This window comes from Procambarus clarkii, chromosome 13, assembly GCF_040958095.1.
Source record: "Procambarus clarkii isolate CNS0578487 chromosome 13, FALCON_Pclarkii_2.0, whole genome shotgun sequence".
NCBI classification, from domain to species: domain Eukaryota; kingdom Metazoa; phylum Arthropoda; class Malacostraca; order Decapoda; family Cambaridae; genus Procambarus; species Procambarus clarkii.
In genome coordinates, this window is record NC_091162.1 from 27,762,475 (window position 1) to 27,889,229 (window position 126,755).

The 126,755-nt window shown below is 50.0% G+C and overlaps 1 protein-coding gene across 1 annotated transcript; it reads left to right on the forward strand.

Annotated features, from left to right (window-relative positions):
• The first annotated feature begins 74,025 nt into the window (after positions 1–74,025).
• Positions 74,026–119,809, forward strand: LOC138364425 (adventurous-gliding motility protein Z-like). The gene is made up of 4 exons (XM_069324055.1): positions 74,026–74,107; positions 107,198–107,823; positions 113,731–113,929; positions 119,370–119,809. The coding sequence occupies exons 1-4, from the start codon at positions 74,026–74,028 to the stop codon at positions 119,807–119,809; spliced, it is 1,347 nt and encodes a 448-aa protein (XP_069180156.1).
• Positions 119,810–126,755: the final 6,946 nt, after the last annotated feature.

Here is a 126,755-nt window from a genome sequence, read left to right on the forward strand (position 1 = left end):
AGGGTGTGGTGGAGGCAGGTGTTGCCAGTGTGTGGTGAAGGCAGGTGTTGCCAGTGTGTGGTGGAGGTAGGTGTTGCCAGTGTGTGGTGGAGGCCAGGTGTTGCCAGGGTGTAGTGGTGGCAGGTGTTGCCAGGGTGTGGTGGTGGCAGGTGTTGCCAGTGTGTGGTGGAGGCAGGTTTTGCCAGTGTGTGGTGGAGGCAGGTGTTGGCACTGTGTGGTGGTGGCAGGTGTTGCCAGTGTGTGGTGGTGGCAGGTGTTGCCAGTGTGTGGTGGAGGCAGGTGTTGCCAGTGTGTGGTGGTGGCAGGTGTTGCCAGTGTGTGGTGGTGGCAGGTGTTGCCAGTGTGTGGTGGAGGCAGGTGTTACCAGTGTGTGGTGGAGGCAGGTGTTACCAGTGTGTGGTGGAGGCAAGTGTCACCAGTGTGTGGTGGTGGCAGGTGTTGCCAGTGTGTGGTGGAGGCAGGTGTTGCCAGTGTGTGGTGGAGGCAGGTGTTGCCAGTGTGTGGTGGAGGCAGGTGTTGCCAGTGTGTGGTGGAGGCAGGTGTTGCCAGTGTGTGGTGGTGGAGGCAGGTGTTGCCAGGGTGTGGTGGAGGCAGGTGTTGCCAGTGTGTGGTGAAGGCAGGTGTTGCCAGTGTGTGGTGGAGGCCAGGTGTTGCCAGGGTGTAGTGGTGGCAGGTGTTGCCAGGGTGTGGTGGTGGCAGGTGTTGCCAGTGTGTGGTGGAGGCAGGTTTTGCCAGTGTGTGGTGGAGGCAGGTGTTGCCACTGTGTGGTGGTGGCAGGTGTTGCCAGTGTGTGGTGGAGGCAGGTGTTGCCACTGTGTGGTGGTGGCAGGTGTTGTCAGTGTGTGGTGGAGGCAGGTGTTGCCAGTGTGTGGTGGAGGCAGGTGTTGCCAGTGTGTGGTGGTGGCAGGTGTTGCCAGTGTGTGGTGGTGGCAGGTGTTGCCAGTGTGTGGTGGAGGCAGGTGTTACCAGTGTGTGGTGGAGGCAGGTGTTACCAGTGTGTGGTGGAGGCAAGTGTTACCAGTGTGTGGTGGAGGCAGGTGTTGCCAGTGTGTGGTGGAGGCCAGGTGTTGCCAGTGTGTGGTGGTGGCAGGTGTTGACAGTGTGTGGTGGAGGCAGGTTTTGCCAGTGTGTGGTGGAGGCAGGTGTTGCCAGTGTGTGTTGGAGTAACCACAATATTTTTACTGTTATCCAACAGAATTTTAAAATGAGTTCTGGCGGGCTGGTTGATGGTGAGAAAGTGGTGTTTTGTGCTCCCGGTGGCGGGCCGTGATAGTCCCCTCACACACACTGTCTCCAGCCGGCCTGTGCGTGTGGCATAATCTTGCCATCTTACCCCCGCTACAAGAGTCTTCCCGTCTCTCCCTCCTCGCAATATTTGCCCCGTTAACGGCTTGGTTATTGCAACTGGCTTTGTTGCCATTAGTGTAATTGTAGTTTATTGGGAGATTGTATTGTGGCAGCACCGAGTTAACGTTCGAGGCTCTCCAGCTCTAATATGTGGCGGTGAGTGGTGGTGAGTGGTGGTGAGTGGCGGTGAGTGGCGGTGAGTGGTGGTGAGTGGTGGTGAGTGGCGGTGAGTGGTGGTGAGTGGCGGTGAGTGGCGGTGAGTGGCGGTGAGTGGCGGCGAGTGGTGATGAGTGGTGGTGAGTGGCGGTGAGTGGCGGTGAGTCGCGGTGAGTGGTGGTGAGTGGTGGTGAGTGGCGGTGAGTGGCGGTGAGTGGCGGTGAGTGGCGGCGAGTGGTGATGAGTGGTGGTGAGTGGCGGTGAGTGGCGGTGAGTCGCGGTGAGTGGTGGTGAGTGGCGGTGAGTGGTGGTGAGTGGCGGTGAGTGGCGGTGAGTGGCGGCGAGTGGCGGTGAGTGGCGGTGAGTGGTGGTGAGTGGCGGTGAGTGGTGGTGAGTGGTGGTGAGTGGCGGTGAGTGGCGGTGAGTGGTGGTGAGTGGCGGTGAGTGGTGGTGAGTGGCGGCGAGTGGCGGTGAGTGGCGGCCAGTGGCGGCGAGTGGCGGTGAGTGGTGGTGAGTGGCGGTGAGTGGCGGTGAGTGGTGGTGAGTGGCGTCGAGTGGCGGCGAGTGGCGGTGAGTGGCGGTGAGTGGTGGTGAGTGGCGTCGAGTGGCGGCGAGTGGTGGTGAGTGGTGGTGAGTGGCGGCGAGTGGCGGTGAGTGGTGGTGAGTGGCGGTGAGTGATGGTGAGTGGCGGCGAGTGGCGGTGAGTGGCGGCCAGTGGCGGCGAGTGGCGGTGAGTGGTGGTGAGTGGCGGTGAGTGGTGGCGAGTGGCGGCGAGTGGCGGTGAGTGGCGGTGAGTGGTGGTGAGTGGCGGTGAGTGGTGGTGAGTGGCGGCGAGTGGCGGTGAGTGGCGGTGAGTACTGGTGAATGGTGGTGAGTGGCGGTGAGTGGTGGTGACTGGTGGTGAGTGGTGGTGAGTGGCGGTGAGTGGCGGTGAGTGGTGCTGAGTGGCGGTGAGTGGTGGCGAGTGGCGGCGAGTAGCGGTGAGTGGTGGTGAGTGGCAGTGAGTGGTGGTGAGTGGTGGTGAGTGGCGGTAAGTGGTGGTGAGTGGTGGTGAGTGGTGGTGAGTGGCGGTGGGTGGCGGTGAGTGGTGGTGAGTGGCGGTGAGTGGCGGTGAGTGGTGGTGACTGGTGGTGAGTGGTGGTGAGTGGCGGTGAGTGGTGGTGAGTGGCGGTGAGTGGTGGTGAGTGGCGGTGAGTGGTGGTGAGTGGCGGTGAGTGGTGGTGAGTGGCGGTGAGTGGTGGTGAGTAGCGGTGAGTGGTGGTGAGTGGCGGTGAGTGGTGGTGAGTGGTGGTGAGTGGCGGTGAGTGGTGGTGAGTGGTGGTGAGTGGTGGTGAGTGGCGGTGAGTGGCGGTGAGTGGTGGTGAGTGGGGGTGAGTGGCGGTGAGTGGCGATGAGTGGTGGTGAGTGGCGGTGAGTGGCGGTGAGTGGTGGTGAGTGGCGGTGAGTGGTGGTGAGTGGCGGCGAGTGGCAGTGAGTGGCGGTGAGTGGTGGTGAGTGGCGGTGAGTGGTGGTGAGTGGCGGCGAGTGGTGGTGAGTGGCGGTGAGTACTGGTGAATGGTGGTGAGTGGCGGTGAGTGGTGGTGAGTGGTGGTGAGTGGTGGTGAGTGGCGGTGAGTGGTGGTGAGTGGTGGTGAGTGGCGGTAAGTGGTGGTGAGTGGTGGTGAGTGGTGATGAGTGGCGGTGAGTGGCGGTGAGTGGTGGTGAGTGGCGGTGAGTGGCGGTGAGTGGTGGTGACTGGCGGTGAGTGGTGGTGAGTGGCGGTGAGTGGTGGTGAGTGGCGGTGAGTGGTGGTGAGTGGTGGTGAGTGGCGGTGAGTGGCGGTGAGTGGTGGTGAGTGGCGGTGAGTGGTGGTGAATGGCGGTGAGTGGTGGTGAGTGGCGGCGAGTGGCGGTGAGTGGCAGTGAGTGGTGGTGAGTGGCGGTGAGTGGTGGTGAGTGGCGGCGAGTGGCGGTGAGTGGCGGTGAGTGGCGGTGAGTACTGGTGAATGGTGGTGAGTGGCGGTGAGTGGTGGTGAGTGGTGGTGAGTGGTGGTGAGTGGTGGTGAATGGTGGTGAGTGGCGGTGAGTGGCGGTGAGTGGTGGTGAGCGGTGGTGAGTGGTGGTGAGTGGCGGTGAGTGGCGGTGAGTGGTGGTGAGTGGCGGTGAGTGGCGGTGAGTGGTGGTGACTGGCGGTGAGTGGTGGTGACTGGCGGTGAGTGGTGGTGAGTGGCGGTGAGTGGCGGTGAGTGGTGGTGAGTGGCGGTGAGTGGTGGTGAGTGGCGGTGAGTGGTGGTGAGTGGCGGTGAGTGGCGGTGAGTGGTGGTGAGTGGCGGTGAGTGGTGGTGAGTGCCGGTGAGTGGTGGTGAGTGGCGGTGAGTGGTGGTGAGTGGCGGTGAGTGGTGGTGAGTGGTGGTGAGTGGCGGTGAGTGGTGGTGAGTGGCGGTGAGTGGTGGTGAGTGGCGGTGAGTGGTGGTGAGTGGCGGTGAGTGGTGGTGAGTGGTGGTGAGTGGCGGTGAGTGGTGGTGAGTGGTGGTGAGTGGCGGTGAGTGGCGGTGAGTGGCGGTGAGTGGCGGTGAGTGGTGGTGAGTGGTGGTGAGTGGCGGTGAGTGGCGGTGAGTGGTGGTGAGTGGCGGTGAGTGGTGGTGAGTGGTGGTGAGTGGCGGCCAGTGGCGGCTAGTGGCGGCACTCTGCCACTCTAAACTGTGCTCCCTCACAAGGTCATTTCGGACTTGTCATATATGGCCAGTGTGAGAGTGTGAGAGTGTGAGAGTGTGAGGGTGTGAGAGTGTGAGGGTGTGAGAGTGTGAGGGTGTGAGAGTGTGAGGGTGTGAGAGTGTGAGGGTGTGAGAGTGTGAGAGTGTGAGAGTGTGAGGGTGTGAGAGTGTGAGAGTGTGTGAGTGTGAGGGTGTGAGAGTGTGAGAGTGTGAGAGTGTGAGGGTGTGAGTGTGAGAGTGTGAGAGTGTGAGGGTGTGAGAGTGTGAGGGTGTGAGGGTGTGAGGGTGTGAGAGTGTGAGGGTGTGAGAGTGTGAGGGTGTGAGAGTGTGAGGGTGTGAGAGTGTGAGGGTGTGAGGGTGTGAGAGTGTGAGAGTGTGAGAGTGTGAGAGTGTGAGGGTGTGAGAGTGTGAGAGTGTGAGAGTGTGAGGGTGTGAGAGTGTGAGAGTGTGTGAGTGTGAGGGTGTGAGAGTGTGAGAGTGTGAGAGTGTGAGGGTGTGAGTGTGAGAGTGTGAGAGTGTGAGAGTGTGAGAGTGTGAGAGTGTGAGAGTGTGAGGGTGTGAGATTGTGAGAGTGAGAGTGTGAGGGTGTGAGGGTGTGAGAGTGTGAGAGTGTGAGAGTGTGAGAGTGTGAGAGTGTGAGAGTGTGAGAGTGTGAGGGTGTGAGAGTGTGAGGGTTTGAGAGTGTGAGAGTGTGACAGGTGTCAGCGCTCCTCCCCGGGGGTAATACCGGTGCCACCAGTGCCAAACACCTCCCCCCTGGCACTCCTGCTGGCACTCTTGTCAACGTTACTCTTTATCATGTCTATCATGTCAAATACTTTGGCGGGATTGTCAGACTGAATGACGCCATGTATATCCTGTCATGTATATTCCGCCATGTATATCCCGCTATGTATATCCTGCCATGTATATCCTGACATGTATATCCTGCCATGTATATCCTGCCATGTATATCCCGCTATGTATATCCCGCCATGTATATCCCGCCATGTATATACTGCCATGTATATCCCGCCATGTATATCCCGCTATGTATATCCCGCCATGTATATCCCGCCATGTATATACTGCCATGTATATCCCGCCATGTATATCCCGCCATGTATATCCTGCCATGTATATCCTGCCATGTATATCCTGCCATGTATATCCCACTATGTATATCCCGCCATGTATATCCCGCCATGTATATCCTGCCATGTATATCCCGCCATGAATATCCTGCCATGTATATCCCGCCATGTATATCCTGCCATGTATATCCTGCCATGTATATCCCGCCATGTATATCCTGCCATGTATATCCTGCCATGTATATCCTGCCATGTATATCCCGCCATGTATATCCTGCCATGTATATCCCGCTATGTATATCCCGCCATGTATATCCCGCCATGTATATCCCGCCATGTATATCCTGCCATGTATATCCCGCCATGTATATCCTGCCATGTATATAATGCCATGTATATCCTGCCATGTATATCCCGCCATGTATATCCCGCATATATATCCTGCCATGTATATATTTTCCAATGATGCCAGAGAGTAAACATGGAGCAAGTATACCAGGAGAAGGTGAGGGGATGTATAGAGGCTGGAGAAACACACGAGCCCTACACATGGAAGTGTTGTTGTCTCAGAGCATGACTCCTTGCTGAGGTCTGGGAGCAGTGGGGGGGAGGTCACTTCTCCTCATAATATGACACGTAGATGTGGCTGAGTGGTCGGCACTCATTACATTAGCTACCCGACGGCTGGAAAGGTGGGGTCCAAGAACTAAAGCTTTAGTCACAAGGCATAAATAGGCGAGTACACACTAACTTTATACCAAAATGCTCACGCAAACACACACACACACACACACACATACACACACAGACACACACACACACACAGACACACACAGACACACACACACACACACACACACACACACACACACACACACACACACACACACACACACACACACACACACACACACACACACACACACACACACACACACACACACACATACACACACACACGCACACACACATACACACACACACGCACACACACATGTACACACACACACACACACACACATACACACACACACACACACGGGGGGGAGGCCTCGTTGCCTGGTGGATAGCGCGCAGTACTCGTAATTCTGTGGCGCGGGTTCGATTCCCGTACGAAGCAGAAACAAATGGGCAAAGTTTCTTTCACCCCTGAATGCCCCTGTTACCTAGCAGTAAATAGGTACCTGGGAGTTAGTCAGCTGTCACGGGCTGCTTCCTGGGGTGTGTGTGTGAAGTGTGGGGGAAAAAAAGTAGTTAGTAAAACAGTTGATTGACAGTTGAGAGGCGGGCCGAAAGAGCAAAGCTCAACCCCCGCAAACACAACTAGGTGAATTCAACTAGGTGAATACACACACACACACACACACACACACACACACACACACACACACACACACACACACACACACACACACACACACACACACACACACAAACACATAGAGAGAGAGAGCAGCTTCTGTTGCTAGCAGGAATGGATCTGGACTACTAATCATGAGAGTCTTCAACCATGGGAAGATAGATTGGGAGAACAGAGATCTGCATGGATGACCAGACACATGGAGAGCTAAGCTGCTGGACGTGGCAACAATAAACTTTCTAAGCCAGCACATCAAGGATCCAACAAGAATGAGAGGAGAAGATGAACCAGCAATGCTTGATTTGATATTTACCCTAAATGAGTGGGATATAAGGGAAGTTAAGATGGAAGCGCCCTTAGGAATGAGTGATCACAGTGTATTGATCTTTGAGTACCTGGTAGAGCTAGGAATTATCTCCCCCCAAAAAGAACTAGGAAACAAAAGGCTGGCATACCAAAAGGGGAATTATGAGGAGATGAGAAGTTTCCTAAGGGAAATACCTTGGGTCACAGACCTCAGAGCTATGTCTGTACAAGACATGATGGACTATGTTACCCAAAAGTGTCAGGAGGCAGTAAACAGGTTCATCCCGGCCCAAAGGGAAAAATCCGAGAAGCAAAAGTAGAATCCATGGTATAATAGGTCATGTATGGAAGCAAAGGGACTGAACAAAAGGGCGTAGAGGAACTTCTGGAATAACAGAACACCAGAAAGCAGAGAGAGTTACCAGAGAACCAGGAATGAGTATGTTAGTGTGAGAAGAGAAACAGAGAAAAGTTATGAAAATGATATAGCAAACAAAGCAAAGACCGAACCAAAGCTACTCCACAGTCACATCAGAAGGAAAACAACAGTGAAAGAACAGGTATTGAAACTTAGAACAGGCGAGAACAGGTATACAGAGAATCACAAAGAGGTGTGTGAAGAACTCGACAAGAGGTTCCAGGAGGTCTTCACAATAGAACAAAGTGAGGTCACTGTGCTAGGAGAAAAGGAAGTAAAGCAGGCGGCCTTGGAAGGGTTCGAAATTACAAGAGAGGAGGTCAAGAGACACTTGCTGGATCTGGATGTTAGAAAGGCTGTTGGTCCAGACGGGATCTCACCATGGGTACTGAAAGAGTGTGCAGAGGCACTTTGCTTGCTACTCTCCATAATGCATAGTAGCTCACTGGAGACGGGAGACCTACCGGAAATATGGAAGACGGCGAATGTGGTCCCAATATACAAAAAGGGCGACAGGCAAGAGGCACTGAACTACAGGCCAGTGTCCTTGACTTGTATACCATGCAAGGTGATGGAGAAGATCGTGAGAAAAAACCTGGTAACACATCTGGAGAGAAGGGACTTCGTGACAAATTGCCAACATGGGTTCAGGGAGGGTAAATCTTGCCTGACTGGCTTAATAGAATTCTATGACCAGGTGACAAAGATTAAGCAAGAAAGAGAGGGCTGGGCTGATTGCATTTTCTTGGATTGTCGGAAAGCCTTTGACACAGTACCGCATAAGAGGCTGGTACATAAGCTGGAGAGACAGGCAGGTGTAGCTGGTAAGGTGATCCAGTGGATAAGGGAGTATCTAAGCAATAGGAAGCAGAGAGTTACAGTGAGGGGTGAGACCTCAGAGTGGCGTGAAGTCACCAGTGGAGTCCCACAGGGCTCTGTACTCGGTCCTATCTTGTTTCTGATATATGTAAATGATCTCCCAGAGGGTATAGATTCATTTCTCACAATGTTTGCGGACGATGCCAAAATTATGAGAAGGATTAAGACAGAAGAGGACTGTTTGAGGCTTCAAGAAGACCTAAACAAGCTGAAGGAATGGTCGAACAAATGGTTGTTAGAGTTAAACCCAACCAAATGTAATGTAATGAAGATAGGTGTAGGGAGCAGGAGGCCAGATACAAGGCATCATCTGGGTGAGGAAATTCTTCAGGAGTCAGAGAAAGAAAAAGACATGGGAGTTGATATCACGCCAGACCTGTCTCCTGCAGCCCATATCAAGAGGATAACATCAGCGGCATATGCCAGGCTGGCCAACATACGAACGGCATTCAGAAACTTGTGTAAAGAATCATTCAGAACTTTGTATACCACATATGTCAGACCAATCCTGGAGTATGCAGCCCCAGCATGGAGTCCATATCTAGTCAAGCATAAGACTAAACTGGAAAAGGTTCAAAGGTTTGCCACAAGACTAGTCCCCGAGCTGAGAGGTATAAGCTACGAGGAGAGACTACGGGAATTATACCTCAATTCGCTGGAAGACAGAAGAGTTAGGGGGGACATGATCACCACATTCAAGATTCTCAAGGGAATCGACTGGGTAGATATAGACCCAGTAGTTAAAGATCTACAAAGTTTCAAGTGTAGATATGATAGAGCCCAATAGGCTCAGGAACCTGTACACCTGTTGATTGACAGTTGACAGGCGGGACCAAAGAGCCAGAGCTCAACCCCCGCAAGCACAACTAGGTGAGTACACATCACACACATACACACACACACACACACACACACACACACATACACACACACACACACACACACACACACACACACACACACACACACACACACACACACACACACACACACACACACACACACACACACACACACACACACACACACACAATTGTTGTATCTCACTAATATATTATCGAATTATTGACACATTGCTGCCTCCTCCCTCACTCCTTACCCCCCCCCTCCTATCCCCTCCCAACCTGTCCCTTCCCCTCTCCCCCTCCCAGTTATTCTCCTCCTCCCCACCTCTCCCATCCCTACTTCTTTCCCTTCCTACCTCTCCTGGGTCCCCCTCCCTACTCTACCCTCGCCTCCACCCGTCTTATACAAGTGTTGGTACCACTGTGATAAACGAGGGTGTTGGCACCACTGTGATAAACGAGGGTGTTGGTACCACTGTGATAAACGAGGGTGTTGGCACCACTGTGATAAACGAGGGTGTTGGTACCACTGTGATAAACGAGGGTGTTGGTACCACTGTGATAAACGAGGGTGTTGGCACCACTGTGATAAACGAGGGTGTTGGTACCACTGTGATAAACGAGGGTGTTGGCACCACTGTGGTAAACGAGGGTGTTGGTACCACTGTGATAAACGAGGGTGTTGGCACCACTGTGATAAACGAGGGTGTTGGTACCACTGTGATAAACGAGGGTGTTGGTACCACTGTGATAAACGAGGGTGTTGGCACCACTGTGATAAACTAGGGTGTTGGTACCACTGTGATAAACGAGAGTGTTGGTACCACTGTGATAAACGAGTGTTGGTACCACTGTGATAAACGAGGGTGTTGGTACCACTGTGATAAACGAGGGTGTTGGCACCACTGTGATAAACGAGGGTGTTGGCACCACTGTGATAAACGAGGGTGTTGGTACCACTGTGATAAACGAGTGTTGGCACCACTGTGATAAACGAATCACAGTGGTGGTTCGAGTCACTTCTGGGGTGTGAGTTTTCATTCATATATATATATATATATATATATTAGTATATTTTGGTAGCAGTCTTTCCTGTAGACATATATTATTAAATATGACCGAAAAAGTAAGATTAATAATTCTAACACGAATTTTCTCAATCTTTCGTACATTACGCTTCACTGTTGGAGGTAAATCAAAAATCACTTCTCCAAAATTCATTTTTATTTCTAGTCTGACGCGACACGGGCGCGTTTCGTAAAACTTATTACATTTTCAAAGACTTCACAAATACACAACTGATTAGAACTTGCGTTTCCCTGATTTTATATCTACATTTGAGTGAGGTGGGAAGGGTGATGTGGCATTACATTTGAGTGAGGTGGGAAGGGTGATGTGGCATTAACACAAGACAGAACACTCGGGGATATTAATAGGGTATTAAAAGTATCAACACAAGACAGAACAGAAACAATGGGTATTGAATAGAAGTGTTTGTAGAAAGCCTATTGGTCCATATTTGTTGATGCTTCTATATTGGAGCGGAGTCTTGAGGTGGGTAGAATATAGTTGTGCAATAATTGGCTGTTGATTGCTGGTGTTGACTTCTTGATGTGTAGTGCCTCGCAAACGTCAAGCCGCCTGCTATCGCTGTATCTATCGATGATTTCTGTGTTGTTTACTAGGATTTCTCTGGCGATGGTTTGGTTATGGGAAGAGATTATATGTTCCTTAATGGAGCCCTGTTGCTTATGCATCGTTAAACGCCTAGAAAGAGATGTTGTTGTCTTGCCTATATACTGGGTTTTTTGGAGCTTACAGTCCCCAAGTGGGCATTTGAAGGCATAGACGACATTAGTCTCTTTTAAAGCGTTCTGTTTTGTGTCTGGAGAGTTTCTCATGAGTAGGCTGGCCGTTTTTCTGGTTTTATAGTAAATCGTCAGTTGTATCCTCTGATTTTTGTCTGTAGGGATAACGTTTCTATTAACAATATCTTTCAGGACCCTTTCCTCCGTTTTATGAGCTGTGGAAATTCCGATTGTCTCGTCCACAGGTAGATAGCCGAATGATAGCCGACAGAGTGTATCGTGATCCAGCCTGTACTCCTCTTGACATGCCAGAAAGTATTCTGAGGAAACTACTCCAAGCTTGTACTAAAGAGGCACCCTTCTTGAGCCCGGATGGGCACATGTATAAGCAAGTAGATGGGGTCGCCATGGGTTCTCCCCTAGGTGTCCTGTTTGCAAACTTCTACATGGGTACCATCGAGCAAAAAGTCTTAGTCGACATGAACTTGAAACCGGCCATATACTGCAGGTATGTTGACGACATTTTTACACAGGTACCTGATGTCAGACATCTGCAGGAGCTGAAGGAGGCATTTGAGCAGAGTTCCGTGCTGCGTTTCACTTACGAGACGGAAAAGGATGGGAAGCTGCCTTTTCTAGATGTAACAGTCATGGAAAAGGGCGGAGGTTTCCACACTGCAGTCTACACTAAGGAAACAAACATAGGAATGTGCCTAAATGCCAACAGCGACTGCCCCGACAGGTACAAGAGGAGTGTTGTTAACGCATACGTCGACCGTGCTCTCAGCCACAGCTCAGAATGGAAGCAAGTCGACGAAGAACTCTGTAGGGTAAGGCAGGTTCTAGTCAATAACGGCTTCTCCAATGGTTTCATCGAAGACATCATAAGAAGGAAAGTGAAAAGCCATGCAACCTCTGAAGAGACAACTAACACAACACCTATACCCCCTATTAGACTATTTTACAGGAACTTCTTTTCCACAGCTCATAAAACGGAGGAAAGGGTCCTGAAAGATATTGTTAATAGAAACGTTATCCCTACAGACAAAAATCAGAGGATACAACTGACGATTTACTATAAAACCAGAAAAACGGCCAGCCTACTCATGAGAAACTCTCCAGACACAAAACAGAACGCTTTAAAAGAGACTAATGTCGTCTATGCCTTCAAATGCCCACTTGGGGACTGTAAGCTCCAAAAAACCCAGTATATAGGCAAGACAACAACATCTCTTTCTAGGCGTTTAACGATGCATAAGCAACAGGGCTCCATTAAGGAACATATAATCTCTTCCCATAACCAAACCATCGCCAGAGAAATCCTAGTAAACAACACAGAAATCATCGATAGATACAGCGATAGCAGGCGGCTTGACGTTTGCGAGGCACTACACATCAAGAAGTCAACACCAGCAATCAACAGCCAATTATTGCACAACTATATTCTACCCACCTCAAGACTCCGCTCCAATATAGAAGCATCAAGAAATATGGACCAATAGGCTTTCTACAAACACTTCTATTCAAAACCCATTGTTTCTGTTCTGTCTTGTGTTGATACTTTTAATACCCTATTAATATCCCCTGTTCTGTCTTGTGTTAATGCCACATCATCCTTCCCACCTCACTCAAATGTAGATATAATATCAGAGAGACGTAAGTTCTAATCAGTTGTGTATTTGTGAAGTCTTTGAAAATGTAATAAGTTTTACGAAACGCGCCCGTGTCGCGTCAGACTAGAAATAAAAATGAATTTTGGAGAAGTGATTTTTGATTTACCTCCAACAGTGAAGCGTAATGTACGAAAGATTGAGAAAATTCGTGTTAGAATTATTAATCTTACTTTTTCGGTCATATTTAATAATATATGTCTACAGGAAAGACTTCTACCAAAATATACTAATATATATATATATATATATATATATATATATATATATATATATATATATTGTATTTAAAGGTTACAAAACATACAAGACAAATGCCTAAAGGTTATGGATCTCTTGAAGCTCCTCCGCTTCTGGACAGGAACCGAGACTATTTTACAGGAACTTCTTTTCCACAGCTCATAAAACGGAGGAAAGGGTCCTGAAAGATATTGTTAATAGAAACGTTATCCCTACAGACAAAAATCAGAGGATACAACTGACGATTTACTATAAAACCAGAAAAACGGCCAGCCTACTCATGAGAAACTCTCCAGACACAAAGCAGAACGCTTTAAAAGAGACCAACGTCGTCTATGCCTTCAAATGCCCTCTTGGGGACTGTAAGCTCCAAAAAACCCAGTATATAGGCAAGACAACAACATCTCTTTCTAGGCGTTTAACGATGCATAAGCAACAGGGCTCCATTAAGGAACATATAATCTCTTCCCACAACCAAACCATAGCCAGAGAAATCCTAGTAAACAACACAGAAATCATCGATAGATACAGCGATAGCAGACGGCTTGACGTTTGCGAGGCACTACACATCAAGAAGTCAACACCAGCAATCAACAGGCAATTATTGCACAACTATATTCTACCCACCTCAAGACTCCGCTCCAATATAGAAGCATCAAGAAATATGGACCAATAGGCTTTCTACAATCACTTCCATTCTCTACTTCACTTCTATTTTCACCTCTCCACCTCTTCACCTCTATCTTCTTCTATATATATATATATATATATATATATATATATATATATATATATATATATATATATATATATATATATATATATATATATATATATATATATATATATATATATATATATATATATATTCCTTAATTTCCTTAAGTAGTTTCGTATATTAAATACATCTTCAGAAGGTGAAATTAAGGAAATTTCCTGTTTCATTTTTCCTCCGTGGTCTGACATTGTCATATATATATATATATATACATATATATATATATATATATATATATATATATATATATATATATATATATATATGTATATATATATATATATACATACATATATACGAGGTAGATAGGGGTACTTGCACCAGGGGTGCTACCTCTGGTGCAAGTGTAGGGACCCATAGCCTCGAAGAAGAAAATAAAGAGTACTCAGAGAAGATCTTGTGGATCCTCACTGAACACTTTGTTCTTGTCTTCTCCTACCACCCCTATTCTTTTAGTATGTGTGTGTGTATATATATAACTCAATTTATTTTAAAAGTTCATTACACAAAAAGGGTTATAACATTGGTTACATGCAAGGTACAAGGCTACTCCTCACAAGTTGTAGAGCTCCTCCAGCTCCTCGGATGGCGGGCAGGAACCATGGATGCAATGAGCATTTCCTCTCTGGATCGCCACATTAAGGCGCTGAAAGAGGAAACTGGTAGCTCTAGGGTCTCTCGTTGTTTCAATTAGCTTGGAACCCAGCTTATATATATATTTTTCATAATAATATGGAAGGGAGTATTTGTCCTAGTGGCGTCTGAGACACTTGGCTCCTAAGGTAGGAGTGCCTTGGGATTTCTCAAAAATTTAGGTTCCATGCTTTTTCACGTCACCAAAGACCCAAGGGCTGCTAGTTTCTTGTTTCAGCGTCTCAGCGTGGTGATCCAGAGGGAGAGACACCGGCTGCATCCTGGGTTTCAGCGTCTCAGCGTGGTGATCCAGAGGGGGAGACCCCGGCTGCATCCTGGGTTTCAGCGTCTCAGCGTGGTGATCCAGAGGGGGAGACCCCGGCTGCATCCTGGGTTTCAGCGTCTCAGCGTGGTGATCCAGAGGGGGAGACCCCGGCTGCATCCTGGGTTTCAGCGTCTCAGCGTGGTGATCCAGAGGGGGAGACCCCGGCTGCATCCTGGGTTTCAGCGTCTCAGCGTGGTGATCCAGAGGGGGAGACACCGGCTGCATCCTGGGTTTCAGCGTCTCAGCGTGGTGATCCAGAGGGGGAGACACCGGCTGCATCCTGGGTTTCAGCGTCTCAGCGTGGTGATCCAGAGGGGGAGACACCGGCTGCATCCTGGGTTTCAGCGTCTCAGCGTGGTGATCCAGAGGGGGAGACCCCGGCTGCATCCTGGGTTTCAGCGTCTCAGCGTGGTGATCCAGAGGGGGAGACACCGGCTGCATCCTGGGTTTCTGTACTGAAGGAGAGGAGTTCAAAGACATCCATAACCTTTTAAAACTAATAGTATTAACCAATATACTTATTGTTACCTTTAAATATCTAAGAGCAGTCCCCGTGGCACAGTGGTAAAACACTCGCTCATTGCTTCACGAGCGCTTTGGCGTGGGTTCGTATCCTGGCTGGGGAGAATTGACCGGATGGCAATCCTTAACTATCGCCCCTGTTCACCCAGCAGTGAATGGCTACTTGGTTGTTAAACGATTTGGTGGATCGTATTCCGCGGAAAAAAAATTAGGATTAAGGGTCTGCCCAAAATGCTATGTGTGCTAGAGGCTTTACAAGAATGTAAGAACTCTTGTATACAGCAACTTTGACTGGACGGTAGAGCGACAGTCTCGCTTCATGCAGGTCGGCGTTCAATCCCCGATGATCAAGGTGGTTGGGCACCATTCCTTCCCCCCGTCCCATCACAAATCCTTATCCTGACCCCTTCCCAGTGCTATAAAGTTGCAATGGTTTGGCGTTTTCCCCTGACAATTAAACAAACTTAACATTTTTGTATTTATAAATAAATAAGAAACAAACAAATAAAGGACAACTAAGCCCTAGTTAGCCGTGTGGCCGTCAGCCGGTCCTGGCACGAGAGTCAACTCAGCTCAGGAGGAGTGTTGTTCTCCCAGGCAGACATGTCTCTCTGAGTGTGACGCGTCTACGCTCCGATACAATCCAACTTGGGCGCACCAAAGGTCTGTACAGGTGTATAACTACCTTCTCCCTGAAGTTAAAGTTTCCTGAATGTACCTTAGAGCCAATAACACAAGGCGGCCTTGTAAGGGTTCGAAATTACAAGAGATGAGGTCAAGATACACCTGTTGGATCTGGATGTGAGAAAGTCTGTTGGTCCAGACGGGATCTCACCATGGGTATTGAAAGATTGAGCAGAGGCACTCTGCTTGCCACTCTCCATAATGTTTAGTAGGTCACTGGAGACGGGAGACCTACCAGAAATATGGAAGACGGCTAATGTAATCCCATTAAACAAAATAAATTACAGGGAAGAGGCACTGAACTACAGGCCAGTGTCCTTGACTGTATACCATGCAAGGTGATGGAGAAGATCGTGAGAAAAAACCTGGTAACACATCTGGAGAGAAGAGACTTCGTGACAAATCGACAACATGGATTCAGGGAGGGTAAATCTTGCCTGACTGGCTTAATAGAATTCTACGATCAGGTGACAAAGATTAGGCAAGAAAGAGAAGGTTGGGCAGACTGCATTTTCTGGGACATTTTCAGGTACTGTGTCAGAAAGCCTTTGACACAGTACCTCATAAGAAGCTGGGACATAAGCTGAAGAGATAGGCAGGAGTAACTGGTAAGGTGCTCCAGGTGATAAGGGAGTACCCAAGCAATAGGAAGAAGAGAACTACAGTGAGGGGCGAGACCTCAGAGTGGCATGAAGTCACCAGTGGAGTCCCACAGGGCACTGTACTCGGACCTGTCCTGTTTCTGATATACGTAAATGATGATCTTCCAGATGGTATAGACTCATTCCTCTCAATGTTTGCTGAAGATGCCAAAATTATGAGAAGGATTAAGACAAAGCAGGACTGTTTGAGGCTTCAAGAAGACCTGGACAAACTGAAGGAATGATCGAACAAATGGTTGTTAGATTTTAACCCAAGCAAATGTAATGTAATGAAGATAGGTGTAGGAAGCAAGAGGCCCCTTTTAAACAATTTTATAAGGTATCATTTGAGTAGTTAACAGGTGGAATGCATTAGGCAGTGATGTGGTGGAGACTGACTCCATACACAGTTTCAAATGTAGATATGATAGAGCCCAGTAGGCCAGGAATATGTACACCAGTTGAGTGACGGTTGAGAGGCGGGACCAAAGAGCTAGAGCTCAACCCACGCAAACACTACTAGGTGAGTACAACTAGGTGATTACACACACACACACACACACTCACAAACACACACACACACACACAAACACACACACACACACACACACACACACACACACACACACACACACACACACACAGCCTGAAGGAGACTTCTCCACAATACCAGACACAAACCGTGCCTCAGGGAGACAGGAATGCTACTGTGGAGGGGACCTCCACACCTCAGCTCTCATTTGCTGAAATACTTAAAACGAGCCCTGAAGCTAGGTCTGCCGTTAAGGAAGTTGCCATGGAAGTGGCTTCCTCTCAGGAAGCGGCTAGATGTACCAGCCGGCTGATAGAGAGAAATAGAGCAGTAGTAGTAGCAGGCATTAAGGAGCAAACAGGGACCAGACCAAAGGAGCGGAGAGACAAGGACAAAAACATGATTAAAGAGATCCTTAAAGAGGTAAGGATGGAGGGAGCTGAGCGAAATGTTGAAATGGTTTTCAGGCTTCGAAAGTACAACAAGGACAGAGACCGAATGATAAAGGTGGTTTTCATGAGCGAAATTGCGAAAGAGGAATTATTAGAAAGGAAGTGCTGTCTAGCAAGTGGAGAGAAGTTCAAAAGAGTATTCTTGCAGAGGGATATGACAAGGGAAGAGAGAATGCAAGCAGCAGACGCGAGGAAGGAGCGCAGGGAGAGAGAAAGGAATCAGGGAGCCACACCCCCGATCCCTACAATCCCAGAGGGAAACGGGGAACCCTCCTCAAATAGTGCATTAGCCACAGGGAGTGCGGCACCACCCCCTCATTCCACCCAACAGACACCCTACCTGCCCCAACCCCTGTCAGCCCCCCACTAAGTACCCACCTAAGGCACCCCTCTCCTCCCACTCACCCCCCTCCTCCCACTCCCCCCTCCCCCCAGGACCTCCCTTCTCCCCCATCCCCCAAGCCCTCCCTTCTCCCACATGCCCTTCCGTCCCTCCCACCCACAAGCCCTCCATTCTCCCCCACCCCCCTAAGCTCCCCACTCTCCCCCACCCCACCTAATCCTTCCCCTCTCCACCACTCCCCAAAACCCTCCCCTCTTCCTCAACCACCTCAGCCTTCCCTTTCCCCCCACGCCCCCCAAGCCCTCCCCACTTTATTGCCCCCCCAAAACCCACCCCCCCAACCCTCCCCCCTTCACCCACTCCCCCTACCCTCCCCCTCCCCCCCTCACCCACTCCCCCTACCCTCCCCCTCCCCCCCTCACCCACTCCCCCTACCCTCCCCCTCACCCACTCCCCCTACCCTCCCCCTCCCCCCCTCACCCACTCTCCCTACCCTCCCCCTCCCCCCTACCCCCCCAAGCCCTTCCTCCTCCACCAGTCTCCCCATACCAGATCCTCCCAGCTCCCGCTCACCCCAGACCCCACAGGTCCTCCCCAGAGGAGAAGCAGAAGAGAGTTAGTTTCAGGGCAATGTACTCGAACATAGATGGGATCACAAGCAAGGCAAGTGAACTAAGGGAAAGAGCACAAGAAGTGAACCCAGATGTAATTGGACTCACTGAAACAAAACTCTCTGGAATCATAACGAATGCCGTGTTTCCCCAGGAGTACACAATAATAAGGAAAGAGAGGGAAGGTAGGGGAGGAGGAGGAGTGGCCCTACTCATGAGAGAGGAATGGAGTTTTAAGGAGATGGCTATCCCGGGCTGTGAGGGTTTCAGAGACTACATAGCAGGCACCATGACAATGGGAGGACCAAGGATAGTAGTAGCAGTAATATATAATCCTCCACCAAATGACAAAAGACCCAGTCAAGAGTACGAAAGCAACAACATGGCAGTTAACACTATAATTGAGAGGGCAGCCTCTACTGCCTGTAGAAATGGATCCCACCTGCTCATCATGGGGGACTTCAATCACGGCAGGATTGATTGGGAGAACAAGGAACCGCATGGAGGCGAGGATACGTGGAGAGCCAAACTACTGGAGGTGGCGACTAGAAACTTCTTAACCCAGCATGTCAGTGAACCCACAAGGATGAGAGGAAACGACGAACCAGCGAGATTCGACCTGGTTTTCACCCTGAACGACTCTGACATAAGAGAAATCAGTTTTGAGGACCCAGTAGGAATGAGCGACCACAGTGTATTGGTGTTTGAGTACCTGATTGAAGAAGGGTTATTGAACTCGAGAAGGGATACCGAAACCAAAAGGTTAGCATACCGAAAGGGAAACTATGAGGAGATAAGAAAATGCCTAGCAGATATAGCATGGGAAACAGAGCTCAGGGAAAAGACGGCCCCAGATATGATGGAATACATCATGCAAAAATGCAAGGATGCAGCAAGCAAGTTTGTCCCAGTCCAAAAGGAAAACAGTGAAATGAAGATGAGAAACCCATGGTTTAATCAGAGATGTAGGCTAGCTAAGCAGCAAAGTAAAAGGGCATGGAGAAACTATAGGAATAACAGGACACTGGAGAGCAGAGAAAGATACCAGAATGCCAGGAATGAATATGTTAGGATGAGAAGAGAGGCAGAAAGACAATACGAAAATGACATCGCAAGCAAGGCAAAGACTCAGCCTAAATTGCTGCATAGCCACAATAGGAGAAAAACAACAGTAAAGGAACAGGTTATGAAATTAAGGTTAGGGGCAGAAGGATTCACTACAAACGACAAGGAAGTGTGTGAGGAACTGAATAAGAAATTCCAGGAGGTCTTCACCTTGGAGCAAGGAGAAATCCCAGAGATAAGAGAGGGAATAGCTAACCAGGAACCACTGGAAGAGTTTGAGATTACCAGTGGGGAAGTAAGGAAGTGTTTACTAGAATTGGATGTGACAAAGGCTATAGGTCCAGATGGAATCTCCCCTTGGATACTAAAGGAAGGAGCAGAAGAACTGTGCCTCCCGCTCTCCATGGTGTATAACAAATCACTGGCAACAGGGGAACTGCCAGAAATTTGGAAAGCAGCTAACGTAGTCCCGATATACAAGAAAGGGGATAGACAGGAGGCACTGAATTACAGACCAGTGTCCCTAACCTGCATACCATGCAAGTTGATGGAGAAGATTGTGCGAAGAAAGCTAGTGGAACATCTGGAGCGAAAGAACTTTGTAACACAGCATCAACATGGATTCAGGGATGGCAGGTCCTGCCTCACAGGGTTACTTGAATTCTACGACCAGGCAACAAAAATAAGGCAAGAAAGAGAAGGGTGGGCAGACTGCATATTTTTGGATTGTCAGAAAGCCTTTGACACAGTGCCACACAAGAGGCTAGTGAAAAAACTGGAGATGCAGGCTGGAGTGAAAGGGAATGTACTCCTTGTGATACAGGAGTACCTAAGTAACAGGAGACAACGAGTCAGTGTGAGGGGTGAGGTCTCAGATTGGCGAGACGTTACGAGTGGAGTACCGCAGGGGTCAGTCCTTGGACATATACTGTTTCTGATAAATGTAAATGATCTTCCAGAGGGTATAGAATCGTTTCTCTCAATGTTTGCCGATGATGCAAAAATTATGAGGAGGATTGAAACTGAGGACGATAGTAGGAGGCTACAAGATGACCTAGACAGACTGAGTGAATGGTCCAACAAATGGCTGTTGAAGTTCAACCCGAGTAAATGCAAAGTAATGAAACTAGGTGGTGGAAATAGGAGGCCAAACACAGGATACAGAATAGGAGATGAAGTACTTAATGAAACGAACAGAGAGAAAGATCTAGGAGTTGATATCACACCAAACCTGTCTCCTGAAGCCCACATAAAAAGAATAACGTCTGCGGCATATGCGAGGCTGGCTAACATCAGAACAGCGTTCAGGAACCTGTGTAAGGAATCATTCAGAATCTTGTACACCACATATGTAAGACCAATCCTGGAGTATGCGGCCCCAGCATGGAGCCCGTACCTTGTCAAGCACAAGACGAAGCTGGAAAAAGTCCAAAGGTATGCCACTAGACTAGTCCCAGAACTAAGAGGCATGAGTTACGAGGAAAGGCTGCGGGAAATGCACCTTACGACACTGGAAGACAGAAGAGTAAGGGGAGACATGATCGCAACCTACAAAATCCTCAGAGGAATCGACCGGGTAAACAAGGATAAACTATTCAACACTGGTGGGACGCGAACAAGGGGACACAGGTGGAAGCTGAGTACTCACATGAGCCACAGAGACGTTAGAAGGAACTTTTTTAGTGTCAGAGTAGTTAACGGATGGAATGCATTAGGCAGTGATGTGGTGGAGGCTGACTCCATACACAGTTTTAAATGTAGATATGATAGAGCCCAGTAGGCTCAGGAATCTGTACACCAGTTGATTGACAGTTGAGAGGCGGGACCAAAGAGCCAAAGCTCAACCCCCGCAAGCACAAATAGGTGAGTACAAATAGGTGAGTACACACACACACACTCACAGGACTTGAACAGGTTGCAGAGATGGTTAGAGAAATGGCTATTGGAGTTCAAATGTAAAGATGTGGAAATGGGAATAGGTGATAGGAGACCAAAGAGACAGTACACAATGAAGGGGAACTGCCTAACTGTGATGATTCGAGAAAGAGACCTGGGGGTGGACGTAACACCTAATCTAACTCCTGAGGCACATATAAATAGGATAACGACAGCAGCGTACGCCACACTGGCGAAAATTAGAACTTCATTCAGAAACCTAAGTGAGGAGGCTTTTAGGGCGCTTTACACTGCCTACATGAGACCCGTATTAGAGTATGCCGCGCCATCATGGAGTCCCCACCTGAAGAAACACATAAGGAAACTGGAGAAGGTTCAGAGGTTTGCGACGAGGCTTGTCCCAGAGTTACGAGGGATGGGATATGAAGAGCGTCTGAGGGAACTGAACCTTACGACACTAGAGAAAAGAAGGGAAAGAAGAGATATGATAGGAACATATAAAATACTCAGGGGAATTGACAAAGTGGAAATAGATGAAATGTTCACACGTAATAATAACAGAACAAGAGGACATGGGTGGAAGCTGGAAACTCAGATGAGTCACAGAGCTGTTAGGAAGTTTTCTTTTAGCGTGAGAGTAGTGGGAAAATGGAATGCACTTGGGGAACAGGTTGTGGAAGCAAACTCTATTCATACTTTTAAAATTAGGTAGGATAGGGAAATGGGACAGGAGTCATTGCTGTAAACAACCGATGGCTGGAAAGGCGGGATCCAAGAGTCAATGATCGATCCTGCAAGCACAAATAGGTGAGTACAAATAGGTGAGTACACACACACACACACACACACACACACACACACACACACACACACACACACACACACACACACACACACACACACACACACACACACACACACACACACACACACACACACACACACACACACACACACACACACACACACACACACACACGTGCCGATCTTCAAGAAAGGTGATAGGGAGGAGGCACTTAACTATAGACCTGTATCACTGACAAGCATCCCCTGTAAAATACTGGAAAGAATAATTAGGCAACGACTGGTTGCACACCTGGAGAACATTAGGTTTGTGAACAAACATCAACATGGGTTCTGGACAGGGAAATCGTGCCTAACAAACCTTCTGGAATTCTATGATAAAATAACGAGGATCAGACAGGACAGAGATGGTTGGGCAGACTGCATATTTCTGGACTGCCAAAAAGCCTTTGAGACAGTACCGCACATGAGACTGCTGTTCAAGCTCGAGAGGCAGGCGGGGGTGGGGGAAAAGGTACTAGCATGGATAAGGAACTACCTAACAGGAAGGAGCCAAAGAGTTACGGTAAGGGGCGAGAAGTCGGACTGGCGAACAGTAACAAGTGGAGTACCACAAGGATCGGTGCTGGGACCAATTCTATTTCTTGTATATGTTAACGACATGTTTACAGGCGTAGAGTCCTACATGTCGATGTTTGCGGATGACGCAAAGTTGATGAGAAGAGTTGTGACAGATGAGGATTGCAGGATCCTCCAAGAGGACCTGAACAGGTTGCAGAGATGGTCAGAGAAATGGCTACTGGAATTCAACACGAGCAAATGTAAAGTTATGGAAATAGGACTAGGAGACAGGAGACCAAAGGGACAGTACACAATGAAGGGGAACAACCTACCTGTGACGACGCGTGAAAGAGACCTGGGGGTGGACGTAACACCTAATCTATCTCCTGAGGCACATATAAATAGGATAACGACAGCAGCGTACTCTACACTGGCAAAAGTTAGAACATCATTCAGAAACCTAAGTAAGGAGGCATTTAGGGCGCTTTACACTGCCTACGTGAGGCCAGTCTTAGAGTATGCCGCCTCATCATGGAGTCCCCATCTGAAGAAGCATATAATGAAACTGGAAAAGGTTCAGAGGTTTGCAACGAGACTCGTCCCAGAGCTACGAGGGATGGGGTATGAGGAGCGCCTGAGGGAACTGTGCCTTACGACACTAGAAAGAAGAAGGGAGAGGGGGGACATGATAGGAACGTATAAGATACTCAGAGGGATTGACAGAGTGGACATAGACGAAATGTTCACACGGAATAGTAACAGAACGAGGGGACATTGATGGAAGCTTGAAACTCAGATGAGTCACAGAGCTGTTAGGAAGTTTTCTTTTAGCGTGAGAGTAGTGGGAAAATGGAATGCACTTCAGGAACAGGTTGTGGAAGCAAATACTATTCATAATTTTAAAACCAGGTATGATAGGGAAATGGGACAGGAGTCATTGCTGTAAACAACCGATGCTCGAAAGGCGGGATCCAAGAGTCAATGCTCGATCCTGCAGACACAACTAGGTGAGTACAACTAGGTGAGTACACATAGCCATAGAGACATTAGACAGGACTTTTTCAGTGTCAGAGTAGTTAACAGTTGGAATGCATTAGGCAGTGATGTGGTGGAGGCTGACTCCATACACAGTTTCAAATGTAGATATGATAGAGCCCAGTAGGCTCAGGAATCTGTACACCAGTTGATTGAGAGTTGAGAGGCGGGACCAAAGAGCCGAGATCACAACTAGGTGAGTACACAAACAGTCTGGTCAGTCTCAACAATACCACACAATTTATCACATAAATCATTGACATTTTTAAAACTGACTGGAACCCACCTAGACTCTTACACACTGACTGGAACCCACCTAGACTCTTACACACTGACTGGAACCCACCTAGACTCTTACACACTGACTGGAACCCACCTAGACTCTTACACACTGACTGGAACCCACCTAGACTCTTACACACTGACTGGAACCCACCTAGACTCTTACACACTGACTGGAACCCACCTAGACTCTTACACACTGACTGGAACCCACCTAGACTCTTACACACTGACTGGAACCCACCTAGACTCTTACACACTGACTGGAACCCACCTAGACTCTTACACACTGACTGGAACCCACCTAGACTCTTACACACTGACTGGAACCCACCTAGACTCTTACACACTGACTGGAACCCACCTAGACTCTTACACACTGACTGGAACCCACCTAGACTCTTACACACTGACTGGAACCCACCTAGACTCTTACACACTGACTGGAACCCACCTAGACTCTTACACACTGACTGGAACCCACCTAGACTCTTACACACTGACTGGAACCCACCTAGACTCTTACACACTGACTGGAACCCACCTAGACTCTTACACACTGACTGGAACCCACCTAGACTCTTACACACTGACTGGAACCCACCTAGACTCTTACACACTGACTGGAACCCACCTAGACTCTTACACACTGACTGGAACCCACCTAGACTCTTACACACTGACTGGAACCCACCTAGACTCTTACACACTGACTGGAACCCACCTAGACTCTTACACACTGACTGGAACCCACCTAGACTCTTACACACTGACTGGAACCCACCTAGACTCTTACACACTGACTGGAACCCACCTAGACTCTTACACACTGACTGGAACCCACCTAGACTCTTACACACTGACTGGAACCCACCTAGACTCTCTCTCTCTCTCTCTCTCTCTCTCTCTCTCTCTCTCTCTCTCTCTCTCTCTCTCTCTCTCTCTCTCTCTCTCTCTCTCTCTCTCTCTCTCTCTCTCTCTCTCTCTCTCTCTCTCTCTCTCTCCTCTCTCTCTCTCTCTCTCTCTCCTTAACGTTATATTCCACTCTTCCCTAATGTGGTCATATATTAAGGGCCGAGGCAGTCAGGAAAGGTCACAGAGGGGAGATTATGCCACCGGCCAATGACGTCACATCCTGCTAATACAAATTCGAATTTAAACCGTTGTGAGGCGGCGCCCAGCTCCTTCCTCACGTGTGTGGAGCACACTGACCCAAGGGTAGGGGCCAGGTGCTGACACTCACGGCTCTTATATCTGGGGTAGTCTTGGGACACCTTGGATAGTCTTGGGAAACCTTGGATAGTCTTGGGACACCTTGGATACTCTTGGGACACCTTGGATAGTCTTGGGAAACATTGGGATAGTCTTGGGACACCTTGGATACTCTTGGGACACCTTGGATAGTCTTGGGAAACACTGGGATAGTCTTGGGACACCTTGGATACTCTTGGGAAACACTGGGAAAGTCTTGGAAAACCCTGGGAAAGTCTTGGAAAACCCTGGAAAAGTCTTGGAAAACCCTGGGAAAGTCTTGGAAAACCCCGGGAAAGTCTTGGAAAACCCCGGGAAAGTCTTGGAAAACCCAGGGAAAGTCTTGGAAAACCCCGGGAAAGTCTTGGAAAACCCTGGGAAAGTCTTGGAAAACCCCGGGAAAGTCTTGGAAAACCCTGGGAAAGTCTTGGAAAACCCCGGGAAAGTCTTGGAAAACCCTGGGAAAGTCTTGGAAAAACAAAACTGTCATGGAAAATTTAGTAAAAGTTTCCACATACATTCCAATACAAAGTGTGTGTATTCACTGCCGGGAGTGAGTGAGGGAGTGTTTATATCACAACTCTGGCAGCAACAGTTGGCTTGTTTGTTGATCTAAATGTGGGTTTGTTGGCAAGTTTGTGAGTTACGTCAATGTTTCTCCCATAGTGTAGGAGACTTTTGTAACTGTTGTTACTGAACACTTCTAACTGACAGTCCCAACACTGTGGTGGATGACAGTCCCAACACTGTGGTGGATGACAGTCCCAACACTGTGGTGGATGACAGTCCCAACACTGTGGTGGATGGCAGTCCCAACACTGTGGTGGATGGCAGTCCCAACACTGTGGTGGATGACAGTCCCAACACTGTGGTGGATGACAGTCCCAACACTGTGGTGGATGACAGTCCCAACACTGTGGTGGATGGCAGTCCCAACACTGTGGTGGATGACAGTCCCAACACTGTGGTGGATGACAGTCCCAACACTGTGGTGGATGACAGTCCCAACACTGTGGTGGATGACAGTCCCAACACTGTGGTGGATGACAGTCCCAACACTGTGGTGGATGACAGTCCCAACACTGTGGTGGATGGCAGTCCCAACACTGTGGTGGATGACAGTCCCAACACTGTGGTGAATGACTGACAGTCCCAACACTGTGGGTGAATGACAGTCCCGACACTGTGGTGGATGACAGTCCTAACACTGTGGTGGATGACTGACAGTTCCACACTGTGGTAAATGACAGTCCCAACACTGTGGTGGATGACAGTCCCAACACTGTGGTGGATGACAGTCCCAACACTGTGGTGGATGACAGTCCCACACTGTGGTGAATGACAGTCCCAACACTGTGGTGAATGACAGTCCCAACACTGTGGTGGATGACAGTCCCACACTGTGGTGAATGACAGACCCAACACTGTGGTGGATGACAGTCCCAACACTGTGGTGAATGACTGACAGTCCCAACACTGTGGTGGATGACTGACAGTCCCAACACTGTGGTGAATGACAGTCCCAACACTGTGGTGGATGTCTGACAGTCCCAACACTGTGGTGAATGACAGTCCCAACACTGTGGTGGATGACAGTCCCAACACTGTGGTGGATGACAGTCCCAACACTGTGGTGGATGACAGTCTCAACACTGTGGTGGATGACAGTCCCAACACTGTGGTGGATGACAGTCCCAACACTGTGGTGGATGACAGTCCCAACACTGTGGTGGATGACAGTCCCAACACTGTGGTGCATGACTGACAGTCCCAACACTGTGGTGGATGACAGTCCCAACACTGTGGTGGATGACAGTCCCAACACTGTGGTGGATGACAATCCCAACACTGTGGTGGATGAGAGTCCCAACACTGTGGTGGATGACTGACAGTCCCAACACTGTGGTGGATGACAGTCACAACACTGTGGTAGATGACAGTCCCAGCACTGTGGTGGATGACAGTCCCAACACTGTGGTGGATGACTGACAGTCCCAACACTGTGGTGAATGACAGTCCCGACACTGTGGTGAATGACAGTCCCGACACTGTGGTGGATGACAGTCCCAACACTGTGGTGGATGACTGACAGTCCCAACACTGTGGTGGATGACTGACAGTCCCAACACTGTGGTGGATGACAGTCCCAACACTGTGATGGATGACTGACAGTCCCAAAACTGTGGTGAATGACAGTCCCGACACTGTGGTGGATAACTGACAGTCCCGACACTGTGGTGAATGACAGTCCCAACATTGTGGTGAATGACAGTCCCAACACTGTGGTGAATGACAGTCCCAACACTGTGGTGGATGACAGTCCCAACACTGTGGTGGATGACAGTCCTAACACTGTGGTGAATGACAGTCCCGACACTGTGGTGAATGACTGACAGTCCCAACACTGTGGTGAATGACAGTCCCAACACTGTGGTGAATGACTGACAGTCCCAACACTGTGGTGGATGACAGTCCCAACACTGTGGTGGATGACAGTCCCAACACTGTGGTGGATGACAGTCCCAACACTGTGGTGGATGACAGTCCCACCACTGTGGTGGATGACAGTCCCAACACTGTGGTGGATGACAGTCCCAACACTGTGGTGGATGACAGTCCCAACACTGTGGTGGATGACAATCCCAACACTGTGGTGGATGACTGACAGTCCCAACACTGTGGTGGATGACTGACAGTCCCAACACTGGTGACTGACAGTCCCAACACTGTGGTGGATGACAGTCCCAACACTGTGGTGGATGACTGACAGTCCCAACACTGTGGTGGATGACTGACAGTCCCAACACTGTGGTGGATGACTGACAGTCCCAACACTGTGGTGAATGACAGTCCCAACACTGTGGTGGATGACAGTCCCAACACTGTGGTGCATGACTGACAGTCCCAACACTGTGGTGGATGACAGTCCCAACACTGTGGTGGATGACAGTCCCAACACTGTGGTGGATGACAATCCCAACACTGTGGTGGATGAGAGTCCCAACACTGTGGTGGATGACTGACAGTCCCAACACTGTGGTGGATGACAGTCACAACACTGTGGTAGATGACAGTCCCAACACTGTGGTGGATGACAGTCCCAACACTGTGGTGGATGACTGACAGTCCCAACACTGTGGTGAATGACAGTCCCGACACTGTGGTGAGTGACAGTCCCGACACTGTGGTGGATGACAGTCCCAACACTGTGGTGGATGACTGACAGTCCCAACACTGTGGTGGATGACTGACAGTCCCAACACTGTGGTGGAAGACAGTCCCAACACTGTGATGGATGACTGACAGTCCCAACACTGTGGTGAATGACAGTCCCGACACTGTGGTGGATAACTGACAGTCCCGACACTGTGGTGAATGACAGTCCCAACATTGTGGTGAATGACAGTCCCAACACTGTGGTGAATGACAGTCCCAACACTGTGGTGGATGACAGTCCCAACACTGTGGTGGATGACAGTCCTAACACTGTGGTGAATGACAGTCCCGACACTGTGGTGAATGACTGACAGTCCCAACACTGTGGTGAATGACAGTCCCAACACTGTGGTGAATGACTGACAGTCCCAACACTGTGGTGGATGACAGTCCCAACACTGTGGTGGATGACAGTCCCAACACTGTGGTGGATGACAGTCCCAACACTGTGGTGGATGACAGTCCCACCACTGTGGTGGATGACAGTCCCAACACTGTGGTGGATGACAGTCCCAACACTGTGGTGGATGACAGTCCCAACACTGTGGTGGATGACAATCCCAACACTGTGGTGGATGACTGACAGTCCCAACACTGTGGTGGATGACTGACAGTCCCAACACTGGTGACTGACAGTCCCAACACTGTGGTGGATGACAGTCCCAACACTGTGGTGGATGACTGACAGTCCCAACACTGTGGTGGATGACTGACAGTCCCAACACTGTGGTGAATGACAGTCCCAACACTGTGGTGGATGTCTGACAGTCCCAACACTGTGGTGAATGACAGTCCCAACACTGTGGTGGATGACAGTCCCAACACTGTGGTGGATGACAGTCCCAACACTGTGGTGGATGACAGTCCCAACACAGGTGGATGACAGTCCCAACACTGTGGTGCATGACTGACAGTCCCAACACTGTGGTGGATGACAGTCCCAACACTGTGGTGGATGACAGTCCCAACACTGTGGTGGATGACAATCCCAACACTGTGGTGGATGAGAGTCCCAACACTGTGGTGGATGACTGACAGTCCCAACACTGTGGTGGAAGAGAGTCCCAACTGTGGTGGAAGAGAGTCCCAACACTGTGGTGGATGACAGACCCAACACTGTGGTGGATGACAGTCCCAACACTGTGGTGGATGACTGACAGTCCCAACACTGTGGTGAATGACAGTCCCGACACTGTGGTGAATGACAGTCCCGACACTGTGGTGGATGACAGTCCCAACACTGTGGTGGATGACTGACAGTCCCAACACTGTGGATGATGACAGTCCCAACACTGTGGTGGATGACTGACAGTCCCAACACTGTGGTAAATGACAGTCCCGACACTGTGGTGAATGACTAACAGTCCCAACACTGTGGTGGATGACTGACAGTCCCGACACTGTGGTGAATGACAGTCCCAACACTGTGGTGAATGACAGTCCCAACACTGTGGTGAATGACAGTCCCGACACTGTGGTGGATGACAGTCCTAACACTGTGGTGGATGTCTGACAGTCCCAACACTGTGGTGGATGACAGTCCCAAGCCTGTGGTGAATGACAGTCCCAACACTGTGGTGGATGACTGACAGTCCCGACACTGTGGTGAATGACAGTCCCAACACTGATGTGAATGACAGTCCCAACACTGTGGTTAATGACAGTCCCGACACTGTGGTGGATGACAGTCCTAACACTGTGGTGGATGTCTGACAGTCCCAACACTGTGGTGAATGACAGTCCCGACACTGTGGTGAATGACAGTCCCAACACTGTGGTGGATGACACTCCCAACACTGTGGTGGATGACAATCCCAACACTGTGGTGGATGACTGACAGTCCCAACACTGTGGTGGATGACTGACAGTCCCAACACTCTGGTGACTGACAGTCCAAACACTGTGGTGGATGACAGTCCCAACACTGTGGTGGATGACTGACAGTCCCAACACTGTGGTGTATGACTGACAGTCCCAACACTGTGGTGGATGACTGACAGTCCCAACACTCTGGTGACTGACAGTCCCAACACTGTGGTGGATGACAGTCCCAACACAGTGGTGGATGACTGATAGTCCCAACACTGTGGTGGATGACAGTCCCAACACTGTGGTGAATGACAGTCCCAACACTGTGGTGGATGACAATCCCACACTGTGGTGAATGACAGTCCCAACACTGTGGTGGATGACAGTCCCAACACTGTGGTGGATGACTGACAGTCCCAACACTTTGGTGGATGACTGACAGTCCCAACACTGTGGTGAATGACAGTCCCAACACTGTGGTGGATGTCTGACAGTCCCAACACTGTGGTGAATGACAGTCCCAACACTGTGGTGGATGACAGTCCCAACACTGTGGTGGATGACAGTCCAAACACTGTGGTGGATGACAGTCTCAACACTGTGGTGGATGACAGTCCCAACACTGGTGGATGACAGTCCCAACACTGTGGTGGATGACAGTCCCAACACTGTGGTGGATGACAGTCCCAACACTGTGGTGGATGACAGTCCCAACACAGTGGTGGATGACAATCCCAACACTGTGGTGGATGAGAGTCCCAACACTGTGGTGGATGACTGACAGTCCCAACACTGTGGTGGATGACAGTCCCAACACTGTGGTGGATGACAGTCCCAACACTGTGGTGGATGACAGTCCCAACACTGTGGTGGATGACTGACAGTCCCAACACTGTGGTGAATGACAGTCCCGACACTGTGGTGAATGACAGTTCTGACACTGTGGTGGATGACAGTCCCAACACTGTGGTGGATGACTGACAGTCCCAACACTGTGGTGGATGACAGTCCCAACACTGTGGTGGATGACTGACAGTCCCAACACTGTGGTGAACGACAGTCCCGACACTGTGGTGAATGACTGACAGTCCCAACACTGTGGTGGATGACTGACAATCCCGACACTGTGGTGAATGACAGTCCCAACATTGTGGTGAATGACAGTCCCAACACTGTGGTGAATGACAGTCCCAACACTGTGGTGGATGACAGTCCCTACACTGTGGTGGATGACAGTCCTAACACTGTGGTGAATGACTGACAGTCCCAACACTGTGGTGGATGACAGTCCCAACACTGTGGTGGATGACAGTCCCAACACTGTGGTGGATGACAGTCCCAACACTGTGGTGGATGACAGTCCCAACACTGTGGTGGATGACTGACCGTCCCAACACTGTGGTGAATGTCAGTCCCGAAACTGTCGTGAATGACAGTCCCGACACTGTGGTTGAAGACAGTCCCAACTCTGTGGTGGATGACTGACAGTCCCAACACTATGGTGGATGACAGTCCCAACACTGTGGTGGATGACTGACAGTCCCAACACTGTGGTGAATGACAGTCCCGACACTGTGGTGAATGACTGACAGTCCCAACACTGTGGTGGATGACTGACAGTCCCGACACTGTGGTGAATGACAGTCCCAACATTGTGGTGAATGACAGTCCCAACACTGTGGTGAATGACAGTCCCAACACTGTGGTGGATGACAGTCCCAACACTGTGGTGGATGACAGTCCTAACACTGTGGTGAATGACTGACAGTCCCAACACTGTTGTGGATGACAGTCCCAACACTGTGGTGGATGACAGTCCAAACATTGTGGTGAATGACTGACAGTCCCAACACTGTGGGTGAATGACTGACAGTCCCAACACTGTGGTGACTGACAGTCCCAACACTGTGGTGAATGACTGACAGTCCCAGCACTGTGGTGAATGACAGTCCCAACACTGTGGTGAATGACAGTCCCAACACTGTGGTGAATGACAGTCCCGACACTGTGGTGGATGACAGTCCCGACACTGTGGCGGATGTCTGACAGTCCCAACACTGTGGTGAATGACAGTCCTAACACTGTGGTGAATGACAGTCCCAACACTGTGGTGAATGACAGTCCCGACACTGTGGTGGATGACAGTCCTAACACTGTGGTGGATGTCTGACAGTCCCAACACTGTGGTGAATGACTGACAGTCCCAACACTGTGGTGAATGACAGTCCCAACACTGTGGTGAATGACAGTCCCAACACTGTGGTGAATGACAGTCCCGACACTGTGGTGGATGACAGTCCTAACACTGTGGTGGATGTCTGACAGTCCCAACACTGTGGTGGATGACAGTCCTAACACTGCGGTGGATGTCTGACAGTCCCATCACTGTGGTGAATGACAGTCCCGACACTGTGGTGAATGACAGTCCCAACACTGTGGTTGATGACAGTCCTAACACTGTGGTGGATGTCTGACAGTCCCAACACTGTCGTGGATGACAGTCCCAACACTGTGGTGAATGACAGTCCTAACATTGTGGTGGATGTCTGACAGTCCCAACACTGTGGTGAATGACAGTCCCGACCCTGTGGTGAATGACAGTCCCAACACTGTGGTGGATGACAGTCCTAACACTGTGGTGGATGTCTGACAGTCCCAACACTTAGGTGGATGACAGTCCCAACACTGTGGTGAATGACAGTCCTAACATTGTGGTGGATGTCTGACAGTCCCAACACTGTGGTGAATGATAGTCCCAACACTGTGGTGAATGACAGTCCCAACACTGTGGTGGATGACAGTCCCAACACTGTGGTGAATGACAGTCCAAACACTGTGGTGGATGACAGTCCTAACACTGTGGTGGATGTCTGACAGTCCCAACACTGTGGTGAATGACTGACAGTCCCAACACTGTGATGAATGACAGTCCTAACCCTGTGGTGGATGTCTGACAGTCCCAACACTGTCGTGGATGACAGTCCCAACACTGTGGTGAATGACAGTCCTAACATTGTGGTGGATGTCTGACAGTCCCAACACTGTGGTGAATGACAGTCCCGACCCTGTGGTGAATGACAGTCCCAACACTGTGGTGGATGACAGTCCTAACACTGTGGTGGATGTCTGACAGTCCCAACACTGTGGTGAATGACAGTCCTAACACTGTGGTGGATGTCTGACAGTCCCAACACTGTGGTGAATGACAGTCCCAACACTGTGGTGGATGACAGTCCCAACACTGTGGTGGATGACTGACAGTCCCAACACTGTGGTGGATGACAGTCCCAACACTGTGGTGAATGACAGTCCCAACACTGTGGTGAATGACAGTCCCGACACTGTGGTGGATGACTGACAGTCCCGACACTGTGGTGAATGACAGTCCCGACACTGTGGTGAATAACTGACAGTCCCAACACTGTGGTGAATGACTGACAGTCCCAACACTGTGGTGAATGACTGACAGTCCCAACACTGTGATGAATGACAGTCCCAACACTGTGGTGAATGACTGACAGTTCCAACACTGTGGTGAATGACAGTCCCAACACTGTCGTGAATGACTGACAGTCCCAACACTGTGGTGAATGACTGACAGTCCCAACACTGTGGTGGATGACAGTCCCAACACTGTGGTGAATGACAGTCCCGACACTGTGGTGGATGACAGTCCCAAAACTGTGGTGGATGACAGTCCCGACACTGTGGTGAATGACAGTCCCGACACTGTGGTGGATGACAGTCCCAACACTGTGGTGGATGACTGACAGTCCCAACACTGTGGTGGATGACAGTCCTGACACTGTGGTGAATGACATCCCAACACTGTGGTGGATGACAGTCCCAACACTGTGGTGAATGACAGTCCCAACACTGTGGTGGATGACAGTTCTAACACTGTGGTGGATGTCTGACAGTCCCAACACTGTGGTGAATGACTGACAGTCCCAACACTGTGGTGAATGACAGTCCCAACACTGTGGTGAATGACAGTCCTAACACTGTGGAGGATGTCTGACAGTCCCAACACTGTGGTGAATGACAGTCCCAACACTGTGGTGAATGACAGTCCCAACACTGTGGTGAATGACAGTCCCAACACTGTTGTGAATGACAGTCCCAACACTGTGGTGAATGACAGTCCCGACACTGTGGTGAATGACAGTCCCAACACTGGTGAATGACAGTCCCAACACTGTGGTGGATGACAGTCCCAACACTGTGGTGGATGACAGTCCTAACACTGTGGTGAATGACTGACAGTCCCAACACTGTTGTGGATGACAGTCCCAACACTGTGGTGGATGGCAGTCCCAACACTGTGGTGGATGACAGTCCCAACACTGTGGTGGATAACTGACAGTCCCAACACTGTGGGTGAATGACTGACAGTCCCAACACTGTGGTGACTGACAGTCCCAACACTGTGGTGAATGACTGACAGTCCCAGCACTGTGGTGAATGACAGTCCCAACACTGTGGTGAATGACTGACAGTCCCAACACTGTGGTGGATGACAGTCCTAACACTGTGGTGGATGACAGGCCTAACACTGTGGTGGATGTCTGACAGTCCCAACACTGTGGTGGATGACAGTCCTAACACTGTGGTGAATGACTGACAGTCCAAACACTGTGGTGAATGACAGTCCTAACACTGTGGTGGATGACAGTCCTAACACTGTGGTGGATGACAGTCCCAACACTGTGGTGGATGACAGTCCCAACACTGTGGTGAATGACAGTCCCAACACTGTGGTGGATGACAGTTCTAACACTGTAGTGGATGTCTGACAGTCCCAACACTGTGGTGAATGACAGTCCTAACACTGTGGTGGATGACAGTCCTAACACTGTGGTGAATGACAGTCCCAACACTGTGGTGGATGACAGTCCCAACACTGTGGTGAATGACAGTCCCAACACTGTGGTGGATGACAGTTCTAACACTGTGGTGGATGTCTGACAGTCCCAACACTGTGGTGAATGACTGACAGTCCCAACACTGTGGTGAATGACAGTCCCAACACTGTGGTGAATGACAGTCCTAACACTGTGGTGGATGTCTGACAGTCCCAACACTGTGGTGGATGACAGTCCTAACACTGTGGTGGATGACAGTCCCAACACTGTGGTGAATGACAGTCCTAACACTGTGGTGGATGTCTGACAGTCCCAACACTGTGGTGAATGACTGAGAGTCCCAACACTGTGGTGGATGACAGTCCCAACACTGTGGTGGATGACTGACAGTCCCAACACTGTGGTGGATGACAGTCCCGACACTGTGGTGAATGACAGTCCCGACACTGTGGTGAATGACAGTCCTAACACTGTGGTGGATGTCTGACAGTCCCAACACTGTGGTGAATGACAGTCCCAACACTGTGGTGGATGACAGTCCCGACACTGTGGTGAATGACAGTCCCAACACTGTGGTGAATGACTGACAGTCCCAACACTGTGGTGAATGACTGACAGTCCCAACACTGTGGTGAATGACAGTCCCAACACTGTGGTGAATGACTGAGAGTCCCAACTCTGTGGTGAATGACTGACAGTCCCAACACTGTGGTGAATGACAGTCCCAACACTGTCGTTAATGACTGACAGTCCCAACACTGTGGTGAATGACTGACAGTCCCAACACTGTCGTTAATGACTGACAGTCCCAACACTGTGGTGGATGACAGTCCCGACACTGTGGTGAATGACAGTCCCGACACTGTGGTGGATGACAGTCCCAACACTGTGGTGGATGACTGACAGTCCCAACACTGTGGTGGATGACAGTCCCGACACTGTGGTGAATGACAGTCCCAACACTGTGGTGGATGACAGTCCCAACACTGTGGTGAATGACAGTCCCAACACTGTGGTGGATGACAGTCCCAACACTGTGGTGGATGACTGACAGTCCCAACACTGTGGTGGATGTCTGACAGTCCCAACACTGTGGTGAATGACTGACAGTCCCAACACTGTGGTGAATGACAGTCCCAACACTGTGGTGAATGACAGTCCTAACACTGTGGTGGATGTCTGACAGTCCCAACACTGTGGTGAATGACTGACAGTCCCAACACTGTGGTGAATGACAGTCCCAACACTGTGGTGAATGACAGTCCCAACACTGTGGTGAATGACAGTCCCAACACTGTGGTGAATGACAGTCCCAACACTGTGGTGAATGACAGTCCCAACACTGTGGTGAATGACAGTCCCAACACTGTGGTGAATGACAGTCCCAACACTGTGGTGAATGACAGTCCCGACACTGTGGTGAATGACAGTCCCAACACTGTGGTGGATGACAGTCCCAACACTGTGGTGGATGACAGTCCTAACACTGTGGTGAATGACTGACAGTCCCAACACTGTTGTGGATGACAGTCCCAACACTGTGGTGGATGGCAGTCCCAACACTGTGGTGGATGACAGTCCCAACACTGTGGTGGATGACTGACAGTCCCAACACTGTGGGTGAATGACTGACAGTCCCAACACTGTGGTGAATGACAGTCCCAACACTGTGGTGAATGACTGACAGTCCCAACACTGTGGTGGATGACAGTAATAACACTGTGGTGGATGACAGTCCTAACACTGTGGTGGATGTCTGACAGTCCCAGCACTGTGGTGGATGACAGTCCTAACACTGTGGTGAATGACTGACAGTCCAAACACTGTGGTGAATGACAGTCCTAACACTGTGGTGGATGTCTGACAGTCCCAACACTGTGGTGGATGACAGTCCTAACACTGTGGTGGATGACAGTCCCAACACTGTGGTGAATGACAGTCCTAACACTGTGGTGGATGTCTGACAGTCCCAACACTGTGGTGAATGACAGTCCCAACACTGTGGTGGATGACAGTCCCAACACTGTGGTGGATGACTGACAGTCCCAACACTGTGGTGGATGACAGTCCCGACACTGTGGTGAATGACAGTCCCGACACTGTGGTGAATGACTGACAGTCCCAACACTGTGGTGAATGACTGACAGTCCCAACACTGTGGTGAATGACTGACAGTCCCAACACTGTGGTGAATGACTGACAGTCCCAACACTGTGGTGAATGACAGTCCCAACACTGTGGTGAATGACAGTCCCAACACTGTGGTGGATGACAGTCCCGACACTGTGGTGAATGACAGTCCCGACACTGTGGTGGATGACAGTCCCAACACTGTGGTGGATGACTGACAGTCCCAACACTGTGGTGGATGACAGTCCCGACACTGTGGTGAATGACAGTCCCAACACTGTGGTGGATGACAGTCCCAACACTGTGGTGAATGACAGTCCCAACACTGTGGTGGATGACAGTCCCAACACTGTGGTGGATGACTGACAGTCCCAACACTGTGGTGGATGTCTGACATTCCCAACACTGTGGTGAATGACTGACAGTCCCAACACTGTGGTGAATGACTGACAGTCCCAACACTGTGGTGAATGACTGACAGTCCCAACACTGTGGTGAATGACAGTCCCGACACTGTGGTGAATGACTGACAGTCCCAACACTGTGGTGGATGACAGTCCCAACACTGTGGTGAATGACAGTCCCAACACTGTGGTGAATGACAGTCCTAACACTGTGGTGGATGTCTGACAGTCCCAACACTGTGGTGAATGACTGACAGTCCCAACACTGTGGTGGATGACAGTCCCAACACTTTGGTGGATGACAGTCCCAACACTGTGGTGGATGACAGTCCCAACACTGTGGTGGATGACAGTCCCAACACTGTGGTGGATGACAGTCCCAACACTTTGGTGGATGACAGTCCCAACACTTTGGTGGATGACAGTCCCAACACTTTGGTGGATGACAATCCCAACACTGTGGTGGATGACAGTCCCAACACTTTGGTGGATGACAGTCCCAACACTTTGGTGGATGACAGTCCCAACACTGTGTTGGATGACAGTCCCGACACTGTTGTGAATGACAGTCCCGACACTGTGGTGGATGACAGTCCCAACACTGTGGTGGATGACTGACAGTCCCAACACTGTGGTGGATGACAGTCCCGACACTGTGGTGAATGACAGTCCCAACACTGTGGTGGATGACAGTCCCAACACTGTGGTGAATGACAGTCCCAACACTTTGGTGGATGACAGTCCAAACACTGTGGTGGATGACAGTCCCTACACTGTGGTGAATGACTGACAGTCCCAACACTGTGGTGAATGACTGACAGTCCCAACACTGTGGTGACTGACAGTCCCAACACTGTGGTGGATGACAGTCCCAACACTGTGGTGGATGACAGTCCCAACACTGTGGTGAATGACTGACAGTCCCAACACTGTGGTGAATGACTGACAGTCCCAACACTGTGGTGAATGACTGACAGTCCCAACACTGTGGGTGAATGACTGACAGTCCCAACACTGTGGTGGATGACAGGCCCAACACTGTGGTGAATGACAGTCCCAACACTGTGGTGAATGACAGTCCCAACACTGTGGGTGAATGACTGACAGTCCCAACACTGTGGTGGATGACAGTCCCAACACTGTGGTGGATGACAGTCCCAACATGTTGACATAACTGGCCATCTTGCCGTCCGCTCTCCTCCAAACAATAATATAATAATGGGAAGACAAATGTCATAAACAATGGAGAAAATTTCTGGAAATGAAGAGAGGGTTGGCATGCACTCTTCCCAGGCTGTAGGAAGGCAGGCGTCGCAGTAGTATTACCTGTAGTGTTGTCTGGGTCTCTTCAATCCAATAGTGAAGAAAAGGGGTGATTCTTATGAAGACTTTCAATCATTTTTATCTACAATAATTTGAATGACAGAATTATTGTCCATAGGTGACTTTTTTTAGATGACTTTGAAAACCCAAATGTTAAGTGGAACATTTTTATCATAAATTAACTAAACCATACATTAGAAAGTGAAGGGACGACGACGTTTCGGTCCGTCCTGGACCATTCTTAAGTCGATTTTCAAGTCACAATCGACTTGAGAATGGTCCATGACGGATCGAAACGTCGTCGTCCCTTCACTTTCTAGTGTGTGGTCTGGTCAATATATTTCAGCCACGTTATTGTGATATCATAAGTTTAGATATCGAGAAAATGTATTACCATAATTTATAATATGTTCATAAACACCTAATTAACTCTCTCTCTCTCTCTCTCTCTCTCTCTCTCTCTCTCTCTCTCTCTCTCTCTCTCTCTCTCTCTCTCTCTCTCTCTCTCTCTCCTCTCTCTCTCTCTCTCTCTCTCTCTCTCTCTCTCTCTCTCTCTCTCTCTCTCTCTCTCTCTCTCTCTCTCTCTCTCTCTCTCTCTCTCTCTCTCTCTCTCTCTCTCTCTCTCTCTCTCTCTCTCTCTCTCTCTCTCTCTCTCTCTCTCTCTCTCTCTCTCTCTCTCTCTCTCTCTCTCTCTCTCTCTCTCTCTCTCTATATATATATATATGTCGTACCTATTAGCCACAACGCACTTCTCAGCCTACTATGCAAGGCTCGATTTGCCTAATAGGCCAAGTTTTCATGAATTAATGTTTTTTCGACTACCTAACCTACCTAACCTAACCTAACCTAACTTTTTCTGCTACCTAACCGAACCTAACCTATAAAGATAGGTTAGGTTAGGTTAGGTAGGGTTGGTTAGGTTCGGTCATATATCTTGAGGTTATCTTGAGGTTATCTTGAGATGATTTCGGGGCTTTAGTGTCCCCGCGGCCCGGTCCTCGACCAGGCCTCCACCCCCAGGAAGCAGCCCGTGACAGCTGACTAACCCCAAGGTACCTATTTACTGCTAGGTAACAGGGGCATTCAGGGTGAAAGAAACTTTGCCCATTTGTTTCTGCCTCGTGCGGGAATCGAACCCGCGCCACAGAATTACGAGTTCTGCGCGCTATCCACCAGGCTACGAGGCCCCCGTAGGGGGCCGTTATTATCAACGTTAATTTTTACAATTATCTACGTTAATTTTAACACCATTAAAAAAAATTGACCTCATACATAATGAAATGGGTAGCTTTATCATTTCATAAGAAAAAAATTAGAGAAAATATATTAATTCAGGAAAACTTAGCTTATTAGGCAAATCTGGCCTTGCATAGTAGGCTGAGAAGTGCGTTCTGGCTACTAGGTACGACATATGTATATATATATATATATATATATATATATATATATATATATATATATATATATATATATATATATATATATATATATATGTGAGTATCTCTGTCTCTCGCTCTCCCTCTCCCTCTCCCTCTCTTTATCTATCTCTATCTATCTGTCCCTCGCTCTCTGTTTCTCTATCTATCTATCTATCTATCTATCTATCTATCTATCTATCTATCTATCTATCTATCTATCTCTATCTATCTATCTCTATAAGTAACATCGGGGAATAAAACTCACTTGCGAGATAGAGACACAGTTTAGAGCAATAAGTGGCCACAAGAGCAGTGTACGGGACCTTCCTCGCACACGCTGCTGAGTCCTCTACAGCCTCTTGTGCTACCATGATGGGGGGGGGTGGAGTACCACAGTGGACTTAGCTTAACACCTGGGATGTAACAGCAAACAGCGTCACTAACACCTTAGTGACCCCTGTAGCACGGCAAGAGTCGGGAGTGGCAGCGGTGACCTGGTGTGATGGTACTCACTGTTGCCAGATGAGTACACAGTAACAACACTCACAAAACAGTAACACTCAGTAACACTCACTGTTACTTTTGACACCTCCGCGCTCCTGAATTATTGTTTTCAATACTTGCGACTTTTTGGGGTAATTTAAAAATTATTTATGCTAATTTGGGCTCCAATGTTAAGATAGTCAATGACTTATTCTTTATGCATTGATAAGGTAATGTGTGTTAATGACAATTGCGTCCAACTGCCTGATTGACTACACCACGAATGGAGGCTTGGCCAGAGACCGGGCCCTAGGGACGTTGATCCTTGGAACCTTGGAAAGAAAAAGTAACCAGAAGGTGAAGTAGTCCTCACTAGAGGCGATAAATTCCCCCAGCTCAGTTCTGGTTACTGCTTCATCCCGGGTAATGTCTTCCTAGCACTGCAGCCTCAGGAAATTATCGTACTTATCTATTTGGTGGTAAGTAACAATATGTAGTGATGAACCACCAGTCACCCACTTATACATGAGAAGACATATTGCATGTGAAGAGCATATGTGTGTTCGGTATTGTCAAGCTAAACACAGTATGATGTTACCTCAGGTTATGTGACTCGTGTCTCTTGTTGTCTGTCTCACTCACACGCACCACCTCTCAAGCCTTCTATCAACACCACAAACATTATCTTGGCTATATTGAGTTGACTTGAAGCAGCGTCTTGCACGGACTGGATATCAACTCTGTGTGGACCTCATCTCTCCCTCTACACTGTGATGAAGGAGGATATCTCTTATTTATTCCTAATCAAATGCAGGTCATTCCATTTGGTCTGCTTTCACACATATGACGAGTTACCTTCCAGCATCGACTTGATGGTGAGAGAGAACTACTGCTGGTTCCACAGATCTTCATTCGGGAGAGAAAGTTATATAGAGATTTACAAACCTATAAATGATGGGAAAGATACCTTACAGGATATACCCTTATCAGGAACACGATGGTTGGCAAGGAACAAAAGTGTAGAGCGACTGTTACATCACTGGGATTCTTGAACAACTCATGACCAAATTGCTACTTCCTCGTGTGATAAGTATGTTACAAAGCAACTATTTTCAATGTACCTTGAGTCAATGTGACCCTGACACCACTATCCTACCAATAAACTATATGTCACAATTCTCAAACCAATCCTAAATTATTTTAAAAGGAAGACTTGACTTTATCAAAAGGATGAAGCAGATCAGTGCAGCCTTCACACTGAGTTAAAACAAAAACTTCACTCTTGAAATACTCGGAAAAATCGTACATCCTGATCATGCAAAGGTTTATGTTAATAAGGACTTTAATTCCATTTATCTGCCCCTGAAAAAAGTGGACTTTGGTTACGAATTTTCTACACGTCTGGTCACTAACAGAGAAAACAATGCTATAAACCACGAGTAGCTTCAAAATGTTCGAAAAAGATGCAATAATTTTTTTGTGAAAGCTTGCAGAGCTTCTTTCTTTCATTCCCAGTACTGCTAACACTTTCAGAATGAAAGATCTGTCACATAGCATGTGCCTTAGTCACACACGACCACCATTTTCACAACTTCCATTAGTTCAGCTGACCGGTCATGCTTTGTGAAATTGAAAGTATGCGTCGTCTACTGTTAATTAGTGAAGGCGGCAACATTTGTGAGGGACAAATTCCAACATCTGGATCGTTATTTTGGATGGAGTCAATAACTGTGAAGAACGGTGCTGGAGAGTCCAGGCTCACTCACCTCACGGAGATTACATGGAAAATATACGACTTGCCAATCAGTAACACCCTGGTTGAAAGAGTATTTTAGAGAGTAACGTCTGGGGAAAACTAAACTGAGAAATCGAATGGGACTATAGCTTTTGACATCAATCTTGAGGATGTTACGGTGCCCTCTCCTACATCTTCCCTTATCCAGCAGTAAGAGTCATATCTTTACGTCCTGCATGTTCCCTGAGACGCAGGGATTCTTGTGATATATGTGACGGGCAGCAGGAGTGCTTGGCTGGGAGTAAAGTTATCATTTTAGTTTTGACTTTACAAGGGTGCTTACGCCCTTTAGGTTTACAAGATGGCGACAGGTAGACAAGACTTCCGCCAAGATGCGAGGGCGCCAGCCGCTTGGAGATTGGCTAGGACAGGTCACATGCCGAAATTGCCCAATAATGGGCCGAGCCCCCGGGACGTGACGTCACCGGGCTAGGGGCACCTGAACCAGCCAGCGCCCAGGAGCTCAAAGTTTCATGGACCGTGGTTGAGCACAGACGTGCGCCAAGTGAGCTCTCTCCAGATTGGAGGTCCAGGAGCCTCGCCCAGTGGATTTAAGCAGTCTCAATTGTACTACGGTTATTATAGAAGACTAGTGAGCTCCGGGGAGCACGAGGAAGCAGAGTTTCGATGGTGTGAGGGGCGCCAAGAGCTCGTTGCTGATAGTCTTCGACGGAAGAGGGGCGGCGGCGCTGTGAGGGCGGTGTAGAGCCCTGCCGGCGGGCCCTGAGGCGACGCTACAGCTGCTGGGACCGGGTCACGTCCACTGGAGGCTAGAAGGAGACATCGCGACCGAATCTACGAGATCGTCTCAATGAAGGCGCGAGTGATGGAAGACGACGAGCGCAGGAACTACTGTCAGAGCCAGTAGAAGAAAACTGCCATATTGGGGGAAGAGAGCGCGGCGAGGACGCGTTCTACAAGACACCCCGAGGACCTGTGGTTCCAGACCTGAGTGCCGAGGAACTTCCAGAGACCAGGAGACCACATCGACCCTCAGAGACCTGGCGTCTTGTAGCAGACAGTTTAAAAGGTAGATCAACATTTCCCTCCCATACTCCCTTTTGAAGTAGGTGAGCTAGACCATCATTTATGTTAGTGTGATTATTATTATCATTACCATTGAGGTAGACTAAGCTATAGGCCAGGATATATACTATTATCACCTGTGTGGAGGCAGCGACCTGTGAGGCAGCGTGAGGCAGACACCGGGCCACAGTGATTGATGAACATTAAGCCAGCCAAGCGGTGCCACGGGCATTAACAGCCCATAAGGGCCACAGTGTGACCGCCGGACCTTTAAACCGCTCAGCTGACTGAGTTGCCACACGCGGCGAGAGGAGTGCTGCCGACACCTGCCAGTTTCTACAGTTTATTTACCTTGATGTTTATTGTAGTTTTCTTGGTAAACTTGTTATCTTTTACCACTGTGTTTGTGTGTGTTCTCCATCTCTTGTTATCTTTTACCACTGTGTTTGTGTGTGTTCTCCATCTCTTGTTATCTTTTACCACTGTGTTTGTGTGTGTTCTCCATCTCTTGTTATCTTTTACCACTGTGTTTGTGTGTGTTCTCCATCTCTTGTTATCTTTTACCGCTGTGTTTGTGTGTGTTCTCCATCTCTTGTTATCTTTTACCACTGTGTTTGTGTGTGTTCTCCATCTCTTGTTATCTTTTACCGCTGTGTTTGTGTGTGTTCTCCATCTCTTGTTATCTTTTACCGCTGTGTTTGTGTGTGTTCTCCATCTCTTGAGCGTCCCATGAAGGTGAGTCAGTGTTTGCCCCACACTACTGTTGGTAAGATGTCCTTGGCTGGTAATACTGTATATGCCCAGTGTGTAGTGTTGCTGGCACGCGGATTCTGATCACCAAACTGGCGAGGGAATCAGGTGTATTCTGAGGTGAGTGCTGGGTTCACCAGTGTTACTGTGTCACGGCTGCCACGCTCGGCGGAGGTGCTGCAGGATCGTGGACTTGCAGGGTGAGCCCAGCCTCCTCCACTCCCCACAGGTACACGGTCCAGGACCGCAGGAAGCGACTCAACCTGTGGAACGACTCGGGGTGCTGCCAGGGTGGCCAGTGGCACCCCAGTATAAGGCAGCGAAGACCCGCGACGATAGTTAGAGTGTCTCATAACATCACCCCTCCGTTGTCTCATAACATCACCCCTCCGTTGTTTCAAACATCACACCTCCGTTGTCTCAAACATCACACCTCCGTTGTCTCATAACATCACCCCTCCGTTGTTTCAAACATCACACCTCCGTTGTCTCAAACATCACACCTCCGTTGTTTCAAACATCACACCTCCGTTGTCTCAAACATCACACCTCCGTTGTTTCAAACATCACACCTCCGTTGTCTCAAACATCACACCTCCGTTGTCTCAAACATGACACCTCCGTTGTCTCAAACATGACACCTCCGTTGTCTCATAACATCACACCTCCGTTGTCTCAAACATCACACCTCCGTTGTCTCAAACATCACACCTCCGTTGTCTCAAACATCACACCTCCGTTGTCTCAAACATCACACCTCCGTTGTCTCATAACATCACACCTCCGTTGTTTCAAACATCACACCTCCGTTGTCTCAAACATCACACCTCCGTTGTCTCAAACATGACACCTCCGTTGTCTCATAACATCATACCTCCGTTGTCTCAAACATCACACCTCCGTTGTCTCAAACATCACACCTCCGTTGTCTCATAACATCACACCTCCGTTGTCTCAAACATCACACCTCCGTTGTCTCAAACATCACACCTCCGTTGTCTCAAACATCACACCTCCGTTGTCTCAAACATCACACCTCCGTTGTCTCATAACATCACACCTCCGTTGTCTCAAACATCACACCTCCGTTGTCACATAACATCACCCCTCCGTTGTCTCATAACATCACACCTCCGTTGTCTCAAACATCACACCTCCGTTGTCTCAAACATCACACTTCCGTTGTCTCAAACATCACACCTCCGTTGTCTCAAACATCACACCTCCGTTGTCTCAAACATCACACCTCCGTTGTCTCAAACATCACACCTCCGTTGTCTCAAACATCACACCTCCGTTGTCTCAAACATCACACCTCCGTTGTCTCATAACATCACACTTCCGTTGTCACAAACATCACACCTCCGTTGTCTCATAACATCACACCTCCGTTGTCTCAAACATCACACTTCCGTTGTCACAAACATCACACCTCCGTTGTCTCATAACATCACACCTCCGTTGTCTCATAACATCACACCTCCGTTGTCTCATAACATCACACCTCCGTTGTCTCAAACATCACACCTCCGTTGTCTCAAACATCACACCTCCGTTGTCTCAAACATCACACCTCCGCTGTCACATAACATCACCCTTCCGTTGTCTCATAACATCACACCTCCGTTGTCTCAAACATCACACCTCCGTTGTCTCAAACATCACACCTCCGTTGTCTCAAACATCACACCTCCGTTGTCTCATACATCACACCTCCGTTGTCTCATAACATCACACCTCCGTTGTCTCATAACATTACACCTCCGTTGTCTCAAACATCACACCTCCGTTGTCTCAAACATCACACCTCCGTTGTCTCAAACATCACACCTCCGTTGTCTCAAACATCACACCTCCGTTGTCTCAAACATCACACCTCCGTTGTCTCAAACATCACACCTCCGTTGTCTCAAACATCACACCTCCGTTGTCTCAAACATCACACCTCCGTTGTCTCAAACATCACACCTCCGTTGTCTCAAACATCACACCTCCGTTGTCTCAAACATCACACCTCCGTTGTCTCATAACATCACACCTCCGTTGTCTCAAACATCACACCTCCGTTGTCTCAAACATCACACCTCCGTTGTCTCATAACATCACACCTCCGTTGTCTCAAACATCACACCTCCGTTGTCTCAAACATCACACCTCCGTTGTCTCAAACATCACACCTCCGTTGTCTCAAACATCACACCTCCGTTGTCTCATAACATCACACCTCCGTTGTCTCAAACATCACACCTCCGTTGTCTCATAACATCACACCTCCGTTGTCTCAAACATCACACCTCCGTTGTCTCAAACATCACACCTCCGTTGTCTCATAACATCACACCTCCGTTGTCTCAAACATCACACCTCCGTTGTCTCAAACATCACACCTCCGTTGTCTCAAACATCACACCTCCGTTGTCTCAAACATCACACCTCCGTTGTCTCAAACATCACACCTCCGTTGTCTCAAACATCACACCTCCGTTGTCTCAAACATCACACCTCCGTTGTCTCAAACATCACACCTCCGTTGTCTCAAACATCACACCTCCGTTGTCTCAAACATCACACCTCCGTTGTCTCAAACATCACACCTCCGTTGTCTCAAACATCACACCTCCGTTGTCTCAAACATCACACCTCCGTTGTCTCAAACATCATACCTCCGTTGTCTCAAACATCATACCTCCGTTGTCTCAAACATCACACCTCCGTTGTCTCAAACATCACACCTCCGTTGTCTCAAACATCACACCTCCGTTGTCTCAAACATCACACCTCCGTTGTCTCAAACATCACACCTCCGTTGTCTCAAACATCACACCTCCGTTGTCACAAACATCACACCTCCGTTGTCTCATAACATCACACCTCCGTTGTCTCAAACATCACACTTCCGTTGTCACAAACATCACACCTCCGTTGTCTCATAACATCACACCTCCGTTGTCTCATAACATCACACCTCCGTTGTCTCATAACATCACACCTCCGTTGTCTCAAACATCACACCTCCGTTGTCTCAAACATCACACCTCCGTTGTCTCAAACATCACACCTCCGCTGTCACATAACATCACCCTTCCGTTGTCTCATAACATCACACCTCCGTTGTCTCAAACATCACACCTCCGTTGTCTCAAAACATCACACCTCCGTTGTCTCAAACATCACACCTCCGTTGTCTCATACATCACACCTCCGTTGTCTCATAACATCACACCTCCGTTGTCTCATAACATTACACCTCCGTTGTCTCAAACATCACACCTCCGTTGTCTCAAACATCACACCTCCGTTGTCTCAAACATCACACCTCCGTTGTCTCAAACATCACACCTCCGTTGTCTCAAACATCACACCTCCGTTGTCTCAAACATCACACCTCCGTTGTCTCAAACATCACACCTCCGTTGTCTCAAACATCACACCTCCGTTGTCTCAAACATCACACCTCCGTTGTCTCAAACATCACACCTCCGTTGTCTCAAACATCACACCTCCGTTGTCTCATAACATCACACCTCCGTTGTCTCAAACATCACACCTCCGTTGTCTCAAACATCACACCTCCGTTGTCTCATAACATCACACCTCCGTTGTCTCAAACATCACACCTCCGTTGTCTCAAACATCACACCTCCGTTGTCTCAAACATCACACCTCCGTTGTCTCAAACATCACACCTCCGTTGTCTCATAACATCACACCTCCGTTGTCTCAAACATCACACCTCCGTTGTCTCATAACATCACACCTCCGTTGTCTCAAACATCACACCTCCGTTGTCTCAAACATCACACCTCCGTTGTCTCATAACATCACACCTCCGTTGTCTCAAACATCACACCTCCGTTGTCTCAAACATCACACCTCCGTTGTCTCAAACATCACACCTCCGTTGTCTCAAACATCACACCTCCGTTGTCTCAAACATCACACCTCCGTTGTCTCAAACATCACACCTCCGTTGTCTCAAACATCACACCTCCGTTGTCTCAAACATCACACCTCCGTTGTCTCAAACATCACACCTCCGTTGTCTCAAACATCACACCTCCGTTGTCTCAAACATCACACCTCCGTTGTCTCAAACATCACACCTCCGTTGTCTCAAACATCACACCTCCGTTGTCTCAAACATCATACCTCCGTTGTCTCAAACATCATACCTCCGTTGTCTCAAACATCACACCTCCGTTGTCTCAAACATCACACCTCCGTTGTCTCAAACATCACACCTCCGTTGTCTCAAACATCACACCTCCGTTGTCTCAAACATCACACCTCCGTTGTCTCAAACATCACACCTCCGTTGTCTCAAACATCACACCTCCGTTGTCTCAAACATCACACCTCCGTTGTCTCAAACATCACACCTCCGTTGTCTCAAACATCACACCTCCGTTGTCACATAACATCACACCTCCGTTGTCTCAAACATCACACCTCCGTTGTCTCAAACATCACACCTCCGTTGTCACATAACATCACACCTCCGTTGTCTCAAACATCACACCTCCGTTGTCTCAAACATCACACCTCCGTTGTCTCAAACATCACACCTCCGTTGTCTCAAACATCACACCTCCGTTGTCTCAAACATCACACCTCCGTTGTCTCAAACATCACACCTCCGTTGTCTCAAACATCACACCTCCGTTGTCTCAAACATCACACCTCCGTTGTCTCAAACATCACACCTCCGTTGTCTCAAACATCACACCTCCGTTGTCTCAAACATCACACCTCCGTTGTCTCAAACATCACACCTCCGTTGTCTCAAACATCACACCTCCGTTGTCTCAAACATCACACCTCCGTTGTCTCAAACATCACACCTCCGTTGTCTCAAACATCACACCTCCGTTGTCTCAAACATCACACCTCCGTTGTCTCAAACATCACACCTCCGTTGTCTCAAACATCACACCTCCGTTGTCTCAAACATCACACCTCCGTTGTCACATAACATCACACCTCCGTTGTCTCAAACATCACACCTCCGTTGTCTCAAACATCACACCTCCGTTGTCACATAACATCACACCTCCGTTGTCTCAAACATCACACCTCCGTTGTCACATAACATCACACCTCCGTTGTCTCAAACATCACTTACTCTCATGGACACTTACATCATTTTCCCAGTCTGACTTAACCCCATTTATACTAACTCTTTGTTTCCTTTGGTATAGCCATGCCCTAATGCAACTTAACACAGCACCCCCAATACCATGAGCCTCTATCTTTTTAATCAGTCTTTTATGTGGCACTGTATCAAAAGCTTTGCTAAAATCAAGGTACACAAATTCGCAAACCTTACCACTATCAACTGCCTATCAACAAATACGTCCGAGAGCATCTCAGACGCTGCCTTAATCGACTGAACTACAACATGGTCAAAAGAACTGAAACCAAAAGTTCTACTGAACTTACTTGGATCCTGCAGCCTCTCCGAGACACAAACCAGGGTTTTACACAACTCCCCCATGCACTCGAGCTATGTCAATAGGCCGTTCTCCTTCTTCGCCCTACTTCATTACACACAGAAATCACAGTAGCATGATGCATCAAATGAACAACTCCTCAAGGGCTGTGACGAGGATTCGAAGTGTAATGAAGTAAGGGCGAAGAGGTAGAACGGCCTATTGACATAGCTCGAGTGCATGGGGGAGTTGTGTAAAATCCAGGTGTGTGTCTCGGAGAGGCTGGAGGAGCCAGTAAGTCCAGTAGAACTTCTGGTTTCAATTTTTTTGGCTGTCGTAGCTCAGTCGATTAAGGCAGTGTCTGAGATGCTCTCGGACGTAGGTTCGATTCCTCGTCTCGACCATTGTAGATTTGTTCATTTGATGCATCACACTATTGTGATTTCTGTGTGTAGTAGGATCCCTTGATTGTTTCAAGCGCAAGTTAGACATATATATATATGAATGAGATTTGGTGGATATAAATAGGAGCGGCCTCATATGATCCGATAGGTCTTCTGCAGATACCTTCATTCTTATGTTCTTACTAGCAGTACCGGCCATGCGTTGCTGAGCCACAGCAACCTTCCCTGTCCCCCTGTCCTCCCAACCATTCCCCCCCTCACCCGTCTCCTCGGCCTCCCAACCATTCCCCACTCCCCCGTCCCCTCATCATCCCCACCATTCCCCACTCCCTCGTCCGATGCCTTCCCAAATGGTCTGATGTTCGCATCAGAAAATTCTGAACATCAAGTGATCTGATGTTCCCATCACTGAAATATAAGAAAAACAGTTAAAAATGAAATGAAAATATGAACAAATAAAAAAATAAACAATACTCACGAAATGAACGGTATGGTAAACAACGCAGCTCACTTCCAACGCAATTCAAACTAAATTATTAAATCAAAATGTAAATAAATAAAAATCTATGAAAATTCAATTTATCAATGCGATCAGAAACATTGAAATGGAATTCGGGACATATTTAATATAGCTTGCATGTTCTATTATGTGCAACAGATGGCGCTGTTTTTTAAAAACGCATGTTTTTACCTGTCACAGGTGAGTCATCTATATAGTAGGTATATAAAAAGATGCGCCAATTCGAATGCAACGTTGTGTCAAAATTTCAAAGCAATCGGTTAAGTGGTTTCGAAGATTTCCCTCACATGAAAAACACAGTTTTTCAGAAAAAAAAAAAAAACATTTTTTTTACCGTCGCAGACGAGACATCTATACAGTATGTATGTAAAAACCTGCTCGAATGCGAATGGAAAGTTGTGTGAAAATTTCCAAGCAATCGGTGAAGAACTTTCGGAGATTAGCGGTTATGTACACCCGAACATTTCCATTTGTATTTATATAGACGTGTCGAATACTTCCAGGATTTTACGAACAAATTTCTTAATTAAAAGAATCCGAGCCCAAATTTGAAAGATATGGAGATGTGGGCTTCCTCAAAGTCATGCCAAAGGTCTGTTGATAATAAATATAATAATAGGGAAATATATATTATTTTTGGCAGAGCGCAAAACCCCTGTTGCCTGATAAGATAAGATTGAGACACTTGACAGTAAGGAACATTAACTAGCACCTGAGAGAGGATAAGATAAGATTGAGACACTTGACAGTAAGGAACATTAACTAGCACCTGAGAGAGGCAGGCAAGAGGCGAGTCGTATTACAGCCACAAGAGTTAAGACAAGAGTGGGGCGGGAACCTGAGAGAGGCAGGCAAGAGGTGAGTCGTATTACAGCCACAAGAGTTAAGACAAGAGTGGGGCGGGAACCTGAGAGAGGCAGGCAAGAGGTGAGTCGTATTACAGCCACAAGAGTTAAGACAAGAGTGGGGCGGGAACCTGAGAGAGGCAGGCAAGAGGTGAGTCGTATTACAGCCACAAGAGTTAAGACAAGAGTGGGGCGGGAACCTGAGAGAGGCAGGCAAGAGGCGAGTCGTATTACAGCCACAAGAGTTAAGACAAGAGTGGGGCGGGAACCTGAGAGAGGCAGGCAAGAGGCGAGTCGTATTACAGCCACAAGAGTTAAGACAAGAGTGGGGCGGGAACCTGAGAGAGGCAGGCAAGAGGCGAGTCGTATTACAGCCACAAGAGTTAAGACAAGAGTGCGGCGGGAACCTGAGAGAGGCAGGCAAGAGGTGAGTCGTATTACAGCCACAAGAGTTAAGACAAGAGTGCGGCGGGAACATTATCGATCCTCTACCCACTTTTGATCTATATTTGGTGTTTACACGTTAGCCTCCCGGTGGTGGCGTCAGAGGGCGCTGGTGCTCACTCTTGTCCCCTCACCCTGCCTCCCGGTGGTGGCGTCAGAGGGCGCTGGTGCTCACTCTTGTCCCCTCACCCTGCCTCCCGGTGGTGGCGTCAGAGGGCGCTGGTGCTCACTCTTGTCCCCTCACCCTGCCTCCCGGTGGTGGCGTCAGAGGGCGCTGGTGCTCACTCTTGTCCCCTCACCCTGCCTCCCGGTGGTGGCGTCAGAGGGCGCTGGTGCTCACTCTTGTCCCCTCACCCTGCCTCCCGGTGGTGGCGTCAGAGGGCGCTGGTGCTCACTCTTGTCCCCTCACCCTGCCTCCCGGTGGTGGCGTCAGAGGGCGCTGGTGCTCACTCTTGTCCCCTCACCCTGCCTCCCGGTGGTGGCGTCAGAGGGCGCTGGTGCTCACTCTTCTCCCCTCACCCTGCCTGCCGGTGGTGGCGTCAGAGGGCGCTGGTGCTCACTCTTGTCCCCTCACCCTGCCTCCCGGTGGTGGCGTCAGAGGGCGCTGGTGCTCACTCTTGTCCCCTCACCCTGCCTCCCGGTGGTGGCGTCAGAGGGCGCTGGTGCTCACTCTTGTCCCCTCACCCTGCCTCCCGGTGGTGGCGTCAGAGGGCGCTGGTGCTCACTCTTCTCCCCTCACCCTGCCTGCCGGTGGTGGCGTCAGAGGGCGCTGGTGCTCACTCTTGTCCCCTCACCCTGCCTCCCGGTGGTGGCGTCAGAGGGCGCTGGTGCTCACTCTTGTCCCCTCACCCTGCCTCCCGGTGGTGGCGTCAGAGGGCGCTGGTGCTCACTCTTCTCCCCTCACCCTGCCTGCCGGTGGTGGCGTCAGAGGGCGCTGGTGCTCACTCTTGTCCCCTCACCCTGCCTGCCGGTGGTGGCGTCAGAGGGCGCTGGTGCTCACTCTTGTCCCCTCACCCTGCCTCCCGGTGGTGGCGTCAGAGGGCGCTGGTGCTCACTCTTGTCCCCTCACCCTGCCTCCCTGTGGTGGCGTCAGAGGGCGCTGGTGCTCACTCTTGTCCCCTCACCCTGCCTCCCTGTGGTGGCGTCAGAGGGCGCTGGTGCTCACTCTTGTCCCCTCACCCTGCCTGCCGGTGGTGGCGTCAGAGGGCGCTGGTGCTCACTCTTGTCCCCTCACCCTGCCTCCCTGTGGTGGCGTCAGAGGGCGCTGGTGCTCACTCTTGTCCCCTCACCCTGCCTGCCGGTGGTGGCGTCAGAGGGCGCTGGTGCTCACTCTTGTCCCCTCACCCTGCCTGCCGGTGGTGGCGTCAGAGGGCGCTGGTGCTCACTCTTGTCCCCTCACCCTGCCTGCCGGTGGTGGCGTCAGAGGGCGCTGGTGCTCACTCTTGTCCCCTCACCCTGCCTGCCGGTGGTGGCGTCAGAGGGCGCTGGTGCTCACTCTTGTCCCCTCACCCTGCCTGCCGGTGGTGGCGTCAGAGGGCGCTGGTGCTCACTCTTGTCCCCTCACCCTGCCTGCCGGTGGTGGCGTCAGAGGGCGCTGGTGCTCACTCTTGTCCCCTCACCCTGCCTGCCGGTGGTGGCGTCAGAGGGCGCTGGTGCTCACTCTTGTCCCCTCACCCTGCCTGCCGGTGGTGGCGTCAGAGGGCGCTGGTGCTCACTCTTGTCCCCTCACCCTGCCTGCCGGTGGTGGCGTCAGAGGGCGCTGGTGCTCACTCTTGTCCCCTCACCCTGCCTCCCGGTGGTGGCGTCAGAGGGCGCTGGTGCTCACTCTTGTCCCCTCACCCTGCCTGCCGGTGGTGGCGTCAGAGGGCGCTGGTGCTCACTCTTGTCCCCTCACCCTGCCTCCCGGTGGTGGCGTCAGAGGGCGCTGGTGCTCACTCTTGTCCCCTCACCCTGCCTCCCGGTGGTGGCGTCAGAGGGCGCTGGTGCTCACTCTTGTCCCCTCACCCTGCCTCCCGGTGGTGGCGTCAGAGGGCGCTGGTGCTCACTCTTGTCCCCTCACCCTGCCTCCCGGTGGTGGCGTCAGAGGGCGCTGGTGCTCACTCTTGTCCCCTCACCCTGCCTCCCGGTGGTGGCGTCAGAGGGCGCTGGTGCTCACTCTTGTCCCCTCACCCTGCCTCCCGGTGGTGGCGTCAGAGGGCGCTGGTGCTCACTCTTGTCCCCTCACCCTGCCTCCCGGTGGTGGCGTCAGAGGGCGCTGGTGCTCACTCTTGTCCCCTCACCCTGCCTCCCGGTGGTGGCGTCAGAGGGCGCTGGTGCTCACTCTTGTCCCCTCACCCTGCCTCCCGGTGGTGGCGTCAGAGGGCGCTGGTGCTCACTCTTGTCCCCTCACCCTGCCTCCCGGTGGTGGCGTCAGAGGGCGCTGGTGCTCACTCTTGTCCCCTCACCCTGCCTCCCGGTGGTGGCGTCAGAGGGCGCTGGTGCTCACTCTTGTCCCCTCACCCTGCCTCCCGGTGGTGGCGTCAGAGGGCGCTGGTGCTCACTCTTGTCCCCTCACCCTGCCTCCCGGTGGTGGCGTCAGAGGGCGCTGGTGCTCACTCTTGTCCCCTCACCCTGCCTGCCGGTGGTGGCGTCAGAGGGCGCTGGTGCTCACTCTTGTCCCCTCACCCTGCCTCCCGGTGGTGGCGTCAGAGGGCGCTGGTGCTCACTCTTGTCCCCTCACCCTGCCTCCCGGTGGTGGCGTCAGAGGGCGCTGGTGCTCACTCTTCTCCCCTCACCCTGCCTCCCGGTGGTGGCGTCAGAGGGCGCTGGTGCTCACTCTTGTCCCCTCACCCTGCCTCCCGGTGGTGGCGTCAGAGGGCGCTGGTGCTCACTCTTGTCCCCTCACCCTGCCTCCCGGTGGTGGCGTCAGAGGGCGCTGGTGCTCACTCTTGTCCCCTCACCCTGCCTCCCGGTGGTGGCGTCAGAGGGCGCTGGTGCTCACTCTTGTCCCCTCACCCTGCCTCCCGGTGGTGGCGTCAGAGGGCGCTGGTGCTCACTCTTGTCCCCTCACCCTGCCTCCCGGTGGTGGCGTCAGAGGGCGCTGGTGCTCACTCTTCTCCCCTCACCCTGCCTCCCTGTGGTGGCGTCAGAGGGCGCTGGTGCTCACTCTTGTCCCCTCACCCTGCCTCCCGGTGGTGGCGTCAGAGGGCGCTGGTGCTCACTCTTCTCCCCTCACCCTGCCTCCCTGTGGTGGCGTCAGAGGGCGCTGGTGCTCACTCTTGTCCCCTCACCCTGCCTCCCGGTGGTGGCGTCAGAGGGCGCTGGTGCTCACTCTTCTCCCCTCACCCTGCCTCCCTGTGGTGGCGTCAGAGGGCGCTGGTGCTCACTCTTGTCCCCTCACCCTGCCTCCCGGCGGTGGCGTCAGAGGGCGCTGGTGCTCACTCTTGTCCCCTCACCCTGCCTCCCGGTGGTGGCGTCAGAGGGCGCTGGTGCTCACTCTTGTCCCCTCACCCTGCCTCCCGGTGGTGGCGTCAGAGGGCGCTGGTGCTCACTCTTGTCCCCTCACCCTGCCTGCCGGTGGTGGCGTCAGAGGGCGCTGGTGCTCACTCTTGTCCCCTCACCCTGCCTGCCGGTGGTGGCGTCAGAGGGCGCTGGTGCTCACTCTTGTCCCCTCACCCTGCCTGCCGGTGGTGGCGTCAGAGGGCGCTGGTGCTCACTCTTGTCCCCTCACCCTGCCTCCCTGTGGTGGCGTCAGAGGGCGCTGGTGCTCACTCTTGTCCCCTCACCCTGCCTCCCGGTGGTGGCGTCAGAGGGCGCTGGTGCTCACTCTTGTCCCCTCACCCTGCCTCCCGGTGGTGGCGTCAGAGGGCGCTGGTGCTCACTCTTGTCCCCTCACCCTGCCTCCCGGTGGTGGCGTCAGAGGGCGCTGGTGCTCACTCTTGTCCCCTCACCCTGCCTCCCGGTGGTGGCGTCAGAGGGCGCTGGTGCTCACTCTTGTCCCCTCACCCTGCCTCCCGGTGGTGGCGTCAGAGGGCGCTGGTGCTCACTCTTGTCCCCTCACCCTGCCTCCCGGTGGTGGCGTCAGAGGGCGCTGGTGCTCACTCTTGTCCCCTCACCCTGCCTCCCGGTGGTGGCGTCAGAGGGCGCTGGTGCTCACTCTTGTCCCCTCACCCTGCCTCCCGGTGGTGGCGTCAGAGGGCGCTGGTGCTCACTCTTGTCCCCTCACCCTGCCTCCCGGTGGTGGCGTCAGAGGGCGCTGGTGCTCACTCTTGTCCCCTCACCCTGCCTCCCGGTGGTGGCGTCAGAGGGCGCTGGTGCTCACTCTTGTCCCCTCACCCTGCCTCCCGGTGGTGGCGTCAGAGGGCGCTGGTGCTCACTCTTGTCCCCTCACCCTGCCTCCCGGTGGTGGCGTCAGAGGGCGCTGGTGCTCACTCTTCTCCCCTCACCCTGCCTCCCGGTGGTGGCGTCAGAGGGCGCTGGTGCTCACTCTTGTCCCCTCACCCTGCCTGCCGGTGGTGGCGTCAGAGGGCGCTGGTGCTCACTCTTGTCCCCTCACCCTGCCTGCCGGTGGTGGCGTCAGAGGGCGCTGGTGCTCACTCTTGTCCCCTCACCCTGCCTCCCGGTGGTGGCGTCAGAGGGCGCTGGTGCTCACTCTTCTCCCCTCACCCTGCCTGCCGGTGGTGGCGTCAGAGGGCGCTGGTGCTCACTCTTCTCCCCTCACCCTGCCTCCCGGTGGTGGCGTCAGAGGGCGCTGGTGCTCACTCTTGTCCCCTCACCCTGCCTGCCGGTGGTGGCGTCAGAGGGCGCTGGTGCTCACTCTTCTCCCCTCACCCTGCCTCCCGGTGGTGGCGTCAGAGGGCGCTGGTGCTCACTCTTGTCCCCTCACCCTGCCTGCCGGTGGTGGCGTCAGAGGGCGCTGGTGCTCACTCTTCTCCCCTCACCTTCAACTCCCTCCCTCCATCACACTCCCACATCTTCTATTTATATATATGAATCCAGTTTTTTTTTTACATTGACTTCTATTTAAAATGAATCTTCTATTTTCAGCCAATAGATGTCGCCTGAGACTCATGTCTGTAATTAACATTTCACCAGCACCCACCAGAGGTCACTAGTGCTTGTCATTTATTAACTAGACTCTAGTGTTACTTGCGTGAGGTGGCCGGCATCTTGTACTGTCAACACACACTCACTCCTCCTCTCTCAACCTCCACTTACCTTCACTTCTCACCTTAACCTTCACACTAAAACAGAGAAAACAGGGGCCTCGTAGCCTGGTGGATAGCGCGCAGGACTCATAATTCTGCGGCGCGGGTTCGATTCCCGCTCGAGGCAGGAACAAATGGTAAAAGTTTCTTTCACCCTGAATGCCCCTGTTACCTAGCAGTAAATAGGTACCTGGGAGTTAGTCAGCTGCCACGGGCTGCTTCCTGGTGTGTGTGGTGTGGGGAAGAAAAAGGAAAAAGAAAAAGTAGTTAGTAAAAACAGTTGATTGACAGTTGAGAGGCGGGCCGAAGGAGCAGAGCTCAACCCCCGCAAACACAACTAGGTGAATACTAAATATCTTAAACGAGTTACCAGAACTGTCAGGCGAGACCTGGTAATGCTGGTTCGAATCCCAGTCCGATCAAAGAGTCCTTAGCGATTATATATATATATATATATATATATATATATATATATATATATATATATATATATATATATATATATATATTAGTATATTTTGGTAGCAACTTATTACATTTTCAAAGACTTTAGTTTACAAACACACAACTGAAACTGAATAGAGCTTTACACATCTTCGAGTTTATATCTACATTTGGGTGAGGTGGATGAGGTGAAAAACGAACTTTCAACAATGGGTATTGAATGGGTATTAAATTCCAACACAAGACAGAACACGAAACAATGGGTATTGAATGGGTATTAAATTCAAACACAAGACAGAACACGAAACAATGGGTATTGAATGGAAGTAATTGTAGAAAGCCTATTGGTCCATATTTCTTGATGCTTCTATATTGGAGCGGAGTCTTGAGGTGGGTAGAATATAGTTGTGCATTAATTAACTGTTGATTGCTGGTGTTGACTTCTTGATGTGTAGTGCCTCGCAGACATCAAGCCGCCTGCTATCGCTGTATCTATCGATGATTTCTGTGTTGTTTGCTAAGATTTCTCTGGCGATGGTTTGTTTGAGGGAAGAGATTATATGTTCCTTAATGGAGCCCTGTTGCTTATGCATCGTTAAACGCCTGGAAAGAGATGTTGTTGTCTTGCCTATATACTGTTTTTTTTAGGCTTACAGTCCCCAAGAGGGCATTTGAAACAGCCCATAAAACGGAGGAAAGGGTCCTGAAAGATATTGTTAATAGAAACGTTATCCCTACAGACAAAAATCAGAAAATACAATTGACGATTTACTATAAAACCAGAAAAACGGCCAGCCTACTCATGAGAAACTCTCCAGACACAAAGCAGAACGCTTTAAAAGAGACCAACGTCGTCTATGCCTTCAAATGCCCTCTTGGGACTGTAAGCCTCAAAAAAACCAGTATATAGGCAAGACAACAACATCTCTTTCTAGGCGTTTAACGATGCATAAGCAACAGGGCTCCATTAAGGAACATATAATCTCTTCCCACAAACAAACCATCACCAGAGAAATCTTAGCAAACAACACAGAAATCATCGATAGATACAGCGATAGCAGGCGGCTTGACGTCTGCGGGGCACTACACATCAAGAAGTCAACACCAGCAATCAACAGCCAATTAATGCACAACTATATTCTACCCACTTCAAGACTCCGCTCCAATATAGAAGCATCAAGAAATATGGACCAATAGGCTTTCTACAATTACTTCCATTCAATACCCATTGTTTCGTGTTCTGTCTTGTGTTTGAATTTAATACCCATTCAATACCCATTGTTTCGTGCTCTGTCTTGTGTTGGAATTTAATACCCATTGAATTCCCAATGTTGAAAGTTCGTTTTTTCACCTCATCCACCTCACCCAAATGTAGATATAAACCTCGAAGATGAGTAAGCTCTATTCAGTTTCAGTTGTGTGTTTGTAAACTAAAGTCTTTGAAAATGTAATAAGTTTTACGAAACGCGCTCAAGTGTCGCGTCAGACTAGAAATAAAAATGAATTTTGGAGAATTGATCTTTGAATTACCATTAACAGTGAAAAGAAACGTAAGAAAGATAGAGAAAATTCGTGTTAGAATTATTAATCTTACTTTTTCGGTCATATTTAATAATATATGTCTACAGGAAAGACTGCTACCAAAATATACTAATATATATATATATGCGGAAAATCCACAGAGAAATATGAAATGAGGTGAACATTTCGGCTTGTTAAAGCCTTTGTCAACACCAGACTCAACCAGACTTTGTCAACACCAGGAGTCTGGTGTTGACAAAGGCTTTAACAAGCCGAAACGTTCACCTCATTTCATATTTCTCTGTGGATTTTCTGCATAAAATGATCAGTGTTTTGTGATCGTCAATTGCATATATATATATATATATATATATGTCGTACCTAGTAGCCAGAACTCACTTCTCAGCCTACTATTCAAGGCCCGATTTGCCTAATAAGCCAAGTTTTCCTGAATTAATATATTTTCCCTAATTGTTTTCTTATGAAATGATGAAGCTACCCATTTCATTGTGTATGAGGTCAATTTATTTTTATTGGAGTTAAAATTAACGTAGATATATGACCGAACCTAACCAACCCTACCTAACCTAACCTAACCTATATTTATAGGTAAGGTTAGGTTAGGTAGCCAAAAAAAGCTAGGTTAGGTTAGGTTAGGTAGGTTAGGTAGACGAAAAAACATTAATTCATGAAAACTTGGCTTATTAGGCAAATCGGGCCTTGAATAGTAGGCTGAGAAGTGCGTTCTGGCTATTAGGTACGACATATATATATATATATATATATATATATATATATATATATATATATATATATATATATATATAAATAAATATATATATATATATATATATATATATATATATATATATATATATATATATATATATATATATATATATATATATGTCGTACCTAGTAGCCAGAACGCACTTTTTGGCCTACTATGCAAGGCCCGATTTGCCTAATAAGCCAAATTTTCCTGAATTAATATATTTTCACTAATTTTTTTCTTATGAAATGATAAAGCTACCCATTTCATTATGTATGAGGTCAATTTTTTTTTATTGGAGTTAAAATTAACGTAGATATATGACCGAACCTAACCAACCCTACCTAACCTAACCTAACCTATCTCTATAGGTTAGGTTAGGTTAGGTTAGGTTGATGAAAAACAATTAATTCATTAAAACTTGGCTTATTAGGCCAATCGGGCCTTGCATAGTAGGCTGAGAAGTGCGTTCTGGCTACTAGGTACGACATATATATATATATATATATATATATATATATATATATATATATATATATATATATATATATATATATATCCAAGACTTTAGCAGCCTTCACCATCACTGTAGCAGCTTCATCATCACTGTAGCAGCCTTCACCATCACTGTAGCAGCCTTCACCATCACTGTAGCAGCTTCATCATCACTGTAGCAGCCTTCACCATCACTGTAGCAGTTTCATCATCACTGTAGCAGCCTTCACCATCACTGTAGCAGCCTTCACCATCACTGTAGCAGCTTCATCATCACTGTAGCAGCCTTCACCATCACTGTAGCAGCTTCATCATCACTGTAGCAGCCTTCACCATCACTGTAGCAGCCTTCACCATCACTGTAGCAGCCTTCCCCAACACTGTAGCAGCTTCATCATCACTGTAGCAGCCTTCACCATCACTGTAGCAGCCTTCACCATCACTGTAGCAGCTTCATCATCACTGTAGCAGCCTTCACCATCACTGTAGAAGCTTCACCGTCACTGTAGCAGCCTTCACTATCACTGTAGCAGCCTTCACCATCACTGTAGCAGCCTTCACCATCACTGTGGCAGCCTTCATCATCACTGTAGCAGCCTTCACCATCACTGTAGCAGCCGTCACCATCACTGTAGCAGCTTCATCATCACTGTAGCAGCCTTCACCATCACTTTAGCAGCCGTCACCATCACTGTAGCAGCTTCATCATCACTGTAGCAGCCTTCACCATCACTGTAGCAGCCTTCACCAACACTGTAGCAGCTTCATCATCACTGTAGCAGCCTTCACCATCACTGTAGCAGCCTTCACCATCAGTGTAGCAGCTTCATCATTACTGTAGCAGCCTTCACCATCACGGTAGCAGCCTTCACCAACACTGTAGCAGCTTCATCATCACTGTAGCAGCCTTCACCATCACTGTAGCAGCTTCACCATCACTGTAGCAGCCTTCATTATCACTGTAGCAGCCTTCACCATCACTGTAGCAGCCTTCACCATCACTGTAGCAGCTTCATCATCACTGTAGCAGCCTTCACCATCACTGTAGCAGCTTCACCGTCACTGTAGCAGCCTTCACCATCACTGTAGCTGTCACCATCACCATAGCAGCCTTCACCATCACTGTAGCAGCCTTCACCATCACTGTAGCAGCCTTCACCATCACTGTAGCAGCCTTCACCATCACTGTAGCAGCCATCACCATCACTGTAGCAGCCTTCACCATCACTGTAGCAGCTTCATCATCACTGTAGCAGCTTCACCGTCACTGCAGCTGCCTTCACCATCACTGTAGCAACTTCATCATCACTGTGGCAGCTGTGACAGTAATCTCTTTCAAGAGAGATTTTAGCCTGCTCCTTCCTACATCGCGCTACTACTATACGTCTGCAACATCAAGATACCACATTCAAGAGTATGTAAGTGGAATAACAGATGTTTCTACAGGGAGTACACTACTCTCACTCCTCACCCCCCTCCCTCACTGTCGGCGCACCACCCTCGTCGTCGATCACCAAACGACCACTTCACGCCAACACTCTCCCCATCGGTGAATCAGCGACTTCACGCGACTCCAGCGCCATCTGCATCGCCTGTATATAGTCTCGCACGAGCAGTTGGCCTCAGAATATTCTCATGCTCTAGAACTGACGCTTCTATCTAAGCGTACTTCCTCTATATTAGTAGAGACGTCAGCCAGCCCACTATTCTCAGCACCATTTACTAATTTTTGTCTTGCTTATTGTAGAGTATGTAATCATTATTTTATTTTTTATTGTGTTTTGTCTTTGTATCTATTTTTGAACCGAACTGTACATAACCAAGGGATTATCTTTATTTTGTTTCTATTTGTTTAAAGTAAATTAAAGTTCATTATTTATAAGACTTATTTTGCGTGTTTTTCCCTCTCACTTTACCACAGGAGACAACCGCCAAGCAGTCAACATTTTTTGTTTTCTCTTTTTTTTTTCTAATGTGATTGACATTTCCACCAGCCATAGAGAAGACTGTCTTAACACCTACATTTCTTGTCACACAGCCTTCATCACTGTAGCAGCTTCATCTTCACTGTGGCAACCTTCACCATCACTGTAGCAACCTTCACCATCACTGTAGCAGCCTTCACCATCACTGTAGCAGCCTTCACCATCACTGTAGCAGCCAATGTTCTCAGACAATTTATCCAGTCTCTGTGGATTCTGAAAACGCAATACCTGAGGCTACTAAGTTAACATGCCTACAAGCTAGAGGTGAAGCTGAACCAGAAGTAGAAAATGTAAATGAAGAAAGCGACAGCACTAATTTCCCAGTCCAGCTTCCTCGGGATAATGCTGGCAACGAGAAAACTGTCATACATCTAGTACTACAATTGCTGGACTTACCTCAACCTGATCAGACTGCTGACTCATTACAATCCTTCAGCATGGAGTTTGAGTCACTACTAACAACATTCAGTCTTAAGGTTGATATAACTACTAGTGAATGGATGACCAAAGTAGTCCTTCAACGAAATTTGTCCAGCGATATACTAGATGAATTATACGCACATCAACATAACACCATCCTGACAGTACAGGACATCACCAAAGGTTTACATTCCATCATAGACAAACGACGTGCAAATGAGGAAGTTAAAGCCTCTTGCGAGCCTTCAGAAATAGAAAATAAGAGTCAATTAAAGGGTAAAACAACCACCCCAAATAAACATCAGCCAATTACTCTCACATCAAGTTGGAGAAAATCTGACAATGCAGCAGAATCCTCCAAGCCTACTGTTACTAGTTCACCCAAACCGGTAACTTCCAAACGTGCAGTAGGCTGGGGGACATGTATGTTCTGCAAAAAAAAACATTCAACATACCGTTGTGCTAATTATCCAGACAGAGACACTCGTATGGAGCGACTCCAGGAATTAGGGAGATGTTCAAGGTGTCTCAAGTCACACAACATAGACTATTGTGATACCCAATTCAACACCTGCAACAGGTGTAGAAGAGGTAGGCACCATGCAGCACTGTGCAAACATACGAAATTAACGTATTCAAGACCCAAGGTGGAAGATAGCATTCCCACCACAGTACAGTACTGCAAGGTGCGAGAGAAAATTAGTGTCCAATTGGCAGAGTCCAAAAGTAATACGACTTTGCCTACTGCCCAAATTACCATCCAGAATAAGAGGGCCAAGGTCCATACCCGTGGGTTGTTTGACCAAGGGTCCCAGAGAACATGTCACTAAAAAGTTGGCAGATGAACTACAATTAAGGCCTGTAGCCCAGACGACAATCACCATCTCAGGGTTTCTAACAGATGCAGGACCTCAAGTCTACCAGGTGGTACAACCATCAGTACGTTTAGGCAGGTACGTCTGTCAAGTACAAGGCATTGTGGTGGACAAAATACCAGCAGACATACAAGTACAAGGTCTGAGAACAACAGCCAAATTCCTGAGAAATAGAGGAATAAAATTGGCAGATAATATTAAGTCTGATCACCTCACCGACTGCGGTCTCCTTGTAGGGACAGACTACTACCATCGATTCATCGGTAGCCCTACTAAATATCAGGGCATAACCGTGCTAAATTCTGCAGGAGGCAAATTACTCTCAGGCCCAGTATTAAGCCTGAGGAGACCTATGCCTGCAGATAAACAATATCGGTAGAAATCTAAATTTGTCAGCTGATTATATATCTCCAGTAGCATTATACTAAAGAGATTACAGCTGACTATAGCAACAGAGGTTGATGTTAATATCATCATTTAAAGCTAAAGATGAGTTCATGAAGCCTCAGTGGCAAATCAGCGAACAGTAGCCTAAACAGCTACAAGTCACTGCGACCAATGTCACTGAACCCACTGCAGTCTCAGAACCATACTTGACTTTAATGATGGACTATTCAATCCTCTGAATCAACTAACAAAATTAAACCCCTATTTGTCAGCCAAATAAACTTCAGCAAATAAGCACAAGGGAGCTTGACTGACTATATTGATCCGACGACTGCTTTTGGTACATTCATTATTTAATCAAGATGAACTCCAAGGGCCTCAGTGTTTATATATCAGTGACCAGTTACCTGAACAAGTTTCAAGTTATTATAACTAATGTCACTGATCTCACTGCAGTCCCTGAATCATACTTGACTGTAGTACTTGATAACATTCAGTCCTCTGGTTTCATATATAATTAGGCTAGAATTTTAGCCTCTCAATAGTTTTACTGGGAAATGAAATCGCATTAGAGTTCTAACCCCTGCAACTCGAGTACGGGAGATCTGTCCTGTACAAACAGATGCACAAATGTGTGATTACTAACTACTAACATGAAATTAATCTAATATTTCGCAAGAGGAGTATCGGTGTTCGTCTGTTCTAAATAGGACTTCGACCCGTGAGCAGCCCCCCCCCCCCCCCCCCGGGGAATTATGTCAGAAAACCCGACAAGTTAACCCATAGAAATTATGGGTTAATAACCCATTAGAAGTTATACACAAGTTAACCCATAGAAAATGTAGCTTGTAGTGGAATTTTCTGTCAATAGAAAATGGGATATCATTGCCACATAGTACTATAAATTCACCAGCTATTCTGTTGGGAATTATTCTTAAATACATTAGTCTTTGGACTTTTAATATCATAAAAACATCTCATTTGAATTAACTTAGTTATCAGTATCAAAATATAGTAAATGTAACCCTTCTATCAGTTACTGACCTCTGGACAAAGTGAGCCAGGAGCGTCAGTAGTGGTGAAGGTCAACCATTGTTAAGACCAGAGTCGTTGGAACAAATTCCGCTCCTATATTTCTCTTGGACGAAGTGTTATGGAGATCAAATTAGTGTTCTACCATCATCAACACGCTGTCAACAACCACAAAGGAAGTCTCTTCCCGAAGTCATTATTGGCCAGTAATGTTAGGTAGATATGATTAATTCCAGTTAGAACACGAACGATCGACTCAACACAGGTAATTAAGCCTTGGTCATTATCTAACAATACACAGTGTTTTCTCTGATATAGCTGTCATATATTAGGATTCTGGCTTTACAGCTAGCGCCCTTTGACAGGAACAAGAGGAAGCAAGAATTAATCTTGGTACATCAGTTACTTGGGGTGTTGGAAGCTAGCCTCTCACGAGGATAATTTGGTGTCTACATCCCAGGTATACCTGGTAGAGTAAGCCTGCTGTACAATAAGATAAGGAACCCGCAAATTTATATACTAATATATGTAGTTTAATACTGTAGTTTGATTGTCTGCATATATATAAATTTAATATAAACTCCCCCCTAATGTGTAAGGATTGATTTGTGAGAATTTACAGAAATACAGTCCACTTAACATCATAAAATTGCTATTGATATATATATAAATTAGCATATATATAAACTTTATATAAATTCATATCAATTAAATATATATAAATCTCACAGGTCGGTTCCCACCACAATCACCACCATCATCATCATCACCACCACCACCACCACCACCACCACCATCATCACCACCATCACCACCATCATCACCACCACCACCACCATCACCACCACCACCACCACCATCCTCACCACCACCATCATCATCACCACCACCACCATCACCACCACCACCATCACCACCACCACCACCACCATCACCACCACCATTACCACCATCACCACCACCATTACCACCATCACCACCACCATTACCACCATCACCACCACCATTACCACCATCATCACCACCACCACCACCACCATCACCACCACCATCACCACCATCATCACCACCACCACCACCACCATCACCACAATCATCACCACCACCATCACCACCATCATCACCACCACCATCACCACCATCATCACCACCATCACCACCATCACCACCACCATCACCACCATCATCACCACCACCATCACTACCATCATCACCACCATCACCACCGTCACCACCACCATCACCACCATCATCACCACCACCACCACCATCACCACAATCATCACCACCACCATCACCACAATCATCACCACCACCATCACCACCATCATCACCACCATCACCACCATCATCACCACCATCACCATCATCACCACCATCACCATCATCACCACCATCACCATCATCACCACCATCACCACCATCATCACCATCACCACCATCACCACCATCACCACCCTATTCCACCATCATCACCACCATCCCCACCATCACCACCATCATCACCACCACCATCACCACCATCATCACCACCACCATCACCACCACCATCATCACCACCATCATCACCACCACCACCACCATCACCACCATCATCACCACCATCATCACCACCATCACCACCATCACCACCACCATCACCCCTATCACCACCATCATCATCACCACTATCACCACCATCACCACCACCATCATCACCACTATCACCACCACCATCACCACCACCATCATCACCACTATCACCACCATCATCACCACCACCATCACCACCATCACCACCACCATCACCACCACCATCACCACCATCATCACCACCATCATCACCACCATCACCACCATCATCACAACCACCATCACCACCATCACCACCGTCACCACCTTCACCATCACCACCACCACCACCACCACCACCATCACCACCACCATCAACACCTTCATCACCACCATCACCACCACCATCAACACCTTCATCACCACCATCACCACCACCATCACCACCACCATAACCACCATCACCACCGTCATCACCACCATCACCAACACCATCATCACCACCTTCATCACCACCATCATCACCACCATCACCACCACCATCACCACCACCATCAACACCTTCATCACCACCATCACCACCACCATCACCACCACCATAACCACCATCACCACCATCATCACCACCATCACCATCATCACCACCTTCATCACCACCATCAACACCTTCATCACCACCATCACCACCACCATCACCACCACCATCAACACCTTCATCACCACCACCATCAACACCTTCATCACCACCATCACCACCACCATAACCACCATCATCACCACCATCACCAACACCATCATCACCACCTTCATCACCACCATCATCACCACCATCACCACCACCATCACCACCACCATCAACACCTTCATCACCACCACCATCACCACCACCATAACCACCATCACCACCATCATCACCACCATCACCAACACCATCATCACCACCTTCATCACCACCATCAACACCTTCATCACCACCATCACCACCACCATCACCACCACCATCAACACCTTCATCACCACCATCACCACCACCATAACCACCATCATCACCACCTATGGGATATTTGGGGCTTGAACATGATTATTTAAATATTAAAGTAGTAAATTAAATTACGAAGGACCACCCACTTTTCTAGTAAAGAGGGAAACTGAGAATTTCAGATCATTAGATAATTCCTAGATGAAACCAGTAACTATGGACAAACTAGAAAATATGATCATAGAAATAATTAATGGGCTGTATTATTAAATGAAACAAACCTCAAACGCCTACATTGGGGGGTTATTACTGGAGGTAAGTACGTCCAGGAATTAGTGTGGTTCGTTCACTAATTCAATTATTAATAATCTAATCCTATAAAATAATATTGAAATTGATATCATTACCATAAAGGGGAACATAGATTATGAGCATAGTAATGAATTATAGTAAACCACATATTAACCCCAAAGAATTCTGTACACAAGAAATTGCAATAGAATCATAAAAGGAAATAAATCTTAGCTTAATGAAGATTGCTTTAGAAAGCCATGGAAGTTCCTCTTATTCTCTGGACTCGGTAGACTGACGAGTAGAAAGGATTAACATGGGAGCAGGCAGCATGGAGAATTCTTCTCTCGTGCTGTAAGACAAATATTTTACAGTAGCAACTGATTTACCTACTGTATCTATATATTCAAGAAAATTAAGAGTTACAGGTGATAAATTTTAATCACCTGTTATTAGATGTTATCGTGCGTCATAACGGACAATCACCCTGCTATCATTAAACCTTTTACCTGATGCATCACATAAAGGAATATACTTAGCTGTGGGCACTGTATAAGTATTAAGATTGCCGTGCTTCGCGTCCCAGGCTCTGGTTAACCCTATCCTGGATAGTGACGCGCTTCGCTGGCCGGTCACGTGTCGTCAAGAACCAAGTCAAAGGGCTCCTTATTCGACACCAGCACCAGCTGAAGATACTATCTGCAAGGTTATTCATGCCTCACAGTGGCTACTTTCATCTGAGGATGGATAACGCCTGTCCTAGTTGCTGGACAATGGCGTCTTCTTATGAGTACGGTAAGCGCAGGTCTGCCTCTGAGCGGCTCTCCACGTGTACTGAGCTGGCCTTCCTCTACCCACGCCGAGTCCGCGTTCATAAAACAAATTATTGTCTCGAACATTAATATTTCTCACATTTATGCTTGAAACGTTGAAGACTGGACGGGTTTATTATTTAGAGGAAGAAAATATTGTTATTTACCAATTTAAGAATAGTAAATATATAAGGGAGAGGAATTAATGTCTCCCCATGGCATTCACTGGTGACGTTAACTTTATCACGAGATAGACGCTATGATTCCAATGCTCTATTCGGCTTTTAGTTAGAGATCAATTCGTCTGCAATTAGTTAACATACAGAATGCTTTAATTATGGAGAATCGAATTTAATTCTCACATACATTGGATATAATGTGTTTACTGTAAGGAAATCTGACGCAATACTGGCGTCAGGTGACGTGAGAATTCTAGCCAACTGCACAGATGAAATTATTAGTACATGAGAATTCTACGTGTTGTTAATTTTACTTACTACAATAATTAGTATGGTTAGTAATAAGTAATGAGAATACAACAATGTTGTATTCGGTGTTGGAAATATCCAACACCACCATCACCACCATCACCACCACCATCACCATCATCACCACCACCATCACCACCATCACCACCACCATCACCACCATCACTACCACCATCAACACCTTCATCACCACCATCACCACCACCATCACCACCATCACCACCACCATAACCACCATCACCACCACCATCACCACCACCATCACCATCATCACCACCATCGTCACCACCTTCATCACCACAATCACCACCACCAACACCACCACCATCACTATCATCACAACTACCATCATCACCACCACCATCACCACCACCATCATCACCACCTTCATCACCACCACCATCACCACCACCATCACCACCCTCATCATCACAACCATCATCACCACCACCATCACCACCATCACCACCACCATCATCAACACCTTCATCACCACCACCATCACCACCACGATCACCACCATCACCACCACCATCACCACCACCATTATCACCACCTTCATCACCACCACCATCACCACCACCATCATCACAACCATCATCACCACCACCGTCACCACCTTCATCACCACCATCATCACCACCACCATCACCACCACCATCATCACCACCATCACCACCACCATCATCACCAACACCATCACCACCATCACCACCACCATCATCACCACCTTCATCACCACCACCATCACCACCACCATCACCACCATCACCACCACCATCACCACCATCACCAACACCATCATCACCACCTTCATCACCACCACCACCATCACCACCATCACCACCACCACCACCATCACCACCACCATCACCATCATCACCACCAGCACCATCACCATCATCACCACCCTCACCACCACCACCATCACTATCATCACCACCAACACCACCACCACCATCACCACCATCACCACCACCACCATCACCACCCTCATCACCACCATCACCACCATCACCACCACCACCATCACCACCCTCATCACCACCACCGTCACCACCATCATCACCACCACCACCATCACCATCATCACCACCATCACCACTATCACCACCACCATCACCAGCATCACCACCACCATCACCACCACCATCACCACCACCAACATCACCACCACCATCACCACCATCACCACCACCATCATCACCACCATCACCACCACCATCACCACCATCACCATCACCACTATCACCACCACCACCATCACCATCATCACCACCACCACCACCATCACCACCATCACCACCACCATCACCACCATCATCACCACCATCACCACCACCATCACCATCACCACCACCATCACCACCATCACCACAACCATCACCACCATTACAACCACCATCACCACCATCATCACCACCACCATCACCACTATCACCACCACCATCACCACCACCACTATCACCACCACCATTACCACCACCACCATTACCACCATTACCACCACCACCATCACCACCCTCATCACCACCACCATCACCACCCTCATCACCACCACCATCACCATCACCACCACCATCACCACAACCATCACCACCATTACAACCACCATCACCACCATCATCACCACCACCATCACCACCATCATCACCACCATCACCACCATCATCACCACCACCATCACCACCACCATCACCACCATCATCACCACCATCATCACCACCATCACCACCATGATCACCACCATCATCACCACCATCATCACCACCATCATCACCACCATCACCACCATCATCACCACCACCACCACCACCATCAACACCACCATCATCACCACCATCATCACCATCATCACCACCATCACCACCACCATCACCACCATCACCAAGACCATCATCACCACCATCATCACCACCATCACCACCATCATCACCACCATCATCACCACCATCATCACCATCATCACCACCACCAACACCACCACCATCACTATCATCACAACTACCATCATCACCACCACCATCATCACCACCTTCATCACCACCACCATCACCACCCTCATCATCACAACCACCATCACCATCACCACCACCATCATCACCATCTTCATCACCACCACCATCACCACCACGATCACCACCATCACCATCACCATCACCATCACCACCATCACCACCACCATCATCACCACCTTCATCACCACCACCATCACCACCACCATCATCACAACCATCATCACCACCACCGTCACCACCTTCATCACCACCATCATCACCACCACCATCACCACCACCATCATCACCATCATCACCACCACCATCATCACCACCACCATCACCACCACCATCATCACCACCTTCATCACCACCACCATCACCACCACCATCACCACCATCACCAACACAATCATCACCACCTTCATCACCACCACCACCATCACCACCACCATCACCACCACCATCACCACCACCATCACCATCATCACCACCAGCACCATCACCATCACCACCACCCTCACCACCACCACCATCACTATCATCACCACCAACACCACCACCACCATCACCACCATCACCACCACCACCATCACCACCCTCATCACCACCATCACCACCATCACCACCCTCATCACCACCACCGTCACCACCATCATCACCACCACCACCACCATCACCATCATCACCACCATCACCACTATCACCACCAGCATCACCATCATCACCAGCATCACCACCACCATCACCATCATCACCACCACCATCACCACCACCACCATCATCACCACCATCACCACCACCATCACCACCACCATCACCACAACCATCACCGCCATTACAACCACCATCACCACCATCATCACCACCACCATCACCACCATCACCACCACCATCACCACCACCACCATCACCACCATCACCACCATTACCACCACCACCATCACCACCCTCATCACCACCACCATCACCATCACCACCACTATCACCATCACCACCACCATCACCACAACCATCACCACCATTACAACCACCATCACCACCATCATCACCACCACCATCATCACCACTATCATCACCACCACCATCACCACCATCATCACCACCACCATCACCATCACCACCATCATCACCACCATCATCACTACCATCACCACCATCATCACCACCATCATCACCACCACCACCACCACTATCACCACCATCACCACCCCCACCATCACCACCACCATCACCAAAACCATCATCACCACCATCACCACCATCATCACCATCACCACCATCATCACCAACACCACCATCACCACCATCATCACCACCATCACCACCACCATCACCATCATCACCACTACCATCACCACCATCATCACCACCAACATCACCACCATTACCACCACCATCATCACCACCATCACCACCACCACCACCACCATCATCACCACCATCACCACCATCATCACCACCACCATCATCACTACCATCATCACCACCATCACCACCCCCACCACCACCATCACCACCATCACCACCACCATCACCACCATCAACACCTTCATCACCACCACCATCACCATCACCATCATTGTTACGGCCCTCTCGGGTCGCAACTGGGTTCTTACTCTGATGTTGTTAGAGGAAGGGTATCCGGCCCCAAGCCAGTAGTGGCTTTCAAGGGATGTGATCAGTAACGCAAGCAAACTAAAGGGGAAGGGAAAGAAAGGCAAAAACTTAAGATTATAATTAATACCACCACCAATAAATAATATATAAAAAGATTACACCTGGGAAGGGGTATAAACACTTATTTACACTTGTCGTCTTCTTCTGAAGACACTGGATCCTCTCGGTGTCAAGCCCTCGGTGCTCCCGTGGCCTCGCGACGAATTCTTCGAGAAGCTGAGTCTACCCCGGCCACAGGCCAGACAAAACACAGTCCAGTAGACTGCTGGCAGGTTCCGGATCAGCAACGCTGGTCAGGCCACTCCACGAGCGATACTAGGGTAGCGCCCTAGTCAGGAGCCTCGTGTGATACCACAGATCACTCTCCTGTCCACAATACCTCAGTGGTCAATCGTCTCCACCAGTCAGTCCCGGGTACGACAATCCTTCAACTGCCACTTCACTGGCAGGGTAACACCACAGTGTTCCTCCGGGAGGCGACTCACAGCTGCTGCAGCAAAGCACTTGGTGTGGGGACGGCTGCCTTGGGTAGACTGACTCAACTTCCCTTACAGCAGTCCCAGGTCGACTCTGTAAGCAGACACGTCATCAATAACAGGGACACACTAAAGCACCTCACTTACAGGCTCAGACACAAACGCCCGACGTATCCACTCCATAGATGGCGTTGTCGTCTGAGCACCACCTTGCCAGAGGTCAGCAGCGGCTGCATGGTGAGCTGAACAGGACTGGAAACTGGCCCTTGTGGCCAGTACATCTCGTCCTCACCAGGTGTCGTCGTCCATTTGGAGGGGGTTTCGGGAGGTGACCCACAGATGGCGTGGTCGTCACTGCTCCGTGCTCGGACGCTGGATCCGGGTCCGTAACACCTCCCCACCAAAAAGAATTTGGTTTGGGTTTCTATAAAGAAAAACACAAATCAAATTAGTACGGGGACACAACTCCAAATGGACTCACTTATACTGTAAACTGGAACGGCGAGGCTGTCTCGTCCACAGAACTGTCCTAAGGAGAAACCCTGGCACAAAGACAACTTGACAATGGCAGGCGATGACCTGCCGGACGTAATTTTCCACACCTCCTCTGCGATGTCAAGCAGGGGCATCATCTCACATCTCTCGAGTAAGGATCGGTGTAGACACGATGTGGGGCGACTCGACACTTCCCTGTGTCGGGGCACTGATGATGGCTGGTCCCAGACGGTATTTCTAGTACAGGTCCGGTGGTCCTTCAGGGAGACGGGTACCTGGAATACAGGGGTCTGATAATTTAGAGTGACAGCGACAGCGGGTAAAACAGTACTTACAGCATACTCCTCTACTAGGTCCACACCTAGTCCCAACGGGGCTGTTCGTACATTGAAGATGGCATTCGCTCTGCCACCGTCAGGTCGACAAACGTTCCGTATAACGCTGCATTGAGGCTCAGCAATCACGTGGGGGGTGTCAACCTGCCGGAAACAGTCACTCATATTATCATATCTCGTACCTCCTGTACCTACCATTACCTTCCAGGTCCCTTCTTCAACTGCAACATTCACTGTGCACGTCTCCAATCCCTGGGACCTCTTCATGGTGTTCACGGGAGCCATCATCCGTCGGGTCGTCCACTGGTCCTTACTGAGAACACATACAAGAACAAAAAATACCGCTAGGAAACATTTGGTTACCTTAGGGATAAGCTTCCTGAGCCTGTAATGTCCATAGCCGGCTACATCCATTAGCCTGGTTTGGACCGAAGAGGGCTCTAGACCTTTCGAACACACCTCACATACCTCTGACGTCTGGGGAATCTCTGGCCGGTTCAATGAACGCTGTACCTTGCCATACCGCAAGTACACAGGTGCCTTCACTCCAGACTCTTCGGTATCCGTGGGTGCTTGCACACGAGGCCTCTCTTCATGCTCAGTTGCCTCTGCCATCGTAACCGTATGTTCCTCGTCGGGAGAAGAATCAGGAGACTGCTAGAACGTTCTCAATCTGTAGGGGAGAGGACAAATTAAACTTACTTAAATCCGGGTCTGTCTTTACCTGGACATTACCACTGCCTGTTGTTACCTTAGACCTTGCTGTGCCGGCAGACTCGTCCGCGATCTTGGGATGATTGGTGCTCCAATCCGATACCAAGTCGTTGGCTAGTACCACGTCAATCCCAGCTACAGGGAGGGTATCGACTACTGCCAACACACATGTGCCGCTGAAGTAAGGCGAGTCGAGATGTACTGGCACTAAGGGGGCGATGTACTGCGTCCTAGGAAACCCAACCAGGACAACCTGTTGTCTCCCGTCTACACTTACTCCCTCGGGCAACGAGCTTCTCACGATCAGGGACTGGGCTGCTCCACTATCTCTGAGCACTACAACTGATCTACCAGTATGATCACTCGTTACATACCCGCTTGAAGTGTGAGGGGCGAACAAACTTGGTCCTTCCTGCGTCGTCGTCGACTGGCTTCCTGCTGGTGGTGTTACACAGCTCATTAACATCACCTCCCTACGTGGGCCGCTACCTCTTCTGCCTCGGCACATAGCAGCTACATGCCCTTTCTGCCCACAAGTCCAGCACACCATATTCCTCCTCGGACTCCGGTGTTTCGGACTGCTAGGACTAGTCCTTCGAGGGCTACTTGGGGGCGTCTTCTTAGCGCTTCGTGGGACGGGAGTCTCTTCTTCGTCCTGAGGTTTGTCAAACCGGCGTTGGTAATGCCTTGGGACGTACTTAGTAGAAGGCCTGTGCGTCAAGATGTATTCCTCAGCCATGGTGGCTGCCGCACTAAAGGTCTCTACCTGCTGTTCCTCTAAGTACGTCTTCAGGTCTCCAGACAAACAATCCTTGAAGTCCTCTAACAGTATGAGCTGCTCGAGGTCTTCTTTGGTCTCCACCTTCCGAGAGGTACACCATTCCTGAAAAAGTCGCTCCTTGATGGTGGCAAATTCGGTGAAAGTGTGCTCTGAGGTCTTCTTCAGGTTTCTAAACTTCTGCCTGTAAGCCTCAGGTACCAATTGGTACGCCATGAGCACGACCTTCTTCACCTTGTCATAATCGCCGGAGTCGTCAAGGGATAACGTGGAGTAGGCGATTTGGGCCTTCCCAGTCAGGACTGACTGTATCATGATGGCCCAATTCTCCCTTGGCCACTCCAAAGAGGCAGCGACTTTCTCGAAGGCTGCGAAGCATTTCGAAACTTCCCTCTCGTTAAATTTTGGGACCATTTTGATGTTCCTTACCGGATCGAAACTACTTGTTCCCGTTGTTTGTCGCTGACCACCGCCTAATCTTAATACTTCTAGTTCATGTTGTCTCTCTCTTTCCTCTCTGTCTCGTCGTTCTTGCCTGTCTCGTTCTTCTCTTTCTCTTTTTCGTTCTTCTCTCTCTCGTCTCTCTTCTCTTTCTCGTTCTTTTTCTCGTTCTTCTCTTTCTTTTTCTCGCTCTCACTCTTCTCTTTCTCTTTCTCGTTCTAATTCTAAACGTCGTATCTCTAGTTCTTTTCCTAATCGCTCTCTTTCCATTTCCAATTTCTTATCTTCTCTCTTTCTCGATTCCTCTTCTCTCTCTTTAGCGATTTCTAGCTTTTTCTATTCTATTTCTCGATGGATCTCTAGTTCACGCATTTTCACAGTAAGTACACTTATATTTAGTTCACTCTCATCACTTTCGACATCACTGTTCTTACCTTCCTGTTCAGTGGAAGCTATTTCCTCACCTTCCTTTATACTAGGAGTCTCGCCTTCCTGTTTCTCTTCTGCCTTCAAATGCCGGTGAACCTTGGACAAGATCTCCACACGTGAATCACTGGCACGGATCTTTATCTCCAGGTAGGCGCTCACTAGTACAAGTTCCCGTTTGCTCAGATATTTTAATCTGGCAAGACAGTCCTCTCTGTTCAAAAATGCCTGCACATCGTCCAGATCATCAATGGTAGCTTTTTCTGCCATTGTCACTGATGGAACACTTAACTAGCACTTAACACACCGCTTTCACGTTAGCACTTAACGCACCGAGCACTGTTCTACGCCAATATTGCACTTTATCGCACCAAACACTGCACTTGTCAATATTGCACGTATTCACTTCGGGCACCGCACCACACAATATTGCACTGAATCACTGCGAACACCTCGCTCTACAATATTGCACTTAATCACACCGAGCACCGCACTGCACAATACTGCCCTTAATCGCTTAATCACAGCGAGCACCGCACTGCACAATATCACACTTTGTCACTCCGATCACCGCATAGGACGTATAACGTCCCAATCGTCACACACAGGGGGAATTATTTACAGGGATTACGCCACTTCACCACCCCTGTCAAACATACTTAACAAGGGGACGGATCCCGCTGGGGATGCCAATTATGTTACGGCCCTCTCGGGTCGCAACTGGGTTCTTACTCTGATGTTGTTAGAGGAAGGGTATCCGGCCCCAAGCCAGTAGTGGCTTTCAAGGGATGTGATCAGTAACGCAAGCAAACTAAAGGGGAAGGGAAAGAAAGGCAAAAACTTAAGATTATAATTAATACCGCCACCAATAAATAATATATAAAAAGATTACACGGGGGAAGGGGTATAAACACTTATTTACACTTGTCGTCTTCTTCTGAAGACTCTGGATCCTCTCAGTGTCAAGCCCTCGGTGCTCTCGTGGCCTCGCGACGAATTCTTCGAGAAGCTGAGTCTACCCCGGCCACAGGCCAGCCAAAACACAGTTCCACTGGGGGCACCGCCGTGGAGGCCGTCAACCACAAGTCCAGCAGACTGCTGGCAGGTTCCGGATCAGCAACGCTGGTCAGGCCACTCCACGAGCGATACTAGGGTAGCGCCCTAGTCAGGAGCCTCGTGTGATACCACAGATCACTCTCCTGTCCACAATACCTCAGTGGTCAATCGTCTCCACCAGTCAGTCCCGGGTACAACAATCCTTCAACTGCCACTTCACTGGCAGGGTAACACCACAGTGTTCCTCCGGGAGGCGACTCACAGCTGCTGCAGCAAAGCACTTGGTGTGGGGATGGCTGCCTTGGGTAGACTGACTCAACTTCCCTTACAGCAGTCCCAGGTCGACTCTGTAAGCAGACACGTCATCAATAACAGGGACACACTAAAGCACCTCACTTACAGGCTCAGACACAAACGCCCGACGTATCCACTCCATAGATGGCGTTGTCGTCTGAGCACCACCTCGCCAGAGGTCAGCAGCGGCTGCATGGTGAGCTGAACGGGACTGGAAACTGGCCCTTGTGGCCAGTACACCTCGTCCTCACCAGGTGTCGTCATCCATTTGGAGGGGGTTTCGGGAGCTGACCCACAGATGGCGTGGTCGTCACTGCTCCGTGCTCGGACGCTGGATCCGGGTCCGTAACAATCATCACCACCCTCATCACCACCACCATCACCACCGTCACCACCACCATCACCACCATCATCACCACCATCACCACCACCATCACCATCACCACCACCACCACCATCACCACCACCATCACCACCATCATCACCACCATCATCACCACCATCATCAACATCACCACCATCATCACCACCATCACCACCACCATCACCACCATCATCACCACCATCATCACCACCATCACCACCATCAACACCACCATCATCACCACCATCATCACCACCATCATCATCACCATCACCACCATCACCACCATCACCACCACCATAACCATCACCACCATCATCACCATCACCACCATCACCACCACCATCACCACCACCATCACCACCATCACCACCATCACCACCACCATCACGACCACCATCACCACCATCAACACCTTCATCACCACCATCACCACCACCATCACCACCATCATCACTACATCATAATCTCTACAACATCACATTAACGCAACCACTTGGGCTGGACGGTTCCGCTTCATGCAGGTCGGTGTTCAATCCCCGACCGTCCCAGTGGTTGGGCACCATTCCTTCCCGCCGTCCCACCCCAAAGCCTTATCCTGACCCCTTCCCAGTGCTATATAGTCGTAATGGCTTGGTGCTTTCCCCAGATAGTTCCCTCCACCCCCAACACCAGCCCACCATCACTTCCACACCACCATGATCACCACCACATTGCCACAACAGTCTGATGGAACACCCCGTCTACCCGCAGTAACAGGACATTCACCCACCCGCATCAGCCTCCCCCCCCCCCCCACAGCCCCCCCCTCCTCCCCACATGCGGGTACCACCACCTCACACCCCTGCTCTTCCAGCCACAGGTACAGCCACAGGTACACCCACAAGTACAACCACAGGTACAGCCACAGTACAGCCACAGGTACAGCCACAGGTACAGCCACAGTACAGCCACAGGTACAGCCACAGGTAACGTCACAGGTACAACCACAGGTACAGCCACAGGTACAGCCACAGGTAGAGCCACAGGTAGAGCCACAGGTACAGTCACAGGTACAGCCACAGGTACAGCCACAGTACAACCACAGGTACAGCCACAGGTACAGCCACAGTACAGCCACAGGTACAGCCACAGGTAACGTCACAGGTACAACCACAGGTACAGCCACAGGTACAGCCACAGGTAGAGCCACAGGTACAGTCACAGGTACAGCCACAGGTACAGCCACAGTACAACCACAGGTAGAGCCACAGGTACAGTCACAGGTACAGCCACAGGTACAGCCACAGTACAGCCACAGGTACAGCCACAGTACAGCCACAGTACAGCCACAGGTACAGCCACAATACAGCCACAGGTACAGCCACAGTACAACCACAGGTACAGCCACAGGTACAGCCACAGGTACAACCACAGGAACAGTCACAGGTACAGCCACAGGTACAACCACAGGTACAACCACAGTACAACCACAGGTACAGTCACAGGTACAGCCACAGGTACAACCAAAGGTACAGTCACAGATACAGCCACAGGTACAACCACAGGTACAGCCACAGGTACAGCCACAGGTACAGCCTCAGGTACAACCACAGGCACAGCCACAGGTACAGCCACAGGTAGAGTCACAGGTACAGCCACAGGTACAACCACAAGTACAGCCACAGGTACAACCACAGGTACAGCCACAGGTACAACCAAAGTTCAGCCACAGGTACAACCACAGGTAAAGCCACAGGCACAACCACAGGTACAGCCACAGGTACAACCAAAGTACAGCCACAGGTACAACCACAGGTACAGCCACAGGTACAACCACAGGTACAATCACAGGTACACCCACAGGTACAGCACAGGTACAACCACAGGTACAGCCACAGGTACAACCACAGTACAACCACAGGTACAGCCACAGGTACAACCACAGTACAGCCACAGGTACAACCACAGGTTCAGTCTCAGGTACAACCACAAGTACAGCCACAGGTACAACCAAAGTACAGCCACAGGTACAACCACAGGTACAGCCACAGGTACAACCACAGTACAGCCACAGGTAAACCAGGGTACACCACCATACACCAGGGTACACCACCATACACCAGGACACACCACCATACACCAGGACACACCACCATACACCAGGGTACACCACCATACACCAGGACACACCACCATAAACCTGGGTACACCACCATACACCAGGACACACCACCATACACCAGGACACACCACCATACACCAGGGCACACTACCATACACCAGGGTACACCACCATACACCAGAACACACCACCATACACCAGGGCAAACTACCATACACCAGGGTACACCACCATACACCAGGACACACCACCATACACCAGGACACACCACCATACACCAGGGCACACTACCATACACCAGGACACACCACCATACACCAGGACACACCACCATACACCAGGACACACCACCATACACCAGGACACACCACCATACACCAGGGTACACCACCATACACCAGGGCACACCACCATACACCAGGGTACACCACCATACACCAGGACACACCACCATACACCAGGACACACCACCATACACCAGGACACACCACCATACACCAGGACACACCACCATACACCAGGGTACACCACCATACACCAGGACACACCACCATACACCAGGACACACCACCATACACCAGGGTACACCACCATACACCAGGGTACACCACCATACACCAGGGTAAACCACCATACACCAGGGTACACCACCATACACCAGGGTACACCACCATACACCAGGGTACACCACCATACACCAGGGTACACCACCATACACCAGGGTACACCACCACACACCAGGACACACCACCATACACCAGGACACACCACCATACACCAGGGTACACCACCATACACCAGGGTACACCACCATACACCAGGGTACACCACCATACACCAGGACACACCACCATACACCAGGACACACCACCATACACCAGGACACACCACCATACACCAGGACACACCACCATACACCAGGACACACCACCATACACCAGGACACACCACCATACACCAGGGTACACCACCATACACCAGGGTACACCACCATACACCAGGACACACCACCATACACCAGGGTACACCACCATACCCCAGGACACACCACCATACACCAGGGTACACCACCATACACCAGGGTACACCACCATACACCAGGACACACCACCATACACCAGGACACACCACCATACACCAGGACACACCACCATACACCAGGACACACCACCATACACCAGGACACACCACCATACACCAGGGCACACTACCATACACCAGGACACACCACCATACACCAGCTAGGACACACCACCATACACCAGGACACACCACCATACACCAGGGTACACCACCATACACCAGGGTACACCACCATACACCAGGACACACCACCATACACCAGGGTACACCACCATACACCAGGACACACCACCATACACCAGGGTACACCACCATACACCAGGACACACCACCATACACCAGGACACACCACCATACACCAGGTACACACCACCATACACCAGGGACACACCACCATACACCAGGGTACACCACCATACACCAGGGTACACACCACCATACACCAGGACACACCACCATACACCAGGACACACCACCATACACCAGGACACACCACCATACACCAGGACACACCACCATACACCAGGACACACCACCATACACCAGGACACACCACCATACACCAGGACACACCACCATACACCAGGACACACCACCATACACCAGGACACACCACAATACACCAGGACACACCACCATACACCAGGACACACCACCATACACCAGGACACACCACCATACACCAGGACACACCACCATACACCAGGACACACCACCATACACCAGGACACACCACCATACACCAGGACACACCACCATACACCAGGACACACCACCATACACCAGGACACACCACCATACACCAGGGTACACCACCATACACCAGGGTACACACCACCATACACCAGGACACACCACCATACACCAGGACACACCACCATACACCAGGACACACCACCATACACCAGGACACACACCATACACCAGGTACACCAGGCATACACCAGGACACACCCATACACCAGGACACACCACCATACACCAGGTACACACCACCACTACACCAGGACACACCACCATACCCCCGGACACACCACCATACACCAGGACACACCACCATACACCAGGACACACCACCATACACCAGGACACACCACCATACACCAGGACACACCACCATACACCAGGACACACCACCATACACCAGGGACACACCACCATACACCAGGACACACCACCATACACCAGGGACACACCACCATACACCAGGACACACCACCATACACCAGGACACACCCACCATACACCAGGACACACCACCATACACCAGGACACACCACATACACCAGGACACACCACCATACACCAGGGACACACCACCATACACCAGGACACACCACCATACACCAGGACACACCAACCAATACACCAGGGTACACACCACCATACACCAGGACACACCACCATACACCAGGGACACACCACCATACACAGGACACACCCACCATACACCAGGACACACACCATACACCATGGATACACCACCATACACCAGGACACACCACCATACACCAGGACACACCACCATACACCAGGACACACCACCATACACCAGGGTACACCACCATACACCAGGACACACCACCATACACCAGGACACACCACCATACACCAGGGACACACCACCATACACCAGGGACACACCACCATACACCAGGACACACCACCATACACCAGGACACACCACCATACACCAGGACACACCACCATACACCAGGACACACCACCATACACCAGGGACACACCACCATACACCAGGACACACCACCATACACCAGGACACACCACCATACACCAGGACACACCACCATACACCAGGACACACCACCATACACCAGGACACACCACCATACACCAGGACACACCACCATACACCAGGACACACCACCATACACCAGGACACACCACCATACACCAGGACACACCACCATACACCAGGACACACCACCATACACCAGGACACACCACCATACACCAGGGTACAACCGACCATACACCAGGGCTACACCACCATACACCAGGACACACCACCATACACCAGGGACACACCACCATACACCAGGACACACCACCATACACCAGGGACACACAACCACTACACCAGGACACACCACCATACACCAGGGACCCACCACCATACACCAGGGCTACACCACCATACACCAGGACACACCACCATACACCAGGGTACACACCACCATACACCAGGACACACCACCCATACACCAGGGTACACCACCATACACCAGGACAACACCACATACACAGACACACCACCATACACCAGGACACACCACCATACACCAGGACACACCACCATACACCAGGTACACACCACCATACACCAGGACCACACCACCATACAACCAGGAACACACACCATACACCAGGACCACCACCATACACCAGGACCACCACCATACACCAGGACACACCACCATACACCAGGACACACCACCATTACACCAGGACACACCACCCATACACCAGGACACACCCACCATACACCAGGACCACATCACCATACACCAGGACACACCACCATACACCAGGACACACCACCATACACCAGGACACACCACCATATACCAGGACACACCACCATACACCAGGACACACCACCATACACCAGGACACACCACCATACACCAGGACACACCACCATACACCAGGGTACACCACCATACACCAGGACACACCACCATACACCAGGACACACCACCATACACCAGGACACACCACCATACACCAGGACACACCACCATACACCAGGACACACCACCATACACCAGGACACACCACCATACACCAGGACACACCACCATACACCAGGGTACACCACCATACACCAGGACACACCACCATACACCAGGGTACACCACCATACACCAGGACACACCACCATACACCAGGACACACCACCATACACCAGGACACACCACCATACACCAGGACACACCACCATACACCAGGACACACCACCATACACCAGGACACACCACCATACACCAGGTACACCCACCATACACCAGGACACACCACCATACACCAGGACACACCACCATACACCAGGACAACACCACCATACACCAGGGTACACCACCATACACCAGGACACACCACCATACACCAGGACACACCACCATACACCAGGACACACCACCATACACCAGGACACACCACCATACACCAGGACACACCACCATACACCAGGACACACACCATACACCAGGACACACCACCATACACCAGGGACACACCACCATACACCAGGGTACACCACCATACACCAGGACACACCACCATACACCAGGACACACCACCATACACCAGGACACACCACCATACACCAGGACACACCACCATACACCAGGACACACCACCATACACCAGGACACACCACCATACACCAGGACACACCACCATACACCAGGACACACCACCATACACCAGGACACACCACCATACACCAGGACACACCGCCATACACCAGGACACACCACCATACACCAGGACACACCACCATACACCAGGGTACACCACCATACACCAGGGTACACCACCATACACCAGGACACACCACCATACACCAGGACACACCACCATACACCAGGACACACCACCATACACCAGGACACACCACCATACACCAGGACACACCACCATACACCAGGACACACCACCATACACCAGGACACACCACCATACACCAGGACACACCACCATACACCAGGGTACACCGCCATACACCAGGGTACACCACCATACACCAGGACACACCACCATACACCAGGACACACCACCATACACCAGGACACACCACCATACACCAGGACACACCACCATACACCAGGACACACCACCATACACCAGGGTACACCACCATACACCAGGGTACACCACCATACACCAGGACACACCACCATACACCAGGACACACCACCATACACCAGGACACACCACCATACACCAGGGTACACCACCATACACCAGGACACACCACCATACACCAGGACACACCACCATACACCAGGACACACCACCATACACCAGGACACACCACCATACACCAGGACACACCACCATACACCAGGACACACCACCATACACCAGGACACACCACCATACACCAGGACACACCACCATACACCAGGACACACCACCATACACCAGGACACACCACCATACACCAGGACACACCACCATACACCAGGACACACCACCATACACCAGGACACACCACCATACACCAGGACACACCACCATACACCAGGACACACCACCATACACCAGGACACACCACCATACACCAGGACACACCACCATACACCAGGACACACCGCCATACACCAGGACACACCACCATACACCAGGACACACCACCATACACCAGGGTACACCACCATACACCTGGGTACACCACCATACACCAGGACACACCACCATACACCAGGACACACCACCATACACCAGGACACACCACCATACACCAGGACACACCACCATACACCAGGACACACCACCATACACCAGGACACACCGCCATACACCAGGACACACCACCATACACCAGGACACACCACCATACACCAGGGTACACCACCATACACCAGGGTACACCACCATACACCAGGACACACCACCATACACCAGGACACACCACCATACACCAGGACACACCACCATACACCAGGACACACCACCATACACCAGGACACACCACCATACACCAGGGTACACCACCATACACCAGGGTACACCACCATACACCAGGACACACCACCATACACCAGGACACACCACCATACACCAGGACACACCACCATACACCAGGACACACCACCATACTAACTCCTACTGATTTCACTGACTCCGTGGTTCAACTGTTGGAAATTTTGACCCGGATAGAGCAGCTGTTGTTCTACCAGGAGAAAAGTTCGGTCTCACTCCACTTATTACACATAAAATTCGCCTTCGAGCAGGGAACTATGCTAAGTTGTGTACCAGCTGACCGTCTACCCCAGTGTCAGAGAGCAGAAGCTGATAGACTCTTAGAGGAAATGTTGCAGAGTGATGTGACTGAGTTGAGTAGATCGTCATGAAGCCCTCCATTGATTCTTACACCAAAGCGAGCTGGTACCTGGAGACCTGTAATCAGTTATCGGAAGTTTAAAAGAGTAACCTTACCTGACTGTGTCCCTCTGCCAGTCTTAGATGACTTGTTGCAGAGTGTACGTCTAAACAAGGTATTCTCAACATTAGATTTGTTGCAGGTTTCTGACAAATCCTACTTGATGAGGAAAGTAAACAGTTGACAGCCTTTAGTACTCCCAATGGTCATTTTCATTTCAATAGAATGCCGTTTGGGTTGCTAAGTAACCAAAATAACCTTTTCAAGGCTCTTGATGAATTTATTTCGTAGATTGATAGGAAGTTCTCTTCTGGAGTACCTTGATGCTCTCATAATCATGTCCCAAAATGTTCAGACTCACTTCCAGAACCTTAAGAAAGTAGTTACAAAGCTCGCACACGCAAATTCAAAAATAAAACTCTCAAAGTGCTCAGTTTTAAAGGAAAAAGATTAATTTCCTAGGTCATACAGTCACCCCTTCTAGAAGTACCTTTAATGAATAAAAAAAATATCGCTGCCGTCATTTTCCAACGCCACGTAACGCAGAAGCCTTGAGACAGTTCACAGGTCTTGTAGGATTTTATCGTTCATTTATTGGTGGATTCTCTATTATAGCCGCTCCACTTTACAAGTTGCAAAGAAAAGATGAACCCTTTGTTTGGGAAGAGGCCCAAGAACGGTCAATCAGAAAGCTCAGAGCAGCCTTGATCTCGTCACCTGTCCTTAGGTACCCAGAATTGTCTTAACCTTTCACGGTGGTCACAGATGGTAGTGATGAAGGCTTGGGTGCTGCATTACTTCAAACAGAAGGTCACAGAGATCACACAATAGCTTATGCGAGCAGTACATTATCTGAAGAAGAGAAAATTTATAGTGCAACAGAACGTGAACCTTTAGCAGTTGTTTGGGCTGTTAAACATTTCTGGGATACAATTTATAATTACTCAGTTCATGTTCTTACAGATCACCAACCATTAATTCCTTTGTTTAAGAAAAAGATTATTGTCGGAAAGTTTGCTAGATATTTGCTTACAATTCAAGAGTTCAATCCCACATTTGATTATATTCCATGAGAGACAATTATTGTAGCTGAGGCGTTTTCTCGACACGTTGCTGCGAGTCAAATTAATTACCCAGCATTAGACGCTACAGTAGTCGAGGCAGAACAGAGATAAGACCCCCATACGGTCACCCATCATCAAGTACTAAGATACTCATCAAATTCACAAACTCTCAGTACCATTGTAAGAGTAATGTTAGACAATTTACTGTGTAGGGTAGTAAATCTAGTGACACCACTGAGGAGATGCTGTCAGTCAGTTGTTGCAGCTGCCTTGGTACCATGATGCTCCTGCAACTGCACATCCAGGGAAGGATCCTACACTCCAACAAGGTCGATGGAAGTATTTTTGGCCCAAAATGGCTAAAGAGATTGTTTATTATGTTGACAGATGTTTAACTTGTTTACAGCACGAGGGACACGTCATGGGACCGAACACTATTCAGGTGTGCCCAGCAACTAAAGCAACTTGGGAACGAGTATCAATGGATTTGTTGACAAATTTTGCAGAAACAGAAAAGGGGAACAAACACTTGCTCGTAATGGTTGATAATTTGTCACGTATTGGGAACCAATTCCTATTCCCTACAAAACACTATCCCCTACAAAACACTATCCCCTACAAAACACTATCCCCTACAAAACACTATCCCCTACAAAACACTATCCCCTACAAAACAACAGAAACTATAGCCAGAACATTCCATGACCAAATAATGTGTAGATACAGTATGCCAAAAGTAATTCTTTCAGATAATTGTCTTTTATTATTTTCGAAGCACATGTCATTAACGCATGATGTTGATAAATGTGATTTATGCAACACTTAGAGTTGCATTGTTCATATTTGATACTTAGACAGGCATATGATCTTAATGTTCTTCCTCTAATTAATCCGTTGTTTCCATGATTTTCCACCGAGTAAATTATACTCTTATTTTTTGTACACACGCCGAGCGGTGTTAGTATTAATGCAAACCTAATCCAACTTTTAATGTTTAATCTGAAATTTTGTATGTAAGACATTATTGTATGCCTCTGAGGGTCCTTTTAGTATCAATGTATTATCTAGCTAGCCAGAGTTAATCGACAAGGGACGTCGACTTGGTAGCGTGTTCGAGCAGTATTAACCGTCAAATTGTAGTCGGTTGGTGTCTAGCCAATCCGGGACCAGTAGGCCTCTGACGTCATTCCCAAAGAGCCGGCACCGGCCGGTCTGAAGTAGGCCGCTAGTTATCTCTCAAACCCAGACACGGGTGAGACCTCAGGACCTCGGAGTGGCATATCTATCTCAGTTACCTTTATCAATAAACTGTTTGAAGTGAACCAGAGTGTCTATCTCTCGAGATATGCCGGCACGGTCACAAGGTCACCAATACCTGTTGTTCATGGTGCTGGTTGTTAACACGGTGTTGTTTATGGTGCTGGTTGTTAACACGGTGGTGTTTATGGTGCTGGTTGTTAATGGTGTTGTTCATGGTGCTGGTTGTTAACACGGTGTTGTTTATGGTGCTGGTTGTTAACACGGTGGTGTTTATGGTGCTGGTTGTTAACACGGTGGTGTTTATGGTGCTGGTTGTTAACACGGTGTTGTTTATGATGCTGGTTGTTAACACGGTGTTGTTTATGGTGCTGGTTGTTAATGGTGTTGTTTATGGTGCTGGTTGTAAACACGGTGTTGTTTATGGTGCTGGTTGTTAACACGGTGGTGTTTATGGTGCTGGTTGTTAATGGTGTTGTTTATGGTGCTGGTTGTTAACACGGTGGTGTTTATGGTGCTGGTTGTTAATAGTGTTGTTTATGGTGCTGGTTGTTAACACGGTGGTGTTTATGGTGCTGGTTGTTAATGGTGTTGTTTATGGTGCTGGTTATTAACACGGTGGTGTTTATGGTGCTGGTTGTTAATGGTGTTGTTTATGGTGCTGGTTGTAAACACGGTGTTGTTTATGGTGCTGGTTGTTAACACGGTGGTGTTTATGGTGCTGGTTGTTAATGGTGTTGTTTATGGTGCTGGTTGTTAACACGGTGGTGTTTATGGTGCTGGTTGTTAATGGTGTTGTTTATGGTGCTGGTTGTTAACACGGTGGTGTTTATGGTGCTGGATGTTAACATGGTGTTGTTTATGGTGCTGGTTGTTAACACGGTGTTGTTTATGGTGCTGGTTGTTAACACGGTGGTGTTTATGGTGCTGGCTGTTAACACGGTGTTGTTTATGGTGCTGGTTGTTAACACGGTGGTGTTTATGGCGCTGGTTGTTAACACGGTGGTGTTTATGGTGCTGGTTGTTAACATGGTGTTGTTTATGGTGCTGGTTGTTAACACGGTGTTGTTTATGGTGCTGGTTGTTAACACGGTGTTGTTTATGGTGCTGGTTGTTAACACGGTGTTGTTTATGGTGCTGGTTGTTAACACGGTGTTGTTTATGGTGCTGGTTGTTAACACGGTGGTGTTTATGGTGCTGGTTGTTAACATGGTGTTGTTTATGGTGCTGGTTGTTAACACGGTGGTATTTATGGTGCTGGTTGTTAACACGGTGTTGTTTATGGTGCTGGTTGTTAACATGGTGTTGTTTATGGTGCTGGTTGTTAACACGGTGGTGTTTATGGTGCTGGTTGTTAACATGGTGTTGTTTATGGTGCTGGTTGTTAATGGTGTTGTTTATGGTGCTGGTTGTTAACATGGTGGTGTTTATGGTGCTGGTTGTTAACACGGTGTTGTTTATGGTGCTGGTTGTTAACACGGTGTTGTTTATGGTGCTGGTTGTTAACACGGTGGTGTTTATGGTGCTGGTTGTTAACACGGTGGTGTTTATGGTGCTGGTTGTTAATGGTGTTGTTTATGGTGCTGGTTGTTAATGGTGTTGTTTATGGTGCTGGTTGTTAATGGTGTTGTTTATGGTGCTGGTTGTTAACACGGTGTTGTTTATGGTGCTGGTTGTTAACACGGTGTTGTTTATGGTGCTGGTTGTTAACACGGTGTTGTTTATGGTGCTGGTTGTTAACACGGTGGAGTTTATGGTGCTGGTTGTTAACATGGTGTTGTTTATGGTGCTGGTTGTTAACACGGTGTTGTTTATGGTGCTGGTTGTTAACACGGTGTTGTTTATGGTGCTGGTTGTTAATGGTGGTGTTTATGGTGCTGGTTGTTAACACGGTGGTGTTTATGGTGCTGGTTGTTAACACGGTGGTGTTTATGGTGCTGGTTGTTAACACGGTGTTGTTTATGGTGCTGGTTGTTAATGGTGTTGTTTATGGTGCTGGTTGTTAACACGGTGTTGTTTATGGTGCTGGTTGTTAACACGGTGTTGTTTATGGTGCTGGTTGTTAACACGGTGGTGTTTATGGTGCTGGTTGTTAACACGGTGGTGTTTATGGTGCTGGTTGTTAATGGTGTTGTTTATGGTGCTGGTTGTTAATGGTGTTGTTTATGGTGCTGGTTGTTAACACGGTGGTGTTTATGGTGCTGGTTGTTAACACGGTGGTGTTTATGGTGCTGGTTGTTAACACGGTGGTGTTTATGGTGCTGGTTGTTAACACGGTGGTGTTTATGGTGCTGGTTGTTAATGGTGTTGTTTATGGTGCTGGTTGTTAACACGGTGTTGTTTATGGTGCTGGTTGTTAACACGGTGGTGTTTATGGTGCTGGTTGTTAACACGGTGGTGTTTATGGTGCTGGTTGTTAACACGGTGTTGTTTATGGTGCTGGTTGTTAACACGGTGGTGTTTATGGTGCTGGTTGTTAACACGGTGGTGTTTATGGTGCTGGTTGTTAACACGGTGGTGTTTATGGTGCTGGTTGTTAACACGGTGGTGTTTATGGTGCTGGTTGTTAACACGGTGTTGTTTATGGTGCTGGTTGTTAATGGTGTTGTTTATGGTGCTGGTTGTTAACACGGTGTTGTTTATGGTGCTGGTTGTTAACACGGTGGAGTTTATGGTGCTGGTTGTTAACACGGTGGTGTTTATGGTGCTGGTTGTTAACACGGTGGTGTTTATGGTGCTGGTTGTTAACACGGTGGTGTTTATGGTGCTGGTTGTTAACACGGTGGTGTTTATGGTGCTGTTTGTTAACATGGTGTTGTTTATGGTGCTGGTTGTTAACACGGTGGTGTTTATGGTGCTGGTTGTTAACACGGTGTTGTTTATGGTGCTGGTTGTTAACACGGTGTTGTTTATGGTGCTGGTAGTTAACACGGTGTTGTTTATGGTGCTGGTTGTTAACACGGTGGTGTTTATGGTGCTGGTTCTTAACACGGTGGTGTTGTTTATGGTGCTGGTTGTTAACACGGTGTTGTTTATGGTGCTGGTTGTTAACACGGTGTTGTTTATGGTGCTGGTTGTTAACACGGTGGTGTTTATGGTGCTGGTTGTTAACACGGTGTTGTTTATGGTGCTGGTTGTTAACACGGTGTTGTTTATGGTGCTGGTTGTTAACACGGTGTTGTTTATGGTGCTGGTTGTTAACATGGTGTTGTTTATGGTGCTGGTTGTTAACACGGTGTTGTTTATGGTGCTGGTTGTTAATGGTGTTGTTTATGGTGCTGGTTGTTAACACGGTGGTGTTTATGGTGCTGGTTGTTAACATGGTGTTGTTTATGGTGCTGGTTGTTAACACGGTGGTGTTTATGGTGCTGGTTGTTAATGGTGTTGTTTATGGTGCTGGTTGTTAATGGTGTTGTTTATGGTGCTGGTTGTTAATGGTGTTGTTTATGGTGCTGGTTGTTAACACGGTGTTGTTTATTTTGCTGGTTGTTAACACGGTGTTGTTTATGGTGCTGGTTGTTAATGGTGTTGTTTATGGTGCTGGTTGTTAACACGGTGGTGTTTATGGTGCTGGTTGTTAACACGGTGGTGTTTATGGTGCTGGTTGTTAACACGGTGGTGTTTATGGTGCTGGTTGTTAATGGTGTTGTTTATGGTGCTGGTTGTTAACACGGTGTTGTTTATGGTGCTGGTTGTTAACACGGTGGTGTTTATGGTGCTGGTTTTAATGCTGATAAATGTAAAGTTCTGAGGTTAGGTAATGATGATAGAGTTACAAGATACGAGCTAGATGGTGTTGTGATTGCGAAGTCGGATTGCGAAAGGGATCTGGGAGTTATGATTAGTAAGAATTTAAAACAAAAGGATCAATGCATAAATGTTTGTAATAAGGCAAATCGAACACTTGGATTTATTAATCGCAGCGTTAGTAACAAGACACCTGGTGTGGTTCTCAAGCTATATCTTGCTCTAGTTAGGCCCCATTTAGATTATGCAGTTCAGTTTTGGTCGCCATATTATAGAATGGATATAAATTCACTTGAACGTGTCCAGCGTAGGATGACTAAGTTAATTCCCCAAATTAGAAATCTTTCATATGAAGAAAGATTAACAAAGCTTAAGTTGCATTCACTGGAAAGGCGAAGAGTTAGGGGTGACATGATAGAGGTTTACAAGTGGATGAATGGACATAACCGGGGGGATATTAATAGGGTATTAAAAGTATCAACACAGGACAGAACACGAAACAATGGATATAAATTGGATAAGTTTAGATTTAGGAAAGACTTGGGTAAATACTGGTTCAGTAACAGGGTTGTTGATTTGTGGAACCAATTGCCGCGTAACATTGTGGAGGTGGGGTCCCTCGATTGTTTCAAGCGCGGGTTGGACAAGTATATGAGTGGGATTGGGTGGTTATAGAATAGGAACTGCCTCGTATGGGCCAATAGGCCTTCTGCAGTTACCTTTGTTCTTATGTTCTTATGTTCTTATGTTCTGGTTGTTAACACGGTGTTGTTTATGGTGCTGGCTGTTAACACGGTGGTGTTTATGGTGCTGGTTGTTAACACGGTGTTGTTTATGGTGCTGGTTGTTAACACGGTGTTGTTTGTGGTGCTGGTTGTTAACACGGTGGTGTTTATGGTGCTGGTTGTTAACACGGTGTTGTTTATGATGCTGGTTGTTAACATGGTGTTGTTTATGGTGCTGGTTGTTAACACGGTGGTGTTTATGGTGCTGGTTGTTAACACGGTGGTGTTTATGGTGCTGGTTGTTAACACGGTGGTGTTTATGGTGCTGGTTGTTAACACGGTGGTGTTTATGGTGCTGGTTGTTAACACGGTGGTGTTTATGGTGCTGTTTGTTAACATGGTGTTGTTTATGGTGCTGGTTGTTAACACGGTGGTGTTTATGGTGCTGGTTGTTAACACGGTGTTGTTTATGGTGCTGGTTGTTAACACGGTGTTGTTTATGGTGCTGGTAGTTAACACGGTGTTGTTTATGGTGCTGGTTGTTAACACGGTGGTGTTTATGGTGCTGGTTCTTAACACGGTGGTGTTGTTTATGGTGCTGGTTGTTAACACGGTGTTGTTTATGGTGCTGGTTGTTAACACGGTGTTGTTTATGGTGCTGGTTGTTAACACGGTGGTGTTTATGGTGCTGGTTGTTAACACGGTGTTGTTTATGGTGCTGGTTGTTAACACGGTGTTGTTTATGGTGCTGGTTGTTAACACGGTGTTGTTTATGGTGCTGGTTGTTAACATGGTGTTGTTTATGGTGCTGGTTGTTAACACGGTGTTGTTTATGGTGCTGGTTGTTAATGGTGTTGTTTATGGTGCTGGTTGTTAACACGGTGGTGTTTATGGTGCTGGTTGTTAACATGGTGTTGTTTATGGTGCTGGTTGTTAACACGGTGGTGTTTATGGTGCTGGTTGTTAATGGTGTTGTTTATGGTGCTGGTTGTTAATGGTGTTGTTTATGGTCCTGGTTGTTAATGGTGTTGTTTATGGTGCTGGTTGTTAACACGGTGTTGTTTATGGTGCTGGTTGTTAACACGGTGTTGTTTATGGTGCTGGTTGTTAATGGTGTTGTTTATGGTGCTGGTTGTTAACACGGTGGTGTTTATGGTGCTGGTTGTTAACACGGTGGTGTTTATGGTGCTGGTTGTTAACACGGTGGTGTTTATGGTGCTGGTTGTTAATGGTGTTGTTTATGGTGCTGGTTGTTAACACGGTGTTGTTTATGGTGCTGGTTGTTAACACGGTGGTGTTTATGGTGCTGATAAATGTAAAGTTCTGAGGTTAGGTAATGATGATAGAGTTACAAGATACGAGCTAGATGGTGTTGTGATTGCGAAGTCGGATTGCGAAAGGGATCTGGGAGTTATGATTAGTAAGAATTTAAAACAAAAGGATCAATGCATAAATGTTTGTAATAAGGCAAATCGAACACTTGGATTTATTAATCGCAGCGTTAGTAACAAGACACCTGGTGTGGTTCTCAAGCTATATCTTGCTCTAGTTAGGCCCCATTTAGATTATGCAGTTCAGTTTTGGTCGCCATATTATAGAATGGATATAAATTCACTTGAACGTGTCCAGCGTAGGATGACTAAGTTAATTCCCCAAATTAGAAATCTTTCATATGAAGAAAGATTAACAAAGCTTAAGTTGCATTCACTGGAAAGGCGAAGAGTTAGGGGTGACATGATAGAGGTTTACAAGTGGATGAATGGACATAACCGGGGGGATATTAATAGGGTATTAAAAGTATCAACACAGGACAGAACACGAAACAATGGATATAAGAACATAAGAACATAAGAACAAAGGTAACTGCAGAAGGCCTATTGGCCCATACGAGGCAGCTCCTATTCTATAACCACCCAATCCCACTCATATACTTGTCCAACCCGTGCTTGAAACAATCGAGGGACCCCACCTCCACAATGTTACGCGGCAATTGGTTCCACAAATCAACAACCCTGTTACTGAACCAGTATTTACCCAAGTCTTTCCTAAATCTAAACTTATCCAATTTATATCCATTGTTTCGTGTTCTGTCCTGTGTTGACACTTTCAACACCCTATTAATATCCCCCCGGTTATGTCCATTCATCCACTTGTAAACCTCTATCATGTCACCCCTAACTCTTCGCCTTTCCAGTGAATGCAACTTAAGCTTTGTTAATCTTTCTTCATATGAAAGATTTCTAATTTGGGGAATTAACTTAGTCATCCTACGCTGGACACGTTCAAGTGAATTTATATCCATTCTATAATATGGCGACCAAAACTGAACTGCATAATCTAAATGGGGCCTAACTAGAGCAAGATATAGCTTGAGAACCACACCAGGTGTCTTGTTACTAACGCTGCGATTAATAAATCCAAGTGTCCGATTTGCCTTATTACGAACATTTATGCATTGATCCTTTTGTTTTAAATTCTTACTAATCATAACTCCCAGATCCCTTTCGCAATCCGACTTCGCAATCACAACACCATCTAGCTCGTATCTTGTAACTCTATCATCATTACCTAACCTCAGAACTTTACATTTATCAGCATTAAACTGCATCTGCCAATCCTTTGACCATTTCAAAACCCTATCTAGATCAACTTGAAGTGATAGTGAGTCCTCCTCCGAATTAATTTCCCTACCGATTTTCGTATCATCGGCAAATTTGCAAATGTTGCTACTCAAACCTGAATCTAAATCATTTATATATATTATAAACAACAGAGGTCCCAGGACAGAGCCTTGAGGCACTCCACTTACAACATTTTCCCACTCTGACTTGATTCCATTTATACTAACTCTCTGTTTCCTTTGGTATAGCCATGCCCTAATCCAGCTTAATATAGCACCCACATATAAATTGGATAAGTTTAGATTTAGGAAAGACTTGGGTAAATACTGGTTCAGTAACAGGGTTGTTGATTTGTGGAACCAATTGCCGCGTAACATTGTGGAGGTGGGGTCCCTCGATTGTTTCAAGCACGGGTTGGACAAGTATATGAGTGGGATTGGGTGGTTATAGAATAGGAGCTGCCTCGTATGGGCCAATAGGCCTTCTGCAGTTACCTTTGTTCTTATGTTCTTATGTTCTTATGTTCTGGTTGTTAACACGGTGTTGTTTATGGTGCTGGCTGTTAACACGGTGGTGTTTATGGTGCTGGTTGTTAACACGGTGTTGTTTATGGTGCTGGTTGTTAACACGGTGTTGTTTGTGGTGCTGGTTGTTAACACGGTGGTGTTTATGGTGCTGGTTGTTAACACGGTGTTGTTTATGATGCTGGTTGTTAACATGGTGTTGTTTATGGTGCTGGTTGTTAACACGGTGGTGTTTATGGTGCTGGTTGTTAACACGGTGTTGTTTATGGTGCTGGTTGTTAACACGGTGTTGTTTATGGTGCTGGTTGTTACCACGGTGTTGTTTATGGTGCTGGTTGTTAATGGTGTTGTTTATGGTGCTGGTTGTTAATGGTGTTGTTTATGGTGCTGGTTGTTAACATGGTGGTGTTTATGGTGCTGGTTGTTAATGGTGTTGTTTATGGTGCTGGTTGTTAATGGTGTTGTTTATGGTGCTGGTTGTTAACACGGTGTTGTTTATGGTGCTGGTTGTTAACATGGTGGTGTTTATGGTGCTGGTTGTTAATGGTGTTGTTTATGGTGCTGGTTGTTAATGGTGTTGTTTATGGTGCTGGTTGTTAACATGGTGGTGTTTATGGTGCTGGTTGTTAATGGTGTTGTTTATGGTGCTGGTTGTTAATGGTGTTGTTTATGGTGCTGGTTGTTAACACGGTGTTGTTTATGGTGCTGGTTGTTAACATGGTGGTGTTTATGGTGCTGGTTGTTAATGGTGTTGTTTATGGTGCTGGTTGTTAATGGTGTTGTTTATGGTGCTGGTTGTTAACACGGTGGTGTTTATGGTGCTGGTTGTTAATGGTGTTGTTTATGGTGCTGGTTGTTAACACGGTGGTGTTTATGGTGCTGGTTGTTAATGGTGTTGTTTATGGTGCTGGTTGTTAACACGGTGTTGTTTATGATGCTGGTTGTTAACACGGTGTTGTTTATGGTGCTGGTTGTTAACACGGTGGTGTTTATGGTGCTGGTTGTTAACATGGTGTTGTTTATGGTGCTGGTTGTTAATGGTGTTGTTTATGGTGCTGGTTGTTAACACGGTGGTGTTTATGGTGCTGGTTGTTAATGGTGTTGTTTATGGTGCTGGTTGTTAACACGGTGGTGTTTATGGTGCTGGTTGTTAACACGGTGGTGTTTATGGTGCTGGTTGTTAACACGGTGTTGTTTATGGTGCTGGTTGTTAACACGGTGTTGTTTATGGTGCTGGTTGTTAACACGGTGTTGTTTATGGTGCTGGTTGTTAACACGGTGTTGTTTATGGTGCTGGTTGTTAACACGGTGGAGTTTATGGTGCTGGTTGTTAACACGGTGGTGTTTATGGTGCTGGTTGTTAACACGGTGGTGTTTATGGTGCTGGTTGTTAACACGGTGGTGTTTATGGTGCTGGTTGTTAACACGGTGGTGTTTATGGTGCTGTTTGTTAACATGGTGTTGTTTATGGTGCTGGTTGTTAACACGGTGGTGTTTATGGTGCTGGTTGTTAACACGGTGTTGTTTATGGTGCTGGTTGTTAACACGGTGTTGTTTATGGTGCTGGTAGTTAACACGGTGTTGTTTATGGTGCTGGTTGTTAACACGGTGGTGTTTATGGTGCTGGTTCTTAACACGGTGGTGTTGTTTATGGTGCTGGTTGTTAACATGGTGTTGTTTATGGTGCTGGTTGTTAACACGGTGTTGTTTATGGTGCTGGTTGTTAACACGGTGGTGTTAATGGTGCTGGTTGTTAACACGGTGTTGTTTATGGTGCTGGTTGTTAACACGGTGTTGTTTATGGTGCTGGTTGTTAACACGGTGTTGTTTATGGTGCTGGTTGTTAACATGGTGTTGTTTATGGTGCTGGTTGTTAACACGGTGTTGTTTATGGTGCTGGTTGTTAATGGTGTTGTTTATGGTGCTGGTTGTTAACACGGTGGTGTTTATGGTGCTGGTTGTTAACATGGTGTTGTTTATGGTGCTGGTTGTTAACACGGTGGTGTTTATGGTGCTGGTTGTTAATGGTGTTGTTTATGGTGCTGGTTGTTAATGGTGTTGTTTATGGTGCTGGTTGTTAATGGTGTTGTTTATGGTGCTGGTTGTTAACACGGTGTTGTTTATGGTGCTGGTTGTTAACACGGTGTTGTTTATGGTGCTGGTTGTTAATGGTGTTGTTTATGGTGCTGGTTGTTAACACGGTGGTGTTTATGGTGCTGGTTGTTAACATGGTGTTGTTTATGGTGCTGGTTGTTAACACGGTGGTGTTTATGGTGCTGGTTGTTAATGGTGTTGTTTATGGTGCTGGTTGTTAATGGTGTTGTTTATGGTGCTGGTTGTTAATGGTGTTGTTTATGGTGCTGGTTGTTAACACGGTGTTGTTTATGGTGCTGGTTGTTAATGGTGTTGTTTATGGTGCTGGTTGTTAACACGGTGGAGTTTATGGTGCTGGTTGTTAACACGGTGGTGTTTATGGTGCTGGTTGTTAACACGGTGGTGTTTATGGTGCTGGTTGTTAACACGGTGGTGTTTATGGTGCTGGTTGTTAATGGTGTTGTTTATGGTGCTGGTTGTTAACACGGTGTTGTTTATGGTGCTGGTTGTTAACACGGTGGTGTTTATGGTGCTGGTTGTTAACACGGTGTTGTTTATGGTGCTGGCTGTTAACACGGTGGTGTTTATGGTGCTGGTTGTTAACACGGTGTTGTTTATGGTGCTGGTTGTTAACACGGTGTTGTTTGTGGTGCTGGTTGTTAACACGGTGGTGTTTATGGTGCTGGTTGTTAACACGGTGTTGTTTATGATGCTGGTTGTTAACATGGTGTTGTTTATGGTGCTGGTTGTTAACACGGTGGTGTTTATGGTGCTGGTTGTTAACACGGTGTTGTTTATGGTGCTGGTTGTTAACACGGTGTTGTTTATGGTGCTGGTTGTTAACACGGTGTTGTTTATGGTGCTGGTTGTTAATGGTGATGTTTATGGTGCTGGTTGTTAATGGTGTTGTTTATGGTGCTGGTTGTTAACATGGTGGTGTTTATGGTGCTGGTTGTTAATGGTGTTGTTTATGGTGCTGGTTGTTAATGGTGTTGTTTATGGTGCTGGTTGTTAACACGGTGTTGTTTATGGTGCTGGTTGTTAACACGGTGGTGTTTATGGTGCTGGTTGTTAACACGGTGGTGTTTATGGTGCTGGTTGTTAACATGGTGGTGTTTATGGTGCTGGTTGTTAACATGGTGGTGTTTATGGTGCTGGTTGTTAATGGTGTTGTTTATGGTGCTGGTTGTTAACATGGTGGTGTTTATGGTGCTGGTTGTTAATGGTGTTGTTTATGGTGCTGGTTGTTAATGGTGTTGTTTATGGTGCTGGTTGTTAACACGGTGTTGTTTATGGTGCTGGTTGTTAACACGGTGGTGTTTATGGTGCTGGTTGTTAACACGGTGGTGTTTATGGTGCTGGTTGTTAATGGTGTTGTTTATGGTGCTGGTTGTTAACACGGTGTTGTTTATGGTGCTGGTTGTTAACACGGTGTTGTTTATGGTGCTGGTTGTTAACACGGTGTTGTTTATGGTGCTGGTTGTTAACACGGTGTTGTTTATGGTGCTGGTTGTTAACACGGTGGTGTTTATGGTGCTGGTTGTTAACACGGTGTTGTTTATGGTGCTGGTTGTTAATGGTGTTGTTTATGGTGCTGGTTGTTAACACGGTGGTGTTTATGGTGCTGGTTGTTAATGGTGTTGTTTATGGTGCTGGTTGTTAACACGGTGGTGTTTATGGTGCTGGTTGTTAATGGTGTTGTTTATGGTGCTGGTTGTTAACACGGTGGTGTTTATGGTGCTGGTTGTTAACACGGTGGTGTTTATGGTGCTGGTTGTTAACACGGTGTTGTTTATGGTGCTGGTTGTTAATGGTGTTGTTTATGGTGCTGGTTGTTAACACGGTGGTGTTTATGGTGCTGGTTGTTAACACGGTGTTGTTTATGGTGCTGGTTGTTAACACGGTGGTGTTTATGGTGCTGGTTGTTAACACGGTGGTGTTTATGGTGCTGGTTGTTAACACGGTGGTGTTTATGGTGCTGGTTGTTAATGGTGTTGTTTATGGTGCTGGTTGTTAACACGGTGGTGTTTATGATGCTGGTTGTTAACACGGTGGAGTTTATGGTGCTGGTTGTTAATGGTGTTGTTTATGGTGCTGGTTGTTAACACGGTGGTGTTTATGGTGCTGGTTGTTAATGGTGTTGTTTATGGTGCTGGTTGTTAACACGGTGTTGTTTATGATGCTGGTTGTTAACACGGTGGAGTTTATGGTGCTGGTTGTTAACACGGTGGTGTTTATGGTGCTGGTTGTTAACACGGTGTTGTTTATGGTGCTGGTTGTTAACACGGTGGTGTTTATGGTGCTGGTTGTTAACATGGTGTTGTTTATGGTGCTGGTTGTTAACACGGTGGTGTTTATGGTGCTGGTTGTTAATGGTGTTGTTTATGGTGCTGGTTGTTAATGGTGTTGTTTATGGTGCTGGTTGTTAATGGTGTTGTTTATGGTGCTGGTTGTTAATGGTGTTGTTTATGGTGCTGGTTGTTAACACGGTGTTGTTTATGGTGCTGGTTGTTAACACGGTGTTGTTTATGGTGCTGGTTGTTAACACGGTGTTGTTTATGGTGCTGGTTGTTAACATGGTGTTGTTTATGGTGCTGGTTGTTAATGGTGTTGTTTATGGTGCTGGTTGTTAACATGGTGTTGTTTATGGTGCTGGTTGTTAACATGGTGTTGTTTATGGTGCTGGTTGTTAATGGTGTTGTTTATGGTGCTGGTTGTTAACACGGTGTTGTTTATGGTGCTGGTTGTTAATGGTGTTGTTTATGGTGCTGGTTGTTAATGGTGTTGTTTATGGTGCTGGTTGTTAACACGGTGGTGTTTATGGTGCTGGTTGTTAATGGTGTTGTTTATGGTGCTGGTTGTTAACACGGTGGTGTTTATGGTGCTGGTTGTTAACACGGTGTTGTTTATGGTGCTGGTTGTTAACACGGTGGTGTTTATGGTGCTGGTTGTTAACATGGTGTTGTTTATGGTGCTGGTTGTTAACACAGTGGTGTTTATGGTGCTGGTTGTTAACACGGCGTTGTTTATGGTGTTGGTTGTTAACACGGTGTTGTTTATGGTGCTGGTTGTTAACACAGTGGTGTTTATGGTGCTGGTTATTAACACGGTGTTGTTTATGGTGCTGGTTGTTAACACGGTGGTGTTTATGGTGCTGGTTGTTAACACGGTGTTGTTTATGGTGCTGGTTGTTAACACGGTGGTGTTTATGGTGCTGGTTGTTAACTCATAGGCCTCTCTAAGAGAGAGAGAGAGAGAGAGAGACACCAGGTGAGCCAGGGGGGGGGGAGCTCTTCTGTGTGTATTCACAGTCAACACTCCACATTATCGCTCCACTTTTTCACGTCGGGTTTTCGTTTGTACAATTAAGAAGTTGCTCGAGCGTTGGGTTTTTCCATTTATGAAGAAGGAAGGAAATGTTCACTCGTACTTCCTCCCCAGGTGCAGGTCGACGTTCAACCCCTGACCATCCCAGTGGTTAGGCACCATCCCTGTCCCTCATCCTGCTCTGAACACTGTCCTCATCAGCCGGTGTGGAGAGGCAGAGTGTTGCTGGTGAGGACGGTGCTGGTGTAGTCTGTGCTGGAGGTCCGGTACAAGTGACGTGGTCAAGGCGTCCTCCACGTCCCCCCGGAGCCAGGAACTCTTACAGCTGCTACTGGCGTCCTCCACGTCCCCCCGGAGCCAGGAACTCTTACAGCTGCTACTGGCGTCCTCCACGTCCCCCCGGAGCCAGGAACTCTTACAGCTGCTACTGGCGTCCTCCACGTCCCCCCGGAGCCAGGAACTCTTACAGCTGCTACTGGCGTCCTCCACGTCCCCCCGGAGCCAGGAACTCTTACAGCTGCTACTGGCGTCCTCCACGTCCCCCCGGAGCCAGGAACTCTTACAGCTGCTACTGGCGTCCTCCACGTCCCCCCGGAGCCAGGAACTCTTACAGCTGCTACTGGCGTCCTCCACGTCCCCCCGGAGCCAGGAACTCTTACAGCTGCTACTGGCTCTAACTTATCCAGCAGGGCTGGCTAGTTACCCTTCTCTAACAACCGGATTGTGGTGATTCACTTCAGTGTGTCTGACCGGCCAGTGTAGTGAGGCTGACCGGCCAGTGTAGTGAGGCTGACCCATCATATCCCAGGTAATTATCCTGGCAGGTCGGTCACAACGGGATGAAGGGCAGCGCCTGGAGGGCGGCTGCCATCACTGGCCACGACCATAACTGATAAGAGCGCCTCTATGTGCCTCTGTGCGACGAGTGCAATGTGCTGACACTTATGTTGTGTGAGTACATCACTAACACTGACCAGTGTGCGGAGTATGGTGGATGGTGTCCACCTTCACCTCCATCTCTATCCCCCTTCCCTCTCCCTCTACCCGCCTCACACCATCCTCCACACCCGCCTCCACACCCGCATCTACACGGCTTCCAACCAAACCTTCCTACACCTGCAGGACAAGATTCACTGGGTTGTTGCTCTCTGCTCACAGTGGTATCTTTCACCAGTCATGTGTGTGTGTGTGTGTGTGCACCTGGGGTGCTGGTGAGGGTCCCAGCATCACCAGTCATGTGTGTGTGTGCACCTGGGGTGCTGGTGAGGGTCCCAGCATCACCAGTCATGTGTGTGTGTGTGTGCACCTGGGGTGCTGGTGACGGTCCCAGCATCACCAGTCGTGTGTGTGTGTGCACCTGGGGTGCTGGTGACGGTCCCAGCATCACCAGTCATGTGTGTGTGTGCACCTGGGGTGCTGGTGACAGTCCCAACATCACCAGTCATGTGTGTGTGTGTGCACCTGGGGTGCTGGTGACGGTCCCAGCATCACCAGTCGTGTGTGTGTGTGTGCACCTGGGGTGATGGTGAGGGTCCCAGCATCACCAGTCATGTGTGTGTGTGTGCACCTGGGGTGATGGTGAGGGTCCCAGCATCACCAGTCATGTGTGTGTGTGTGCACCTGGGGTGCTGGTGACAGTCCCAGCATCACAGAGTCGTGTGTGTGCACCTGGGGTGATGGTGAGGGTCCCAGCATCACCAGTCATGTGTGTGTGTGTGCACCTGGGGTGCTGGTGACAGTCCCAGCATCACCAGTCGTGTGTGTGTGTGTGTGCACCTGGGGTGATGGTGAGGGTCCTAGCATCACCAGTCGTGTGTGTGTGTGTGTGTGTGTGTGCACCTGGGGTGCTGGTGAGGGTCCCAGCATCACCAGTCATGTGTGTGTGTGCACCTGGGGTGCTGGTGACGGTCCCAGCATCACCAGTCATGTGTGTGTGTGTGCACCTGGGGTGCTGGTGACAGTCCCAGCATCACCAGTCATGTGTGTGTGTGCACCTGGGGTGCTGGTGAGGGTCCCAGCATCACCAGTCGTGTGTGTGTGTGTGCACCTGGGGTGCTGGTGAGGGTCCCAGCATCACCAGTCATGTGTGTGTGTGTGTGTGTGTGTGTGTGTGTGCACCTGGGGTGCTGGTGACGGTCCCAGCATCACCAGTCATGTGTGTGTGTGTGTGTGTGCAACTGGGGTGCTGGTGACGGTCCCAGCATCACCAGTCGTGTGTGTGTGTGTGCACCTGGGGTGATGGTGAGGGTCCCAGCATCACCAGTCATGTGTGTGTGTGTGTGTGTGTGCACCTAGGGTGCTGGTGACGGTCCCAGCATCACCAGTCATGTGTGTGTGTGCACCTGGGGTGCTGGTGAGGGTCCCAGCATCACCAGTCGTGTGTGTGTGTGTGTGTGTGCACCTGGGGTGATGGTGACGGTCCCAGCATCACCAGTCATGTGTGTGTGTGTGCACCTGGGGTGCTGGTGAGGGTCCCAGCATCACCAGTCATGTGTGTGTGTGTGCACCTGGGGTGCTGGTGAGGGTCCCAGCATCACCAGTCATGTGTGTGTGTGTGCACCTGGGGTGCTGGTGAGGGTCCCAGCATCACCAGTCATGTGTGTGTGTGTGCACCTGGGGTGCTGGTGAGGGTCCCAGCATCACCAGTCGTGTGTGTGTGTGTGTGCACCTGGGGTGCTGGTGACGGTCCCAGCATCACCAGTCATGTGTGTGTGTGTGTGTGTGTGCACCTGGGGTGATGGTGAGGGTCCCAGCATCACCAGTCATGTGTGTGTGTGTGCACCTGGGGTGCTGGTGAGGGTCCCAGCATCACCAGTCGTGTGTGTGTGTGTGTGTGTGTGCACCTGGGGTGATGGTGACGGTCCCAGCATCACCAGTCATGTGTGTGTGTGTGCACCTGGGGTGATGGTGAGGGTCCCAGCATCACCAGTCGTGTGTGTGTGTGTGTGCACCTGGGGTGATGGTTAGGGTCCCAGTATCACCAGTCGTGTGTGTGTGTGTGTACACCTGGGGTGATGGTGAGGGTCCCAGCATCACCAGTCGTGTGTGTGTGTGTGTGCACCTGGGGTGATGGTGAGGGTCCCAGTATCACCAGTCGTGTGTGTCTGTGTGCACCTGGGGTGATGGTGAGGGTCCCAGCATCACCAGTCATGTGTGTGTGTGTGCACCTGGGGTGCTGGTGACAGTCCCAGCATCACCAGTCGTGTGTGTGTGTGTGTGTGCACCTGGGGTGATGGTGAGGGTCCCAGCATCACCAGTCGTGTGTGTGTGTGTGTGCACCTGGGGTGATGGTGAGGGTCCCAGTATCACCAGTCGTGTGTGTGTGTGTGTACACCTGGGGTGCTGGTGACAGTCCCAGCATCACCAGTCGTGTGTGTGTGTGTGTGCACCTGGGGTGCTGGTGAGGGTCCCAGCATCACCAGTCATGTGTGTGTGTGTGTGCACCTGGGGTGCTGGTGACGGTCCCAGCATCACCAGTCATGTGTGTGTGTGTGCACCTGGGGTGCTGGTGACAGTCCCAGCATCACCAGTCATGTGTGTGTGTGCACCTGGGGTGCTGGTGAGGGTCCCAGCATCACCAGTCGTGTGTGTGTGTGTGCACCTGGGGTGCTGGTGAGGGTCCCAGCATCACCAGTCATGTGTGTGTGTCTGTGTGTGTGTGTGTGCACCTGGGGTGCTGGTGACGGTCCCAGCATCACCAGTCATGTGTGTGTGTGTGTGTGTGCAACTGGGGTGCTGGTGACGGTCCCAGCATCACCAGTCGTGTGTGTGTGTGTGTACACCTGGGGTGATGGTGAGGGTCCCAGCATCACCAGTCATGTGTGTGTGTGTGTGTGTGCACCTGGGGTGCTGGTGACGGTCCCAGCATCACCAGTCATGTGTGTGTGTGTGTGTGTGCACCTGGGGTGCTGGTGAGGGTCCCAGCATCACCAGTCGTGTGTGTGTGTGTGTGTGTGCACCTGGGGTGATGGTGACGGTCCCAGCATCAGCAGTCATGTGTGTGTGTGTGCACCTGGGGTGCTGGTAAGGGTCCCAGCATCACCAGTCATGTGTGTGTGTGTGCACCTGGGGTGCTGGTGAGGGTCCCAGCATCACCAGTCGTGTGTGTGTGTGTGTGCACCTGGGGTGCTGGTGACGGTCCCAGCATCACCAGTCATGTGTGTGTGTGTGTGTGTGTGCACCTGGGGTGATGGTGAGGGTCCCAGCATCACCAGTCATGTGTGTGTGTGTGCACCTGGGGTGCTGGTGAGGGTCCCAGCATCACCAGTCGTGTGTGTGTGTGTGTGTGTGCACCTGGGGTGATGGTGACGGTCCCAGCATCACCAGTCATGTGTGTGTGTGTGTGTGCACCTGGGGTGATGGTGAGGGTCCCAGCATCACCAGTCGTGTGTGTGTGTGTGTGTGCACCTGGGGTGATGGTGAGGGTCCCAGCATCACCAGTCGTGTGTGTGTGTGTGTGCACCTGGGGTGATGGTGAGGGTCCCAGTATCACCAGTCGTGTGTGTGTGTGTGTACACCTGGGGTGATGGTGAGGATCCCAGCATCACCAGTCGTGTGTGTGTGTGTGTGCACCTGGGGTGATGGTGAGGGTCCCAGTATCACCAGTCGTGTGTGTGTGTGTGTGCACCTGGGGTGATGGTGAGGGTCCCAGTATCACCAGTCGTGTGTGTGTGTGTGTGTACACCTGGGGTGATGGTGACAGTCCCAGCATCACCAGTCGTGTGTGTGTGTGTGTGCACCTGGGGTGATGGTGAGGGTCCCAGTATCACCAGTCGTGTGTGTGTGTGTGTACACCTGGGGTGCTGGTGACAGTCCCAGCATCACCAGTCGTGTGTGTGTGTGTGTGTGCACCTGGGGTGATGGTGAGGGTCCCAGTATCACCAGTCGTGTGTGTGTGTGTGTGCACCTGGGGTGATGGTGAGGGTCCCAGCATCACCAGTCGTGTGTGTGTGTGTGTGTGCACCTGGGGTGATGGTGACGGTCCCAGCATGGCATCAACACCTATGTGACACATACCTAGTGTGCTGAAACAATGGAATTTCCAACCTCCCAGCTGGCGGTCAAGGGTCGTACAGACCCGGGGTGTGAAGCTGTCAAGGGTCCTGGGGAACAACCGCCATCAGTACCGTGTTGAGGAGCCTGTGACGCCCTGGCAGCCACCAGCGACACCCTGGCAGCCACCAGTGACACCCTGGCAGCCACCAGTGACACCCTGGCAGCCACCAGCGACACCCTGGCAGCCACCAGCGACACCCTCGCAGCCACCAGCGACTCCCTGGCAGCCACCAGTGACACCCTGGCAGCCACCAGTGACACCCTGGCAGCCACCAGTGACGCCCTGGCAGCCACCAGTGACACCCTGGCAGCCACCAGTGACACCCTGCCAGCCATCAGTGATACCCTGGCAGCCACCAGTGACGCCCTGGCAGCCACCAGCGACGCCCTGGCAGCCACCAGTTACACCCTGGCAGCCACCAGTGACACCCTGGCAGCCACCAGTGACGCCCTGGCAGCCACCAACGACACCCTGGCAGCAACCAACGACACCCTGGCAGCCACCAGTGACACACTGGCAGCCACCAACGACACCCTGGCAGCCACCAGTGACACCCTGGCAGCCACCAGCGACACCCTGGCAGCCACCAGCGACGCCCTGGCAGCCACCAGCGACACCCTGGCAGCCACCAGCGACACCCTCGCAGCCACCAGCGACTCCCTGGCAGCCACCAGTGACACCCTGGCAGCCACCAGTGACACCATGGCAGCCACCAGTGACGCCCTGGCAGCCACCAGTGACACCCTGGCAGCCACCAGTGACACCCTGGCAGCCACCAGTGATACCCTGGCAGCCACCAGTGACGCCCTGGCAGCCACCAGCGACGCCCTGGCAGCCACCAGTGACACCCTGGCAGCCACCAGTGACACCCTGGCAGCCACCAGTGACGCCCTGGCAGCCACCAGTGACGCCCTGGCAGCCACCAGTGACACCCTGGCAGCCACCAGTGACACCCTGGCAGCCTCCAGTGACACCCTGGCAGCCACCAGTGACACCCTGGCAGCTACCAGCGACGCCCTGGCAGCCACCAGTGACACCCTGGCAGCCACCAGCGACGCCCTGGCAGCCACCAGTGACACCCTGGCAGCCACCAGTGACGCCCTTGCAGCCACCAGTGACACCCTGGCAGCCACCAGTGACACCCTGGCAGCCACCAGTGACACCCTGGCAGCCACCAGTGACGCCCTGGCAGCCACCAGCGACGCCCTGGCAGCCACCAGTGACACCCTGGCAGCCACCAGCGATGCCCTGGCAGCCACCAGTGACACCCTGGCAGCCACCAGTGACGCCCTGGCAGCCACCAGTGACACCCTGGCAGCCACCAGTGACACCCTGGCAGCCACCAGTGACGCCCTGGCAGCCACCAGTGACGCCCTGGCAGCCACCAGCGACGCCCTGGCAGCCACCAGTGACACCCTGGCAGCCACCAGCGACGCCCTGGCAGCCACCAGTGACACCCTGGCAGCCACCAGCGACGCCCTGGCAGCCACCAGTGACACCCTGGCAGCCAGCAGTGACACCCTGGCAGCCACCAGTGACGCCCTGGCAGCCAGCAGTGACACCCTGGTAGCCACCAGTGACGCCCTGGCAGCCACCAGTGACACCCTGGCAGCCACCAGTGACGCCCTTGCAGCCACCAGTGACACCCTGGCAGCCACCAGTGACACCCTGGCAGCCACCAGTGACACCCTGGCAGCCACCAGTGACGCCCTGGCAGCCACCAGTGACGCCCTGGCAGCCACCAACGACACCCTGGCAGCCACCAGTGACGCCCTGGCAGCCACCAGTGACACCCTGGCAGCCACCAGTGACACCCTGGCAGCCACCAGTGACGCCCTGGCAGCCACCAGTGACACCCTGGCAGCCACCAGTGACGCCCTGGCAGCCACCAGTGACACCCTGACAGCCACCAGTGACGCCCTGGCAGCCACCAGTGACGCCCTGGCAGCCACCAGTGACGCCCTGGCAGCCACCAGTGACGCCCTGGCAGCCACCAGTGACACCCTGGCAGCCACCAGTGACGCCCTGACAGCCACCAGTGACACCCTGGCAGCCACCAGTGACGCCCTGGCAGCCACCAGTGACACCCTGGCAGCCACCAGTGACAACCTGGCAGCCACCAGTGACACCCTGACAGCCACCAGTGACACCCTGGCAGCCACCAGTGACACCCTGGCAGCCACCAGTGACACCCTGGCAGCCACCAGTGACGCCCTGGCAGCCACCAGCGACGCCCTGGCAGCCACCAGTGACACCCTGGCAGCCACCAGCGATGCCCTGGCAGCCACCAGTGACACCCTGGCAGCCACCAGTGACGCCCTGGCAGCCACCAGTGACACCCTGGCAGCCACCAGTGACACCCTGGCAGCCACCAGTGACGCCCTGGCAGCCACCAGTGACGCCCTGGCAGCCACCAGCGACGCCCTGGCAGCCACCAGTGACACCCTGGCAGCCACCAGCGACGCCCTGGCAGCCACCAACGACACCCTGGCAGCCACCAGTGACGCCCTGGCAGCCACCAGTGACACCCTGGCAGCCACCAGTGACACCCTGGCAGCCACCAGCGACGCCCTGGCAGCCACCAGTGACACCCTGGCAGCCACCAGTGACACCCTGGCAGCCACCAGTGTCGGAAAATCCGACACCATTTAATAATAATATCATACAGTCAGATAAGAGCTGCTGTATTACCAACAAGTTACCCATAGAAAACGTAACTTGTAGTGGAATTACCGTCTAAAGAAAACGGGATATCATCACCACATACTATTATAATTCACCAGCTATTCTGCTGGGAATTATTCTTAAATACATTAGTCTTTGGACTTTACCATCATAAAAACATCTTATATAAATTAACTTAATTATCAATATTAAAGTAGAGTAAATGTGACCCTTCTATCACTTTCTGAAATGTGGACAATGTAAGCCAGGCGTCAGAGGGAGGAAGGAGGGCAGCCATTGTTTATATAGAGACCAGAGGCTCACACGGGAGCAAATTCGGCTCCTGTTAATTTTACTTGGACGTAGTGTTATGGATACCAAAGGTGTACCATCTGTCAACACGCTGTCAACAAATCAAGTTAAGTGTTCTTTCCGAAACCCATTATCTATCATTAGTGGCCATTAATGTCATTATATAGGGTGACCCGGTTAGAACGCGAAATCGCCTCATACTAAAGGTAATTAAGCCAGGTCTTCATGTTCCATGTACTGTTTTCTCTGATATACTTGTCATATATAGGTATCTGGCTTCACAGCTAGCGCACTTTTGACAGGTCAAGACGAGGATGCAAGATTTGTGCACCAGTTACTGGGTGATATGGAAGCTACCTCAAAGAGGATAATTTGGTGTCTACACCCTAGTTATACCTGGTGGACTAACCTGCTGTACTATAAGATAAGGAACCTCTTCAATGTATGTAGTTACTGTAGTTTGATTGGCTGCATACATATAAATATAAACCCCCCTAATGTGTAGAGGATCGATTTGTGAGATTATGAGATTATTGCAGAAATACAGTCCACTTATCATTATACAAATTGCTATCGAAGTATATAAATTAACGTAAATATAAATTCATATAAATTAAATAAATATAAATCTCACAGGTCGGTTCCCACATTATTTGGTCCTTCGAACCGGATTATTCGGTCCTTTGAACCCACATTTGGTCATCTTAGTACCGGATGAACCAGTTAACCAGTGGATTCATTAAATATACTAGTGCAGTGTTATTTAAACAAAGGCCAGCCAGTCAAAGACGGAAGCGTAGCCTCGAGGGAGCACAGGAGCCTCCCTCAGCCCAGTTCAGCTTCGTCAGCGGTTTCATGCACACCCACAGATATTTGGTGGCGTGTTATTTCGTGAAATGACAGCGCTAATATTGAAACCAGCCAAATTAGTGACTGTGTCTTCGCGAGATTGTTCACGGATTTCGTGGTGTTACATTTCGCGAGAGATTATCCACGAATTTTGTGGACTTTATTTCGCGAGGTCACTAATAATATTTAATACTTCTTGATAATATTAGAAGTTTCATAGAGACTAATTAAGAGGCTATTATCAATAATTGTGTATATTATTTCTCCAAAATAGAGAATTATTTAATATATATTGCACTAGTGATCATAGTATAATATTTACTAATTGCCAACCCACAACAGGGTAGGATATTAACACTGACTAGTTGAACTATTATTGCTCATCCTAGTCCCATTATTACCATAGTCAGTTGAACTATATTGATCAACCTACACCATTAATGAAAGGTGCAAACCCTATTTTGGGTGTAATTTTTATCAACTCGAGTTGAGTTGTATATATAATAATTTACTTATGATCATTACACCTTTGAGTGATTAATTAGTGTCTCTACCATCCTAGGGTGATATAGAAGAGCTAACCTAAAGGTACTTCCAGTGACACTGGTTTATCACTCAAATCATTAGTGTGGATGATTGTATATATATATAATGTGTATTAATTTTAAGTGCTAACCTCTAGTAGAGGTAGGATTATTGCCTAGTGAGTTCATAATTTACCCTAGGCTACCATCAGAGCTTGTTCAGTATTATGAGCAGCCCAAGTACAAGCCCCACAAGGCTTCACCAACTAGCCAGGATGGATAATGCAGGGAGAATGAAAAGAACCCTTGCAGGTCTTAAAGGCCACTTAACAAGACAGATCAAGAAATGTGAAGATTTGTCACAACAATCAACAGTTGATTATGCTGACCTGGAAAGCTATTATCAAGCAGCTGCAGGTAAATTTGAGCAAATCAAATGCCAAATGGCTGTCCTTGTGGGGACAGACTACTACCATCGATTCATCGGTAGCCCTACTAAATATCAGGGCATAACCATGTTAAACTCTGCAGGAGGTAAATTACTCTCAGGCCCAGTATCAAGCCTGAGGAGACCTATGACTGCAGATAAACAATACCAGTAGAAATCTAAATTTGTCAGCTGATTATATTTCTCCAGTAGCATTATACTAAGGAGATTACAGCTGACTATAGTAACAGAGGTTGATGTTAGTATCATCATTTAAAGCTGGAGATGAGTTCATGAGGCTTCAGTGGCAAATCAGTGAACAGTAGCCTAAAACAGCTACAAGTCACTGCGACCAATGTCACTGAACCCACTGCAGTCTCAGAACCATACTTTACTTTAATGATGAGCTATTCAATCCTCTGAATCAATTAACTAAATTAAACCCCAATAAATCTGATGACTGATTTGATACATTTATTATTTAATCAAGATGTATTCCATGGGCCTCAGTGTTTATATATCAGTGACCAGTTACCTGAAGAAACTTCAAGTTATATCTAATGTCACTGATCTCACTGCAGTCCCTGAGTCATACTTGACTGTAGTACTTGATCACATCCAGTCTTCTGGGTTAAATAATAAGTAATAAGGCTTGAATATTAGCCTTTCAAGAGTTGACAGGGAAATGAAATCGCATTAGACTTCTAACCCCTACAACTCTAGTACGGGACATCCGTCCTGTACGAACAGACACACAAATGTGTGATTACTAACTACTAACATCAAATTAATCTAATAATTCGAAGGAGGAGTATCGGTGTTCGTCTGTTCTAAAGAGGACTTCGACCCGTGAGCAGCCCCCTGGGGAATTATGTCGGAAAATCCGACACCATTTAATAATAATATCATACAGTCAGATAAGAGCTGCTGTATTACCAACAAGTTACCCATAGAAAACGTAACTTGTAGTGGAATTACCGTCTAAAGAAAACGGGATATCATCACCACATACTATTATAATTCACCAGCTATTCTGCTGGGAATTATTCTTAAATACATTAGTCTTTGGACTTTACCATCATAAAAACATCTTATATAAATTAACTTAATTATCAATATTAAAGTAGAGTAAATGTGACCCTTCTATCACTTTCTGAAATGTGGACAATGTAAGCCAGGCGTCAGAGGGAGGAAGGAGGGCAGCCATTGTTTATATAGAGACCAGAGGCTCACACGGGACCAAATTCGGCTCCTGTTAATTTTACTTGGACGTAGTGTTATGGATACCAAAGGTGTACCATCTGTCAACACGCTGTCAACAAATCAAGTTAAGTGTTCTTTCCGAAACCCATTATCTATCATTAGTGGCCATTAATGTCATTATATAGGGTGACCCGGTTAGAACGCGAAATCGCCTCATACTAAAGGTAATTAAGCCAGGTCTTCATGTTCCATGTACTGTTTTCTCTGATATACTTGTCATATATAGGTATCTGGCTTCACAGCTAGCGCACTTTTGACAGGTCAAGACGAGGATGCAAGATTTGTGCACCAGTTACTGGGTGATATGGAAGCTACCTCAAAGAGGATAATTTGGTGTCTACACCCTAGTTATACCTGGTGGACTAACCTGCTGTACTATAAGATAAGGAACCTCTTCAATGTATGTAGTTACTGTAGTTTGATTGGCTGCATACATATAAATATAAACTCCCCTAATGTGTAGAGGATCGATTTGTGAGATTATGAGATTATTGCAGAAATACAGTCCACTTATCATTATACAAATTGCTATCGAAGTATATAAATTAACGTAAATATAAATTCATATAAATTAAATAAATATAAATCTCACAGGTCGGTTCCCACATTATTTGTCCCACAACCAGTGACACCCTGGCAGCCACCAGTGACACCCTGGTAGCCACCAATGACGCCCTGGCAGCCACCAGTGACACCCTGGCAGCCACCAGTGACGCCCTTGCAGCCACCATTGACACCCTGGCAGCCACCAGTGACACCCTGGCAGCCACCAGTGACACCCTGGCAGCCACCAGTGACGCCCTGGCAGCCACCAGCGACGCCCTGGCAGCCACCAATGACACCCTGGCAGCCACCAGCGATGCCCTGGCAGCCACCAGTGACACCCTGGCAGCCACCAGTGACACCCTGGCAGCCACCAGTGACACCCTGGCAGCCACCAGTGACGCCCTGGCAGCCACCAGCGACGCCCTGGCAGCCACCAGCGACGCCCTGGCAGCCACCAATGACACCCTGGCAGCCACCAGCGATGCCCTGGCAGCCACCAGCGACGCCCTGGCAGCCACCAGTGACACCCTGGCAGCCACCAGTGACGCCCTGACAGCCACCAGTGACACCCTGGCAGCCACCAGTGACGCCCTGGCAGCCACCAGTGACACCCTGGCAGCCACCAGTGACAACCTGGCAGCCACCAGTGACACCCTGACAGCCACCAGTGACACCCTGGCAGCCACCAGTGACACCCTGGCAGCCACCAGTGACACCCTGGCAGCCACCAGTGACGCCCTGGCAGCCACCAGCGACGCCCTGGCAGCCACCAGTGACACCCTGGCAGCCACCAGCGATGCCCTGGCAGCCACCAGTGACACCCTGGCAGCCACCAGTGACGCCCTGGCAGCCACCAGTGACACCCTGGCAGCCACCAGTGACACCCTGGCAGCCACCAGTGACGCCCTGGCAGCCACCAGTGACGCCCTGGCAGCCACCAGCGACGCCCTGGCAGCCACCAGTGACACCCTGGCAGCCACCAGCGACGCCCTGGCAGCCACCAACGACACCCTGGCAGCCACCAGTGACGCCCTGGCAGCCACCAGTGACACCCTGGCAGCCACCAGTGACACCCTGGCAGCCACCAGCGACGCCCTGGCAGCCACCAGTGACACCCTGGCAGCCACCAGTGACACCCTGGCAGCCACCAGTGACACCCTGGCAGCCACCAGTGACACCCTGGTAGCCACCAATGACGCCCTGGCAGCCACCAGTGACACCCTGGCAGCCACCAGTGACGCCCTTGCAGCCACCAGTGACACCCTGGCAGCCACCAGTGACACCCTGGCAGCCACCAGTGACACCCTGGCAGCCACCAGTGACGCCCTGGCAGCCACCAGCGACGCCCTGGCAGCCACCAATGACACCCTGGCAGCCACCAGCGATGCCCTGGCAGCCACCAGTGACACCCTGGCAGCCACCAGTGACGCCCTGACAGCCACCAGTGACACCCTGGCAGCCACCAGTGACGCCCTGGCAGCCACCAGTGACACCCTGGCAGCCACCAGTGACAACCTGGCAGCCACCAGTGACACCCTGACAGCCACCAGTGACACCCTGGCAGCCACCAGTGACACCCTGGCAGCCACCAGTGACACCCTGGCAGCCACCAGTGACGCCCTGGCAGCCACCAGCGACGCCCTGGCAGCCACCAGTGACACCCTGGCAGCCACCAGCGATGCCCTGGCAGCCACCAGTGACACCCTGGCAGCCACCAGTGACGCCCTGGCAGCCACCAGTGACACCCTGGCAGCCACCAGTGACACCCTGGCAGCCACCAGTGACGCCCTGGCAGCCACCAGTGACGCCCTGGCAGCCACCAGCGACGCCCTGGCAGCCACCAGTGACACCCTGGCAGCCACCAGCGACGCCCTGGCAGCCACCAACGACACCCTGGCAGCCACCAGTGACGCCCTGGCAGCCACCAGTGACACCCTGGCAGCCACCAGTGACACCCTGGCAGCCACCAGCGACGCCCTGGCAGCCACCAGTGACACCCTGGCAGCCACCAGTGACACCCTGGCAGCCACCAGTGACACCCTGGCAGCCACCAGTGACACCCTGGTAGCCACCAATGACGCCCTGGCAGCCACCAGTGACACCCTGGCAGCCACCAGTGACGCCCTTGCAGCCACCATTGACACCCTGGCAGCCACCAGTGACACCCTGGCAGCCACCAGTGACACCCTGGCAGCCACCAGTGACGCCCTGGCAGCCACCAGCGACGCCCTGGCAGCCACCAATGACACCCTGGCAGCCACCAGCGATGCCCTGGCAGCCACCAGTGACACCCTGGCAGCCACCAGTGACACCCTGGCAGCCACCAGTGACACCCTGGCAGCCACCAGTGACGCCCTGGCAGCCACCAGCGACGCCCTGGCAGCCACCAGCGACGCCCTGGCAGCCACCAATGACACCCTGGCAGCCACCAGCGATGCCCTGGCAGCCACCAGCGACGCCCTGGCAGCCACCAGTGACACCCTGGCAGCCACCAGTGACGCCCTGACAGCCACCAGTGACACCCTGGCAGCCACCAGTGACGCCCTGGCAGCCACCAGTGACACCCTGGCAGCCACCAGTGACAACCTGGCAGCCACCAGTGACACCCTGACAGCCACCAGTGACACCCTGGCAGCCACCAGTGACACCCTGGCAGCCACCAGTGACACCCTGGCAGCCACCAGTGACGCCCTGGCAGCCACCAGCGACGCCCTGGCAGCCACCAGTGACACCCTGGCAGCCACCAGCGATGCCCTGGCAGCCACCAGTGACACCCTGGCAGCCACCAGTGACGCCCTGGCAGCCACCAGTGACACCCTGGCAGCCACCAGTGACACCCTGGCAGCCACCAGTGACGCCCTGGCAGCCACCAGTGACGCCCTGGCAGCCACCAGCGACGCCCTGGCAGCCACCAGTGACACCCTGGCAGCCACCAGCGACGCCCTGGCAGCCACCAACGACACCCTGGCAGCCACCAGTGACGCCCTGGCAGCCACCAGTGACACCCTGGCAGCCACCAGTGACACCCTGGCAGCCACCAGCGACGCCCTGGCAGCCACCAGTGACACCCTGGCAGCCACCAGTGACACCCTGGCAGCCACCAGTGACACCCTGGCAGCCACCAGTGACACCCTGGTAGCCACCAATGACGCCCTGGCAGCCACCAGTGACACCCTGGCAGCCACCAGTGACGCCCTTGCAGCCACCAGTGACACCCTGGCAGCCACCAGTGACACCCTGGCAGCCACCAGTGACACCCTGGCAGCCACCAGTGACGCCCTGGCAGCCACCAGCGACGCCCTGGCAGCCACCAATGACACCCTGGCAGCCACCAGCGATGCCCTGGCAGCCACCAGTGACACCCTGGCAGCCACCAGTGACACCCTGGCAGCCACCAGTGACACCCTGGCAGCCACCAGTGACGCCCTGGCAGCCACCAGCGACGCCCTGGCAGCCACCAGCGACGCCCTGGCAGCCACCAATGACACCCTGGCAGCCACCAGCGATGCCCTGGCAGCCACCAGTGACACCCTGGCAGCCACCAGTGACACCCTGGCAGCCACCAGTGACACCCTGGCAGCCACCAGTGACACCCTGGCAGCCACCAGTGACACCCTGGCAGCCACCAGTGACGCTCTGGCAGCCACCAGTGACACCCTGGCAGCCACCAGCGTCACCCTGGCAGCCACCAGTGACGCCCTGGCAGCCACCAGTGACACCCTGGCCGCCACCAGTGACGCCCTGGCAGCCACCAGCGACGCCCTGGCAGCCACCAGTGACGCCCTGGCAGCCACCAGTGACACCCTGGCAGCCACCAGCGACACCCTGGCAGCCACCAGTGACACCCTGGCAGCCACCAGTGACACCCTGGCAGCCACCAGTGACGCCCTGGCAGCCACCAGTGACGCCCTGGCAGCCACCAGTGACGCCCTGGCAGCCACCAGTGACACCCTGGCAACCACCAGCGACACCCTGGCAGCCACCAGTGACGCCCTGGCAGCCACCAGTGACACCCTGGCAGCCACCAGTGACGCCCTGGCAGCCACCAGTGACGCCCTGGCAGCCACCAGTGACGCCCTGGCAGCCACCAGTGACACCCTGGCAGCCACCAGTGACACCCTGGCAGCCACCAGTGACACCCTGGCAGCCACCAGTGACACCCTGGCAGCCACCAGTGACACCCTGGCAGCCACCAGTGACGCCCTGGCAGCCACCAATGACACCCTGGCAGCCACCAGCGACGCCCTGGCAACCACCAGTGACACCCTGGCAGCCACCAGTGACACCCTGGCAGCCACCAGTGACACCCTGGCAGCCACCAGTGACGCCCTGGCAGCCACCAGTGACGCCCTGGCAGCCACCAGTGACACCCTGGCAGCCACCAGTGACACCCTGGCAGCCACCAGTGACACCCTGGCAGCCACCAGTGACGCCCTGGCAGCCACCAACGACACCCTGGCAGCCTCAAACGACACCCTGGCAGCCACCAGTGACACCCTGGCAGCCACCAGGGACACCCTGGCAGCCACCAGTGACACCCTGGCAGCCACCAGTGACACCCTGGCAGCCACCAACGACACCCTGGCAGCCACCAACGACACCCTGGCAGCCACCAGTGACACCCTGGCAGCCACCAGTGACACCCTGGCAGCCACCAACGACACCCTGGCAGCCACCAGTGACACCCTGGCAGCCACCAGTGACACCCTGGCAGCCACCAGTGACACCCTGGCAGCCACCAGTGACACCCTGGCAGCCACCAGTGACGCCCTGGCAGCCACCAGTGACACCCTGGCAGCCACCAGTGACACCCTGGCAGCCACCAGTGACACCCGGGCAGCCACCAGTGACACCCTGGCAGCCACCAGTGACACCCTGGCAGCCACCAGTGACACCCTGGCAGCCACCAACGACACCCTGGCAGCCACCAGTGACGCCCTGGCAGCCACCAGTGACACCCTGGCAGCCACCAGTGACACCCTGGCAGCCACCAGTGACACCCTGGCAGCCACCAGTGACACCCTGGCAGCCACCAGTGACGCCCTGGCAGCCACCAGTGACACCCTGGCAGCCACCAGTGACACCCTGGCAGCCACCAGTGACACCCTGGCAGCCACCAGTGACGCCCTGGCAGCCACCAGTGACACCCTGGCAGCCACCAGTGACGCCCTGGCAGCCACCAGTGACACCCTGGCAGCCACCAACGACACCCTGGCAGCCACCAACGACACCCTGGCAGCCACCAGTGACACCCTGGCAGCCACCAGTGACACCCTGGCAGCCACCAACGACACCCTGGCAGCCACCAGTGACACCCTGGCAGCCACCAGCGACACCCTGGCAGCCACCAGTGACACCCTGGCAGCCACCAGTGACACCCTGGCAGCCACCAGTGACACCCTGGCAGCCACCAGTGACACCCTGGCAGCCACCAGCGACACCCTGGCAGCCACCAGTGACACCCTGGCAGCCACCAGTGACACCCTGGCAGCCAACCGCGACACCCTGGCAGCCACCAGTGACACCCTGGCAGCCACCAGTGACACCCTGGCAGCCACCAGTGACACCCTGGCAGCCACCAGTGACACCCTGGCAGCCACCAGCGACACCCTGGCAGCCACCTGGGCGCAGGCGCTACTGGTCGCCAGGAGATAATAAGAGATGACACCGGTGGAGCGTCACATTAGCCACCAGGGGGGACCACCTGGTGGCTGAGCTGCCGTCACAGTGGGCCGAGAGCTGCCGTCACAGTGGGCCGAGAGCTGCTGTCACAGTGGGCCGAGTGCTGCTGTCACAGTGGGCCGAGAGCTGCCGTCACAGTGTGCCGAGAGCTGCCGTCACAGTGGGCCGAGAGCTGCCGTCACAGTGGGCCGAGAGCTGCCGTCACAGTGGGCCGAGTGCTGCTGTCACAGTGGGCCGAGAGCTGCCGTCACAGTGTGCCGAGAGCTGCCGTCACAGTGGGCCGAGAGCTGCCGTCACAGTGGGCCGAGAGCTGCCGTCACAGTGGGCCGAGAGCTGCCGTCACAGTGGGCTGAGAGCTGCCGTCACAGTAGGCCGAGAGCTGCCGTCACAGTGGGCTGAGAGCTGCCGTCACAGTGGGCTGAGAGCTGCCGTCACAGTGGGCTGAGAGCTGCCGTCACAGTGGGCCGAGAGCTGCCGTCACAGTGGGCTGAGAGCTGCCGTCACAGTGGGCCGAGAGCTGCCGTCACAGTGGGCCGAGAGCTGCCGTCACAGCGGGCTGAGAGCTGCCGTCACACCGTGCCGAGAGCTGCCGTCACAGTGGGCTGAGAGCTGCCGTCACACCGTGCCGAGAGCTGCCGTCACAGTGGGCCGAGAGCTGCCGTCATAGTGGGCCGAGAGCTGCCGTCACAGTGGGCTGAGAGCTGCCGTCACAGTGGGCTGAGAGCTGCCGTAACAGCGGGCCGAGAGCTGCCGTAACAGCGGGCCGAGAGCTGCCGTCACAGTGAGCCGATATCTGCCGTCACAGCGGGCCGAGAGCTGCCGTCACAGTGAGCCGAGAGCTGCCGTCACAGTGAGCCGAGAGCTGCCGTTACAGTGGGCCGAGAGCTGCCGTTACAGCGGGCCGAGAGCTGCCGTCACAGCGGGCCGAGAGCTGCCGTCACAGTAGGCTGAGAGCTGCCGTCACAGCGGGCCGAGAGCTGCGGTCACAGCGGGCCGAGAGCTGCCGTCACAGCGGGCCGAGGCCCCACACACATAACCTTCACCTCATCTCCTGCCAATATTACAGAGTGCCTCCAGCTCCAACTTAAAAGATTCGCCAATATTTGCCGTTGTGGCTATGTTTCCCGAGGTCGTCAGGCCGCCGGCTCCTAAGACAAGAGTGAAGCAGCCCACGACCGCCGGCTCCTAAGACAAGGGTGAAGCAGCCCACGACCGCCGGCTCCTAAGACAAGAGTGAAGCAGCCCACGACCGCCGGCTCCTAAGACAAGGGTGAAGCAGCCCACGACCGCCGGCTCCTAAGACAAGAGTGAAGCAGCCCACGACCTCCGGCTCCTAAGACAAGGGTGAAGCAGCCCACGACCTCCGGCTCCTAAGACAAGGGTGAAGCAGCCCACGACCGCCGGCTCCTAAGACAAGAGTGAAGCAGCCCACGACCACCGGCTACTAAGACAAGAGTGAAGCAGCCCACGACCGCCGGTTCCTAAGACAAGAGTGAAGCAGCCCACCAGAATACAAGAAGCACCTCCTCCATATCTTAAGACATACAATTGACAGCGAGGAAACTGAGGGTGCCGTCTACCCTGGATGTGTCCCTCAGTGTCCCTCTACACACGAGGCCCTGATGACGTCCGTGCTGGCAGGAATACCAACCTAACCACCACCAACCTCGGCGGTAACGAAGATTTATTGACCTTAGCGAACCTAGGTTCCCAGAGCTGCCCGTCTGCCTTCACAAAGAATATTCTGAGCCAGAGTGTGCGACCTGAGCGCCCTGAGCACCAATCAGGTGTTACCCCTCGAGAGCCAATCATCTTCACCAGTTCTGACGAAGCACAGGAACATCACAGCTGGAACTCGACTCCACTTTACACCACCACAAACTCAGATCACTCGCCCTCTTACCCCAAACTGTATCGTCACTCACAACATTTTTGACCAGAATCACAGCGAGGCCCCATTACTGGGTCACCCTTCTTTGTCGGGGTGACCTTTATATACCCACCAGCACACACACATATCTATATCTATATATATATATATATATATATATATATATATATATATATATATATATATATATATATATATATATATATATATATATATATATATATATATACACCTCTTTATATACCCTACGAGCACACACACACATATATATATACCATTCTGCAGTGATTCTCTGTTCCTAAACATATTTTCATGTTGACTACACTCCAGCTGCATCAAGGCCGCAGTTGGAACAAGGAGAATATGGAACAATGTGTAGGGTGTGAACGGCCTAAGTTACATAGGTGACATATTCTCAGTGCCCATGTTATCAGCATTGTAGGGGCCCCCATTCATGAATAATTAGGATTTATTCAATCTATCATAATGGTACAACTCTATGGACTCTGTACCAAACATTTCGTGTCGACCAACTTCACGAATGAGGGATTTAGAGGAGACTACCCCCATATACGGGGCTAGGCCGTGACCCCCTGTGCCTGTACCCTCACAACTGCCAGTCACCCGGCAACACTGTATGACGGCACCACCAAGCTTCTGGGCTCCAGTGGTGCACACACACACACACGCGCTGCCTTACTGATGTTTACATGATGGGCTGTTGGTGCCCGGCTCTCTCTCCTCCAGCACATTACTCTCACTCTCTCATGTTCTCTCTGTCTCTCTCTCTCTCTCATGTTGTCTCTGTCTCTCTCTCTCTCTCATGTTGTCTCTGTCTCTCTCTCTCTCTCATGTTGTCTCTGTCTCTCTCTCTCTCATGTTGTCTCTGTCTCTCTCTCTCTCATGTTCTCTCTATCTCTCTCTCTCTCATGTTCTCTCTGTCTCTCTCTCTCTCATGTTCTCTCTGTCTCTCTCTCTCTCATGTTCTCTCTGTCTCTCTCTCTCTCATGTTCTCTCTGTCTCTCTCTCCATGCAGGTAAAACATGTATGACCTGCATGGAGTTGTATGACCTGCATGGAATGTTGCTTTAACATTCTATGAACGTTGAAGCAACATTACAGACGTTGATTCAACATCGATATGAGAGTTGAAGGCTTGTCTGAAGGCTTGTTGTGTCCTCTATAGCTGTTACTAAGACAAAACGTCGCCGGAGAGGGATTCGTCAGTATTATAGTGAATGTTTTTATGTCCGGTATGGGGATGACTAAAGGATCCCGGGAGCAAGCACAGTGCACTGAGGGATTCAACTTTTCTCTCTGAATGAATTTAATTTTACTTTGTTGTCTAATACATTTATTATTCTGTTCATGAGGACATTAATCATACATCCTCCTATTTTGCCAGTAGTTCCTAATGGGCATATTTTGTGTCAAGATGACAAGGTTACCTGTGAGCCTGGTCACATGTGAGCCTGGTCACATGTGAGCCTGGTCACATGTGAGCCTGGTCACCTGGTGGTCACCTGGTGGTCACACGTGAGCCAGGTCACACCAGGTGTAATAGTAAAGAGCACCTTGCTCTAAGCCCTTGTTGACCGGGGAAACACACGGTGTGATCCCTGATGCTTTGTTATCTCCCTCACACTCCAGGATTATCACTCCAGGATGATCACTCCAGGATTATCACTCCAGGACTATCACTCCAGGACTATAACTCCAGGATGATCACTCCAGGATGATCACTCCAGGAATATCACTCCACGATTATCACTCCAGGATTATCACTCCAGGATTATCACTCCAGGATTATCACTCCAGGATGATCACTCCAAGATTATCACTCCAGGAATATCACTCCACGATTATCACTCCAGGATTATCACTCCAGGATTATCACTCCAGGATTATCACTCCAGGATTATCACTCCAGGATGATCACTCCAGGATTATCACTCCAGGATTATCACTCCAGGACTATCACTCCAGGATTATCACTCCAGGATTATCACTCCAGGATTATCACTCCAGGATTATCACTCCCGGATTATCACTCCAGGACTATCACTCCAGGATTATCACTCCAGGACTATCACTCCAGGACTATCACTCCAGGATTATCACTCCAGGATTATCACTCCAGGATTATCACTCCAGGATTATCACTCCAGGATTATCACTCCAGGATTATCACTCCAGGATTATCACTCCAGGATTATCACTCCAGGACTATCACTCCAGGACTATCACTCCAGGATTATCACTCCAGGATTATCACTCCAGGATTATTACTCCAGGACTATCACTCCAGGACTATCACTCCAGGATTATCACTCCAGGACTATCACTCCAGGATTATCACTCCAGGATTATCACTCCAGGATTATCACTCCAGGATTATCACTCCAGGATTATCACTCCAGGATTATCACTCCAGGATTATCACTCCAGGATTATTACTCCAGGATTATCGCTCCAGGACTATCACTCCAGGACTATCACTCCAGGATTATCACTCCAGGACTATCACTCCAGGATGATCACTCCAGGATTATCACTCCAGGATTATTACTCCAGGACTATCACTCCAGGATTATCACTCCAGGATTATCACTTCAGGACTATCACTCCAGGATTATCACTCCAGGACTATCACTCCAGGATTATCACTCCAGGATTATCACTCCAGGATTATCACTCCAGGATTATCACTCCAGGACTATCACTCCAGGATTATCACTCCAGGACTATCACTCCAGGATTATCACTCCAGGATTATCACTCCAGGATTATCACTCCAGGATTATCACTCCTGGATTATCACTCCAGGATTATCACTCCAGGACTATCACTCCAGGACTATCACTCCAGGATTATCACTCCAGGATTATCACTCCAGGACTATCACTCCAGGATTATCTCTCCAGGACTATCACTCCAGGATTATCACTCCAGGATTATCACTCCAGGATTATCACTCCAGGATTATCACTCCAGGATTATCACTCCAGGATTATCACTCCAGGATTATCACTCCTGGATTATCACTCCAGGATTATCACTCCAGGACTATCACTCAAGGATTATCACTCCAGGATTATCACTCCAGGATTATCACTCCAGGATTATCACTCCAGGATTATTACTCCAGGATTATCACTCCAGGACTATCACTCCAGGATTATCACTCCATAATTATCACTCCAGGATTATCACTCCAGGATTATCACTCCAGGATTATCACTCCAGGACTATCACTCCAGGATAATCACTCCAGGATTATCACTCCAGGATTATCACTCCAGGATTATCACTCCAGGATTATCACTCCATAATTATCACTCCAGGATTATCACTCCAGGATTATCACTCCAGGATTATCACTCCAGGATTATCACTCCAGGATTATCACTCCATAATTATCACTCCAGGACTATCACTCCAGGATTATCACTCCAGGATTATCACTCCAGGATTATCACTCCAGGATTATCACTCCGAGATTATCACTCCAGGATTATCACTCCAGGATTATCACTCCAGGATTATCACTCCAGGATTATCACTCCAGGACTATCACTCAAGGATAATCACTCCAGGATTATCACTCCAGGATTATCACTCCAGGATTATCACTCCAGGATTATCACTCCATAATTATCACTCCAGGACTATCACTCCAGGATTATCATTCCAGGATTATCACTCCAGGATTATCACTCCATAATTATCACTCCAGGACTATCACTCCAGGATTATCACTCCAGGATTATCACTCCAGGATTATCACTCCAGGATTATCACTCCATAATTATCACTCCAGGATTATCACCTCCAGGTGGAGGTGATAGTGGGACGGTGGGGGCTGTGACCAGTGTCAGACACAGTGTAAGGAGAGGGGGGGGAGGTAAAAAGGGGGGAGGAGGTGAGGGGGGGGGGAGCGAGGGGGAACATGAATATAAAGAATAAAGAGTTTAGAAGCAGGAGACACTGTTAGTAGTGTAGTGTATGACCGCCCTGACTCCTGTCCCGTGTCGCCCCACGACGTCTGGCGGACGGAGGGTGGACACACACAGCCACACGCCGCTAACACTGTCACTGTTGTGGTGGAGAGCAGTGACCGCTGTGTGGTAGAGGGGCAGGCGGGGGGCACCGTGCGAGGGGAAGGGAAGAAAGGAAGAGCGTTCAAGGTGGAGGATTAAGGAAGGACGGAGGCAGAGAGAAAGGGAGGGAGGAGAAGGGAAGACAGAATCCATGTATACACTAGATATATTTTGAATAAGAACAATTTTTTCTAAATCATTGTGTCCTAAAACCGCGGAAATAGATAACAAAATCGGGAAAAATCTTGTTCCAAAAGTATTTGTAACTTACTTTGCTTGCAGTTTATAGTGGTTGTGTTGGCAGAGGTGGCGACCGTGACGGGACACTGAGGTGTGGTCACCACCTGACCACCGACGTCACACTCTTGTTCTCCATTCTTGTTATCTGGGAGAACAAGAATGGTATAACCCTAGTCCTCAAGTGTGTGTAATTGGTGGTGTTAAGGGTCATTTCACCTGTGTTACACGTCTCTGGGTGGGAGGGGGGGAAGGAGAGAGAGAGAGAGAGAGAGAGAGAGAGAGAGAGAGAGAGAGAGAGAGAGAGAGAGAGAGAGAGAGAGAGAGAGAGAGAGAGAGAGAGAGAGAGAGAGAGAGAGAGAGAGAGAGAGAGAGAGAGAGAGAGAGAGAGAGAGAGAGAGAGAGAGAGAGAGAGAGAGAGAGAGAGAGAGAGAGAGAGAGAGAGAGAGAGAGAGAGAGAGAGAGAGAGAGAGAGAGAGAGAGAGAGAGAGAGAGAGAGAGAGAGAGAGAGAGAGAGAGAGAGAGAGAGAGAGAGAGAGAGAGAGAGAGAGAGAGAGAGAGAGAGAGAGAGAGAGAGAGAGAGAGAGAGAGAGAGAGAGAGAGAGAGAGAGAGAGAGAGAGGAGAGAGAGAGAGAGAGAGAGAGAGAGAGAGAGAGAGAGAGAGAGAGAGAGAGAGAGAGAGAGAGAGAGAGAGAGAGAGAGAGAGAGAGAGAGAGAGAGAGAGAGAGAGAGAGAGAGAGAGAGAGAGAGAGAGAGAGGAGAGAGAGAGAGAGAGAGAGAGAGAGAGAGAGAGAGAGAGAGAGAGAGAGAGAGAGAGAGAGAGAGAGAGAGAGAGAGAGAGAGAGAGAGAGAGAGAGAGAGAGAGAGAGAGAGAGAGAGAGAGAGAGAGAGAGAGAGAGAGAGAGAGAGAGAGAGAGAGAGAGAGAGAGAGAGAGAGAGAGAGAGAGAGAGAGAGAGAGAGAGAGAGAGAGAGAGAGAGAGAGAGAGAGAGAGAGAGAGAGAGAGAGAGAGAGAGAGAGAGAGAGAGAGAGAGAGAGAGAGAGAGAGAGAGAGAGAGAGAGAGAGAGAGAGAGAGAGAGAGAGAGAGAGAGAGAGAGAGAGAGAGAGAGAGAGAGAGAGGAGAGAGAGAGAGAGAGAGAGAGAGAGAGAGAGAGAGGAGAGAA

Coding starts and splice junctions, on each gene's coding strand:
- LOC138364425 (XM_069324055.1), top strand. CDS start 74,026: ATGGCAGGCGATGACCTGCCGGACGTAATTTTCCACACCTCCTCTGCG. Junction 74,108..107,197: donor CATCATCTCACATCTCTCGA/GTAAGGATCGGT, acceptor ACGCCCTGGCAG/CCACCAGCGACACCCTGGCA. Junction 113,930..119,369: donor TGACACCCTGGCAGCCACCA/GTGACGCCCTGG, acceptor GCGTCACATTAG/CCACCAGGGGGGACCACCTG.